The sequence below is a fragment of the Podarcis bocagei genome (genome assembly GCF_964188305.1).
Source record: "Podarcis bocagei genome assembly, chromosome: 3".
NCBI classification, from domain to species: Eukaryota; Metazoa; Chordata; class Lepidosauria; order Squamata; family Lacertidae; genus Podarcis; species Podarcis bocagei.
The window spans coordinates 105,653,555-105,790,270 of record NC_138127.1 but is presented as its reverse complement, the minus strand read 5'-3'; the positions used below and the strand labels follow the sequence as shown (position 1 = coordinate 105,790,270).

At 46.0% G+C, this 136,716-nt stretch overlaps 3 protein-coding genes, 4 long non-coding RNA genes and 1 pseudogene across 13 annotated transcripts; 4 read left to right on the top strand and 4 right to left on the bottom strand.

Moving 5' to 3' along the window:
• Window positions 1–17,637: 17,637 nt before the first annotated feature.
• LOC308584148 (beta-defensin 103A-like) lies at window positions 17,638–36,393 on the top strand. Of its 5 annotated transcripts, none has more exons than XR_014006549.1 (3): window positions 17,638–17,661; window positions 33,032–33,110; window positions 36,226–36,393. XR_014006549.1 is itself a non-coding variant. In XM_081188898.1 (3 exons), exons 1-3 carry the CDS (start codon window positions 31,718–31,720, stop codon window positions 36,357–36,359), a joined length of 270 nt encoding a protein of 89 aa, XP_081045024.1. In that variant the 5' UTR covers window positions 31,650–31,717; the 3' UTR covers window positions 36,360–36,393. The 5 variants fall into 5 exon arrangements, 1 of the variants encoding a protein (XP_081045024.1); XR_014006550.1 differs by lacking the exon at window positions 17,638–17,661 and adding an exon at window positions 27,442–27,465; XM_081188898.1 differs by lacking the exon at window positions 17,638–17,661 and adding an exon at window positions 31,650–31,774.
• Window positions 36,394–46,980: 10,587 nt separating this feature from the next.
• On the bottom strand, window positions 46,981–50,347 carry LOC308583523 (beta-defensin 1-like). 2 transcript variants are annotated; one of them, XR_014006274.1, is made up of 3 exons: window positions 50,191–50,235; window positions 48,467–48,557; window positions 46,981–47,253 (listed from the first exon to the last, which is right to left on the bottom strand). XR_014006274.1 is itself a non-coding variant. In XM_081187523.1 (3 exons), the coding sequence occupies exons 1-3, from the start codon at window positions 50,341–50,343 to the stop codon at window positions 47,108–47,110; spliced, it is 357 nt and encodes a 118-aa protein (XP_081043649.1). In that variant the 5' UTR covers window positions 50,344–50,347; the 3' UTR covers window positions 46,981–47,107. The 2 variants fall into 2 exon arrangements, 1 of the variants encoding a protein (XP_081043649.1); XM_081187523.1 differs by having other exon boundaries at window positions 50,224–50,347.
• A 12,109-nt stretch (window positions 50,348–62,456) lies between these two features.
• Window positions 62,457–68,282, bottom strand: LOC308584289. Its single transcript, XR_014006744.1, has 3 exons — window positions 67,672–68,282; window positions 66,152–66,277; window positions 62,457–63,438 (listed from the first exon to the last, which is right to left on the bottom strand). It is a non-coding gene; the product is annotated as an uncharacterized lncRNA (long non-coding RNA).
• Window positions 68,283–75,460: 7,178 nt separating this feature from the next.
• Window positions 75,461–86,674, bottom strand: LOC308583928 (uncharacterized protein). The gene is made up of 6 exons (XM_081188400.1): window positions 86,480–86,674; window positions 85,788–85,836; window positions 85,120–85,168; window positions 83,177–83,278; window positions 81,169–81,665; window positions 75,461–79,343 (listed from the first exon to the last, which is right to left on the bottom strand). Exons 1-6 carry the CDS (start codon window positions 86,564–86,566, stop codon window positions 75,613–75,615), a joined length of 4,515 nt encoding a protein of 1,504 aa, XP_081044526.1. The 5' UTR covers window positions 86,567–86,674; the 3' UTR covers window positions 75,461–75,612.
• Window positions 86,675–90,014: 3,340 nt separating this feature from the next.
• Window positions 90,015–90,548, top strand: LOC308583125 (small ribosomal subunit protein eS24 pseudogene; annotated as a pseudogene). Its single transcript has one exon. The product of its transcript is annotated as a small ribosomal subunit protein eS24 pseudogene (transcript).
• Window positions 90,549–90,710: 162 nt separating this feature from the next.
• On the bottom strand, window positions 90,711–92,704 carry LOC308582956. Its single transcript, XR_014005971.1, has 2 exons — window positions 92,584–92,704; window positions 90,711–90,977 (listed from the first exon to the last, which is right to left on the bottom strand). It is a non-coding gene; the product is annotated as an uncharacterized lncRNA (long non-coding RNA).
• Window positions 92,705–104,302: 11,598 nt separating this feature from the next.
• On the top strand, window positions 104,303–107,424 carry LOC308584197. Its single transcript, XR_014006622.1, has 2 exons — window positions 104,303–104,416; window positions 107,127–107,424. It is a non-coding gene; the product is annotated as an uncharacterized lncRNA (long non-coding RNA).
• Window positions 107,425–112,799: 5,375 nt separating this feature from the next.
• Window positions 112,800–116,918, top strand: LOC308584164. The gene is made up of 3 exons (XR_014006562.1): window positions 112,800–112,958; window positions 115,688–115,804; window positions 116,608–116,918. It is a non-coding gene; the product is annotated as an uncharacterized lncRNA (long non-coding RNA).
• Window positions 116,919–136,716: the final 19,798 nt, after the last annotated feature.

Sequence of the window (136,716 nt, the reverse complement as noted above, 5' to 3'; positions counted from 1 at the left end):
TAAAAATAATGCTATGGTATGGAGATAAGGGGACGAGGAAGATTTTTCTCTCTGTCTCGGAGCAGTCGTGGGCGACCCAATGAAGTTACATGGTGGGAGATTCGTGATAGATTAAAAGTAGGCGGGGTAGTTCAAGTTCCTAGAGCTTGAGACTCAGTCTTAAACTAAGGTTGTGGGTTCAAATGACGCACAGAGCAAAAAAAAAATCCTGCATTACAGGGAGTTGTTAAAGATAACCCTCATAGTCCCTTCCAATTCCACAGTTCTATGATTCTGTGAAAGGGCTTCTTCCCGCAGGGTGTTAGTTAACCTGTGGAACTCTCTCCCACAGGAAAAAGTGATGGCCACCAATTTGGATGGCTTTAAAAGACCATTACTGAAATGGAAAAAAAAGAATTCTAATGCTCAACTGCCCTGGGCTATGGCAATACTCTTGGGCATGCAATGGGGCAATACTTGGCTACTTATTAACTATCAATGCCAAACAGTCCTGGGGAGTTTTATTGTCAACTAGCACCAAGCATGCCAGTCCAGAGACTTTATTTTTATCCCTTTTCCAGATAAACAAGCGGGGGGGGGGGAGAGAGTATTCAGGCAGAAGCACTGAAGGTCAGTATTTTGCAAGAGAGATTCCAGGGCCCTGTGGGATATTTCTGTTTGGGGAATAAAAGTGGCAGTCCAGTGCTCTGTTACCCCAGGGCAACAAAGCTGCTAAAAGCAACCCCCAGCGGTTAGGAAATGTCCTGGGGAAATGTGCTGAGAAGTGTAAAATCAACAGGTGATTAATGACAAGATTATGAGGAAGCAAATGAAGATGAATTGCCATATAGCCTTGTGGTTCCCTCACTGCAAGAAGTGAGGTTACAGGGAACTCAGTAAAGTGGTACCTCAGGTTAAGAACTTGGTAATTCGTTCCGGAGGTCCGTTCTTAACCTGAAACAGTTCTGAACTTAACCTGAGGTACCACTTTAGCTAATAGGGCCTCCCGCTGCCGCCGCACCGCCGCCGCACGATTTCTGTTCTCATCCTGAAGCAAAGTTCTTAACCCGAGGTACTATTTCTGGGTTAGTGGAGTCTGTAACCTGAAGCATCTGTAACCCGAGGTACCACTGTAGTGGTGCCCGCCTTGCGGAACGCCCTCCCACCAGATGTCTTTTTTTAAAAAAAAAATATTTTAGTCACATAATATACATTCTTTACAACAAACAACTCCAAAATAAGCAGACAACTCCAAAATAAAATCATATGCAACAAAATCACAAGTCTCATGTTTTCATTTACACTGATCTCCTCTCCGATACTTTTACTTAATATTTCTTGTTAATAGAGGGCCTTCTTGGTGGTGGCTCCCGCCCTGTGGAACGCCCTCCCACCAGATGTCAAGGAGATAAAGAACTGTACAACTTTTAGAAGAAATCTAAAGGCAGCCCTGTATCGGAAATTTTTAATGTTTGTTGTGTTTTTATGTGTTGGAAGCCTCCCAAAGTGGAGGGTATTATTATTATTATTATTATTATTATTATTATTATTATTATTATTATTATTACTACTACTACTACTACTCAAAAAAGACTTAGGGCAGTGTTTCCCAACCTTTTTTGGGCAAAGGCACACTTGTTTGATGAAAAAAATCTCGAGGCACACCACCATTACAGCCCCGTGACGTCAGCGCGCAGCGTCACGCCGGGAGGGACGCACGAAAGTGTAAGTTTCAATTTTTTCCCCTCCCCCTTGCCGGGGAACCTCCAAGCTTTGGGGGTGGGGGGGGGGAGGAGGCAGCAAAGCGAGGCAGGAAGGAGAGCGCGGCTGGGCTGGGTGAGCTTTGGCAGGGGCAGGGAATGAGAGCCGCGAGGCGGGCGCTGCGGACGGAGGCGCTGCCCGCCGAGCTCGCAGGCAGCCAGGCAGGCAGACGGCGAGAGCCCCGCGCTGGGCAGCCTCTCCTCGCCGCCGCCGCCCCGCCTCTCGCCGCCCGACTCGCCCGCCTCCCTCCAGGCAACATCTCGCGGCACACTAGTGTGCCGCGGAACAGTGGTTGGGAAACACTGACTTAGGGACATAAGAAGATTTTGCAGGATCAGGCCCCTGGCACCTGCAACCCAGCATCCTGTTCTCACAGTGGCCAACCCGAACCCAAACCAGAAACCGGAAATCAGGATTTGAACACAGGAGCAACTCTCTCCTCCTGTGGTTTCCAGCAAAGCGTGTTCTCCCTAGCAGAGAACACGTGTTGCGGTTGGAGGAACAGGCCACCCTCCCATGAGTAGGCAAATTTGGATTACCAGCTTTTAAGAGGTTAATTGGGTTGCTGGGGAAATTTGCTTGTTGCCAATTCAGAGGAGGGGTCAGAGGCTTTAAATATAGGGGACAAACAAGGGACGGCCTCTTGGCCGTTTTGCATCGGATCACCCGCCCTCCCGCCCTTTTATTAGGGTGGTTTTTTGTTTTGCTTGCTTGACCTTGCTATTGCCTGTCATGGGGTCGCTCGCCTTGGTGCGGGGGCCTAGTAGGAATTTTGCCATTTGGCTGATTGGCTGGTGCCATTTGGTTTTTGCCTACTACGTAGCAAATCGTCACAACTTGTAAGGTTGGCGGTTAGGCATTGGTTAAAGTGGTGCTTGGAGGGGTAAGTGCCTATCCCTCCAAATGATGCGAATGGGAATTCCGTTAAAGGAATCCAGGGGCTTGCCATTCTTTCGTCCTTGTCCGTGGAGCCGGACTTGGGCCGTGCAAGCCCCACCGGAACATGAGGGTGAGAGGTGTGGGTCTGTGCCCCAGCTTCATTTCTCACCCAATACTTGTTTCCCACGCTGGCTTCCGGTGGTGTCCGGAAGGGCCAGCACTGTCCTTGGGGGGCAAGGACAGATAGTCAAACCAATGCCTAAGCAACCACTCACGTTTTTTGTATTTGAATAAAGTTGTGGCCAAAATTATGCCAAAAACCTTAAACAAAAATTGAGGTGTGAAGTGTGAATTATTTTTTTGGGGGTGGCACTGTGGGACTCAACACGCAACTGGTATTCAGAATCAAATGTCATTTTCAAGCTGATCGTCGTCATGACCGCATCCTGCACCTGTGAGCTTCCGTCTGTCTGTCCTGAATCGCTCACTGTTTAGCTTCAGTAGATGGCCCTGAGTCATGGCTAGATTGTAGCCTAACAATATTTTAGCATAAGCTAAAAAAAATAGCTCTGTGACGCTCGGTAGAATTTGCCTCCTAAGCCTTCTTTCTCTCTCCGCCCCCCCCTATTTTGCTTGCACATTCCTTAAAACTGCAAAGTCACTGTTAACAGCTAAGAATTCTTCTTCTTCTGCCACAACCATGATTAAAAGCTGCACACATGACTCCCACTTGTGACTGAGATGACGGTCAGGAAATGTCACTACAGTGTACATTTAACCAAAGGACACGCAAGCTAAGAATCAAAACTGCAAAGCAACCAGTGAAGAACATTTAAAAAACACACATCTTTATTTTTTTATTTTTATTTTTGCTTGTCCTCCTAAGATAGAAAGCAGACCCTACCAGTGTCCTTATTCTCCAGGGACAGTCTTGGATTTTCAGAAGCCAAGCTGATTTCTGATTTGATCGCAGAATGTCCAGTTTTTTCGTTAGGACGCCCCTATTTTCAGCTGAGGGTATGGAGTTATGTGACCCCCGAGCCAAGGAGATAAGTACCAGTAACTATACAACTTTTAAAAGACATCTGAAGGCAGCCCTGTTTAAAAGGTAAAGAGACCCCTGACCGTTAGGTCCAGTCACGGATGACTTTGGGGTTGCGGCACTCATCTCACTTTACTGGCCAAGGGAGCCGGCGTTTGTCCACAGACAGTTTTTCCGGGTCATGTGGCCAGCATGACTAAGCCGCTTCTGGCAAACCAGAGCAGCACACAGAAACGCTGTTTCCCTTCCTGCCAGAGCGGTACCTATTTATCTACTTGCACTTTGACGTGCTTTCGAACTGCTAGGCTGACAGGAGCAGGGAGAAAGCAACGGGAGCTCACCCCGTCGCGGGGATTCGAACTGCCGACCTTCTGATCGGCAAGCCCTAGGCTCACTGGTTTAACCCACAGCGCCACCCGCATCCTGCTTAGGGAAGGTATTTTTTTATATTCCATGTTCTGTTATGATTTTATATTTTTTTGAAGCTGCCCAGAGGCAAACCAGTCAGATGAGTGGGGTATAGATAATAAATTTATTTTATTACGGTATTATTTATTTATTTATTTAATAGGACGTCCCTATTTTCATCAGAGAAATGTTGGAGGGTATGTTAAAGGCTTTAGAAGTTGCCCAACTCCTTAGCCAAAGGCCACCACAAATCATCATACAAAGGTCACAGAAAGGGGTTGGTCTGCAACAGAAATTTGAGGATACGACTTGTCTCCTGTTTACACTCACTGATTGCCTTTTCTTGGCCGGTCTGAGCCATTCTTTTGAAATGGCGAATACCTTGACTCCAGAATCCATTGCCACAGACCTCTTTCATCCCTGCAACTATTTCTGCTCTTTTGGCGAGTCTGCTGGGATAGTTATCAATACTTGTTAAACCAGTTTCACAGAGGGGAGAATTTCCTGCTCTGTGATAGAGGCATCACCAGTTTGCTTTCTGTACTATTTCAGCTCAGGTTTTACTGATAGCAGTGATAAGTCAGCAAGAAATTGGTGAATTCATCGAGAAAACGGGGTTAAGTCAAAGCATTCCCTGAAATAGGTGCATCTGGCAAATAGAAGGGGAAGGAATGGAGGCAGTGAGAGATTTTACTTTCTTGGGTTCCATGATCACTGCAGATGGTGACAGCAGTAATGGAATTAAAAGACGCCTGCTTCTTGGGAGAAAAGCAATGACAAATCTAGACAGCATCTTAAAAAGCAGAGACATCACCTTGCCAACAAAGGTCTGTATAGTTAAAGCTCTGGTTTTCCCAGTAGTGATGTATGGAAGTGAGAGCTGGACCATAAAGAAGGCTGATCGCCGAAGAATTGATGCTTTTGAATTCTGGTGCTGGAGGAGACTCTTGAGAGTCCCATGGACTGCGAGAAGAACAAACCTCTCCATTCTGAAGGAAATCAGCCCTGAGTGCTCACTGGAAGGACACATCCTGAAGCTGAGGCTCCAATACTTTGGCCACCTCAGGAGAAGAGAAGATGCCCTGGAAAAGACCCTGATGTTGGGAAAGATGGAGGGCACAAGGAGAAGGGGATGACAGAGGACGAGATGGTTGGACAGTGTTCTTGAAGCTACTAACATGAGTTTGACCAAACTGCAGGAGGCAGTGGAAGACAGAAGTGCCTGGCGTGCTCTGGTCCATGGGGTCACAAAGAGTTGGATACAACTAAACAACTAAACAACAACAACCAAGTTGTGTTGCAAAGGCCATTTGCAGAAGGGCTCCTATAGCATTACTTGGAGTTACATGAATGTGTAAATGCATGTATTCCCTTGCATTTAATATCATTCATTTCAATAACCAAGCTTCTACTAAGGACTTATACACCCTTACCTTTTGCCCTGCTCTTTCGTCCCCACGAAAACCCGCTCTTTAAAGCTAAATTGGAGAAAATGGCAATCTGCAGAAAGCCTGTATAGACATTTGCTCCCGTTGAGTTTCACATGTACTAGCAGTACATGTGAAAAGAATCTAAGGGTCTCGGTGGACCACAAGCTTAACATGAGCCAACAGTGTGATGCAGCAGCAAAAGGAGCTAACGCTATTCTAGGCTTCATCAACAGAAGTCTAGTGTCCAGATCAAGGGAAGTAATAGGACCACTCTATTCTGCCTTGGTCAGACCACATCTGGAATACTGTGTCCAGTTCTGGGCACCACAATTTAAGAAGGATGTTGACAAGCTGGAAGGTGTGTAGAGGAGGGCAACCAAGATGATCAAGGGTCTGGAAACTAAGCCTCACGACGAGTGCTTGAAGGAGCTGGATATGTTTAGCCTGGAAAAGAGAAGACTCAGAGGAGATATGATAGCCATCTTCAAATATCTTAAGCGCTCTCACATGGAAGAGGGAGCAATCTTGTTTTCTCCTGCTCCGGACGGCAGGACTCGAACCCATAGCTTCAAGTGACAAGGAAGGAGATTCCGACTAAACATCAGGAAGAAATTTCTGAGGGTAAGAGCTGTTGAACAGTGGAATGGGTTTCCTCGGGAGGTTGTGCACTCTCCTTCCTTGGAGGTTTTTGGCAAGGATTGGATGGTCATCTGCCAGTGTCCTGCATTGCAGCGGGTTAGACTAGATGACTCTTGGGTTCCCAACTCTACGATTCTATGATGCTGTGATTCTAGAGCAGGTTTTTGAGGGGAAAGCTCCAGAGCAAAACGTTTGGACATGGAGATTAAATAATGGGTCGTGTCTAGAAAGAGCAGAGGAACGTTGAATAAACCTTAAGTTTTGTTTACTGATTCTGACTCCTAAGAAGCATTTGTAGCCTTGACATTTTAAACTCGCCTGGCTTCCAACCTTTCTGAAAAGAAGGCATTTTTTCATTCTTCCTGGGGAGGAGCTCTGTGTGCCTTCAAAGCTTGCACACACACACACATATGGAAGTGGGATTTGACGTTGAAAAATATAATCAGGCACTTTTTGGGCACTGAGGAAGTCACTGTTTTCTCTTGAATTAATTTGCAGCGCCATCTAGTGGCCAACATTGGAATTCGATAACTGTGATTCCATTTTCTCTCCATCCGACAGTTTTCTTACCATCAAAGGATGTGGTGTGTTTGATATGACAAGTAGAGTGGCATGTTCTGCCTCTCAGTTTGCCTGAAGAGATCCATGACTTGATGACGGTTCTGCAGAGAGACTTAGGCATCCCAAAGTGTGCAGAATACAACTTTCCACAGTAGGGCAATGCCTTTATTAAAAAGGTAAAGGGACCCCTGACCATTAGGTCCAGTTGTGGCCGACTCTGGGGTTGTGGCGTTCATCTCGCTTTATTGGCCGAGGGAGCCGGCGTACAGTTTCCGGGTCATGTGGCCAGCATGACTAAGCCGCTTCTGGCGAACCAGAGCAGCACACGGAAACACCGTTTACCTTCCCGCCGGAGCGGTACCTATTTATCTACTTGCACTTTGACGTGCTTTCGAACTGCTAGGTTGGCAGGAGCAGGGACCGAGCAACGGGAGCTCACCCCGTCGCGGGGATTCAAACCGCCGACCTTCTGATCGGCAAGTCCTAGGCTCTGTGGTTTAACCCACAGCGCCACCCACGTCCCTTTATTAGGCAAACCCAAATGTCCTAAAAATACCGAGCGACCTTTTAATTGTAAGGAGCACAAGGTGGCAGACACAGTTCTCCCACTGCTCATTTTATCCCTGCAACGACTCACACAATTTCATTTTATTTTACTTATTAGAGTTATATATTGCCCTTCATAATAAGATCTCAGGTCACGGAGTGAAATATAGGATAAAAACATTTAAAAAGTAAAACAAAGCAGCAGAACAGTAACCACCACCCCTCGCACAGACACTTTTAAAAGGCTGTAGTTCTCGAAGCTACCAGCATGAGTCTGACCAAACTGCGGGAGGCAGTGGAAGACAGGAGTGCCTGGCATGCTCTGGTCCATGGGGTCACGGAGAGTTGGACATGACTAAACGACTAAACAACAAAAGAGGAGTTTGGATTTGATATCCCGCTTTATCACTACCCTAGGGAGTCTCAAAGCGGCTAACATTCTCCTTTCCCTTCCTGCCCCACAACAAACACTCTGTGAGGTGAGTGGGGCTGAGAGACTTCAAAGAAGTGTGACTGGTCCAAGGTCACCCAGCAGCTGCATGTGGAGGAGCGGAGACGCGAACCCAGTTCACCAGATTACGAGACTACTGCTCTTAACCATTACACCACACTGGCTCTCAGCTATTAATCAGCCAAAGATGAATGCCATATAGATAGTTAAAAGCCAAAGGCCTGATGAAAATGAATGTTCTCGCCTGGCACCTAAATAAATGTAATGATAGTGCCCTCTAGGGGGGCACCACTGAAAAGACCCATATAACCAGCCCAATACTATCATGAGCAGAAACAATCCTGAATGCAGAACAAAAGGACATTTGGAGGGTCCCGGGGAACATCCCATAACTTCTGTTCAGTCCCCTTTTCTTGCCCCAGGTACCTGCAGACAAATACAACCAGCTCAGCATAATCTGGTCAGAAAAAATACCAGGACAAGCTGAGAAATAATTTAAAAAGGACCTCCGTGAAGCCCAGAGACGAACAAACAGACATTAACCCCCTCTAACCTCTCCCAAAGAGTATTGTTTGTCTCCTCCTGTTACTTATCACCCCGCTATATTTTTATGCGCTGTTTGCGGGGCTATTCCCAGCTTCCAAATCCTTTGACCTCATCTGTTTGGCTTTCCAGGGCTGTGTCAGTGGCCAATGGCCAACAGGATGTGGCCAAAGGAATCCCTGGAAATCTGTCCTCAGACTGCCTGTCTGTGGCTGTGTCACAAGCTCATTCAGGAAATGTGTAGAGAAAGAGGGAGCCATTGGGAGCCCCACGTGCATGAACAGAAGGGTTCCCGTTTAAGGAGGAAAACAGGAAAGTGGAAGGAGATAAGGAAACAAGGGCCCGGAAGGGAAGGTTGACAAACGAAGGGGACAACCCAAAATTGCTGCTTTTTGCAGAACACGGCGCAATGAGCCGAGATCAAGATGGATGTTTGAGCCATCTTTTCCCAAAGTAATGGGATCCCAGGCTTCTCAAACGACTAGGACAATTTCACAAGCGCTCTGCTCTGCAGGCTAATATCGTTAATTCGCATCGAAGGCGCGGGAACTGAGGCTGAGAAATCAGGAAGTCATAGAATTGTAAAGTTGGAAGGGACCGTGAAGGTCACTGGTACTTAATTTATTGCAGAACTAGACACAACAGCAGCCCCTAGGTTGTAAGCTGCATTGAGCATTTCAGAAAGAGAGAATACATATGTTTTACATCTTGTTTTTTAATTTTTAAAATAGCTACATTTGATTTTTATTCTTTTTTGCTTTTAAATCGTTTTAAACTTTATAACACTCTTATCAAACAGGCTATTTTCCCCTGTTTTTAACATTGCGAACCACTTTGATGACTTTCTTTTGTGATTGAGGGGCTAATAATAATAATAATTGTTATGTACTGAGTTGAATAGGATCCAAACTGCAGCAGTCTGATTGGTCCTAGAACAATAGGATCCAAATTGCAGCAGTCTGATTGGTCCTAGAACAATAGGATTCAGAATGCAGCAGTCTGATTGGTCCAAGAACAATGCAGCAGTATGATTGGTTGGCAGGAACCACCCAATCATGCTCCAGATATAAGTGAATCCACAACCCGATTGGCTTACAGTAGAATTCCAGAATTAACCAATCATGTGCAGCCCATTGTGTAAATAATGTATATAAAGCAGATACTTTGAGGGGACATTCATTCATTCCTCCTCACCACTATGAGCTGAATAAAGAGCATGAAATCACTTTGCGACTCTGAGTATATTTCACTGGCGACGAAGGTGGGATCCCGCTGAGCTGACTGCCACACACAGCACCGCAGCACCGCCACCTGCCGCACCGCTGCCTCGCACCGTGTATCCAGGCTTCAGCTCCGGGACACAAGGAACTCAGAATGGCAACCGACAGCAGCTTCTCGCCGTTCAACCCAGCATCTGGAGACTGGGAAGCGTACGCCTCCCGTTTCACCTTCCTTCTAGAAGCCAAAGGGGTCACCGATGAAGAAGACGCCAAGAAGAGGGCAATATTCTTCAGCATCTGCGGAGAGGAGACATTTGAAATCGCCCGGGCTCTCCTTGCACCTGAAGACGTCGCTACTGTTCCATACAAAACAATAATGGAACAGCTGAAGGGGCACTTTTCGCCGCAGCCCTCAGTGGTGGCTCGTCGAAATGCCTTCTACGCAAAGCGGCAAGCCCCTGGGGAAACCATAACTGGGTTTGTGACCTCTCTCCGCCAAGCTGCCCGGTTCTGCAACTTCTCAGAGCTGGAGAACATGCTTCGTGACCACCTCGTCGGGGGCCTAAAGGATGAGAAGCTGCAACGACGCCTCTACGCCAAGAAGGACCTAACGTTCCAGGTCGCTCTGGAGGAGGCCCTGGCAACGGAAGCTGCCAAGAGGTCGACGCAAGAGGCACGGCCAAGCCTGCCACCCCAACCGAGGGTCCACCACGAAGACCTCACCGACGACTCAGGATCTGACAGGGAGGAGGTGCACCGAGTACAGCAGCGCACTCAAGCAACCCACATACCACAGCTGCCTCGACGAGAAGGAGGGAACTGCGCAAGCTGCGGGGAAAGTCACGAGAGGAGGACCTGCCGTTTCCGCAACGCAGAGTGCAGGCAGTGCAGAAAATTGGGACACATCGCCCGGGTGTGTCGGGCTCGGCCCACCCGACACCAGGCATCAGATGACCAATCCAAGAGTCCCAGGTCCCGGGGCCCAACGCACCAAGGCAACTCGACGGAGCTCACGGACTGCCAGGTATACCAGTTGCCCCACCCCAACATAGAGAAAATTTATGTAGAGGTACAGATAGAGGGGGCCCCATGCCGCATGGAGCTTGACACGGGTTCAACTCTATCCATAATCTCGGCAAGGACCTTAAGGAAACTGTGTCCTACTGGGGGTCCCAAACTCAGGCCGGCCCCATTCACCCTCCAGGACTTCCAGAAACGTAAGGTCCCCACAATGGGGGTGGGGACCTTCAGGGTGCAATACCGAGGGCGGACGCGACAACTGGACTTGCTTGTGGTCAAGGGCCCCTACATTAGCTTACTGGGATTGGCATGGTTTGGACCACTGGGGCTAGCCATCACCGGGGTGAACCACACTACCTTACAAGTGGACGTGGACGCCATCTGCAAAGAATTTCCAGACTCTGAGTATATTTCAATAATACATTTATTATTTATTCCCCAGCCACTCTGGGTGGCTCTTAACAGAATATTAAAACAGGATAAAACATTAAACATGAAAAACTTCCCTAAACAGGGTTGCCGTCAGATGTCTACTAAAAGTCAGATACGGTGGTACCTTGGGTTACATACACTTCAATTTACATACGCTTCAGGTTACAGACTCCGCTAACCCAGAAATATTACCTTGGGTTAAGAACTTTGCTTCAGGATGAGAACAGAAATCGTGCAGTGGCGGTGCAGCGGCAGCAGGAGGCCCCATTAGCTAAAGTGGTGCTTCAGGTTAAGAACAGAACGAATTAAGTTCATAACCCAAATTAAGTTCCAGAACGAATTAATTTCTTAACCCGACGTACCACTGTAGTTGTTTATTTCCTTGACATATGGTGGGAGGGCGTTCCACAGGGTGGGTGCCACCACCGAGAAGGCTCTCTGCCTGGTTCCCTGTAACCTCGCTTCTCGCAATTAGGGAACTGCCAGAAGGCCCTCGGAGCTGGACCTCAGTTAAGCATTTAAGTCAGTAAATAAAGAGCACAATAGATTTAACTGACTCAAAGGCTGCATGTTAAATGGAAGAAAATATCTTTAAGCCACTAGCGCCCCAACTTTTCCCCATTTCCTTTTTTTGAATGAGAGGCTCTGAACGGGCTGCTGCAGTATCAGCGGTGGTCCTGATGGCTGGTCCCTGTGGCCTAGCTCTGGGGGCCTCCCCCTGCCCCCCCTGACATCCTAGCCATGCCAAAAAGAGACCGTGGGAGTTTGCTTGCCGTTTCCCCCTCCTTATCTCTGCTTAAGTGCAACTTTTCGCCAATCCTGCTCGACTCAGTGGCCGAGGTGCGACCTACGGGGTCAAACCCGTCTCCAGAGATTCGGCCCTATCTCCCTGGCCCTCCAGGATGCTGGCAGCAATCCCAGTTTTCTGACGACAGAGAGCTCTCCCCCCTCCCCTAGTCTTTCCCCACTCCCAGTCTCGTCCTCGGTGTCTGGCACAGGTTCAGGAGAAGGCTCCGCTCTTAACCGACTGAAATAGTAAACCTGATAGCTAAAGTGCCCCAAACAGAAAGTGCAGATAACTTTCCATTCAGAATCGCCTCCTCTGCCTCCGACCTTCCCATCCCCACCTTCTGGGGACCACGCAGGGCCATCCATCAAATTCACAATCCCTCGGAACCAGGAATGGTGATCATGGTGGGGCCTGAATGCACACAGGAAGGGGGGGTTGAGAAGCTCCCCTATGAGGAAAGGCTACAGCATCTGGGAGTGTCTACTTTTAGAGAGGGGTGTATAGGGTATTGCAGGAGGGGTAGTAGCTTTCGTGGGGGAGATGCCATACTCCTTATGGGGTAGTTTGTTTACAAAGCTATTGTACTACAAAGCTATTGTTTACAAAGTTATTGTACTCTTGTGAAATATGGACCACTTGTAAACGCCATCTCCAACTCCTCGAAAGATTCCATCCACAGTGTCTCTGAAATTTTTTTACACATCACTTGGGAAGATTGTCTTCCATAAACACAGTTTTAACAATGAGTCCGTAAGTAACTGTGGAGGCCAGTTCTGGATCCACACGTCCTTCCACAGTGGGGACATTGGTTTCCGTGTGGGAGCTGATCACGGTGTGGATTTGCCAAGCGTGCCTTCCTCTTAGCACGTTTCTCCCTTGCGTTCTGAGTTTGAATGTCTTCAAAGTCCATAGAGATAAGCATAGTGTCAGCTCACTAAAAAAAGGTTGACAACTTTGAGGAACCTGGGGGGAGAGGGGCGCCGGACAGATCTTTGCACCCCGGTGCCGCATATGCTTAAGACTGCCCTGGGTGGTTTGTCCGCCTTTGATCCCCATCCAGCACTCAGATCTCACCTGCGACTCCTAGAAGCTGTCAGCATGCGACAGTGACTACACCCTGGGAAACGGCTTCAGCTGACCAGCTAAACCAGGTGTGGGTAGCCAATGGGTCTCAAAGCCTCAGTGAGTTAGGGACTTCCCATGCATGTGAAGATGGGCTCTAGTGGATTGAGCAGATGAGACCAAGGGTGGGTCCAACGGTCAAGAAGACGGTTTCTGCACATGCTGCAAAGGGAAGTGAGGTCCAGATGGACTTGTCCACCTGAGAAGGTAGCCCATCTAGGAGAAGGAAAGCTCTGACCCCTAAAACTTCACTGACTTGTGGGATATCTTCAGGAGGAGAAAAGGCTCAGGAGCAAATTCTGAGTGGAGTCCCTAAGATGGTTGGATGGCGCCTTGTATGTCTCCTTGTATTGCTATTGTGTTTTATGATTTTCCTGATATTGTAAGTGGTCTGTGACCGTAATAATAAATTCATTCATTCATTCTTTTAAGAGGTAAAGGTAAAGGGACCCCTGACCATTAGGTCCAGTCGTGGCCGACTCTGGGGTTGTGGCGCTCATCTCACTTTATTGGCCGAGGGAGCCGGTGTACAGCTTCCGGGTCATGTGGCCAGCATGACTAAGCCGCTTCTGGCAAACCAGAGCAGCACACGGAAATGCTGTTTACCTTCCCACTGGAGCGGTACCTATTTATCTACTTGCACTTTGACGTGCTTTCGAACTGCTAGGTTGGCAGGAGCTGGGACCAAAAAACAGGAGCTCACCCCTTCGCAGGGATTCGAACCGCCGACCTTCTGATCCGCAAGCCCTAGGCTCTGTGGTTTAACCCCCAGCGCCGCCCGCGTCCCATAAGGGAGAACTTACCAGGAATCTAATATTGAGAAGCTTAAACAAACCTGCAACCAGATATCTGCTGTGTGTTTCAAAGGGGAATGTAAAACTCTTAAGTTATAGAGCTTGCTAGCGTGAGTTAGGAAGGATATTAATAAACAATATATCCTCTCCTGCCTCCATGAACCTTCCCACAAGAGGATGGTGCTGTTGTGCTTGCTGATTTCCCATTCATACATGTGGCTAGCCACTGTGAGAATAGGATTCTGGGCTAGATGGACCACTGACCTGATCGATCAGCTCTTCTTACTTTCCTAAACCATTCCTCACCTCTGTCCTGCTTTTCAGCTTCTGGATGGAAGCGAATGGCCATCCCTCAGCAGAGACAGAACGCCGGGTCTGATGGACAGTTTATGAGTCAAAATGGCAAGTCTAACATGCCCACGTGGACAAACTTCTTGCAAGCGGAAAGCAAAAGAGAAACAGGGTGGGTGGCTGCCTGTCTTCCTATTCTTGTTTCTAGCAATTCCGCCCAGTTTTGCAATTTCATAAAATTGCCATCATTAAAACTGTGCAGGCCTTGGGACACAATATAATGTTGGAAGATTGGGAAAGGTTGTGGAAGAAAGGCGTTAAGTTCATGGCATGTACGGTCCTAAAAGAAAACATTATGAAAATGATGGTACTTAACCCTGGTAAAATTAGCAAAGATTTACCATGATAATTCATGCTGGAAGTGTAAACAAAAGGAAGGCACCTTTTACCATATGTGGTGGACGTGTCCTAAGGTTAAGGACTTCTGGGAAAAGATTTATAATGAGTTAAAAAAAATGTTGAAATATACCGTATTTTTTGCTCTATAAGACTCACTTTTTCCCTCCTAAAAAGTAAGGGGAAACGTGTGTGCGTCTTATGGAGTGACTGCAGGCTGCACAGCTATCCCAGAAGCCAGAACAGCAAGAGGGATTGCTGCTTTCACTGCGCAGCGATCCCTCTTGCTGTTCTGGCTTCTGAGATTTAGAATATTTTTTTCTCATTTTCCTCCTCCAAAAACTAGGTGCGTCTTGTGGTCTGGTGCATCTTATAGAGCGAAAAATACGGTACATTTGTAAAGAAACCAGAAGCCTTTTTACTTGGAATAATAGGATTGGAATTGCCCAAAAAAGATGCTAGGTTATTTTTGTATGCCACTACAGCGGCAAGACTGCTATTAGCAAAAAAAAATGGAAATCTCAAGAAATACCAATGGTAGAAGAATGGCAGATGAAGATGTTGGAGTTTCTGGAATTGGCTGACCTGACTGGAAGAATCTGCGAACAGAAAGAGGAGGAATACCAAGAAGACTGGATGAAATTTAAAGACTATTTAGCTAAATATTGTAATATAAGATAATTAAGAAGGTTCTTGAAAGTACTAAATAGGCCTAGGATAACAATAAGTATGTGGTATAGTAATATGGATTTAAGACAAATAAGAAAAGAATTGAATATAGTTAATTGAAGGAACTAATTATTTAGAAAGATGTTTGGGAGAACTGTTACAAGGTGATATAACGAAATTCAGTTAGGGGGGGATTTGAGGAAGTCACTTAACAATGGAATTTAAAATGAACATAAGAAGGAATATCTGTTTCTATTTTTTATTTTTTTTAGTATTGTAATGTGTTTTGTTCTGTGTGTTTTATATGTTATATTTGTTATAAATATGGAAAACGAATATATTTTTTTTGGAAAAAAAAGACCTGTGCAGACCTCATTGAATTCTAGCAAAGCATTTTCCTTTGGCGAGCGTGAGGAATGATGTACCGTATTTTTCGCTCTATAGGACGCACTTTTCCCCCTCCAAAAATTAAGGGGAAATGTGTGTGCGTCCTATGGAGCGAATGCAGGCTCCTTGGCTTCAGCGATAGCAACACAAAGCTTCCAAAGCGCAGAGGGAGCGCTCCATCTGCGCTCCGGAGGCTACGCGTTGCTTTCGCTGAAGCCTGGAGAGCAAGAGGGGTTGGTGCGCACCAACCCCTCTCGCTCTCCAGGCTTCAGGGATAGCCGCCTGAAGCCTTTGGGGCGCAGCGGGAACTCGTGCTGCGCTCCGCAGGCTTCGGGTTCCTTTTGCTGAAGCTGGGAGAGCAAGACTCTCCTGGCTTCAGCAGAGAGGGAGAGCTACGCAGCGCCCCTTCAGCCAAGCGGGAGGAGAAATGGAAGGGGCTCCGTTTCTCCTGCCGCTTAGCTGAAGGGGTGCTGATCAGAGAGGGGGAGATTTCCCCCCCCCCTTGTTCTCCCCTCTAAAACAAGGTGTGTCCTATGGTCGGGTGCGTCCTATAGAGCGAAAAATACGGTATATCACGCATTAAACATCCTTCAGAGGGAGCCTGAACGGCTTCGCTTGGCCATGTGGGATAAATTTGCAAGGCAACGACAGCAAAATAAATAACCTCACCCTCTGGAAAGCAGGGTGATATCCGGGCTTGGGGAGGTAGGGAGAGAGCCGAGATGCTCCCGCGTGCCGGAATGTTAATAGATTTATCTCCCTGTGAGGAGGACAGTTACAAATAGGCCTCTCTCTTGAGCCAACACTTCTTGGAGGTGGCCGTAGACAGCATGAAGAAGATGCATGTACTCCTATCCTTCATTGCACAAGAAGCACTTCATTCAAATGTTACGTTGGCCGCCAAAGCAGACACAGAGATATCACTTTTTCTGTAAGAGTGTGGGAGTTTGAAACACTCCTTTGGGGTTTCCCACTCCCCTTCTCCTTTTTTGGAAGGCAAAAATGGGTTATTCTTAGCAGCTGACACGGGGTTGCCGTCCGACAGGGAAAAGATGGCAGGGTGAGGCCCTCAGCTGTGAGATTAATGGAGGGGTTGATTAATGCCTCTCTGCTAGAGTATCTCGGCCGCATCCTTACGGAGCCTGGTCAAAGACCTACGCAGCCCCTTCTCCTCTTCTAAAAAGGTCTTATCTGGCTGTGACTGAGGAGCCTCAGAAACAGTTCATTTGTATTGTGTCAGGGAGAGAGTGATTCGCCCTCCTGGGGAAGATGAGGATCTGCCTCATGGAGGCTGCGATGCTTGAAATCTCATTCTTTCTCATGTTGACATCTGCTGGGGATTTATCCTGCTCTGTGGCTGCGTGCGGCCCATACATTTAAAGAACATTCCTCCCTCCTGTGTATGGTGAGTGGAGACCCTGCTGTCACAGTTTCTTGAATAAAGATCAGGCTTACTAGCCTCTTTGCTTCTCAATATACTCTGGTTGGCCTTTGTTATTTATCCTACCAATAGGGAACCCACTTAAGGACTTTATATGGGCTCTAGAATACCCCATAATGGAAAAGGAGCAGGTTTTTCCCCTTATAACAATACCATTCACGTGGGATTACGGAAAAGTGTTGGGAAAGCAGGGCTTTCTGCCATGTTTAAAATCCTCCTGTAATAAATGAAAATCTGCCCTTATTCCCTTATGGGGGACACAAGAGCCCTTATAGAGTCCTTTGTAGGTTCTCCATCGCTCGGAGAAAATAACAGAGGCCAACCAGAGAATATTGAGAAGCAAAGCAGCTCGTAAGCCTGATATTTATTGAACTGTTGCAACAGGGAGCTCCCCTCTCACACAGGAGAGGAGGAAGACCCAGAACAAGAACAAAGGTGTGCCTATCCTTATATAGACATTTTAAACTGCCTGCCCTGGAGTCCAAGACCACCCCCAGAAACATCATACATACATCACAGAAGAGGCGGTCTACAACAGAAATCTGAGTGCGTTGTTTACCTCCTGTCTGGCAGGTTACCTGTTAATGCTTACTTGATTGGATACCCTGGGGAGTCTGGCCAGTCTTTTGTAATGATAAATACTTAGTTCCTGAGCCAGGTCACAGGCTCACCCTATTCATACACAGACATATCATTAAGACAGGATTTGTGAAGGAAAAGACAATGGGGGAGGCTTTTCCATCTTCCTCTGACTTTGCAGAGAAAATATTTGGCCAATTTGGGGGCCAAAATGGCTTCATGGCTGTTTTCCTGTGCTGCTTCAGACATGTAGTTTATATATTTATGTACGTGTTTGCTTGGTACATTTATGAACATTTATTATATATATAAGGCCTTAATTTTTTTATTTCACTCCTCTGCAGGAACAAAGCGCTCAATTCCACATGGACGTCTAAAGGTATTGGGAAGGGAATTGGCATTTCAGGGAGCGCTCCTGTTAACTTGCCATGTGCCCCTGCCATCGCCTCTTGCCATGTGCCAGGGTGCCTATGCCATACGCTCATTGAGAAAAGCACATGTCTGTGTATGACAAAGTCCAACGTGTTGTGTTGTTTAGTCGTTTAGTCGTGTCCAACTCTTCATGACCCCATGGACCAGAGCACGCCAGGCACTTCTGTCTTCCACTGCCTACCACAGTTTAGTCAAACTCATGCTGGTAGCTTCGAGAACACTATCCAACCATCTCGTCCTCTGTCGTCCCCTTCTCCTTGTGCCCTCCAGCTTTCCCAACATCAAGGTCTTTTCCAGGAAGTCTTCTCTTCTCATGAGGTGGCCAAAGTCTTGGAGCCTCAGCTTCAGGATCTGTCCTTCCAGTGAGCACTCAGGGCTGATTTCCTTCAGAATGGAGAGGTTTGATCTTCTTGCAGTCCATGGGACTCTCAAGAGTCTCCTCCAGCACCAGAATTCAAAAGCATCAATTCTTCGGCGATCAGCCTTCTTTATGGTCCAGCTCTCACTTCCATAAATCACTACTGGGAAAACCATGGCTTTAACTATACGAAATCTTCGGGGCAGGACATGGCAAAGGAGCAGGGCATACGTCCAGGCCACCAATCCCCCTTCAAATAGCCCATGGGGTGGGAAAATGTTGTCTCAAATGATCTCATTTCCCACATGCAAAGTCCCTGATAAGGACAGGCAGACAATGAGAAGGAGTCCAGACAATTTTCCTATCAGCCCCGAGAGATGGAGATCAGCAGCAAGGAAGGGGCCAGAGTGCAAAAATGAGTAAGAAAAGAGAAGGATGCTGTCTCCTCAAAGCGGGCTGTTAAAACATCTAACATCCGAGAGAGCATGTGTGTCATTGACAGCAGTTGTCTCAAGGCACAATCCGCCAGGCAATTCTCGTGTACAGGCCATCGAGACGTTTTGTCTGCAACTTGGGCAGGCATGCCTTCAAATGAGTTAAAAGGCACTTTTCCGAGCACAATTCAAAGTGTTGGTGCTGATCTTGAAAGCCCTAAACAGCCTCGGCCCAGTGTACCTGAAGGAGCAACTCCACTCCCATCGCTCAGCCCGGACCCTGAGGTTCAGGTCCGAGGGCCTTCTGGCGGTTCACTCCCTACGAGAAGCGAGGTTACAGGGAACCAGACAGAGGGCCTTCTTGGTGGTGGTGCCCGCCTTGTGGAACGCCCTCCCATCAGATGTCAAGGAAATAAACAACTATCTGACTTTTAGGAGACATCTGAAGGCAGCCCTGTTTAGGGAAGTTTTTAATGTTTGATGTTTTATTCTGTTTTAATATTCTGTTGGGAGACACCCAACAGATGGGTGGGGTATAATAATAATAATAATAATAATAATAATAATAATAATAATAATAATTTATTAACAGAGCTGAATTTCTGCCAGCCCCAGGAGGGGACTTCTCTCCAAGCCACAGTCTGATAACTTTGTGAACATAAGAGGAAGTTAATGGCCCCTCTAGCCTGACATCCTGTTCTTACTGTGGCTACCCAATTACAGTGGTACCTTGGTTTGCAACTGCTTTAGATTACAACCGTTTTGGATTACAACCACGTCAAACCTGGAAGTTTTTTTTTTATTACAGCCCTTTTTTTGGGGGGGGGATAACAACCAATTTGTAATTTTTTTTTTTTTGGAGGCCCCATTGGCAGAAGCACGCCTTGGGTTACAACCTGTTTTGGTTTACAAACCGGACCTCCGGAACGGATTATGGTTGTGTTATGTGCTAAACTTGGATCCTAGAACAATAGGCAAGTAGGATCCTAGATTGCAACTACTGATTGGCTTGCAGGAAAAGACCAATCAGGCACCAGGAGGAAGTTAATCAGCCAATCATACGGGACTCATTGTGTAAATAATGTATATAAAAGCCTGAGGCTTGGGGGGCAATTCAATCACCGTTTTACAAGCTGCAATAAAGAGCATGAAATCACTACAGGACTCCGAGTATATTTCACTGGCGACGAAGGTGGGATCCAAACCCACTCGTGCGTAGCACAATGGATTAGCAATAGGACTCCGATTATATTTCAGGTTGTAAACCAAGGTACCACTGTACAGTATCTCGGTGGGAAACCGGTAAGCAGGATTCAAACATAAGAGCCCTCTCTCCACTCCTGGCCTTTCCAGCAATTGGAATTTGGGTGCATTACTGCCTCTGTCTGTGGAGGCAGAGCATAGCAGCCGTTGATCGCCTTGCCTTCCATGAATCTGCCCAGTCCTCTTTCAAAACCGTCCAGGCTGCCTATTATGGAGGAGAGCTTATCTATGCGCTGTGTGGGCAGCAGCAGGAGTGTTATGTACTGAGTTGAATAGGATCCAAATTGCAGCAGTCTGATTGGTCCTAGAACAATAGGATCCAGAATGCAGCAGTCTGATTGGTCCTAGTACAATAGACTCCAGAATGCAGCAGTCTGATTGGTCCGCAGGAGCCACCCAATCCAACTCCAGGTGGAAGTGAATCCGCAACCTGATTGGACTATAGGAGAATCGCAGAATTAGCCAATCACGTAGGGCCCATTGTGTAAATAATGTATATAAAGCAGACATTTCGGGGGAACTTCCACCCCTCACTACTATGAACTGAATAAAGAGCATGAAATCCACTCTCGACTCCGAGTATATTTCAAGGAAGAAGCATTGGAAGGATGCAAGGAAGGATTCAAGGCAGCTTTGGGATTCATCTCCAAAAACCAAGGCCACGCTCCATGCTGCATTTCGCGGCCGAATTTCCTTGGTTTGTTTTGCAGGTGCCGCTTAATCTCCCCGGAAAATTTGCCCTGTTTCTGTTTCAGGCCAGAAACGAGCCTCAAATTTTCCTCTGTTAGCCATGCTGCACGTTCACAGATGCCTGGCTTTCTTGAACTCTCTCCCTCTCTCTCCCTCCCTCTTCTCCATTCTCTGGCTGACTTTCCACACCCCTGCTTCCATCCTCCATCGCATGGCCAATCTGAAGATGTCAGGCTGCCATGATAAGGCCTCAGAGGGTCTGCGTGAGAGTAACGCTTGCATGTGCTTCGTGGCGCCAGGCTGCGTCTCGCCCCTCCCCCCAGTCTCGCGCAGCAACTTTTCATCCGCCAAAACCACACACAACGTCATCCATCTCTCTCTCTCTCTCTCTCTCTCTCTCTCTCTCTCTCTCTCTCTCCACCTCAAAAGTCGGCACACGCTCAGAGGTGCAAACCCTGCAGGAAAATTAGAACAGCAAAGTGGGAAGAAGCAAGCCAGAGGTTTGGTTACTTTGGCAAAGACGCCCGGTCCTGCAGAACATCACCGGTCCAGACTTCACAAAGGTGGAATAGCTTCACAAACTGCTGGCTTTGCAACCCCAGCAGTTTCTACAGGTTTGAGGGAAGCTTATCTCTCTGGCTGATGGCCTTGGGGAGATGAGAGAGTGTGTCATAATGGCGGCTGGCTCCATCGCCCGGTTCTCTCGCCTTCCCTCCATTTCCCCGCTGATCTCCTGAGGGGAAACTGTTGGCCAATGCAAAGAGAAGGCCATGGCGTCATCTGTGCGAGGGAAACGCTGGGCCTCTCGGATGAGGTTTCGAGCTGAACGTTAGCCAAGACAACCATGGGGCGATTTCAAGGCCGGCTTGTCGGGAAAGCTGGCTGTGTGAGTGTATCAAACAGGCAGCTTGTCAAACCCAAAGTGGTATATGTGGTCCTTGTCACCCTCTGTAGTATATTCACAAGAACCCTGTGTGAGTGTATCAAACAGGCAGCTTGTCAAACCCAAAGTGGTATATGTGGTCCTCGCCACCCTCTGTAGTATATTCACAAGAACCCTGTGAGGTAGGTTGTCCTGAGAGTTTGTGACTTGTTCAAGGTCACCCAGTGAGCTTCATGGCGGAGAGAACATTCGAACCCGTGTCTCCCAGGTCCTAGTCTGAGACTCTAACCGCTACACCACAACCTTGGCTGGGAGATCGCCTGCCAAGTTGGTGTAGACCGTACTGAGCTAGGTGGACCTATGGTCTTATATAGCATATAATTGTTGGAAGGGACCCAGGGGTCATCTAGTCCAACCTGCTACAAAGCAGAAATCTATTATTTGCTCACACCCCCACAGGGAAGTTTTTAATGTTTGATGTTTTATTGTGTTCTTAATTCGATCGTGTTTTTAATAGTCTGTTGGGAGCCGCCCACAGTGGCTGGGAAAACCCAGCCAGATGGGCAGGGTATTAATAATAATAATAATAATAATAATAATAATAATAATAATAATAATAATGTCATGCTCACGGCCATCTGAAGGGTTGAACTCTGACCTCCTGCTCCATTCCCCATCCCAAAATATCTCCTCCCTACCAGCGCCAAGCACCAGATCTTTTATGCAAAAAAGGATAGTGGTTTGCATGAAAGGAGCACCGGCCTGTTTATATGTATAGATGCATGTTTAGGAAGGGCAGCTATAATTCAAACAGAACAATAGAATTGTAGGATTGTAGTGTTGGGCCCCAGGGTCATCTAGTCCAACCCCCTGCAATGCAGGGATCATAGCAGAGGAATCCCTGACGGGTGCCCATCCAACCTCTGTTAAAAAACCCACAATGAAGGCGAGTCCACCACCTTCTGTGGGTGCCTGTTCCACTGTTGAACAGCTCTTACCGCCAGAAAATTCTTCCTAATGTCTGGAAACCCAAGACATCTCATCAGAGGGATGGGAAGAGTGTGGCCACATCAGGCTGCTGTGTGTTTGAAATATACTCAGAGTCAAATGTTAATTTCATGCTCTTTATTCAGCTCGTAGTAGCAATGAATGAAACTTCCCCCCCAAAAGTCTAGCTATATATATGTTATTTACACAATGGGCCCCGCGTGATTGGCTAATTCCAGGCTGCTCCTGTAGGCCAATCAGGTTGCGGATTCGCCTCCTCCAGAAGCCTGATTGGCTGCTCCTGCAGGCCAATCAGTTGCTGATTCACTTCCATCTGGAGCTGGATTGGGTGGCTCCTGAGGACCAATCAGACTGCTGGATTCTGGATCCTATTGAGCTAGGATTCAACTCAGTACACAAGACCTGGTAATTTCAAGGCCGCCTACTGCTTTAAACCAGACTTGCTCTCCAAATACAGTGGTACCTCGGGTTACGAACTTAATTCATTCTGGAGGTCCGTTCTTAACCTGAAACTGTTCTTAACCTGAAGCACCACTTTAGCTAATGGGGCCTCCCACTGCTGCCACGCCACCGGAGCACAATTTCAGTTCTCATCCTGAAGCAAAGTTCTAAACCCGAGGTACTATTTCTGGGTTAGTGGAGTCTGCAACCTGAAGCATCTGTAACCTGAAGCATCTGTAACCCGAGGTACCACTGTAGAGAACTGGCCTCTGCAGAAACCTAGTCCCTTGGAATCAGCTGAGTAAAGTAAACTGGTTGCACACTGCCATCTGCTGGCACAAAACTGTATCATATTTGATGTATATCCGGGATGCAGAATCAGCTGCTCTCCAGATCTCCCACCACGCATAAGAAGAGCCTGCTGGATCAGGCCAATGACCCATCTTAGTCCAGCATCCTGTTCTCACCGTGGCCAGCCAGTTGCTTGTGGGTAGCATGCATTCAGGATTCGAACACAAGACCACTTTCCCTTCCTGTGGTTTCCAGCAACAGGTATTCAGATGCAATTAGTGACCATTGGGCCAGCTTGTTGGGGCTTCTGATAATTTGGAGTCCAACACAATTGGTAGGGCCACACGTTCACAACCCCTGATCTTTAAAGCGGGCGGGGGGGTGGGGAGAACAGTTTTGGGACAGAGATCCCCATCAGGCCCAGCCAGGTGGGAAAAGTTGGGTTCTGCTAATGCGATTGGATGGGAGCTGTAGCCCCCCCAAACCCAGAGGGCGCCAGGACCTCAAATACTGGTTTGCCAGATGCTATGGGGAGAGATGTATGGAAGATGTAGAGATGTATGGAAGTGAGAGCTGGACCATCAAGAAGGCTGATCGCCGAAGAATTGATGCTTTTGAATTCTGGTGCTGGAGGAGACTCTTGAGAGTCCCATGGACTGCAAGAAAATCAAACCTCTCTATTCTGAAGGAAATACAGCCCTGAGTGCTCACTGGAAGGACAGATCCTGAAGCTGAGGCTCCAAGACTTTGGCCACCTCATGAGAAGAGAAGACTCCCTGGAAAAGACCCTGATGCTGGGAAAGATGGAGGGCACAAAGAAGGGGAATACAGAGGACGAGATGGTTGGATAGTGTTCTTGAAGCTACCAGCATGAGTTTGACTAAACTGTGGTAGGCAGTGGAAGACAGAAGTGCCTGGCGTGCTCTGGTCCGGGGGGTCACGAAGAGTTGGACACGACTAAAGAACTAAAGAACAACATGGGGAGAGACTTCTTGTTGGCTTGTGTGTCCAGAGGCAATGAGTGTACCTCTGGAGGTGAAGCCAAACCACTGTGTTAGCAGCATCAAAGTGACCTCCCTGGGATGCAAGCCTGGGCAGTGTGTCTGGAGGCCCCTGGGCTGGCCAGACGACAAGACCGCCCCCCGTCTCACTGATGTGGTCCAAAGGAAAACAGAGCAAGACATTTGGTACCAGCTTGGTTGCAGGAGTTGCAGGAAGGAGGCATAGAAGGCGCCATCCAACTGTCTTAGGGACTCAACTCTGGATCTGTGTAGGGTTTATTCCTTAGCCTATCCTGAAGATAATCCTCAAAGCAACAGAAGTTGAGGGTCAGAGTTCTCCTTTTCCTAGAAGGGTTATGTTTCCAGGTTGACAAGTCCAAGTAGTCCCGCTTGGACTACTGCAGTGCGCTCTACGTGGGGCTACCTTTGAAGGCGACCTGGAAACTACAACTAATCCAGAATGCGGCAGCTAGACTGGTGACTGGGAGTGGCCGCCAAGACCACATAACACCGGTCTTGAAAGACCTACATTGGCTCCCAGTACGTTTCTGAGCACAATTCAAAGTGTTGGTGCTGACCTTTAAAGCCCTAAACGGCCTCGGTCCTGTATACCTGAAGGAGCGTCTCCACCCCCATTGTTCAGCCCGGACACTGAGGTCCAGATCTGAGGGCTTTCTGCGGTTCCCTCACTGCCAGAAGCAAAGCTACAGGGAACCAGGTGGAGGTCCTTCTCGGTGGTGGCGCTTGCCCTGTGGAACGCCCTTCCAGCAGACGTCGAAGAGATAAACAACTACCTGACATTTAGAAGACATCTGAAGGCAGCCCTGTTCAGGGAAGTTTTTAATGTGTGACATTTTAATGTATCTTTAATCTTTGTTGGAAGCCACCTAGAGTGGCTGGGGAAACCCAGCCAGATGAGCAGGGTACAAATAATAAATTATTATTATTGTTGTTGTTGTTGTTATCTTCTCAGTATATCCCTCATTAGAGGGATATACTAAGGACTGCTAAATCATGTTTCTTTTATTTATTATCACACTTACCTCCCACATTTCCTCCAAGGCGTTCAAGGTAACATACCTGGTTCTTCCCCTCTGCATTTTATCTTCACAACGACCCTGTGAGGTAGGTCAGGCTGAGAGAGTGTGATTGTCCCAAGGTCACCCAATGCACTTCCTGGCTGGCTGAGGATTCGAACCCTGCTCTTCCAGCTCCTAGCTTAATGCTCTAACCACTACACCACACTGGCTCTTTCTATGGTGAATATAAACAAAACTTTGCAAGGAAGCATATTTGGATTTGGGAAGAGTAAAACACATTGAAGGTCTGGTTTTCTTCCATGCACAGTTTATTTAATGACAACAAAACCACTTATTATTATTTCCAGATGAAAGTCCACTTTGTGTGCCGTTACGCAGAGTTCTCTTGCTGCTTCTCAGGTGGGCGTCCTCTAATTTCCTGCGGCTTCCGGATCCTTCTGGGCCATCATCTGCAGCAACGCTGGCGCCCATTGGTGCAGGTGCCGATGGGCCTTTCGTTGTGGAAGCAAAGTCTCCGGCAATGTCCATGGTTGTAGTGGCACTGCAGGCTGTCGTAGAGATCCCCTGGTGCTGTTCAGAGAACCACAGGTTGGAGTAAAACGGAGACCCAACAAGGCAGAAACTCTGCAAAAACCCACTTACAGCGAGACCAGCGTCACTACATAAGAGTTCAGCCTGACCGCGGTACGGGCAAGAACCAGTGATCTAAACCACTGAGCCTCTTGGGCTTGCCAATTGGAATGTTGGCGGTTCGAATCCCCGCAACGGGCTGAGCTCCTGTTGCTCTGTCCCAGCTCCTGCCAACCTAGCAGTTCGAAAGCACACCAGTGCAAATACATAAATAGGCACCACTGTGGCGGGAAGGTAAATGGTGTTTCTGTGCGCTCTGGCTTCCATCACGGTGTCCCGTTGCGCCAGAAGCGGTTTAGTCCTACTGGCCACATGACCCAGAAAGCTGTCTCTGGACAAACACCAGCTCCCTTGGCCTGAAAGCGAGGTCACCTTTGACTGGACTTAACCGTCCAGGGGTCCTTTACCTTTACTTTACCTTTACCTGGGGATGCGGGTGGCGCTGTGGTCTAAACCACAGAGCCTAGGGCTTGCCGATCAGAAGGTCAGCGGTTCGAATCCCCGCGACGGGGTGAGCTCCAATTGCTTGTTCCCTGCTCCTGCCAACCTAGCAATTTGAAAGCACGTCAAGTGCAAATAGATAAATAGGTACCGCTCTGATGGGAAGGTAAACAGCGTTTCCGTGCGCTGCTCTGGTTCGCCAGAAGTGGCTTAGTCATGCTGGCCACATGACCTGTCTGTGGACCAATGCCAGCTCCCTCGGCCTATAGAGCGAGATGAGCACTGCAACCCCAAAGTCGTCCGTGATTGGACCTAATGGTCAGGGGCACCTTTACGTACTGGCAAGAACCAGTTTAGGAGGAACCTAACTTATAAAGTGAAAAACAACTCCAGATAAGGTGCAAGGAGGGTTCTGCATGTGCAGTAAAAAAAAAAAAAAGGGGGGGGGGTTCCAAGGGCTGTATGAAAAGATGGTGAGGTGATGGGATGGCAGAAGGTGGCCTCAGCTGCACCCCTACCTAGCTCAGTCCTGTCTACACTGACGGCAGTGGCTGTCCAGGTATTCAGACAGGTGTCTCTCCTAGTCCTACCTGGAAATGCCATTGGAAATTGAACCTGGGCTTTCTCCATGCAGAGTCGATGCTCCACCCCTGATCCACAGCCCTTCCTTGTGGCTCTTTTGTCCCTGGAAGTCAAAAGCAGCTGAGCAGCGCTTCTGATCTGTTTTGCCCTGTTGCCTCCTCTGTGCCTCAGTTTCTCACCTGCAGCAGACTGGCAGAGGAAGAGGAGAAGGACACACAGCAAGTAAAGCATCCTCATGACGCCTTTGGGTCCGTGAGCGGAGGCTTCGGAGGAGAGGAGTCTCGTGCAGCGAAGCTTTCCTGGCTCAGGAAGCGAGTGAGGCGAACAATCTCTGTGTTTACAGAGGGTTAGCAGGCTTGGGAAACATTCCCAAGGGTGGGCCAGGAAGCAGGCCAATGCGGTAGCCCAACCCAACTGAGGCTGGCACAAATGTAACCTTTTGGGATTCGATATCACCATTAGATAACGGCCTACGAGGCTGGCTGGAGACCAAGGGAGCAACCTGGAGCAGGTCCATCCTTTTGATGCAAGACTTTCCTCTTCTTCTGGCCAAGTTGTTCCCTCAAGCGGAATTCTGTCGGGATTCTGCAGGTGAGCAATGATGCAACATGAACATTGGCAACGATACTTTAAAAAAAAAAAAGTGGATCAGGAAATTCCACCTTTAAGAAAAAAGAAGAGGTGAGGGGACCAGGAGTGCAGGTGAAATGATACAAACAAATTATAACCACAATATAGTGTTGTAAACAAAATCTGCCCTTTTCCCCTTATGGGGTATTCAAGAGCCCATATAGAGTCCTTACGTAGGTACCCTATTGGTAGGAGAAAATAACAGAGGCCAACTGGAGAATACTGAGAAGCAAAGCAGCTAGTAAGCCTGATCTTTATTGATCTGTTGCAACAGGGTGCTCCCCTCATATGCAGGAGGACAGAGGAGGAACCCAGAACAAAGGTGTGCCTGCCCTTATATAGACATTTTAAATTCCCTTCCCTGGAGCTCCAGAGTACCCCTCCATACATCATACATACATCACAGAAGAGGCGGTCTACAGCAGAAATCTGTGTGCGTTTTTTATCTCGTCTGGCAGGTTACCTGTTAATGCTCACTTGATTGGATACCCTGGGGAGCCTGGCCAGTCTTTTGTAATGATAAATACTTAGTTCCTGAGCCAGGTCACAGGCTCACCCTATTCAAACACAGACATACCCTTAAGACAGAATTTGTGAAGGAAAAGACAATGGGTTGGCTTTTCCATTTTCCTTTGACCTTGCAGAGAAAACATTTGGTCAGTTTGGGAATCAAAAATGGTTTCATGTCAGTCTTCCTGTGCTGATATATGTTCGTGCTTGGTTGGTACATTTATTATATATCTAAGACCTTAAAATTCTTATCACAATAGCAGAATTCTTTTTTAAAAAATAGTTTTTATTGGTTTTTCAATATATACATCCTTTATGAAATATCTCTCTAGCAACTTTCCATTTTTCCTGCTCCCCTCCCCTGGACTTCCCCCATACTCAGTGGCGTAGCGTGGGGGGTGCAGGGGGGGCCGGCCGCACCGGTCGCAACATCTGGGGGTTAGGGTTAGGGTGCGCAAATTACTTGCCTTGCCCCGGGTGCTGACAACCCACGCTACGCCACTGCCCATACTTCCACTTTGTTTTACTTTCAGTTTATTCATCCTGCGTATTATTTCCCCAATTAATCCCTAATACCTTTACAGCTATTTTTTCAGTAGTAGATAGGTAGCCGTGTTGGTCTGCCATAGTCAAAATAAAAAAATTCCTTCCAGTAGCACCTTAAAGACCAACTAAGTTAGTTCTTGGTATGAGCTTTCGTGTGCATGCACACTAATCTGAAGAAGTGTGCATGCACACGAAAGCTCATACCAAGAACTAACTTAGTTGGTCTTTAAGGTGCTACTGGAAGGAATTTTTTTATTTTAGCTATTTTTTCATTATTATATACATTTGTGAATGTTTACTCAAACCCTGCCGATGAGTCCAACTCTTCATATTGCCTCTTCATATATATTGCAAATGGTTCTCATTCTCTTTTAAAGTCCTTGCTGTCCCTTTCATGTAATTTGTCTGTTAATTTTGCTGATTCTGCATATTCTACAAGATAGCAGAATTCTGTTCAGTGGGCAGAATGGTGCTTCCAGAGAGGCTCTCTGGTTGATGCCACAAATACTGTGTGCCGTTAGTTGCACAGTGCAATGCCCTCCCTGATAACAGGCACAAGGCGTTCTTTTCTCCCCGTGTGACGTCGCTGAGAGTAGATAAGAATGCACCACAATCTCCTGCTTAACTGGACCAAAGGTCTCTCTAGGTCTCTCTACCGTCTATTTGAAACGTCAGCCAGTGAGGTCCTCGTTCACATTCTTGCAGGAATTTATGTATGGGGTTTTTTTTGGGGGGGGGGTTGCCCCTCCAGCAGATATCATGCACATGCACCCCACTAACAAAATCAGAGCAATCACTTTTGTGACTTTTGTGATTTGTACCCACAAAACACTTCATCCCATGTTCTTCCTATCTATTCAAAGGGCCTCTGCTGCACAACACCAAATGTAACAATTCACTGATAAACGTACAGTGGTGCCCCGCAAGACGAATGCCTCGCAAGACGGAAAACTCGCTAGACGAAAGAGTTTTCCGTTTTGGAGGTGCTTCGCAAAACGAATTTCCTATGGGCTTGCTTCGCAAGACGACAATGTATTGCGAGTTCCTGCTGGTTTTTTTTCCTCCCCCCCTTTTTCTAAGCCGCTAAGCCGCTTATCAGCTGATCCTATCAGCAGATAAGCCGCTAAAAGCCGCTAATAGCGCTAATCCGCTAATCCGTCAATGGGCTTGCTTCGCAAGACGAAAAAACCGCTAGACGAAGAGAATCACAGAACGGATTCTTTTCGTCTTGCGAGGCACCACTGTATCTATGTACTGGCTCACTGGGGAAACTTCAGAAATTCATATAGACATGTGAGCTCAGCTACTCAGCAGGCCCTCTGCCTGAGTGATAATTCCTGGCATCCTGATACCTGAGTGCCAGACAGGTAGCCATTCCAGAAATAACAAACCCAGATGAAGACAAAAGGGTGTGATTAATTTGGCTGGGAAACAGGGAAATGTAAATATCTCTTTTGTTACACTTGATGGGTGTTTGGTGGAGGGCAAGGGGAACCATGGGGCAGGGTCCGGGATGCTCAAATTACTGTCACCAAACCTCCCCTTTCATGATGTAACCATGACGTATTAGTGATGTAGGTTGGGGGGGGTGTAACATGGGGATTAAGGTAAAGGGACCCCGACCGTTAGGTCCAGTCATGGATCACTTTGGGGTTGCAGCACTCATCTCGCTTTATTGGCCGAGGGAGGTGGTGTACAGCTTCTGGGTCATTTGGCCAGCATGACTAAGCTGCTTCTGGCAAACCAGAGCAGCACACGGAAATGCCGTTTACCTTCCCGCCGGAGCGGTACCTATTTATCCACTTGCACTTTGACGTGCTTTCGAACTGCTAGGTTGACAGGAGCAGGGACCGAGCAACGGGAGCTCACCCCTTCACGGGGATTCGAACCGCCAACCTTCTGATCGGCAAGCCCTAGGCTCTGTGGTTTAACCCACAGCGCCACCCGCATCCCATAACATGGGGATTAGCAGCTAATAAAAATTTGGGTTCTCTTTAGTTCGGGGCTTCCATCTTGTTCCACCTTGTGGCAGCTGGGAGTCCTATCGCGACAGTCTTCAATAAAGACCAAGCCTACTGGCTGCTGTTTTGCTCTGGTATTCCTGGCTGGTGTCCTTGTTTTTTGTCCAAGGGAGTCCTCAGATTTCTCCATTAACAACATCGTACGTTTAAAGAATTACTGTAGAAGGACGTTTGCTTCCAGAATTTGCCTTCGCACTCACTTAGGAACCCACTGTTAAACCGTGTTTAGGGAAGACAATCTTACTCAGCTACGAGTGATTGCCGAAGAAGAAGACCACTTTAAAAATGCCCCCCCCTCGAATCCTGGGAGATGTAGTTTGTGAAGGGTGCTGAGTTCTTAGTAGACCCCCCTGGGCCCAGTTCCCAGAGTTCCCTGGGTAAACTTCCCTGCGTTGTTAAATCAACCTGGGAATTGTAGTACTGGGAGGGGAATCGTGGGATCTCATAAGAACAAAATTAGTCATACATATGACTAAGTATTGAAAAGCTGAATGTTTTTGGGATAGGTTTTATGGGGGGGAGCAGACCCTTCTAAGTTCCTAGGTGTTGGGAATCAAGCCTTTATCAGGAGAAACTGGCCACTCTCCAGGCACCCGGCTTGATCTCCGGTTGACCTCCCTGTCTGCATTCCCCGGCAGGATACAGGCTAGGTTGCGATAGGCGATCCTTCTCGGTGTGAGAAGAACACCCCCCCTCTTTCCTGCCCCCCCGGGCAGGGGAAAGAGATAGACAGAAACGTATTTACATGCCTTTATTTCTGTCTTTGCAGCGTTACAAAAATCATGACTGCTCTCTTCAAGCTCCAGCAGCCGAGAGACAAACTCCTCCTGTACTTCCTGTACAGCTCATATTACACTCTGAGCTAATTCCGGTGCTTCACACTGTGAATAGACTGTCCCTCTGTTTCCCACGGAACAGTCCCAACATTCCCATTATGTTTTGCTTTCAAGCTACCAGCTCGCGGCCACATTGCTTCTATATCGTAACACTAGGTCCACCAATAAGCAATGGCCCACACTGGAATTTCCCAAACCCCACATGAAAACCCCCCCCCCCATGAAAAAGCATCTCAGTTCAGCTTGCTCCGTGGAGAAACTTGGCTCCCTTGACCTCCCTATTATGACCTAATAGAACTCATGATTGCTGAGAAGCAGCCGGCCACCCAGGAAGGAGCCTTGAAACTTTTCCTACAGGCAAGGAGTTGCTTCTCTTCTTCATGCTGCCCCCTGCCCAGTACAAATGCCCCTTTGATCTGCCCCTTCTCCCTTCCTGCCCCTTCTCCCTTCCTGCCCCTTAGGCCCAGGCTTCCTGCCCCCAAACACCTTTGCGATGTCCCCTCTTTCTCTAATCGGCCCACTTCCTTCAAAATCCTCCTGGAAACCACCATGTCCAAGAATATTTCAGCCTAGGGAGCCAAAATGGAGTCCTCTATGTGTTCTTGGGCTCCAGATACCTTTTCTCCAGCGGCCGAACAGCGATGGAGTACATTACCTGGGCTGCCCCTGTTTAGACCTTGTTCCTGACAGAAATAAGGTTTGAGCTCAAGTATCGCAGCTTGGTCCAGCCCATCCATCACCACTTTCCCTCACTTCTCTCTTTTCTTCCATACCTCAGCTCCTGTTGTTGTTGACTTTGATTTATTGCCCCTGCCCTCTCTTGTAATACCAACATTAGTGGAGTGGCAGACCAAAATGGTTGAATATGTGGAATTAGCAAAACTGACCCACAGAATCCGTAACCAAGAAGAAACACAAGTTCAGAAATGAGTGGAGTAAATTTGTGGAGTATATACGCAGTAATTGCAGAAGTTTAAAGGCTGTAGAAGGATTAAAATAAATCTTATGATGTGAATAGGATGTTATTAAGAATCTGTGATAAATGAAATGTAAATATGAAAACCTGTTGAAGGGAGGGAAGTCCGTGCTCGATAGAGCGTTGAGAAAATACATTAGTGTATTTATTTCATTTTGTTTTGTTTGTGTTAAAGAAAATTCAATAAAAAGCCTTTAAAAAAAATTTATTGCCTGCCCTCGACCCCTAAGATCAGGGTGGATCACAGCAATTTAAATGCAACATTAAAAAGTATTAGTATTACTAATTCTAATTCTAATTCTAATTCTTTTATTATTTTTATGCCACTCATCTGACTGGGTTTCTCCCAGACGCTCTGGGAGGCTTCCAACATATATAAAAGCACAACAAAACATTGAACAATAAAAACTTTCCCATATGGTGGAACCTCAGTTGTCGAACGCAATCCATTCCGGAAGACCGTTTGACTTCCGAAACGTTTGACAACAGAGGCACAATTATTATTATTATTATTACTACCACTATTAATGCTGCAGAATAAGCAGCCCTGTCAAATTAGAAGCATCGTCAAATTGTGCTCTTTTTCAGCTCCAGACCTTAGTGCTCTGAATTTCTCTTTCGCTTCTTGTCTTTTTCAGATTACATCCCAGCCAACTGCCATGAAGATTTTTTGCCTTCTCTTTGCTGGACTGTTCTTGGTCTTCCTGTCCAATTCAGGTAAAAATGCCCACTGACTAATGACCAACCTGATCATTGTGTGATGAGGGAAGAAAGTCAACCCTGTTTTTGCACAGAAAGGCAAAATTATCGGCTTCGCACTTTCCCAAGCAACATGCAGCCTGAAACACAGCCATCCTTTGAAATTATCTGGATTTTGCAATGCAGTTCCCCAGCCAACAGGGTCGTGTGTGCGTATAAATGCAAACTTCAGTAAAAATAACATGGAAAAAATAATTATATTTGTGAAAATCACTTTGCAAAGCATGTGTATGTTAGAGGAAATTGCATACCAAAAAGTGTACACTGGGAGAAATTTCTACTTAGATCCTGGCAAATTTTAATGAGGACCTTAAAACCCCCCACAAATCACTCTATACAGTGGTACCTTGGGTTACGAACTTAATTCGTTTCGGAGGTCCATTCTTAACCTGAAATCATTCTTAACCTGAGGTACCACTAATGGGGCCTCCTGCTGCCGCTGCGCCGCTGGTGCGCGATTTCCATTCTCATCCTGGGGCAAAGTTCTTAACCTGAGATACTACTTCCGGGTTAACGGAGTTTGTAACCCAAAGTGTTTGTAACCGAAGGTGTTTGTAACCTGAGGTACCACTGTACTTTGTCTTTCTAACTTCCAGCAAGTTGAGGATCTAGCACAGAGCCTCTTCCTTTGTTACCTTAATGGCCCACACTTTGAGAGGGTCATTACATCACCAGGAAGCTAGCCTGGCTGTTGCAAGAATCGAAACCATGCTGGACCCAGGAATTAAAAGGGACTCAGGCATATAGCTTACCCCCCCAACTCATAACAGTATTTTATTCTTTGTGTGTGTGTGATGTCTCTGCAGAGACATCACCTTGCCAACAAAGGTCCGTATATTTAAAGCTATGGTTTTCCCAGTAGTGATGTATGGAAGTGAGAGCTGGACCATAAGGAAAGCAGATCACCGAAGAATTGATGCTTTTGAATTATGGTGCTGGAGGAGACTCTTGAGAGTCCCATGGACTGCAAGAAGATCAAACCTCTCCATTCTGAAGGAAATCAGCCCTGAGTGCTCACTGGAAGGACAGATCCTGAAGCTGAGACACCAATACTTTGGCCACCTCATGAGAAGAGAAGACTCCCTGGAAAAGACCCTGATGTTGGGAAAGATGGAGGGCACAAGGAGAAGGGGACGACAGAGGACGAGATGGTTGGACGGTGTTCTTGAAGCTACCAGTATGAGTCTGACCAAATTGTGGGAGGCAGTGGAAGACAGGAGTGCCTGGCGTGCTCTGGTCCATGGGGTCATGAAGAGTTGGACACAACTAAACGACTAAACGACTAAACGACTAAACAACAACAACAACAACAACAACATGTGTGTGCGTGTGTTTTAAATAATTGCTTCAGCTACACACACAAATAATATCTGCAAATAATATGTGTATATCTCTATTGGAACTGAACTCAGCAAAGCCGGCTGCACAACACAGTGCAGGGAAACTTGCCATGTCCCTTAAAACTCAGCTTAGTTGGGACACTCCAGCCCAGGCTCCAAGCATAGGGTAAGGAAGACAATAGGCCACTGTTCTCTTAGCTTGTGCAGTTTAACTATGGGCTCATGAGATCCACCGCTGGAATCAAGATGCAAGACGTCTAAATTATATTAAGGAGTAGTGGCGCTAAGGGACGTGGGTGGTGCTGTGGGTTAAACCACAGAGCCTAGGACTTGCCAATCAGAAGGTCAGCGGTTCAAATCCCCACGACGAGGTGAGCTCCAGTTGCTCGGTCCCTGCTCCTGCCAACCTAGCAGTACGAAAGCACGTCAAAGTGCAAGTAGATAAATAGGTACCGCTCTAGCGGGAAGGTGAATGGCGTTTCCGTGCATTGCTCTGGTTCACCAGAAGCGGCTTAGTCATGCTGGCCACATGACCTGGAAGCTGTACGCCAGCTCCCTCAGCCAATAAAGCGAGATGAGCGCCACAACCCCAGAGTCATCCGCGACTGGACCTAATGATCAGGGGTCCCTTTTTTATACTGCTCATGCCAATGACCTCCACTCTTTGGTAGCAGATTGCCAAGGTTCTGAGCGCATTCTGAGCTGAGGAATATCTGAGCTGAGCTCACAGCTCACATCGAAATCATACGTTTAAAAGACGTTTAAAGCACATGTCTTCCCCCACAGAAGGCTGCGCGCGCACACACACACACACACACACACACACACACACACTATGCACTTAAAGGACATGGCTTCCCGCAAAGACTCTGGAGAATCATGGCTGATTACAGATCCCAGAATTCTTTGGCGGAAGCTGTGTGCTTTAAATCTTTGGCGTGATCACCGTCTTTTTAATCCAGTGGTCTACTCCTCCTTAGCTTTTTTCATTTCAGCAGGTGGGAAACATCATTTTGCCATTAAACAATCTGGGAGTCAGAAGCCCCTGGCGATCTCCCATTTCCCCACTCCTGGCGTAGAAGACACACTCCTCCTCCCTCCACAAACCCCTTTTCTTGCGTGACATGTCTCAGAATGCAAACCTACAGGCAGGAACTGTTTTTTGTAAGCTAGCCTGGGAGCCTTTTTGTTATGTACTGAGTTGAATAGGGTTCAAAATGCAGCAGTTTGATTGGTCCTAGAACAATAGGATTCAGAATGCAGCAATCTGATTGGTCCTAGATCAATAGGATTCAGAATGCAGCAATCTGATTGGTCCACAGGAGCCACCCAATCCAGCTCCAGGTGGAAGTGAATCCGCAACCTGATTGGCCTACAGGAGAATCCCGGAATTAGCCAATCACGTGGGGCCCATTGTGTAAATATGGTATATATAGCAGACATTCTGGGGGAACTTCCATTCCTCCTCACCACTATGAGCTGAATAAAGAGCATGAGATCCACTCTTGACTCCACATATATTTCACTTTTTGGCTGCAGAGCAGGGTAAAAATTCTGCGAGAAAGTAAAGCAATGAAGTGAAGCAAACACAACCAACATCTTTAATAGTTGTGTGTCGATTTTGTGCAAGCCTCAGTGGCTGAAAGCCCTTCTCCTACACAGCTAAACTTAAGGGGCAGGATCCTTCCCCTCTCTTGCCTCCCTAGTGATGTTCCTCTTCCCTCCACTTGTAGGCATAGCGGACTTTGTCACCCTGGGCTGCTTCGTCCGAGGCGGGAAATGCGAAACGGACATTTGCAAAGAAAATGAAGAGCAGATCGGAAACTGCTCCAGAACTGAAAAATTGTGCTGTAAGAAACCAAAATAAACGGCGTCTCCTGGATCCCAGGGGACTTCCTTTACCTGGAGATGTGGGCATCAGATCCGCACACTGAAAGATCAATGAGGAGGAGGAGGAAGCCTTGGTTGAGCTGCCTGCTTGTGGGTGGCTGGAAAACCGACAAGGAGTCACAATGTTCTCCTGATTGCTGGAGATCTCTCTCCAGCATCTGGAATGCTACCCCCACCACAGTTCTGCTTGTGAAAATTTGTCGAACGAAAATCGGGCAGGCCTCCCTCCATTGGATTATACTTTACAGATTAATTGTGTAAATTATACCTTAGGCAAAGTGCTGGTGGAGCGGGGAGGGTGATGAGGCTAAACCCTGCTAGCCAGGGTGTTACGGAAAAATCTAGGTGCAAGGCTGCTCAGTCACCCAGCTCGTTGGGCAGAGCCTGCAGGTCCCTGCGGAATAAAGGAAGGGGTCCAGCCACCAACCGGAGCACATAGCTGTAGGCCAAAGTTTATTGCGCAACAGGTTCAAAGAGGAATTTTGAACCCCAAGGATGGGGTGACAAAGACTTTTAAAACTTTCCCACCATATCCCAGAATACAGTTCATACAGCATCATTGCTACATCACTGACATGTCACAAAAGGGGAGGGGTAGACAGGGGTTACACTTGTTTAACCTTGGCAAACATGTCCAGACCAGTCCTTGGTACAAGATTAGCATAAGCAGACATGGCAGTGCATAGGATTAGCATAGGCAAACACCTCTGAAGTCCCACCACCCAAAGTACAATAGAACTTCCTTTGCATGTCTGGACCCCTTGGTAAATTTGGTGATGGGATTAGGCTTTCCTTGGCCAACAATCAGCTCAGCAGTTGTCACCTCTGGCAACTTCCTGGAGTCCCTTTCAAGGGGAAAATAGCTTTGGTATGGAGGAAACTGGCAAAGGAGTTGATTTTATATTATTTTTAAAGCTAGGTAACTTCCCTGAGCTGTCAAGTTGAAAGGATACATTCAGGCATAATATTTGTAACACTTAACTTTAAAGATGTTCCCGGCCCCCCCCCGCCCCCCGTAATTTCCATAACACAGGGATTCCCTCTAACGAATGAATTCCCTGCTCCAGTTTTCTGGAATTTCCAGACAAGAGATCACAGCCATGTAAAACACAGGGCTTCCCCAATGAATTCTGGGAACCTTAGAACAATGCTGCAATTCCCAGCACCCTTAACAAACTACAGTTCCCAGGGAGCTGTGTGCTTTAAATGTACGGTGTAGCTGTGACTACACTTTTCTCTCAGTCTCCTGTCTGGCAGGAGATGGCAAGTGAGGACACCGATCGCATCTGACCCTAGATGTGAGTTTGTTGCATAAGCTGTTTGTTGATAGCTGTTGGTCTCCAGCTACGAAAGTCTGTATTTGCCTTACAGAGGTATGGTTCCTACCCAAACATAACCCCCACCCCACCCACTCCTGCTTCCCATATCAGCAGCCCACTGGCAGGCAAGGTGGCAACAGTTTAAAGCCACAAAACAGAGGAAGGGGAGGTGAAGGGGCAGGGAGAGAAGGCGAAACTCCAGCAAACCACAGGCTAAATCTGCAATGGGGCAGTTCTTCTTTCAAGAGCCCATTGGTCATTCTGTCCTTGATGCTTTAGTTGGAATTCCCACTCGCCCCCAGCTGAGCAATTTTGCCTGACTTGGCAAAAGGATGAGCTAAGGGCTTCAGAACACGCTTGTGTTGACATATTCCCCAAAGTGAAAATCTGGACAAAGTTGCTGAGCTTTTCGTTTTCCCTTGGGTAAATTAGCTGAGCTTTTTTAATCTTCTTCTTCTTCTTCTTCTTCTTCTTCTTCTTCTTCTTCTTCTTCTTCTTCTTCTTCTTCTTCTTCTTCTTCTTCTTCTTCTTCTTCTTCTTCTTCTTCCCCTACTTGCCATAAGTCTGGGTATTCCAATCCACCATTTTTGCAGCCCAATTCCCGGAATTGTCCGGACGTATGGCAGTCCTATGTCCACTGTGAAATTGCTTTCAATGATATCTGATTGTCACCTGCATTTCAGTTGGGGAGTGTTGGGACTAGGACCCAGGAGGCCAAGGTTCTAATTCATTCATTCATTCATTCATTCATTCATTCATTCATTCAATTTATAATATTGCCCTTCATCAAAATATCCCAGGGCGGTGTATAACAAATACTGAATGAGCCATGAAGCTTGCTGGGTTAGCTTGACCCTACCTTACAGGGTTGTCGTTCGCCACCTTGAGCTCCTTGGAAGAAAGGTGGGAGATAAACATAATAATGAATAACATTGTTTGCAGTCCACCCTCCTAAACCTTTGATCCAGAGGCCTTCTTTGAAGGGCTGTCGGCTCCTCTAGGGTGCAGCTTGTAGATTACTAATGTACCCAGTGGAAATTCTCTCTCTGATCTGACCCTTTGTGTCAAAGATAAATTCTTATCCCCAAAAAATAAGTTTTAAAGCTTTACTTGCAGAAACTTGGTTTAAGTGTTATGAAAAAAATGAGCAATATGTTGTCTCGGGTATACATTTCTATTCTTACATGTGCTGATTCTAGCATAAGGCTCAAGAACACGTATTTGCCCAAAAAGATTCTGAGTTGTGTGGGCTACTTCATTAACATAAGTAAACACTCCAAAAAACACACACACACTGTGGCTCAGTCATAAAACCTACCCCACCCCACTTTTGCAATGGAAAAATGCAAGTCTTCAGCCATTTGCTCACACATTCTTTGCAGTAACTTAAATAAAATACAATTACAGTTGCACACCATTCTACGTAACTGCTAAATAATTGCAATACAGTTCTCATCTTCAGTTCATCCCCATTATCAGCTTGTGAGATGCTGCCTGAACTCTGTCTCAACACAGTGTGTTATAGGTTTATGGTAAACCCTAGAAATTAATAATTATTTGTGATATGAAGGGAGAGAATGCAAGCTGCAAAGGGATTCCTGCGCTAGCTCATGCAAAACAACTGGGCTGGGCTCCGGCTATCAAAAGAACAATGGAAGGACATTAACAATACAAGAGAACTCCTTCCCTTTTACCCCAGGTGTGAACAGAGACCGGGAATTTGGAAGATTGCCAGGAAAACTCCTGTGGGGTGGGGGCAAGGGTTGCTGGAGGGAAGAAGGAGGAAGAAGAGCTGAGATCCATCTTGGGCAGGCAGGCAGAAGGATGTCTGTGCTGTTGCCTCTTAAACCGGCCATGCCGTAAGATCTGGACTCCTTCCATGCAGATTGAAGGTGCCAATAAGTGACTAAACCATACCGTATTTTTCGCTCTATTGGACGCACCGGACCACAGGACGCACCTAGTTTTTACAGGGGAAAATCAAGGAAAAAAATATTATCCGTCCCCCCCAGCCCCAAAGAGCAACGGACAGGCTGCGTGCAGCCTGTCTGCTTCTCCCAGAGCTTCTCGGGGCTGCGGGGGAAGCCCGGGTTCCCCCACCAGCCCCAAAGAGCAAAGAAGCCAAGACAGCGCACGGGATCCATAGCCGCGCAACCTCTCCAGCCAGGAGCTAAACCTCTCCAGCGCGGCTAAAGAAGACAAGGCAGTGAGCGCGATCCATCCCACTCACTGCCCTGGCTTCCTCTTTAGCCTTGCGCAGCATCTTTAGTCTTGCGCAGCGGGATGGATTGCGCCCGCTGTCCACCGGGGGTGGACTAGATGACTCCTGGGGTTCCCTTCCAACCCTGCAATTCTATGACCTCGGAAGGTGTTTGGGGTCTCCACCACTGGAGGCTTTTAAGCAGCGGTTGGGGGACCATCTGTCTGGCGTTCTTTAGCTGTGATTCCTACATTGTGAGGGGGCTGGGCTAGATGACCCTCGGGTGGCCCTCCCAACTCTATACAGTCCTACAGTTCTGCAGCAGGAGATCCACAGCCACTTAGAATCATAGAATCATAGAGTTGGAATAGACCACAAGGGCCATCGAGTCCAATCCCCTGCCAAGCAGGAAACACCATCAGAGCACTTCACACAATGCCCACACCATCAGAGCACTTCACACAATGCCCACCATCAGACCACTTCACACAATGCCCACTCCCAATTTTCATCTGAGAGACATGTGGCTTCAGTGTCTAGGCAGGTACCCCCCTACCTGCCACACTTACCCCACCCCACTTAAGCTAAGGGAATTCCTGCCCAGAGAAGCTCCCAGGTGAGGCAAGGGTTAAGATCTACCTCTGGTAGAGGCACGCAAGTCTAAAGAGGAAGCCAAGGCAGCGAACGGGATGGATCGCGCTCGCTGCCCTGGCTTCCTCTTTAGCCTTGCGAAGCCTCCTCCCCCCCCCCCCCGAGGCGCGCAAGTCTAAAGAGGAAGCCAAGGCAGCGAACGGGATGGATCGCGCTCGCTGCCCTGGCTTCCTCTTTAGCCTTGCGAAGCCTCCCCCCCCCCCAGAGGCACGCAAGTCTAAAGAGGAAGCCAAGGCAGCGAACGGGATGGATCGCGCTCGCTGCCCTGGCTTCCTCTTTAGCCTTGCACAGCCCCCCGCGGCCGGAGGGGTGCACAAGGCTAAAGAGGAAGCCAGGGCAGCGAACGGGATGGATCGTGCTCCCTGCCCTGGCTTCCTCTTTAGCCTTGCGAAGCCTCCCCCCGGCTGGAGAGGTTGTGCAAGGCTTTTCTAGAGGAGGGAGAAGGGACTGACTGGCGGTGTCAGTCCCTTCTCCCTCTCGGGGAAAAGCCCGCAAGAGCCGCGCGACGCTTGTGTGGGGCTCTTGAGGGCTTTTCCTGCCTGCCTCCCCCCTGCATTCGCTCCATAGGACGCACAGACTTTTCCCCTTAGTTTTTAAGACGGGAAAAGTGCGTCCTATGGTGCAAAAAATACGGTATTTCTTAAAGCATTACAGTCTCTGCCTTGTCTTCCATTCTCCAAAGGGAAACAGACCCTTTGTGGGTGCCTGGGACTCCCTGGGCTCTTGCGAGACTGTCTCGCCAGAGTGGTGCATACTCTAGTTATCTCTCGCTTGGACTGCTGCAATGCGCTCTACGTGGGGCTACCTTTGAAGGTGACCCGGAAAGTACAACTAATCCAGAATGCGGCAGCTAGGCTGGTGACTGGGAGCGGCTGCTGAGACCATATAACACTGGTCTTGAAAGACCTACACTGGCTCCCAGTACGTTTCCGAGCACAATTCAAAGTGGTGTTGCTGACCTTTAAATCCCTAAATGGCCTCGGTCCAGTATACCTGAAGGAGCGTCTCCACCTCCATCGTTCTGCCCAGACATTGAGGTCCGGCGCCAAGGGCCTTCTGGCGGTACCCTCCCTACGAGAAGCCAAGTTACAGAGAACCAGGCAGAGGGCCTTCTCAGTAGTGGCACCCACCCTGTGGAACGCCCTTCCACCAGATGTCAAAGAGAAAAATAACCAAACTTTTAGAAGACATCTGAAGGCAGCCCTGTTGAGGGAAGCTTTTAATGTTTAATAGGTTATTGTATTTTAGTGTTCTATTGGCAGCCGCCCAGAGTGGTTGGGGAAGCCCAGCCAGATGGGCGGGGTATAAATGATAAATTATTATTATTATTATTATTATTATTATTATTATTATTATTATTATTATTATTATTATTATTATTATTATTGCCACTGCTCGGCAGAGAGGGGCAGGCACCCAGCCTTTGTAACAATACTCTTTCCTGCCCACCTAATAAATCACAGTGCATCAGGTGTCCCTGCAGATGGTGAATGGATTGCCGGAGCCGGAGCCTGGAGCAGGTCAGCAATAATTCACAAGGTGTCAGGGAAGTTAACTCTTTATTCAAAGAAACCAAAACAGTGCAGGCCTAGTGGTCACAGCAACTTTTCCCAGTCATGTCTTGCTTGTGGGTTTCCCCTAGGTACCTGGTTGGCCTGACCCAGCAGGGCTAATCTTTAACTTCCGATGACTGGGCCAAAGGAACACTCGTCAAAGGAAACAATTTGTCATGCTTTCCCATCCTTAACATCTTGTGCAGTTTGGAGATATAATTTGGGAAGTGCTGCTTGCTACCAATTAGAGGAGATTGCGCAGAACATCTCCAAAAGGAGCCACTTCCTGTGTTTCCTCAGAGCTCTTGTATTTTTTGGGAAAAATTCTGCAGCATATAATTACCGGTTCGAAACAAAACCCGCCGCTTGGGATTTCGTCCTCAGAGCAGTATCCCACTCTGCAGTTATGGTGCAGAGAGTCGCAGCCTGGCTTTTCGTCTTGAATTATCCCTGCGGGGAAGAAAAAAGAGGCTCGCCAGTTTAGGAAACAACAGCCCATGCTGGTCGCTCAGAATGACTCACGAGCGAAAGGAATTCCAGAAAAGCAGTATTGGTCTGTTGCAGAAAAAGCCATGGAAATTCTTCAAGGTTTGCGTGGGGTGGGGTGGGTGGTTAATGTAGACAATAGCCTACTTTTCAAGATGCATGGAGAACTTTATCATAATCCATTCAATAAGACCGTTCGTGGAGTCCAGGCACACAACCGAAATTGCATTCTTCAACTGAGACTGTATCGCCAATCAGAGAGCCAGTCCTGGACCAATAGCCTGACAAAGAATAAGGCATATGCTAGCTCTGCAATGGGGATGTGGGTGGCGCTGTGGGTTAAACCACAGAGCCTAGGACTCGCCGATCAGAAGGTCGGCAGTTTGAATCCCCGCGACGGGGTGAGCTCCCATTGCTCAGTCCCTGCTCCTGCCAACCTAGCAGTTCGAAAGCATGTCAAAGTGCAAGTAGATAAATAGGTACCGCTCCGGCAGGATGGTAAACAGCATTTCCATGTGCTGCTCTGGTTCGCCAGAAGCGGCTTAGTCATGCAGGCCACATGACCTAGAAGCCGCACGCCGGCTCCCTCAGCCAATAAAGCGAGATGAGCGCCGCAACCCCAGAGTCGGTCACGACTGGACCTAATGGTCAGGGGTCCCTTTACCTTTACCTTTAGCTCTGCAATAGAAAAAGCAGGGCTTGATGCACTAGAGGAGAGTGCAGGGCTTCCCAAGTGACTATGTTCCTATCCAATGTCAAAGATCTCTTTATCACCTCCCGCCAACTTAAGTGTGAATGCACTCACAGAGGGATAGGGAATCTGAAGATGCACACATGCATCACGCATGTGTCAATCACCCATCCTCAGAGGATTGGTCCTAGCTGGATTTATGTCACCTCTCCAGGACATTTTGGAAGATCTCACCTGGAGCAGCCAGAGTGATGGAGATAAGGTGAGGAAGTAGCAGCAGCAGCAAGAACACGGATGTCTGCATAGCGATGGCAACCCAGCCGTCTGACATGGGAGAAATCCAAAGTAACAGGTGTCTGGGTTCACTAAGAAATGCTTACCAGAACCTGAGAGAGAGAGAGAGAGAGAGAGAGAGAGAGAGAGAGAGAGAGAGAGAAGAAGCAGTAGCAATGAAAAAGTTCTCTTGTTTCTCTGCTCCTCCCTCCTTCTGGGTCATTTTGACCCAGGGGGAATTCCTCAAACTCTGTAGAAGGGCTGGCAAAAGCTCGACTTCAAACAGCAGCCACCTGAATGATGGAAGCCCAGGTGTTTGGTGACACTTTCAATAGCCAGAGATCACTTTGTTCCTGTGGCTTGGAGCCCGGGAGAAATTCTTCTCCATTTACACCAGGTTTCGATTGTATCCAGGAAATGGGGCAAACTGCGTGCCAAAAGCAGCAGAACCAAAAACCTGGCCTAAGGTTGCCTGCCTGCTTCTGTCTTTTCTCGGGATAATCTTTATGTTGGAAAAGTGGGTCACCGCAAACTGGTGTTTTGTTGTAGGCGTATTCTGCAACATGCTCTTGGCACGATCAGTCAGGGCCGGCCCTACGATGAGGTAGAGTGAGGCGGTTTTCTCAGGCAGCCTACACTAGCCTGCTAGTGGAGTGGAAGGTCCCATCCTTTGACATGTATTGGAGTAAGATTTAACCACCAGTCCAGTTGGCTTCCATATCCGCCTTGAGGAAGGATGCCGTCTTGCCTTTGCCTCAGGCAGCAAAATGTCTTGAGCCGGCTCTGCAATCACTGCACCTTTGCTGGATCTATCCTGTTTTCATTTCTTCTCTGATGCTTCCCCAATGCTGCCTGGTTATTGATGTCCAAAGCGGCTGCAGCACGACAAAAGGGGGATGAAATTAAACCATAGCATTTGTGGTATTAAGAAGATCGGGATTTCAGCAGGAAGTTATCGGATTGTGCACTGATTAGGATTCTATGTGAAATATACTCGGAGTTGAGTGTGGATTTCATGCTCTTTATTCAGCTCAGAGTAGTGAGGAATGGAAGTTCTTCTGAAATGTCTGCTTTATATACATTATTTACACAATGGGCCCCACGTGATTGGCTAATTCCGGGATTCTCCTGTAGGCCAATCAGGTTGCGGATTCACTTCCACCTGGAGTTGGATTGGGTGGCTTCTGGGGACCAATCAGACTGCTGCATTCTGAATCCTATTGTTCTAGGACCAATCAGACTGCTGCATTTTGGATCCTATTCAACTCAGTACATAACACTCTGATTCTGCGAGCAGAGCAGCTGCTCCAAAACTTTGGCAGGCACACAGAGTATTGAAAGCGGGAATCACTTTCGACTGCCCCAATAGCACTGTGAGCACAAATCATCATGAATGTGGAATAAAAAGGATGTTTGGAGCTGTCCATAAACTCATCAGTGATTTCCCAACTGTTTGGGCAGGTCTTCGTCTTGTTTCACTCTGCCCTGAGCAGCAGCAAGCATGGGAGATGTCGAGTAATACTAATACTAATACTAATACTAATACTAATACTAATACTACTAATAATATTTTATTATTTATACCCCACCCATCTGGCTGGGCTTCCCCAGCCCCTCTGGGCGGCTTCCAACTGAATATTAAAAACAATACAGCGTCGGACATTAAAAACTTCCCTAACTTCCCTCGGAGCTGGACCTCAGTGTCCGGGCTGGACGATGGGGGTGGAGATGCTCCTTCAGGTCTACTAGGCCAAGGCCCTTTAGGGCTTTAAAGGTCAGCACCAACACTTTGAATTGTGCTCGGAAACATACTTTTGCAACAAAACTATATTTGACCACTTTTCTCCTCCTTTTCTGGTTGCTCTTAAGCCCTTTCACATCTAAGCTATTTTTTAAAAAATGTGACTATGTATTTACTCATAAGTAGAATGTAGGAACCATGTGCTCTACAGAAAGCTGTCTTGAGGCACCAGGCCCATTGGCAGACCAACTCTGTGTTACAAAGATGTCTGCAAGCATGACATGAAGGCTGACATCATTAACCCTGCCCTGTGGGAATCGCTTGCTTTAGACCACAGTGCCTGTAGACAGTCAGGTTGTGTATTCACAGCAGTGACCAGAGGAGGAAAGACTGTTGGGAGGAGCGCAGAGAGAAAAAATGCCATGGTGCATCTGCATCTACAGAACTGGACACCTTCGTCTGCCCCAGCTGCAACAAAACATGTCTCTCCCATACCTGTCTCTACGACCACAGCAGGTGCTACAACCTTCCAACAGTTTGACTTCACCCCCAAAGGAGCATTCCTCCATTGTCTCCCGAGACAGATGGATGCCAACCATTGCCAACCTTTAAAGCCCTAAACGGCCTTGGTCCAATATACCTGAAGGAGCGTCTCCATCTGCCTGGACGCTGAGATCCAGCTCCGAGGGCCTTCTGGCGGTTCCCTCATTGCGAGAAGCAACGCTACAGGGAACCAGGCAGAGGGCCTTCTCGGTGGTGGCACCCGCCCTGTGGAACACCCTCCCATCAGATGTCAAAGAGAAAAATAACTACCTGACATTTAGTAGACATCTGAAGGCAATCCTGTTCAGGGAAGTTTTTAATGTGTGACATTTTAATGTATTTTTCATCTTTGTTGGAAGCCGCCTGGAGTGGCTGGGGAGACCCAGCCAGATGGGTGGGGTACAAATAAATTATTATTATTATTATTATTATTATTATTATTATTATTATTATTATTATTGCTGCGTTGCAATGCTGAAACCTGTGTTGGAAATTTAGGGTAAGAGCAGGTGATGAATAATAGCTTGCGCTTCTTCAAAAGGTACCTCACAAACTGCAAGTATCTAAAGGGCAGAGCTCGTGACCATTTTTTGAATATATGGCATTAAAAAATATTATACAAATTTTGAGGCATGTGGTCACTTATATACAAGCACCACCAGTATATGCAAATGTCTGGCTCATTTAAGACTATATAGAAGTTTTATTCTCAATGATCCTGGGACTCACAGGTGGAGAATCGTTATATAAATCTTGATTGTTTGTAAAGGGAATCTTTGATTGAACTAATACTTTATTATCCCTTTGGAGCTGTGCTTAATTTTTCTACTTTTGTCCTCCTAGGCTGTGGCTCTTTATGGCTTCATAAATTTATTTTTTGCCTTCTTTCTTCTCGTAACATATGCAATATTGTTTGTTAAGAAACCAACAGACTAGCAGCAACAACAAACTAACCAGCCATCTCCAAAACACAAAGTTTTATGATTTTGGGGACAGGGGTGGTAGAAGGGTTTATTCCAAGGTTGTTGTTTTTTCTACTTCTCAAGCAGCCAGCTCACTGCTGGTCCCTGAACGTTTTAGAAACAAGGGGGATTGAAGTGCAAACCACTGTAGGAGAGCAGCAAACAGAAATGCAAGAGAGGAAAAAATACATTTTTATTAGGAGGGTGTGTGGGTGTAAGTTTTGGCAAGGTTAATTCATAACTGGAAAAAGGGAGCAGAGGAACACTCTCTCCTTTGGGGGGATATCTTCAGTTTGCCTCTCCTTACTAAACCACTTCATCCCGGCAACAGATCATGGTGTGGTGGTAGCAGGTCCCAATCTGCTCCTCGCCCTCACTGCAGTCATCATACCGACAGATCCCTCCTCGCCGGAGGCAGTGGCTCACATACCGGGGCTCGCGCTCCCCATTTCCTGCGTAAGAAAGAAGCAGAGGACATAATGTCTTGAAGACAGCCTTGCTGGGTCAGGCAGGCTACGCCTTACCCTGTTATTCATCCTCAACATCTGGCGTTTGGAGATAGATAGCTTCTATCAACTGACCTTCTCAACTGTTAAAATCCACGGATGGGACTTTTTTTGCTAGTTTTGCTACCCTCAGAATAGTAGCTGTCAACGTTTCCCTTTCTTTAAAGGGAAATTCCCTTATTCCAAATAGGATTCCTCGCAAGAGAAGGGAAAAGTTGACAGCTATGCTCAGAAGTGTGGGACCCTCCTCAAAGAGGTCTTCTACCATCTTCTGTGACTGGCTCAAGATTGCCTTGTGAGTTTTGGGGCCAAGTAGAGATTCGTACCCAGGTTTCCCAGGTTCCCTAGCCTTACACTCTAACTGCTAGCCCACCCTGCCTCTCTTCCGCCCTGGGATGACCATGCATTGCTTTATCCTTTGACAGTCATGGCTTCTCTTCTTGTGTGACCCACCGCTTTTGCCAAATTTGTATTGTTCTTGTTATGATGATGAAATACGCCAAACCTTATGTGTTCTTGCTACTGTATGTACTGTTGCTTTAACTCACCCTGGGACCTTAAGGCAAAGGGTAAGAAATCAAATAAGCAGATGAGTAATAAAAACTCCATATGCCATTTACCGAATCAGAAAAACAACAACACACAGTCAAATGTATCAGGTGCATTCATGACTCTACCCAAGGATGATTTGCAGAGAGATCTCCTCTCCACTTACTCTCTTGCAATACAGGTGTTGTTGCTGGGCTCAAATCCAAGAATCTGGAAGGATCAAGTGCCTCTTCCTAATTTGCTGTACCAGGATGATGAAAGGAAGGAGGTGCAGGGACTACACAGAATGGCTAGTCCTTAACCTGTTACTCTTCAGTTTGAGCAAGCAAGTGTAAAAGAGTAGCTTGATGGATTTCTCCACCCATATTTGCCAGGATCATGAACCCTGAAGTTCAGCCAATCTAAGGAAGGACTCCCTGCTGCATAGATTTATTAAGCCTCATGAACAATGCAACCCATTCTGTTTTGGAATTTGAAACCAAAGCTTAATATGTGAAAGCACATATTACCTGTAGCCTGTTGCATTAAATTGTGATGTACAAGTCCACCCTAGGAAACCTATAAACTAGAGAGGCGTTTTGCTAGTGACCTCCATTTCTGTGCACCTTACCTGGGCTCACCAGGAGCACTGCAAGGAATAGGGCAACCAGGAGGTGGAAACTCCTCATGGCTGGGTCAGGCTGGGTCACTCTCCAGGGTAACTAGGAAAGTGAAATAAAAGGAGAGGGGCAGTGGTAAACCTTTTCTGTGCCATAAAACAAACCGCTAGCAGTAGCAACGATGCAAAAGCGGAAGGGGGTCAGTAAATAAATAACTAGGTAGTGTCAAATAAATGCCAGATGAATCTTCCTCTCTCCATCGCCTGCCTTTTCCCAGTCAAAATCAAGCACCCTCTTATAAATCCAGAAATTGCAGCAGGAGAAAGTTAAGTATATATGTAGGGAAAGAAATGGAACCTTTTTTGGGGGGTGGATCGTGCTCTTTCTTCCCTCTTCCCTTCCTTTCTCCCTCTCTCCCCACATCCAGTCAACCTCTGTCTATAATGAACAATCCAAATGTTACCCATCAGTGGTGGACAGAGATATATGTTCACCATGATAGGATACGGGTTTAGCTCTGCTGAAAAGCATCTAGTGGCTTTGGTTTGGAAAGCAATGTGTAATTTTCACCAGGGTTTCAGAGCACTCCTTCAGAGGCCTTAGAGGGCAGAAGTCACCTTCAGAGGACATTTATCCATCCTCATTGTTTAAAAGCAGCTCCTTCTCCTCCCTGTCTTATACACTTCAAATTGCTGATGAAAGCAGAAGCCAAAAGGTTTCTATAAAGGGACATCTTATTTTATGACTATTTTGGCTTGCTACTCCAATATGCAAGACTAAATTGCTGCGAACTTTCTGAGAATTCAAAGCCACATCAAATGTAGCTAGATATTATTTACATCATGCTTTATACCTATAAACTGGATGCACCTTATTCCTTCGATTGTAAATTGGTTTAACTGATTTTCATGTTTTCTTTTTTTGCATTGCGGTGACCCACAATGGGACCTTATGGTAAAGGCTGGGCATAGGCAGATTTAGAGGGATGTGACCAGTTCGGTCGCACTAGGCGCAGAGCCTTGGGGGTGCCACAATTATGATGTAGAATGGAAGGTGAGAGGCGAGTGGGAGGCAAATTTTGGTGTTACACAGGGCACCACTGAAATGTGAGAACCCAAGGCCCGCCACTCAGGTGGTTAAGAAATTTTAATAACAGCAGAAGCAACCATGAAAACAACAGTATAAAAGAAGAGCAAATAAATCCAATACATTCTTCGTTCATCGAGAATTGTGCAAAAAGATTACCAAGGACCATCAGCAGTGGCAGACACTGGGGTGTCAAATTCCACCAGTGCCCTGTGTGATGTTAAAATTTTCTCCCCACCATCTCTCGCGCACCATTCTCCATTGTTGTGGCACCCCCTGTGGCCCTCAGTGCGGCTGAACTTTGTGCTACCCTAAAACCACCTCTGACCACCAGTGGTGTTGGTCTGGTTGTTATTTTGTCTGTCTCCACAGATAAAAGGGGAAAACACACACCCTGGGGTGCAGTTCTTCCAAAATCCACAAGGTAATTACTGGTTCTTGTTCAGGGATCATCATGGAAAGCCAATGAGTAGAGTAACTGTAATTTGTTACTGTCACTCAACACAACCTCAAGAACAGACAACACAACCCAAAGCTTTGGCCCTCTCTAGTATTTATGGTTGATGAATGGGCCAGTGTTGGGTGAAGACCCACACAGATAATTTCTACATTTCAACACACAGGTTCTATCGCAAATACTATTAACTACCAGACAATGAAACAGCCATCAGACAGTTCTTACCCTCGACGCCCTGTGGTGCTTTGCTCCCACTGCGGTTCTAACCATCTCATGCTTGGAACACCTAGTATGACATAAGAGAATGAAATTCTCTTTCCCCATAGGCTGGAAAGGAAAGACCATTGTTTGTCTAGCAGCCTCTTGTTTCAAGACCGCTTCATTCTAGAGTGATATTAGCCAATCAGGTTGCATATGTAGGTGACTCCTTTCCAATTGGCTGAAAAGGAGACCTGATTTTTCAACTGGTCTTTAGTTTTTAAGGTCTGGAACAAGTTTTAGGGGTGTGCACCAACCATCAATTTGGTTTGTATCTGTCACTTTGGGAAACAGACTAATTTATTCCAAGTCGCTCTGTTGTCTGTCTGATTCAACTCATGTTTTGGGTCTGTTAAAAGCAAAGCTCTGTTTCCCACCATTTACTATTATGGGGGACTTTTTGACAGAAGTGGGTAGAATTTTCAGGCATCTCTTTTTATTTTGTATTTCTATTTGGTGAGAATGGATGGAATTTGCTGCCATGGTCTGAGGACATGAATCCTGCCAAATTTCAGAAGGAAAACAGTCTTTACAGAATTGGGATGGAAAAACAGGAATCGCTTAACCTCTCTGAGTTTCTTATGGGAAATCAATCAGAAAATTGCTGGGTAAAGAAACATTCACACTGAAGACAAATAGGTTATAGCGCCAGGAATCTTATTTAAGGTTGCTCTTGGGGTAGGGGGAAAGTTAAGGATATTAAAAAACCAAGAATTAAAATGAACTTTTCACCGCCACAGACGGAAGGAATGAAGAGTGACAACACTGTGCTCTAAACATTGTAAGTTCCCTAGAACTCAAAGGCAGCACAAATACAAACTGAAAAAGAACAAGAAGCCCACCCCCAGCATAAAATTAAAACAATTAAAGTAGTTGCTCTGCTTGTTGTGACTTGAAATGTTTTTTAAAGGGTGGGAGGGACCCTGATTCTTCTGATCCACTCTTCTAAGTACCCTCATCTGGAGAGGCAGGACTTGCAAAAATAGCAGTAGGCAAGTTTGTGAAACAAATAATTTCCCTCAGTATTCTACCTTCCCCAAAGCACCGTGACTGAAGAAACTGATAAAATAATTCCTTCTGTTTAAAAGCTAAACCCGACCATTAAAATGTGTCAGCTTGGTTTCTCTTTTAACAACACAAAGGAGTCTGCAGCATTTTGTGTGCATCTGTGACTGAGTCAAGAGAGCAACACAAGGTTTTGGGAGAGAGTTGAGAGTGCTCCTCTGACGCAGGGTGCCTTGTTAACATTGCCACCCAACTCAGGCAAATATAAAAGCACTGTGAAGCATCCCAGTTTGGATTTCAAACAGAGCCAGTGCACACTTCTAACAGGTGTAAAGGTAAAGGGACCCCTGATCATTAGGTCTAGTCGTGGACGACTCTTGGGTTGCGGCACTCATCTCGCTTTATTGGCCGAGGGAGCCGGTGTACAGCTTCCGGGTCATGTGGCCAGCATGACTAAGCCGTTTCTGGCGAACCAGAGCAGCGCACAGAAAGGCCGTTTACCTTCCCGCTGTAGCGGTACCTATTTATCTACTTGCACTTTGACGAGCTTTTGAACTGCTAGGTTGGCAGGAGCAGGGACCGAGCAATGGCAGCTCACCCCATCACGGGGATTCGAACCGCTGACCTTCTGATCAGCAAGTCCTAGGCTATGTGGTTTAACCCACAGCGCCACCCACGTCCCTCTAACAGGTGTACATCTCAGTAAATTAAAATTGAGCAACATGACTCATGCCCCTGAATGTGAGGATATCAGCACATGTGCCTTATTTTTAAAGCACCTATGGCAGCTGAATTTGGTGGTCTAATATCAAAAGTACTGTATTTGCTCTAGAACGGGCATGGCCAAACTTGCCCTTCCAACTGTTTCTGGACTACAGCTCCCACCATCCCTAGCTAACAGGACCAGTGGTCAGGGATGATGGGAAGTGTAGTACCAAAACAGCTGGAGAGCCAAGTTTGGCCATGCCTGTTCAAGAAGAACGTAGGTGCCTTCACGCAATATTTACTCAGTCCACTATCAAGCATGATATCTATGGCTGGGATATCACTGCCTCCCAAACATATGAGATCATTTCACACCACGACAAGCTTCCCTATCCATGTGTCAGTGCAGTAAGACAATGTTATATGCTTTTTACGGTTTGCTTATTGTTTGGTTGGGAAATATTACCTGTTCTTTTGGTGGCATTCTCTCCCTCCCTCCCTCCCTCCCTCCCTCCCTCCCTCTCTCTCTCTCTCTCTCTCTCTCTCTCTCTCTCTCTGTGTGTGCGTGTTTGGTTTTCGTTTTTTGGAAGGGGTATAAGTATTTTGCTTGCTGGAGGCAGTTGGCATTCTGAGTGTTGCCAGTTTCCTTCTGTGAAATGGGTACTTTGTGGTACCCACGACAGTTTATGAGATTTCTAAATGTGCAAGAACATGGATAGAACCTCTCCATTCTGAATGAAATCAGCCCTGAGTGCTCACTGGAAGGACAGATCCTGAAGCTGAGGCTCCAATACTTTGGCTACCACATGAGAAGAGAAGACTCCCTGGAAAAGACCCTGATGTTGGGAAAGATGGAGGGCACAAGGAGAAGGGGACAGAGGACGAGATGGTTGGACAGTGTTCTCGAAGCTACCAGCATGCGTTTGACCAAACTGCGGGAGGCAGTGGAAGACAGGAGTGCCTGGTGTGCTCTGGTCCAGGGTGTCACGAAGAGTCGGACGCGACTAAACAACAAGAACATAAGAACGTGTTGGAACATAAGAGCCTGCTAGATCAGGCCAATGGCTCATCGAGCACAGCATCTCATTCTCAGATGTCTGTGGGAGACCAGCAATGAAATCCAAGCACAATATCATTCTTTTTCTCCTGCGGTTCCCAACAACTGGTATTCGGAAGCATTGCTTCCTCCAGATGTACACAGCACAGACATTCATAGCCCTCTCCCCCTCCATGAATCTTCTTTTTAAAGCCATCCAAGTTGGTGGCCATCACTGTCTCCTGTGGCAGGGAGTTCCATAGTTGAACTATGTGCTGTGTGGATGAAGTATTTCGTTTTGCCTGTCCTACATCTTCCAGCCTATGCACTACAGTGGCACCTTGGGTTACAAACACTTCGGGTTACAAACTCCGCTAACCCGGAAGTAGTACCTCGGGTTGAGAACTTTGCTTCAGGGTGAGGACAGAAATTGCACCGCGGAGGTGTGGTGGCAGTGGGAGGCCCCGTTAGCTAAAGTGGTGCTTCAGGTTAAGAACAGTTTCAGGTTAAGAATGGTTTTGGGTTAAGAATGGACCTCCGGGGGGGGGGGGAGTGAAGAAAAAAATGGACTGGACATTTGAACAGACTGTGGAGACAGCAATAATCTGCTTCTCTACTGTTTTGTCCATTGACTTCAACCCCTCTGAAATAGAAGTAGGAGTTGTCACACTTGATAATCCTAAATTCAGCATCCTTACAGAAGCAGAGATTGATGCACAGCTTGTCGCTTTAGCAGAGAGAGATTAGCTCTACAGTGGTACCTCTAGATACGAACGGGATCTGTTCCAGAGCCCTGTTCGCATCTAGAGGTAAACGTAAGTAGCGACGGCATGTCTGTGCACGCACACGTCACTTTTCGCTGCTTCTGCGCATGCACATGATGTCATTTTGAGTGTCTGCGCATGCGCAAGCGGTGAAACCCGGAAGTAACGCGCTCTATTACTTCCCGGTTGCTGCGGAGCGCAACTCGAATGTGCTCAACTCGAAGCGTAATCAGCCCAAGGTATGACTGTATTTAGAATTCCTAATTTTGTGACTTCGGGCCAGAATGTCTGGTGAAAACCAACTTGTTAATGGCTCTGGATTATGGGCTGAAAATGAAATGCTCACTATCTGATGTATTTTACTCTGTACAAATAAAACGGTGGATTTGGGGGGAACCCCCCCTAAAAAAAACAGACCTCCCGAATGAATTAAGTTCATAAACTGAGGTTCCACTGTATTACTAGCCCTCTCTGCTCCGGTGAGAACAATGAACTTATTTTCTAGTCTGGCCTTAGATGGAATTTCTTCATGTTCTGATGTCATATCCAACCATTCACTATGGATCTAAAATAGCAAGTTGCCACCTGACTCTTTTGTTGTGAAATGTTTTGATTACTTAACAAAGTTCAAAAAAAGGTTCAAAAATGTTGCTGTCCGGACAGTCAAAACCCCAAAACAAAAACCCCTATGCACTGCTTGAAGAAGTGCTTTCTTCAGTTGAGCTTTAGAATTCAATGCACAGAGCCTTTGAGGCATCAAAAGCTTCTTCCTACTGACTGTGAGATCTTGCATAAGCATCGCCAGCCTCCCAGAGCTGGTGAGTTGGGTGTACCTTAATGCCCAAGCAAGGCAGAGAGCTTAAAAATCTCTTTTTGCACCTCATCCACTTGAGTTACGGTATCTAGTGCCTAAAGAGGTTTTAAGATCTCCTCCTTGCTTGAAGGACAAGGTCTGCTCAGCACTCTGGCTTTAGGGATACAGTGGAACATTGGTTTTCGAACATAATCTGTTCCAGAAGACCGTTCGACTTCTAAAACATTTGGAAAACCAAGGATCAATGGTTTTTTTGGCAAAATCCACTGAAAGAAACAAAGAAATGTGCCCCGGAAGCCGTTCGACTTCTGGGGCGCATTCGAATATGGAAGCAATTACTTCTGGGTTTTTGGCATTTGGGTTCTGAATTGTTTGGATTCCAAGACGCTCAAAAACGTAGGCTCCACTGTACTAGGGACTCCCTCTCTCTCTCTCTCTCTCTCTCTCTCTCTCTCTCTCTCTCTCTCTCTCTCCCCCTCACCCATTGACCATGGGTGTGGTTCCAAGGATTTTGGTATATGTGACTTTTGTGCATATGTGGAATTCTCAGAGCTGAACCCCCCGCATAAGATGCAATCATGCTGTAAAACCCAAGACTGCAAGAAAAGCGCTCAAATTTCCTTCCAAAGCAAACCAAACTGGGCTAAGCATTGCTGACTCTGAAATGTCTTAGTCCTCAGAGAAGTGGGGAGTCCAGAACAATGTTCAGAGTCAGCCTACCCAGGTGAACACAGCAGCCTACCCAAGGGCTTGCACAGAATTCCTGGTCACCTATAACAACACAGGTCTCATTTTTTTATTATTATAAAAAAGAATCATTTGTTTATTATATAAATCTATGATTTGTTTTTGCAATGAGGGATTGGTGCTACAGTTTGACAGCAGGGGTTGGAAAGGCTGCGAGTGCTTTAGAAGGAAGAAGTGGAAAGAAAGACAATGCCAGAGGATGCGTAAATGCGCACAACGGTCCTGATTTCCTCTCCGTTTCACAGTGGAATTGTTGAGCTGGGAGAAACCGCTTTCCTAAAAAGAGCATGCAGACTCAGAGACGTCGGTTCTCTCGGGACACTCTCGCCCAGGTTCTCAGGTCATCCGCAACAGTCTCGGCGCCGGCGCCTCTCAATCCTTCTCCCGGCAACATTTTATTTTCGTGTGGTAGCACGTGCTGATCTCGATTTCATTGTAGAAGCACCGATTGCCTCGGCATTTCCCTGCTCTCCGCCGGCAGCGCCTGGCGAATAAGTTCAAACCGGCTCCTTAGCAAAGGAAAATGATGATTCGTGATCACTCGCGCTCCGTTATAGGACAAGGGGAAGGGTGGGGTGACAATGATCTGGGGGGTGGGATACATTTGCAATTAGGATGGGGGGGAGGGGAGGGTCTGTATCTTAGTGGTAGAACACCTGCTTTTCATGTCAAAGGTCCAATGTAGGGGACATCTCTGGGTTCGGAAAGACCCCCATCTGAAATGATGGTTGGCCATTGCAGACTGGGTATCTTCAACCTTTCAGACCCAGAACACACCTTTAACCAAAACCTGCATTGGGGGACCCATTTATTAAACATTCACCGGATATCTGCATGGTAGTATTTCTGTTGCCGCCCACCTTGGATCCGGCTATGGGTCCGACTAGTGAGCCTTAAATGGCTCAGGACCACAATACCTCAAGGACCGCCTCTTCCCATATGAACCTACCCAGACCCTGAGATCATCATCTGAGACCCTCCTTCGTAGGCCTTCTCCTCAAGAGGTCCGGAGGGTGGCAACACGAGAACGGGGCCTTCTCTGTAGTTGCTCCCCGTTTGTGGTATGCTCTCCCTAGGGAAGTTCGCCTGGCGCCTTCATTATATATCTTTAGGCACCAGGCAAAAATGTTCCTTTTTTATATATGGGGGAAATGAATTCCTATGCCCCCACAAATAACCCAGAGATGCATTCTAAATAAAAGCACACATTCTACTCATGTCAAAACACCAGACAGGCCACACAAATAACCCAGAGATGCATTTTAAATAAAAAAGTCCTGGTTTCAGCCTATAAATCCTTATGTTGCGCAGGACCACAATACTTCAAGAACCACCTCTTCCCATATGAATCGACCTGAACCCTGCAATCATCTAGGAGTCTTGGTTGACATGAGCCAACAGTGTGACGCGGCAGCTAAAAAAGCCAATGCAATTCTGGGCCTCATCAATAGGAGTATAGCATCTAGATCAAGGGAAGTAATAGTGCCACTGTATTCTGCTCTGGTCAGACCTCACCTGGAGTACTGTGTCCAGTTCTGGGCACCACAGTTCAAGAAGGACACTGACAAACTGGAACGTGTCCAGAGGAGGGCAACCAAAATGGTCAAAGGCCTGGAAACGATGCCTTATGAGGAACGGCTAAAGGAGCTGGGCATGTTTAGCCTGGAGAAGAGGAGGTTAAGGGGTGATATGATAGCCATGTTCAAATATATAAAAGGATGCCACATAGAGGAGGGAGAAAGGTTGTTTTCTGCTGCTCCAGAGAAGCGGACACGGAGCAATGGATCCAAACTACAAGAAAGAAGATTCCACCTAAACATTAGGAAGAACTTCCTGACAGTAAGAGCTGTTCGACAGTGGAATTTGCTGCCAAGGAGTGTGGTGGAGTCTCCTACTTTGGAGGTCTTTAAGCAGAGGCTTGACAACCATATGTCAGGAGTGCTCTGATGGTGTTTCCTGCTTGGCAGGGGGTTGGACTCGATGGCCCTTGTGGTCTCTTCCAACTCTATGATTCTATGATCATCTGAGGCCCTTCTTCTTGTGCCCCCTCCATGTGAGGTCCAGAAGTTAGCAACATGAGAACAGGCCTTTTCTTCCTTGACTCCCTGCTGGTGAAATGCTCTCCCCAGGAAGGCTCACCTGGTGCCATTGTTATATACAGTGGTACCTCCGGTTACGAATGGGATCCGTTCCAGATGCCCAGCCGCATCCCAAAAACTTGATAACTGGAGGCGCCCTTCTGTGCACACATGCAGGGCACACACACAACGCGATTGAGCGCTTCTGCGCATGCGCACATGGCGAAACCTGGAAGTATACACTTCCTGATTTGCTGCATTCGCAACCCAATGTTAACTTATCCAGAGGGATACGTAAGCAGAGGTACGACTGTATCTTCAGAACCAGGCAAAAAACTTCCTTTTTTAACCATGCCTTTGGCTTTTAACTCTCCATAGCCTTATAGAATGGGTGGGATATATTACTACTGTGCCCCTCCCCCTGGTTTTAATGCATGAATGTTTTGTTGTTCTGTAAGTCATTTTGTAAGTTGCTTTGAGCTGCCATGGCAAAAAAGCAACTAATAAATTTATTTAGTAAAAAATAATTGTACAGTGGTACCTCGGGTTACAAACGCTTCAGGTTACAGACTCCGCTAACCCGGAAGTAGTACCTCGGGTTAAGAACTTTGCTTCAGGATGAGAACAGAAATCGTGCAGTGGCAGCGGGAGGCCCCATTAGCTAAAGTGGTACCTCAGGTTAAGAACAGTTTCAGGTTAAGAACAGACCTCCGGAACGAATTAAGTTGAGTGTCCCTGGGTACTCTCACATTGTCACTATTTTGGTGTGGGCTTCAGTCACACAGCGGCAAATTCAGGTTGCGCAGTTATAGATGGCTGGGAAACCCACTCTCCTGAAAGCTCAGGCTTTTTGTGATAAGGAAAGTGAAGTGAAAATGTGCTGGGAGGTACGGTGGTACCTTGGTTCTCAAACACCTTGGAACCCAAACACTGCAAACCTGGAAGTAAGTGTTCCGGTTTGCGAACTTTTTTTGGGAGCCGAACATGCTCCATTTTGAGTGTTGCGGTGAGGTCTATCTGTTTTAGCTATTTAGTTTGCGTTTTTGTCTTTGTGGCTTTTTTTGACTGTGTGGAACCCAGTTCAGTCACCACAGCAAATTGTTTATTGCTTTCGTTTTATGGATCAATGGTCTCATTAGATAGTAAAATTCCACGTTAAATTGCTGTTTTAGGAGTTGTTTTTAAAAGTATGGAACGGATTAATTCATTTTGCATTACTTTTGGAACGGACTTCCGGAACGGGTTAAGTTTGAGAACCAAGGTACCAGTGTGGGGATAATACTGGTTTTTGATGCAGACCCTTCTAACCTCCTTGCAAGTAAATAAGGATGAATGCTCATGAAATAGCTGGTGTCGCCTGGCCTCCTCACAAGCAGGCAGGATGAATGCTCAAGAAACAGGGCACATGGAAGCATTATGTGGAGCATGAGAGTTGCACGGATGTCTCCCTTTGGGTGAGCTGCCGGGAATCCCCCTCCCCATTATTTTTTCCAGAGAGAAGGGCATGGAACCCACCAAACATGGTCTGGCCATCCAGTCTCAGAAGGGATCCCATGTGATAAGTGACCCAGCTTGTTCCTCTTACCTAAAGAGACTAGAAAGGCACCCAAAATGGCAACGATCAACAGATTACGGAACCTCATGGCTGGAGGGTCACCTGTGATCTCCGAGGAACTGGAACAAGTGTGTAAACATAGATGAGGTCAACAGCTTGGCCAACAAGACGGGAGTAGCGGTGGGTGAAATAATAATCAGCATACATAACCTACAAAGTCCATTGTTCTCCTGGTGGAAAGGAGCCAACACGCCAGCGAACCCAAGAATTAAAGTCCTGTGTCCCTATTGGCTGAATCAGGTCGTGTGAGAGATCTGGAATGTTCCATTGTTTTCTTCTCCGAGGATGGTTCACTTTGAATCGGCCGTTTGTTGACCACACAAGCCATCTCCAGGTACTCGCTGATTCGACTAAATGTAACAGATTGAGGTTGAATCCTGACAAGACAGAAGTACTGTTTTGGGGGGACAGGGGGCGGGTGGGTGTGGGGGATTCCCTGGTCCTGAATGGGGTAACTGTGCCACTGAAGGACCAGGTGCGCAGCCTGGGAGTCATTTGGGATTCACAGCTGTCCATGGAGGCGCACGTTAATTCTGTGTCCAGGGTGGCTGTCTACCAGCTCCATCTGGTACGCAGGCTGAGACCCTACCTGCCTGCGGACTGTCTTGCCAGAGTGGTGCATGCTCTAGTTATCTCCCGCTTGGACTACAGCAATGCGCTCTATGTGGGGCTACCTTTGAAGGTGACCTGGAAACTGCAATTAATCCAGAATGTGGCAGCTAGACTGGTGACTGGGAGTGGCCACCGGGACCACATAACACCTGTCCCGAGAGATCTGCATTGGCTCCCAGTACGTTTCCAAGCACAATTCAAAGTGTTGGTGCTGACCTTTAAAGCCCTAAATGGCCTCGGTCCTGTATACCTGAAGGAGCGTCTCCACCCCCATCGTTCTACCCGGACACTGAGGTCCAGCGCCAAGGGTCTTCTGGCGGTTCCCTCATTGCGAGAAGTGAGGTTACAGGGAACCAGACAGAGGGCCTTCTCGGTAGTGGCGCCCGCCCTGTGGAACGCCCTCCCTTCAAATGTGAAGGAAATAAGCAGCTATCCTATCTTTAAAAGACATCTGAAGGCAGCCCTGTTCAGGAAGGTTTTTAATATTTAATGCTGTACTGTTTTTAACACTTGATTGGAAGCCACCCAGAGTGGCTGGGGAAACTCAGCCAGATGGGTGGGGTATAAATAATAAATTATTATTATTATAATATAATGTTCATTTCATTATTTATTTATTTTTAAATCGGGACATCTTGAAAAGGTACCCCAAAAGATTTCAACCACCTCCACTGCCAGCAGCAGTGGTATTGGGGGAGGGGGTAATACAGAGCCACACAGGTGCCATGGGAGAGTGTTATTTGGGTGTTGTTGCACCCATGGGTGCCATGCCGGGGAACATTGCCTTAATTAATTAATTAATTAATTAATTATGAATAATCACACTTTCACGGATGTCAAATAACTTACAGAAAAATCATTCAGTCGGAAATCTAACAATAACATGCATCAAAAGCCTCCTCCTATTCGTTATGCGTAACAGTATATACCGTACTTTTGCCCCTACTCATTTGTCCTAATTTCCTTCTCCCTCCGTCCCTCCCCTTCAACCCCTCCCCCCAAAAAAGTGTTCTCTCTTCAAATCTTTAATAATAATAATAATAATAATAATAATAATAATAATAATAATAATAATTTATTTATACCCCGCCCATCTGGCTGGGCTTCCCCAGCCACTCTGGGCGGCTTCCAAAAGAATATTAAAATACTGTGATACGTCAAACATTAAAAGCTTCCCTAAACATGTGCACAGATTATTTATTCTAATTTGGATGCTTGGGTTGGCTTCCCCCCATGTTATCCAATTCCTATAACTTGTCTTTTGACATTTGTTTTCCCATGTATCTTCCGTCGTCACCTGTTCAAATAGATCAGATTGTATATATTCAAAAACATAGTCATTCCATTTTTCCGTTGTCAGTTTGTCCTTTTCTTTCCATCCTGATGCAATAACTAGCATACCAGCTAAAATCATAATTTTATACCAATCTTGCTCTTTTATTTCTATTTTACTATTCCCCAGTATTCTTGAGATAAGCATTTCTCTATTGACGGAATATTGCCTTAAGACATACAAACATACAGTTCCGTCTATTCCACTCCATCTATTATAATTTTATGTTATGAACTGCCCTGAAATCTACGGATGAAGAGCGGTATACAAATCTAATTGAATAATAATAATAATAATAATTTGACCTTCAGTGGTACTCACACAGAGAATATAATTCCCCAGGCCCGCGTATGCACCACTCAAAGCGCTTTGCTTCTTCATGCTGTGCATCGTTAAACCTTGGAACTCCCTGCCACAGCAGGCAGTGATGGATGGCTTTTAAAGAGGACTAGATGGCTACCAAAGGACGCGGGTGGCACTGTGGGTTAAACCGCAGAGCCTAGGACTTTCCGATCAGAAGGTCGGCAGTTCAAATCCCCGCGATGGGGTGAGCTCCTGTTGCTCAGTCCCTGCTCCTGCCAACCTAGCAATTCGAAAGCACGTCACAGTGCAAGTAGATAAATAGGTACCACTCCGGCAGGAAGGAAAATGGTGTTTCCATGCACTGCTCTGGTTCTCCAGAAGCGGCTTAGTCATGCTGGCCACATGACCCGGAAGCTGTACACTGGCTCCCTCGGCCAATGAAGCGAGATGAGCGCTGCAACCTCAGAGTTGGCCACGACTGGACCTAATGGTTAGGGGTCCCTTTATCTTTAGAGGGCTATCAGCTATTATAGTTGAGCTCTGCTTCCACGGTTGGAGGCATCAATGTTTCTGAACGCCAGTTGCTGGAGGGGAGAGGGCTTTTGCGCTTGGATGCTCCTTGTGGATTTCGCACAGCCACTGTGAGAACAGGATGCTGGACTAGACTAGCCATTGGCGCGATCCAGCCAAGTCTTATGTTTTTATGAATGTAAGTTCAGTGCCGTTTGCTAGGCAGAGGCAGTGAGGAATCCTAGAATTGGAAGGGACCCTAAGGGTCATCTAGTCCAACCCCCTGAAATGCAGGAATATGGCAGCTGTCCCAGACGGGGATCAAACTTGGAACCTTAGCATTATCAAGCTCTAACTGACTGAGCGATCCAGGGGCAGCTTTTGACTTAGCTCCCTGTTTCTGGGCTTCTCCAGAGGCATCTGGCTGTGAGGGAAAAGGATGCTAGACAATTTATTTTTAATAATAATTTTTATTAGTAATAGTAGTAACAACAGCAACAAATTTTATTTATACCCCGCCCTCCCCAGCCAGAGCCGGGCTCAGGGCGGCTAACATCAATAAAATTTCAGTAAAAACATAATAAGAAAAAAGAAAAGAAAAAACCCACACAATTTAAAATACAGATTAAAATGCAATTTAAAATGCAGCCTCATTTTAAAAGTCAAAACCACAAGGGAAGTGAAACATAAGGGTCAGACTGAGTCCAAACCAAACTTTTCAGTTACAATCCAATATTAGCCTCATCATAACAATACCAATTTATAATACAATTACTAATTCCAATCGTTCAAATACCGAATTATATAATTTAGATAAAGTGCCCCCCTCCCGGTGTGCTAGAATTGATGGCTGATGGTTTTCTTTACTTTTTCTGTTCCAAACTCTTATTAATTTCAATTACATTCCGGCCATAATAATAATAATCCCATTATACAACAACTGCTATTTTAATAACTTCTATTCCTGTTGACACATTAAATGATTTCTAAAGCTACAAGTGAGGCACTCAAACGCTAACCTTGTTCTTCCTGTGTGTGGCAATTATTCTGTCCGTGGTGTTTCTTATGTATTTCTTATGCATTTATTTATCGCATTCATATCCCACCTTTCCTCCGAAGAGCTCATTGGCCTTTTTTCTCCCCTCTTCATTTGAATCCACACAACAGCCTTGTGAGGTAGGCTAGGCTGGGAGACTGTGACTGGCCCAAGATCAAACACAGTGAGTTTCTATGCGAAATGGGGATTTGAACCCTGGTCTGTCAGATCCTTAGCCCAGCACATTAATTGCTGCGCCACACTGGCTCACGATAGCTAGTCCTTTGTTCTGATCCTGCAGGAGTCTTTATATCTTTTAAAATCGACCACACCCCACATATAAAAAAGCCTGTGGGTTTTTCTTGAAGATGCTTCTTCCTAGAGAAAACCAGTTCTCCACTGTAGGCCCAGGCCGCACCCTGGTGGTATGGCAAGACAACATTGTCTTCTACTCTTGAAGATGGGTGTTCCCTGCCCTGCAGAACTTGGCATCTTCTCCTCGCAACATTTCCAAACTTTTCCCACTTCAGAGGCTAAGGAGGAGTTTGATGGAGGCATGCAGGCCAAATCTGGGTGTAGAGAACCCCCCGTTGCCTTCATAGGAGAGGAAGTGAGAAGGACAATCTAGACAAATAGAGAGGGAGAGGATTAGAGGAGCAGAAGGCCTTGCAAGCACCTAATATCCCTTCTAGGCAGAGATGAAAATTAATGCTATGCTTTTCCAGTTTCAATAGTGTAATCCAGTGGTTCCCTAACTTTTTTGAGCCACTGTCCAGAAGCGCAACCCCAGTACTCCCTACCTTATAAAAAGCATTACTGGATTAGAAATTTAACAACAACAACAACAACAAAAACCACCACCACCACAGTGGCTTCAACGACCAACTAAGGAAGATAAATAACACTCAAAACAGTAATAACAAATTATACATTTTCCCCAAATGCAATTAAAACTAGTTAATTAATTCAACCAAACTGATGGGCTTCATCCAGTGATACCAGCTTTTTCAAAGTCTGGTAGTCATTTACATTTGCAGAACCCCCTGCCACCTCCCTTCTGACTAGCACCTGTTTTACTCTATGATTCTATGATAACTGGTATTTTTTAAGATGGGGGCTCTTTTGTTCAGGCAAGCCCCCAAATTGCTGCCTGTGTTCTGCACATAGAAGGTTCTGGGTTCAATCCACAGCATCTGCAGGGAGGGCTGAGAGAGACTCCTTCCCTACGATCTTGGAGGACTGCCAATAGTCAGTATTGACGGTACTGAACAGGCCACCTGGCTCAGGGCGGATCTACACTTGTTCTTTAGAACGTTAAAAATGCGTTATTAAATATGACACCAGAGGGCGCTGCAGAGCAGCAAGCCGCCGGCAATGGAAAACTGCTATTAAGCACTATAGAACATTATTTTTTTTAAACATTTAGCAGGTCAGTGTAGATCCAGCCTCATTATATGCCAGCTTCCTATGCTCCTTCCCAATAGATGTGTTTAGGGGAAGGCCTGTAGCTCAGTGGTAGAACACCTGCACTCCTTGCAGAATGTCCCAGGTTCAATCCCTGTGTGATGGCCTGGGATTCAGACTCGGAGGCTGAACCTGAGGAATCCCAGCCTGCACAGGAGCCCCCACCTGCAGAACCATCTGAGCCGGGGCTGGGGCATGAGCCTGAAGGGTCCTCACCTGTGCTGGATCCTCAGGTGCAGGCACCAGCTGAGTCTGCTCTGGCTCGTGAGGTGATGGAGGACCCATTGCCTGCAAGTGCCCCACTCTCAGCCCCGTCAGGGGAAGAGGAGGTTGCCTCTGGGTCCGGTAACCCTCCAGCCTCTCCTGAGCTGCAGAGGCTCAGGGCAGAGAGGCGGAGGGAACTAAGTTCCCGCAGGAGGAGTGCTCACCTCCAGGCCAGGAGAGGTGAGTCACCTGTGGACTGGGGCCGCCCTGTGCCTCGGGGCAGATAAAAGCCACCCAGTCCCAGTCCCAGGTTGCGGGAGCAACATTGTTGGTAGCCTGTTCCCTCCTGCACCCTGTCCTGCTCTTCTGCCAGAGTTCCTGACCTCACCTGACTCCCTGCGTTGGACCCTGCTTCAGCTTTGATGGACAGCCTCCATACCGCACCCTCGACCTCGGACTGAACTCGGACCTCGCTGCATGGTTAACCCTCGGGACCAGCATACCCTGATAGAGCTGGAAATGTCTCCTGCCTGAAACCTTGAAAAGATACCGCCAACCAGTTAGACAATACTGAGCTGGAAGGACCTATAGTCTGACTGCGCAGAAGATAGCTTCTCATGGTCCTGGGTTCCTAGGAATGGCCTTTGACTTTTTTTTTTTTTACAATTTCTGCCCCTAGCTTGGCAGCGGTTTCTCCATCACCACCCCACTTGTGTTCTGAATTTAGGCTGTTTTAGTTTTTCTGCTGCTTTATGTATTCCTGCTGTTTATATATATATATATATATATATATATATATATATATATATATATATAATTCAGTTTTTTATATTTTAAAAACATATATATCCAGCGGGTGCAGAATGCTGCGGCGAGACTCCTCATGGGGTCCTTGCCACAGGATCACATTCACTCGGTGCTATACCAACTGCACTGGCTCCTGGTGGAGTACAGGATCAGGTTTAAGGTGCTGGTTTTAACCTTTAAAGCTCTATACAAACTAGGACCCTCGTACCTATGGGACCGCCTCTCCTGGTATGTCCCACAGAGGACCTTACAGTCTTCAAACAAAAACATCTTGGAGGTCCAGGGCCACAGGGAGGTTAGGCTGGCCTCAACCAGAGCCAGGGCTTTTTCGGCTGTGGCCCTGATCTGGTGGAACGCTCTGTCACAAGAGACTAGGGCCCTGCGGGACTTGACATCTTTCCGCAGGGCCTGCAAGACAGAGCTATTCCACCAGGCCTTTGGCCAAGGCACAGCCTGACCCCCTCCTTCGGTAATCCTCACAGAACTCTAGCCCAATGGTTGCCATTGATTTGATTTTGAATTGATTTCAAAATGAATTGATTTTAGAATGCTGTGTTACTTTTATTGTTGTTAGCTGCTCTGAGCCCAGCTTCGGCTGGGGAGGAAGGGATATAAATAAAATTGTATTATTATTATTATTTATTATAAATTAATTAAGGAGAAAGACATGCAAGAACATAGAGGAAGCTGCAATACAAAGCAGGAGCTCAGTCGGTAAAGCATGAGACCTCTTAATCTCACGGTCATGGGTTTGAGCCCCACTTAGGCAAAAAAGATTCCTGTATTGCAGGGGGGGTTGGACTAGATGACCCTCAGGGTCCCTTCCTACTCTACAGTTCTGTGATTCTATGTACCAACTCACCAACACAACAGAGCTGAATGCCGCTGTAGCAGCTCCCCTTCTCGATCTTCTGTGCAGGGCAGAGAGTGGGGTGGCAGGTCCCTTTGTCTTCGTGGCACTTCAGAGTGTCTCTTGCATGGCTGTGCCCTAAGGCAGGGAGAGATATGCAAAAGGGGTCAGTTCACGCACTGGCATGCAGAAGGGATGGGTTGCACGAGAGGCAAAGCAGCCATTTGAAGCAGCGTGTTCATAACAAAGAGCAGAAGAAGAGCCTACTGGATCAGGTCAATGGCCCTTAAGGCACACTAGGTCAAAGGAGGGAGACCCATGGCTCTCCAGAATATGCTGGATTGCAACCCCAATAATCTCTGAACACTGGTCATGCTAGCTAGGGTTGATGGAGCCTGACAACATCTGGACCAGTGCCGGATTTACATATAAGCTAATCAAGCTATAGTTTAGGGCTCCACTCTCTTGGGCCCCCCAAAAAAGAACTGGATGTACATTTCCAAAATATAAGATAAAAACAAATAAAATAAAACCAACAGACAGCAACAGTGTTTTGTGTTGTGTAGGCTCCTATGATGTAAATAATGGGCCCCACCTGCTAGCCTGCTCCCTAAAATATCACTGGTTTGCTCATCTCTCTATATAGGGTGCCTACATTCTGCTATTTATAATTATTACTAGTTTGCATCATTATATTTACACCTATTATTGTTTCATGTTATAGCAAGTTTTCAGAGACTAGATTATGAGTCTTTGTAAACTGTGTTTGCAAAGGAACTCTTGTTATTGCCAAATGACAAGGTGCTTGCATTATTAAGTTTGTTATGAATGAAAATCATTTTAAGTTAAAGCTTGATAATTATTTCACTATTAATATACTTCTTCTTAATTGTATTTCACTATTAATATACTTCTTAATTGTATTTCAGTTCAACAATTACTTTGATAAAATGCATATTTTTTTATGTGCAAATGGCTTTAGATACCTATTAGGTCCATAAATTACCACACAGCATATATTCAACACAGAAAACAGCGACAATTTGTTGTTGGCAAAGGACAGCTGGACATATAAAGGGCCCCATTCAGTAGCTTAGGGCCTCATTAAACCTGAATCGAACCCTGATCTGGAGCCACTGTCAACTGGCAGTGCTCACTTAGAATCATAGAGTTGTGGAGTTGGAAGGGATTCCAAGATTCATCTAGTCCAGGCTTCCACAAACTTGGCCCTCTGGATGTTTTTGGCCTACAACTCCCATGATCCCTAGCTAGCAGGACCAGTGGTCAGGGATGATGGGAAGTGTAGTTTCAAAACATCTGGAGGGCCGAGTTTGAGGAAGCTTGACCTAGTCCAGCCCCCTGCAGTGAAGGAATCTCAGCTCAACCTCTGCTTAAAAACCTCCAATGCTTTCCGCATTCTCGATTCCCTGCATCGGACCTTTGATTTTAAGCCAGCATTTGAACCTCGTACGAAGGACGGCATGGCAGTTTAACAACATAAAATAATAACAATAGTAAGAACTACCACCTACCTGGGGTTAAGGTGCAGAGAAGCAAGAACGCAACCAGGAAAAGAGATGGCATGATCCTCGTGGCCAGTTGATTTAGCAGCGGAGCAAGTCCCAGATGCATTCAGAGCCAAAATGTGTCTCTGTGAAAAATAATGTATCTTGGGCCTTTTTAAAGGGATGGAAACCACTTTAGCTGTTTCCTGGTGGCTTAAGGGATTTGATTGCAGCTGGAGATTTTACCTGCCTACGGGAACAGCACTGCTGAACAGAAAAAGTCATATAAACATGACAATAGACAAAGGTCACATGTGAAGCTGGAGAAGAACTAATCTTCCTACAATGTCATCAGGACTTCAGGATGGGGTGGAGTTTCTTGGGTGACTCAGTTGATAAGGAAGCAGAGACAAGCCTCCCTGAGGACGGGAATTCTGAAAGCTCAGTAAACTTTGGCTCATTGTGGTAATGGGAAATGTGTCCTTTTAAACCTCCATGCGTCATTATGGCAAGGGGTGTTGAGAGATTTTTTGTCTGTGGTCATTCCAAATAACTGGTGCAGCTGCCCTCTGTTGCATTTTCTTGGTCTACTAGATTCATTCGTATTGTAACAGTTTAGGGTGCCCACACATAGCAAACACACAGGCCACAGAAAACCAACCCTTCACCCTTCAAATTTTAGGAAATATTCCTTTAGAAAAATCACACATTATTTTAGCACACAGAACAATCCCAAAAGCCATCTTGGCTCTCCTAATTACTCTAAATATTTCCTCTGCAGAAGGAAATATCTTGGAGAAACTTTCCCTAGTAGTTCTTTTCACTTACAAATCCTTCAGATCCTGTCTTAAAGGCATATTTTGTATGAATGGGATATGCTTGTGGACCTGGATTCAAAAGAAATAAAGTATTTACCATCTCAAAAGAACCCTGGCCAGATGATTGCACAACCCTGGCCGACCTGCCCAGAGCTTGCAACCAGTAAAACAGGGGTCCCCAAACCAGTGGCGTAGCGTGGGGGGTGCAAGGGGGGCAGGCCGCACCGGGTGCAACATCTGGGGGGGGCGCGCGCTCGTTGCCTCCGGAGTCGCCGAAGAGCCTCGGGCGCAGGCTGTAGCAGAGCCGCATGTCTCGCGGCGCCCGGCTGAAGGCGCCCGGCAGGCAGCGGCTCTCAGCGCTCGCCGCGGAGGATGCGCCAGGCAGCCCCTCCTCACAGCCCCGCCTCCGCCGCTGCTGCTGCAGCTGCTGGGCCGTTGCATTTTCATCGCCTCTCTGCCCCCTCCTCCTCCGGGCAAGCGGCGTCGTTTGGGCGGCAGCGCCAGCGGCAACTCGCAGGTTAGGGGTTAGGGGGGGCGCAAATTACGTGCCTTGCCCCGGGTTAGGGGGCGCAAATTACTTGCATTGCCCCGGGTGCTGACAACTCACGCTACGCCGCTGCCCCAAACTAAGGTCCGCGGTCCGGATAAGGCCTGCGGAACTCGTTTATCCGGCCTGCGGCAACCCCCGCTGCCCGCCTGCTCTTACCAGTGCTGCGCTGCGCGTCTGCCCACTTTCAGGTCGGAGGGGCACCAGAAATAGCTTGTGCACATGCGCAAGCGTTATTTGCTCATGCGCAAGAGTTATTTCTGGTGCACATCCGGGTAGGAAGAGTCCAGTGGACATGCACACAAGCGATTTCTGGTGCTCCTCAGACCCAGAAGTGTGCAGGAAATAGTGCGTGGGCACACGTATGGGCACACGTTTCCCCGCCCTCCGGCCCACAGTGTGATCAGCGCTGGAGACACCAGCTCAAGGCGTGGTAAGTTTGCTGACCCCTACAGTAAAACATTATCAGGTACCTTGACAGACAGGATAGAAGCCACTCTCAATTTTTTGTTGTAGACCGCCTCCTTCTGTGCATGATGCTTTTAGGGTGGAATTGCCGATCAGAAGGTTGGCGGTTTGAATCCCCGTGATGGGGTGAGCTCCCGTTGCTTGGTCCCTGCTCCTGCCAACCTAGCAGTTTGAAAGCATGTCAAAGTGCAAGTAGATAAATAGGTACGCTCCAGCAGGAAGGTAAATGGCATTTCCGTGCGCTGCTCTTGTTCGCCAGAAGCGGCTTAGTCATGCTGGCCACATGACCCGGGAGCTGTACGCCGGCTCCCTCGGCCAATAAAGCAAGATGAGGGCTGCATCCCCAGAGTTGGCCATGACCGGACCTAATGGTCAGGGGTCCCTTACCTTGTCTAAGGCAGGGTCGGCAAGGTTTACCTTGCCTGGGCCGGATCGGTCCTGCAGAGATCCCTCTGTGGGCCGTGTGCAGACACGATTTCTGGTGCTGTGGAAGCAAGTCCCCGCGCCACACTATGCTGGTTTAGCGCAGTGTGCTGGGACTTGCCGAGTGGGCGGCTCAGTCCTGCAGTGGCTCGTGGGCCAGTTAAACAGCCTCTGTGGGTCGCTTCTGGCCCATGGGCCACACGTTGCCGACCTCTGGTCTAAGGGGATTGGGCAATGTCTAGTCTTTAAAGGGGCTTGCACACCTTTGCTATGGGTCTCTCTTACATCCTTGCAAGGTAGGTACAGAAAAATAAAGATCTGGCTTGCTTTTCACTGGAACCTGCCTCCATCCATTCTTCTCTGACTAAGGGGACTCAGTGTGCCTTGGGGAGTTGGGGAGCAAAAGCCAACCCTGATTTCCTCCCCAAAACATTAGGAACATAGGTAGTTGCCTGATACAGAGTCAGACCTTTAGTCTATCTACATCAGTACTGTCCCCCACTGGCTGGCAGTAGCTCTCTGATATTTCAGACAGGGATTTTTCCCAGCCCTACCTGTAAATGTTTAGGACTGAACCTAGCATGTTCTGCCTGTAAGTCTTTGTGGTATAAGAACTTACAGACTTTAGCTACCATGGGGGGTGGACTGCAGGCAAACGGTGTGCTTCCTTAACTTACCATGATAAGATTCTTTCTTGCAGGGAGACAGGTGGTGGTTTTCATTCTTCAGCTAATCTGATTGGATTTGGACTCGGACAATGGGTGCATCTCCTGAGGGGCACCTCCTAAGGATGGCTGATAAGATTGCATTGCAAAAAGCCATGTCCTTTGCGCACGGCTTGCGATGCAACATCATTTCCATAGAGGCGACCGGTTTAACTCCTGTAGCAGCTAGGCCCATCAACCAGCTTCCTTGCTTTTATTGCAAAGCAGAAAAGACAACAACTTGGAGCCGTTAAAGAAAGACCCATATTGGAAGCTACTGAAATGGAACAGCTCTCAGCAGGGCCGTCTTACCCATAGGTGCTAGGGGTGTGGGGCACCTGGGTGCCGGGCTCTCAGGGGCGCCAGGCCGAGAGTCCGGGGCCCAAGAGTTGAGTTTGCGGAAGAGCCTGCCTGTCAGTTGGAGCGCCGCAACGGGCTCTTCTGGTGAGTTCAGGGGCGACTGAGCCAGCGAGATGCTGAGGTGGCCAGCTGGCTCCATCCTCCTGCACGCCTGGGACTGGGCAACTGGGGGTGGGCACCAGGCGAATCTTTGCACCCCAGCACCGCATATGCTTAAGACAGCCCTGGCTCTCATCTGGCACCCTGCCAATACTACAACAGGTCTGAGGGACAGTGGACCAGCCCCCTGCTGAAAAAGTTTGCTGACCCCTGGCTTAGTCCAGTACCCTGTTCTCGCAGTGGCTGAACAGTTGTTGGCATATCTCTCTCTCTCTCTCTCTCTCTAATTCATTATTACAAAACAAGTTACGTAGAACAGGGGTTGGCAAGGTTTACCTCGCCTGGGCTGGTTCACACCAGCAGAGATCCCTTCATGGGCCGGATGATATAGCGTGTTCTCCAATAAATAAGAGCACGTGTTGCAGCGTGGGCCGCCGGGCCAGGCCTCTGGTTGCCAGGCAGGTTAATAGTTGTTGCCTGGCATTGCGATTGGATAACCGGGTTGCTGGGGCAAATTGTATGTTGCAAATTGGGTGGGTGGGACCATAGTCTTTAAATATCAGTGCACTCTGGTTTCTCTTTCTCTTTGCAGAGTGCATCAGATCACCCGCCCGCCCGCCCTCTTTTCCGGTTGACCTTGCTTTGCCTGTCATGGGGTCGTCTGCTTTGGAACAGGGGCCTAGTAGGAATTTTGCCATTTGGTGATTGGCTGTGCCATTTGGTTTTTGCCTACTACTCAGCAATTCGTCACAATTTGTAAGGTTGCGGTTAGGCATTGGTTATAATATGCTGGTGGTGGAGGGGTCAGGATAGGCTGTGCTTGCCCCTCCTATTGTGCTGAAGGGAATTCCGTTAAAGGAATCCTGGGGCTTGCCATGAGTTCGTCCAATCCCTGTCATGGGACCAGGGCCGCCCAATCCCTGTCATGGGAATCCTTGTCATAGGACCGGGCCGGCAAGCTTTCGGGGAGCTGCTGGGGTGAGCGGCGTGGGTCCGACGCTTAGCTCAAATGACCCCCAAGTGAGACTTTCCATTCTACTGGCTACCAATCGGACCTCGGGATGTCAGTTCTGTCCCAGGCGGGGGGACAGATAGTCATAACCAATGTCTAAACAACCACTCACTGATTTTGTATTTTAATAAAGTTGTGGCCAAAATAGTGCCCAAAAAACCAAAACTAAATTACGTGTTATGTGTGAAGTTATTTGAGGGGTGGCCTGGGGACCTACACACGCAAATACAGAACAATAATTATACATACTTTATCAAGCTTCTGAGAAAAATACAAAACATTAAGCAAAGACTGAGTTAAGCATTTGAAAAATCTATTGAAACCAGACATTATAAGTTCATGTTAGGCTGGGTAGTTCACAAGTCTCTGTGGCTTTGTTTAATGTTTTGTATTTTTCTCAGAAGGTTGATAAAGTAGGTGAAGAGGTGTTCCTAAGAAAGGCAGCCTCTCCTCCACAAATTTACCCACTCCTCTTTTAAAGCCATCCAGGTGGGTGGCCATCCCTGTCTCCAGTGGCAGTGAGTTCCAAAGTTTGACCATGCGCCGAGGGAAGAAGTACTATCTTGTATCTGCCCTGCGTCTTCCAACGTGCAGTTTCACTGGATGTCCATGTGTTCTAGAGTTGGGGGGGGGGAGGAGATTTTCTCTATCTGTGTAGACCAACAACATCTTGAGGGCCACAGGTTCCCCATCCCTGGTCCAAGATTAAGGTCCTCCAGAACTTCTCTGCCTCAGTGAAAGTTGTTTGTGCAGGATGTTTCAGATGAGAGAGACACCTAGTGGCCACATGGAAGTGCATCACATTTGAATGCCACTCTCGGTTTGGAATGTGACCAGGGTTCATTTCATTTATTTAATCGGTATACTCTCTTTCAACTGTAGATCTCAGGGCAGTTGACAACATTAAGATGCAAGATAAAAACACAAAATACATAAATAAATAAAATTTATAAATAAATATAAATAAAATAAATATATGATATAAATATGATATAAATAAAATTTATTATTATTATTATTATTATTATTATTATTATTATTATTATTATTATTATTATTAAAACAAGAAAAAAACAAAACAAAGCCACAAACCAATACGCCCCCTCCACAAACACATTTAAAAGGATATAGGATGTTAGCCAAAAGCTAATACAGAGGAATATAGAGAATATAAAGATTTGATGGATTCTGAAAGAACTTAAGGGAAATAATAATAATAATAATAATAATAATAATAATAATAATAATTATTATTATTATTATTATTATTATTATTATTATTATTTATACCCCGCCCTCCCCAGCCAAGGCCGGGCTCAGAGCGACTTACAAGCAATAATAAAAACAAGTTGAATGATTACAACTTAAAACCAAAATTAAAATACAACATTAAAATATTGAAACATTAAAATATTAAAATGCAGCCTCATCATAGGAGGAGAAAGGAAAAAGAAAGAGGGGGAGGGAATCAAATTGGCTCCAAGCCAAAGGCCAGGTGGAACAACTCTGTCTTACAGGCCCTGCGGAAAGAAATCAGATCCCACAGGGCCCTGGTCTCATGAGGCAGAGGGTTCCACCAGGCTGGAGCCAGTGTTGAAAAGGCCCTGGCTCTGGTTGAGGCTAATCTGACTTCCTTAGGGCCCGGGACCTCTAGGGTGTTGCTATTTATGGACCTTGAGGCTCTCCATGAGGCATACCGGGAGAGGCGGTCCCGTAGGTACAAGGGTCCTAGGCCGTGAAGGGCTTTAAAGGTCAAAACCAGCACCTTAAATCTGACCCTGTACTCTACCGGGAGCCAGTGCAGCTTGAAAATGATTGAAGAACGGATGTAAAAGTGAGCAAAATAACTAAGAGACGTATGGTGAATGCGGGTGGAAGTCTTTTATAGTATTTTAACTAGGATTTATATATTGTAATGTTTGAAGCATGAATTTGGTATTATTGGTTATGAAAAGTACTCTTTTTCCTTTTCTTTTATCTTTTTTATTTTCTTAGTCTGTATTTTGGAAAATATGTATATAAATGTGTTTACAGTGTTACGTATTGTTCTTTGTTTCTCTTTCTCTTTCTTTTCTTGTAATATTCAATAAAAACTAATAATAATAATAATAATAATAATAATAATAATAATAATAATAATAATAGATGTTAGCCAAAAGCCTGGTTGAAGAGGAGCGTTTCTGCCTTGCTCCTAAGGTGTATAATGAAGGGACCAGGTGAACTTCCGTGAGGAGAGCATTCCACAGATTGGGAGCCACTGCAGAAAAGGCCCTTTCTTTTGTTGCCACCCTCCAGACCTGTCATGGAGGAGGCACAGGAAGGAGGGCTTCAGATGATGATCTCAGGGTCCAGGCAAGTTCATATGGAGTGAGGCAGTCCTTGAGGTATTGCTGTCCTGAGCCACTGAGAATAGCTGGGCGCTTCTCCCTGTGGGGCAGTGTTTCACAAACGTGGGTTTCCAGCTGCTTTTGGACTACAAGTCCCATCATCCCTAGCTAGCAGGACCAGTGGCCAGGGATGATGGGAATTGTAGCCCAAAACCAGCTGGGGATTCAAGTTTGGGAAACCCTGGCCTAGACAACTAGATTGGTGTGTGTAATCCAGAGCTGTAGAAGCGACTGTGTTTTCTTTGAAAATAGAGAGTTAACTGTCTGCTGCGTGCATTCTGGGAAGGACTCCTGACACCAGGGGAATAAATCCTTTTGCATTATAATTAGGGATGCGGGGGGGGGGGGAATCTACTTCAGTTAGCATTCAAATGCAAACTTGCCTACTTCACACTTTCTGAAACAATACAGCCAAGTGAAATGCAGAGATCCCTTGAATTTTGCATGTCAGCTGAGTTTTGCAACGCAGTTCTCCAGCCAGGTAATGTGTACAAACATGTATTTCTTATGGCAAAGTGTACATAAAAATGCATATATGACTGAAAATAACATATAAAAGTGTATTAGAAGGAAATACTAAAATAAAGCATGTACAGTGGTATCTCGGGTTAAGAACTTAATTCATTCCGGAGGTCCGTTCTTAACCTGGAACTGTTCTTAACCTGAAGCACCGCTTTAGCTAATGGGGCCTCCTGCTGCTGCTGCGCCACCGGAGCACAATTTCTGTTCTCATCCTGAATCAAAGTTCTTAACCCGAGGTACTATTTCTGGGTTCGCGGAGTCTGTAACCTGAAGTGTCTGTAACCTGAAGCGTGTGTAACCCGAGGTACCACTGTATTGGGCAAAATTGCAGAGAGAAAAACACAATTAAAATTTGATGAATTTTCACGTGCAAATGTTGAGAGCTGAACTTAAGGTAGGAGAAACAAGAAACCAAGAGAAACCAAAAACTGACAGATTCACTCATCCCTACTTGTAAGACATACCTTTCCAGAGCCTCAAATGCAACATATTTATTTTATAAATATGAACATGCTGCCCCCTTGTGATATAAGTATTCCTCAATCAGCACCAGGTAGTTTGGCCTCCACTGAGTCATTTATGGTGCTCCAGCAAAGCCTTAGCAGGTTGGGAGAAAAGGAGCAGCTGCTCATTTGCTGGCAAGGAACCACACTTTCTTAGTGGGTGCCCTTTTGGGAAGGGGACACCCTGCTTTCCTGGTGGTCCCAGGAGACTCCTTCTTGGGGCAGGCTTTTCCTGTTTCCCCGGTTCTCTTGAAGGATGCCGGAGGGACGACCTGCTTTGTCGGGGCCATCCCTGCATTCACAGAGGGTACGAAAGAGGGTTTTTGGACGACAACGAGCCCTGATTTCTGGGGGCCCCCAAAGGCTGGTGTGGTGGGATAGGCTGCGGGCTTCCTGGAGGCTGCCCCCTTCCTAGGGGCATCTCCCAACTGGGAGGAAGGTTGCCTGGAAGGTCTTGGGGGCTGCACATGAGGAGAACACTTGACGTTTCCTGAGCTGCTAGGCTTCACGCGGCAGATGGGGGAAGCCTGCCCCAGAGGGGCGGCTGCTGCGGTTGCTGCTTGGGTAGCCGGAAAACCCAACGCTTTGGGGTTTGCTGAAGTGGCCCGTGTAGAGCGCTTCCGGGAAGAATCCTTGACTGGCGGAGTCCCCAGTCTTCTATGAGCGCCAGCTGCAGCCCGATTTTCGGGGGGCTGGACCAGTTTCTCCTTGTTTCCTCGAATGCGGGTCCAGGCCTGCTTGATGACATGCAGCATCCTTTTCACAGGGTTCCTCGAGGGCTTCTCTGTCGTGGGTACTTCCTTCGGGCCCCTGCCTGGATGGTGTCCTGCTTGCGGATGCCCCTGCTGGAGTTGGCGCTCCAAGCTGGGTGGTGGGAGGCACTTGCCCTTGCCCGCCAGCTTCTTGCCAAGGCTCACCTGGACTGAGGAGGAGGTGGCCTCGATTTGGGTCCCCATTTGCAGATGCTGTACCATCACTCCAGAAGGCTTGCAAGGGGCCCTGGGGCCCGGGTTGGCTGGGATGCCCTCTTTGATGCTGCCACCGCCGCCACCACATCGCTCTGGGGGCTGCTCCTGCGACTTTCCCTCCTCTGCCGTCTCTGGCAGGCCCCACTTCCTGGCGTGGATCTTGTTGATCTTCAGGTGGAAGTCTAGGCCCATCAGCACATTCCCGTTGCGCACCGTCAGCCGCGGGAAGATGTGCAGGAGCGGGTCCTGCTGAGTGCGGGGGTGAGAGCACATGGCGCTGCAGCTCCCGCACTGCCGGCACACCGGGTACTCTGCCCGCAGCTCCCCGTGGCCCATCTCGAGGCCTTGCGCCAGGCTGAGCCGCAGGTCCTCCACTGTCTGCTCCACACTCAGGGAGGCAAGGATGGAGCGGCTCAGCTGCTGGCGGGAGGGCAGCTCACGGAGTGCCTGGGCGCTTGGGGACAGCTTGGCCACAGTCGTCCCACTGCTGTTGCCTTGAAACGGCAGCACTGCTTTCGGAGCTGCCACTTGGCTCGTGGGCAGTGGGCTGGCCGGTAACTTGGTAGCTGGTCCGAATTCCCTCCCCTCCCTAGCTTCAGGCTTCAGCATGGCTCGGGCTGTGCTTTCTCTCTCCTCAGAAATGGAGAGTGTCGCATAGGGGACCTCCGGGGCAGGTCTCTGTGAGGAGGACTTGGTTTGCTCTAATGTCCTGCTGCCCTTCTCAGACGACAAGAGTGGCTTTGCCCTTCTCAGAGGACAAGAGTGGCCTCCTTCTCCATCTTGTTGCAAAGCACCTTGGCATTCATGCCCAGGATCTGTGGCAATCAGCACCTGCCCAGGTGCGCTGGCCTTTGCTATAGCAAAAGGTTCCTTGGGGAGGTTCTCCTCCAAGCTCACTGTGTAGCCCATCAGTTGGGGTGGATCTTCACGGGACATGTCCTTTCTCCTGTGCATGTCGTCCAGGGTGTTTTCTCCTCCTGCTTGGCGGCTTCTTACTTCCCAAGGACTCTCAGCTGAGTCCATCCCATGGAAAGGTTCACCCTTGCTTTGGTTCTCCAGGATGCTGCCATGGCTGATGAGTCTGTTATCCATGGGGTTGTGAGGCTCACCCCCAGCTGCAAGGCTCTTTCTTACATGGTCCATAGGAGTGTCAGTCCTTGCAGAGCAGGGACTGTCTTCTGCCTTTTGAACAAGACTCTTTCCCTCTCTGCCTCTGCCTGCACTGCTTTCTAGTGTGTGTTGGACAGAACGGGAGAAAGGGAGGGGTGGCGGTTGGTGGCACTCCATTGAGGTGTGGGGTGTGAATTCTCGCACGGGGGCCTCCATTTGCTCTGACAGCTGGATTTCCTTCTTGGAGGAAAAGTGAGGCGCAGGATGTGGACCTTCCTCTATCAAGGGTTGGGGTTCAGATTCTTGCACGGGGGCCTTCACTTTTTCTGACAACTCGATTTCCTTCTTGGAAGAAGAATGGGGTGCCCTTGAAGCTTGAGGTGCAGATTCCTGTGCGGGGACCATCATTTTCTCTGCCCTCCTGATTTCTAACTGTTGCAAGGCATCTTGTCCTGGGTTCAAAGGGAGCGTGACTCCAAGTGCCAGCTGGGCACTGCCAGGCTTTGCTACGGGCACAGGGTCCTTGGGAGAGATTCTGTGGTCTTTTAGATGGGATGCACCTTGGTGTGAAATGGCCTTCACCTTCCTGATGCTCTTGGAGGGCTGCCTCTGATTTTCTGTCCCAGTTTGACAGCTTTGGGCTTCCTTACTTCCAAGGCTCTCAGCTTGACCCATCATGCCTGAAGCCTTCACTTTCTTCTCTGGGGCACCAAGGACCCCTGGACTGCTTTTGCTGGTGAGGTGGTTGCTCCTGGGGCGCCTCGTTCTACCTCTGCTTACAAACCTGCTCCTTAGAGAACTCTCTGAAAAGCCTGATCTTGTGGGAGGCAGGGTGACCCTTTTCGCCACCCTGAATTCATTTCCTTCCTCTGCTCTTTTCTTGGGGGCTACCTGGACAGAGCTGCCCTTTTGGGAGAATGTAAAGGGAATGGGCTGGGGGGAACACCCCCTCACAGTTTGGGATGCAAGCCCCCTTGAGGGGGCCCTGGCTGGCTCAGACAGCTCCTCCTCTTCCTCCTCCTCCTCCTCCTCAACCCTCTGTGAGGGGCTACAGGAGTGTGCAGGTGATGGGGAGCGGGTGATCTGGCAGTCCAGGGAGTGAGTCAAAGGAGTGGGCTCCCCCCAGAGATTGTGCATCTGTTTCTTCTTCATGTTGAACTCCAAGTGCTGAGCGGTGTCTGGGCTGATGGCTGTGCAGGGACCACGGGGAGCTTGGTGGGCCTTGTGGGAATGAGGTTTGGGCAAGGCAGGCCTCTCCTTCCAAGATGTTCCTCCCCTTAGCATTATTGCCTCCAGAAGCTGGGCCCTGGTTTTCACACTAGTTGGACTGATGCTCATGGGCCCAGACTGCTTGCTTCTCTCCTTCTCAGCCCTCTGTGGGGGGCTTGAGGAGCGGGCTGGGGAAGGGGAGAGGGGAGCCTGACATGTCAGTTTGGCCAGGGACTTAGTCGAGGGGGTGGGCTCCCCCCAGAGCTCTGGGATCTGCTTCTTCTTCACATTGAAGTCCAAGCACTGGGTGGCATCTGACCCAAGTGCTGTGCAGGATCTACGGTGATGAAGCTGACCCCTTTGGGAAGGGTGTTTGGGCAAGGCAGGCCTCTCCTCCCAGGAAACTGCTCCCTCCGACATCATCTCCTCCAAAAGCTGGGCCGTGGCTTTCACATGAGCTTGTTTGGTGTTCCCTGAAGGTGAGAGCCTGTCCCGGATGCTGTCGGATGTGGGCAGAGCCAAAGGTTGACCAGAAGACACTCGGGAAGTTTGGGGGTTGCAGTTTGGACCTGAGAGAGAGGAGAGAGAAAAGCGGAAGTACTCAGAAACGGACCAGTTCTTTCTCCAGAATGTCACAACATCTCAGATAGATTGTCAAGGTGAGGATTCAGGGACCAGGGTAATCCTGACCTGTTAGAGCAGCGGTTCTCAACCTGTGGGTGCCCAGATGTTGTTGGACTACAACTCCCACCATCCCTGAGCTCTGGCCTTGCTAGCTAGGGGTGATGGGAGTTGTAGTTCAACAACATCTGGGGACCCACAGGTTGAGAAAAGCTGTGCTAGAGCATTTCAGTAGCAGTTGTTGAGGAGGGGTGTAGTTGTTTACCTGACCCCCTGTCACAAGTGTCACCAGGAAGAAGAAGGGAAGGAGGGAGGCAGCAGAGAAGGCAGAGTGATGAAAGCACACCAGCAGGGGTGCTGCATTGACTCTGCTGGTGCATTCACATTGCACCAACCTCCTCATTGCGCAGACAGGGGGACACCCCCCAGCCCCAGGCAAAACCCGAGTGGACTGAAAACTCCCAGGTAAGTCCCGCCCACTATTGTGTGGGCAGGGCGATCCCTCCCCTTACCTGGCCAACTCTCTCCTGGCAACGCCTCCCCAGCTGCGATTGGGTAACTGGCAGAGGTAGGCGGCTGCCTCCAGGTGTCCAGCTGGGGGGTGTGTGAATCCAGGCTGTACTGCCGGGAGCCGCATGGGATTAGGGGGGGCTGTGTGCAACTGTACAAAAGGTGCCCCCCCATTTGATGTGGGGAGTGGTCATTGTCTCACATCTCTTTCTCCTGGTTGGTTACAGTGACACAGGTGATGGGAAGGCAGACAAACCTTGTTGCCTCTTCCCACTGACCCCTATGGAGGAGAACTATGGGGTACCAACCCAAATCTCCCTCCCCCATGCCCCAAGGTGGGTAATGATTTTGGGGGAAATTGAATTGTGGGGGCAGTGATCTGTGTTTACTGGGTAAGTTTTAATTTAGGGTAACACGTTTATTTGTGTTGGCTTGTTCATGTTTTTAATGAATGGAGACAATGGAAAGCAAATAGAACTGATTTGGAGTAGAATCTGTGGGGAAACAACATCTTTACAATCAGAATGTACCTTTTACATTGCGTTGAGTTGCTTCATGGGAAGTGATTCACAAATGGAGATGAATAAATAACTTGGCATGTGCAAATTTGTCTCTATGGTCATCACTCGCTGTGACCCAAATGAGCAGTTTCAGAAAATAACGCTGTTTGATGTTTCATTTAAACTTTCGTATTTGTATGGGTTTTGAATTGTGCAATTGCTTTGAGACATTTTATGTAGTGAGAAATGAACAAGTGCAATTGCCACCACTACCATCAACAGCAACTTGTGACTCAGGCCAGAGGGTTCTGGGTTCAAGTCTCACTCCTTTGGGAAGCAGTTTTCTCTTAGAATGACAGGGGGAGGGGGAGAGCTTACAACATGGCCAGTTCCCCTGTCCAGGAATGTTCCATGTGTGTCGAAGGCAGAGATGCTTGGAAGATCTACAACCTTCCTCAATGATGTGCAGAAGAGTACAGTGGTACCTTGGGTTACAGATGCTTCAGGTTATGTGTTTTCGGGTTGCGCACAGCGCTGAACCCGGAAGTACCGGAACGGGTTACTTCCGGGTTTTGGCGCTCTCGCATGCGCAAAAGTACTAAATTGTGCTTTGTGCATGCGCAGAAGCACCAAATTGCGATCTGTGCATGCGCAGACGCAGCACTGAGGCTTGCAAACGTGCCTCCCGCATGGATCACATTCGCAACCCAAGGTTCCACTGTATTTAGTGAAAATGGGGGTGAGAATGGGGCCTGTTACTCACAGCTTGAGGGCCTGGGCACAACAGCGAACATTTCCCATGAACTGCTGCGCTGAACTTCTTCCTGATCGCTCAGAGGCTGATGTCTCTCCCACTTGCTCAAAGCTTCCTCTCTGCTTCTTCTGCTGGAGATGCTGTCAAAGTCAGTTTCGCTGGTGACCTCAGATGCTTGCTGGAGGTTTGGTGCACCAGGGATCAGTTCGTTCAGGGACTCCCAGTTGGGCGTCGGCTCCCCCCACAACTCCTGAAGCACCTTCCGGCAGATGTTGAACTGAGCAGGCTGGTGGGACATGGGGTCTCTGTGGAGTTCCTCGAGGCCAGCTCCACAGGGTCTGTGAAGCAGTGGTGAGTACCGGCCATCTTCCTCTGGGGCGGATGGTGAGGAGGTGAGGGGCGTGTCTGGGAGGCTTATTACATCATCGCTTGATGAGGACAAAGACCAATTGCTGCTGATGGTCGTGAGGGAGCCCAAGGAGGTGCTGGAGAGACTAGACAGGACTCTAATGGGCAGAAACACACACAAACAGATATGAGAATTATGGCTCTGTGGAATACAGTAAATCAGGTCTGTGGGGAACCTTTGGTACACCAGATGTTGATGAACTACAAGTCCCATAATCATTGGCCATTCGCCATGTTTGCTGGAGCTGATGGGATGTGTAGTTCGGCAACTGGAGGGCCACACGTTCCTCACCTCTGCAGTAAATAAAAGAGAGAGGAGCAACTCCTTCTGGGTGTTGCTTTTGCAGTTCCCCAACTAAAGAATGTGTACAAAAACATATATATTAAGGAGAAAATGTGCATGAAGATGTACATAATAGTGGAAAATAACATTGCAGAAATGCATTATATCAGGGGAAATTGCTTGCAGAAATGTTTATGTTAGCCAAAAGCATGAACAACAATGTGTATTTTAGAAACGTATTTATTAGAAATATCAAGTATTCGAATGGCTGTCACATGGAAGGTGGAGCAAGATTCAAACTTCAAAGAAGGAGATTCCCACTAAACACCAGGAAGACCAATCCGGTAGCAAGAGGTGTTTGACAGTGGAAAAGACTCAGAAGGTGATGGATTTTCCTTCATTGGAGGTTTTTAAACAGAGGTTGGGTGATCATCAGCCAGGGATCCTTTAGCTATAATTTCTGCATTGCAGTGGGTTGGACTAGATGACCCTTGAAGTCTCTTCCAACTCTAGTGTAGTATGACTGGCATGCTTTGGTTTGTCTATTGGTTAGGGAGGTGCAAATTAGGCAAGGCCCTTCACGGCTTAGGACCCTCGTACCTACGGGACCGCCTCTCCCGATATGCCCCACGGAGGACCTTAAGGTCCATATATAGCAACACCCTAGAGGTCTGGGGCCCTAAGGAAGTCAGATTAGCCTCAACCAGGGCCAGGGCCTTTTCAACACTGGCTGTGGCCTGGTGGAACACTTGTTTCATGAGACCAGGGCCCTGCAGTATCTGATTTCTTTCCTCAGGGCCTGTAAGACAGAGTTGTTCCGACTAGCCTTTGGCTTGGAATCAACTTGATCCCCTCCCCCTCTTTCTTTTTTCCTTTCTCCTTTTGTGTTGGAACTCCTATTTGGGAACTTCCCTGGCATTTTTCTGGCCCAAGTAGGACTAGTCTGGATAGTTGGCTTTGGTGAAGACTTGACATTTTCATCCCCCCAAAAGTTTTTGAGTTCCTACTGAAATGAGGCTGCATTTTAATGTTGTATTTTAATCTTGTTTTTATGTTGTATTTCAATCAATTGTTTTTATACCTGGTGTCAGCTGCCCTGAGCCCAGTCTTGGCTGGGGAGGGCGGGGTATAAATAAAATTATTATTATTATTATTATTATTATTATTATTATTATTATTATTATTAAAATGCAGCAATTCCCCCTCCTTTCCCAATTCCTAGTTGGAAGTTTGAGCCATGGATCTCCCCACATCATACCTATTTTGCACCCCAGACCCTGTTGCTCTCCCTCTCTCTCCCTCCTTCTCCACTGTCCACTGACTTACGAGTCCAGATCCATCTCCAACTCCTTTGGTTGGGGTGAGTTGTTCACTTCTGTAGAGCTCAGTCTGCACTCCAAGGTCAGGATCTCAGTTGGCTCTGGAAGCCTGGGGGGAAGGAGACAGGCTGGCTAAGGATTCTTTGGTAGTCAGTTCAGCTGTCAAAACCTGATGGGAACTGAGCATGGCCAGACTGGAATGCCTGGACTGCATCATCAGAAACAGATTGGACTTCTTTTAATTTGGTGTTAATGCAAGATCATAAGAAGAGCCTTGCTGGATCAGGCCAGTAGACCATCTAGTCCAGCATCCTGTTCTCACAGCAGCCAACCAGATGTCTGTGGGAAGTCCACCAGAAGGACCTGAGTACAAGAGCTCTCTCCCCTCCTGTGGTTTCCAGCAACTGGTGTTCAGAAGCATGTTGCCTCTGGCAGTGAAGTTAGAACATGCCCATCAGGTCAGTCGCCACTGAGATGATAATGAAGCTTCCTTGCACAGCACACAAGGGCATGAAGGCTAACCGCAGGGGTGGATTGAAGGACAATGTGTTCTCCTCAGTATCCTATAGGGCAGTGGTGCTCAACCTGTGGGTCCCCAGATGTTGTTGGACTACAACTCCCATCATCCCTGACAACTTGTCATGCTGGCTAGGAATGATGGGAGTTGTAGTCCAACAACATCTGGGGACCCACAGGTTGAGAACCACTGCTATAGGGCAAGGACAGTCAGAAGAGAGCTTTCTGGGTGGTTTGCGGTAGATAAAAAAAAAAGCATATGCAGGAAATGGACTTCAAATGGAAGTCAGTGTGAAGAGAGCCAATGTGGTGTAGTGGTTAAGAGCTGTAGACTCGTAATCTGGTGAACCAGGTTCGCTTCCCTGCTCCTCCACCTGCAGCTGCTGGGTGACCTTGGGCCAGTCACACTTCTCTGAAGTCTCTCAGCCCCACTCACCTCACAGAGTGTTTGTTGTGGGGGAGGAAGGGAAAGGAGAATGTTAGCCGCTTTGAGACTCCCTAGGGTAGTGATAAAGCGGGATATCAAATCCAAGTCGGGGATGAATCTTAGAGTAAGTTGCAGGCAGCTATAGGCACTTGTGGTGGACATGTCCCAAAGTGACAACTTTTTGAGGACAAGTGTTAAATGAAATAAGTAAAATTACTCATCAGCGTGTCAGGAAGTCTCCAGAGCTTGAGCTACTAAATTTATACAGTGGTACCTCGGGTTACATATGCTTCAGGTTACATACACTTCAGGTTACAGACTCCGCTAACCCAGAAATATTACCTTGGGTTAAGAACTTTGCTTCAGGATGAGAACAGAAATCATGGCGCAGTGGCAGCAGGAGGCCCCATTAGCTAAAGTGGTGCTTCAGGTTAAGAACAGTTTCAAGTTAAGAACAGATCTCCAGAATGAATTAAGTTCTTAACCTGAGGTACCACTGTATTTAAATGAGAAGCTGAACTGGATTTCTCCTAGTGGCTGTCAGCATGGTTATAGTCACATTCTGGAAGGATTTAAATGGTGTAAATTTGAGTGCTTGGCACATCGCCTTTACAAAAAAGTTGATTCACAAAGTAAGACTGACAAGAGGAACAAAGTACAAATATATATTTGTGGAAGAACAGCGGTGGTTCATTTCATTTACAAATTCTCCAGGAAACCCAAAGACCAGTTCCAAAGATTTATACTAACTTGTGGATCGCTTAATCGGAATGTGTTTTACAGATGTATGTTATAAGTTGTGTATTTACAGAAATACTGGTTTTCATAATGTATTTTGGAGAGTCTCTGGAGAAATAAGTAAATAAAAATTAAATACACAAAGGAAAGTGTTTCACAGCTACAGGACATTCACCTCTCCTCCAAATATGGTGGGACCTAATGGTTTGGGACAGCAAGGAGGGTGCTACAGAGGGCAGTGGGAGAAAGGGAAACTGGCTACCACTTACTTCTTTGCGCTGCTCGCTTTGCTTTCTTTCTGAAAGAATCCGTGGCAGGCTGAAAGCAAGAGACAGAGAAGCTTGTGAAGGCCAACAATCCAAGTCTACCTTCCATAGCTGTCAACCATCCCTTATTTGGCGGGAAACTCCCTTATCCCAGCGCCATTTCCCGCTGCTGTCCCTTATTGATGATGTCCCTTAAATTTCCCGGGTTTCAGAGCAAGCAGCTCCTCTACCTCCCTCCCTGCCGGCCAGGGAGGAGGGAGGCTCCAACTGTGTTGCTTGGCTGCGTTGTTCACCCAATAAGGAGCCTAAGAACGACTGGGGGGTGGAGCTTGCATGCTTTGTGCCAATCAAGTCAGCTGCGTTTCCTGGGGACTCGCCTTTGCTCAGCACTTCCCAGCGGAGAAGTGACGGTGGTTTTCCTTGCTGCATCCCCTTTGCTGGCTTGCTGCGCTGTGGGAACCACCACTTGAGGCTTCGTTTGGCTGCTGGCTGGGCTTTCTGCCTTTGGCTTGGAGGGGCTTAGAAGTTGAACATACCTGTGCCTGGAAAATCTCTTATTTTGTCTGCTGATCCCTTATTTTTGAGGCTGCTGGTCCCTTATTTTCAAATCTGTAAGTTGACAGCTATGCTACCTTCCCCAAAGAGACTAAAGGAATAGACTGACTGCTCACCAATCCATGTCTCATGAAGCTTTAGCCACCTGGTCCTGGGGCTACAAGCCTGTTGCACAAGAGGTAAAAAGGAGACAGCATTGGGTAGGTGAACAACAAAGTTTAAGTAAGTTGTAGCCTTTTCTGTACATCTGAGATCTCACCCAGTGCCACCAGGCCCCGCCCCCGATATGCTAAGCCACACCCTTTATCTCCCAGACTCCACCCCTGCATGTCCCACACAAGTCCTCAGTAAACCTTGTCAATGGAGGCAGCTCAGTGACACAAAGTGTCTTCTGTCAGCTTTGGTCGTGAACCTATGTGGACGGGGATAGCATGGTTTCTGTTGTGTATGCTCTAGTAACCTACAAGTTAGATGATTGTAATGTGTTGTACGCAGGACTTCCATTGATGATGGTTCAAAAACAGCAACCAAGGATAGATTGTTTACTATGACAAGAAGTCATGGGCATGTAATCCCAGTTCTGGGCTTGCTGCACTTGCTGCCCATTCATTTCTCTACAGCAGCGGTTCTCAACCTGTGGGTCCCCAGATGTTGTTGGACTAGCTAGGGGTGTTGCTAGCTAGGAGTGATGGGAGTTGTAGTTCAAGAAAATCTGGGGACCCACAGGTTGAGAAAGGCTGCTCTACAGGGACCCTGAAGTTAGGCTGGAAGGCTCCTCTGTGATCCTCCGCTGAGGAGAGTCTCTTACCCACAAGGCTGCAGCCACCCAGAAGACCCAGAGAGTGATGAAGATCAAGAGCTGTATCAGCTCGAAGGCCCAGTGACACCAGCTCATTTCCGGCAGGAAGAAAAAACTGCCTGTTGACCTGGAGAGCAAGAGTACTTCCTGAGCCCAGCCAGGCGTCCCCTTCTTGGAGTCACGCCCACATCACAAAGGCCCACCAGCTCCTTGGACCAGAGTGGTGGTGATGACGGGGGCTCTGTGAACACTGGCCAGACATCACAATGAGCCTGGAGTAGCCTCCTGCCTGCTCTGAGCAAGTGAACTTGTCGGGCAGCCACACAGAGCTGGCCCTATCCTTGGGCAGAGGGAGGCACCTTCCTTGGGCAGCACAGAATCATAGAACTCTAGAGTCGGAAAGGACCGCTAGAGTCATCAAGTTCAACCCCCTGCAATGCAGGAATCTCAGCTAAAGCATCCCTGATAGATGGCCTTCCAACCTCTGCTTAAAAACCTCCAAGGAAGCAGAGTCTACCACCACCCAAGGGAGACTATTAAGTAGTGGGTGGACATAGCAGACGACACAGAGATTTCTCCAAGTTGTTCTTTATAAGTAAGCTGGAACTGAACTGAACTGAACAGCTCAGCCGGCCTGCTTTTATAGACAGTCGGCTGTCAACATTGTAACAACAACAACCCAGGGTTCCCCGCCTAAATTAACTGACGTGGAACTGAGTGAAAACTATACAGTGGTACCTCGGGTTAAGTACTTAATTCGTTCCGGAGGTCCGTTCTTAACCTGAAACTGTTCTTAACCTGAAGCACCACTTTAGCTAATGGGGCCTCCCGCTGCCGCTGTGCCGCCGGAGCACAATTTCTGTTCTCATCCTGAAGCAAAGTTCTTAACCCGAGGTACTATTTCTGAGTTAGAGGAGTCTGTAACCTGAAGCGTATGTAACCTGAAGCACATGTAACCCGAGGTACCACTGTATACACGATACTCCTGGTGGCCAGGGTGAGAACTTCAATACATAACAGAGACCTTTCCACTGTCGAACAGCTCTTGCTATCAGAACGTTTTTCTGTATGTTTGGTCAGAATGTTCTTTCTTCTAACTTGAAGCCATTGGTTACCCTCCAGAGCAGGAGAAAACAAGCTTGTACCCTCTTCCATGTGACTGCCCTTGAGATATTTGAAGATGGCTATCTTACCTCCCCTCAGTTTCCTCTTTTCCAGGCTAAACATACCCAGCTCCTTCAACTGTTCCTCATAAGGCTTGGTTTATCTGCTCAGATGCTGGGGGTTGCTGGGCAGCGCCTTACTTTTGTTGTTGTTAAAAATTTTCAAGATAAGAATAGGCAGTGCCAATGAGGTGTTGGCGAACAGGGCATCTTCCACCCCCCTAAGTTAGCTTGCCCCCCACCCACTACCTGCACTGAAGTAAGATGGAGCGAGCTCCCATTGCTCTGTCTCAGCTCCTGCCAACCTAGCAGTTTGAAAGCATACCAGTGCAAGTAGATAAATAGGTACCACTGTGGCAGGAAGGTGAACGACATTTCCGTGCGCTCTGGCACTCGTCACAGTCCTCCGTGCACCAGTAGCTGTTTAGTCCTGCTGGCCACATGAAAATGTGGACAAATGCTGGCTCCCTTGGTCTGAAAAGCGAGATGAGCGCCGCACCCCATAGTCGCCTTTGACTAGACTTAACCATCCAGGGGTCCTTTACTTGACTTTAACTAAAGGGAACAATGTAAGGATACGAGAAGAGCCTGGCTGCTGGAGGAATGTGGACAGTGTTCTTCCACACACACGGAAGTCCAAAATGACCCAGGATCTCCCCCAAAAACAAACAATTAGCAGCTCTACACTCCCACACTGGCAAATGCATAGGGCCACTTTTCATGGATGCTAAATGTATGGTGGCTTGTGTGAATCATGGCATGGTAGAGATGGAAGTATCCTGCATGTTAGACCCAGAGGCATCCTAAACCGTTTGAAGGTACAGCTCTCCTTCCAGGAGGAGAAAGAGGGAGTGTGTATGCCAATCTCTGCTTTGAGAGGAGGAGGGTTGCTAGGCTGAATGGGACTTCCCTCTCCTCCCAGTTCTTTCCCTTTGCCTGTCCCTTAGCCATGGTGGGCCTACAGAGGGGGAGGTCTCCCTATTGGTGAGTGGCAGAAAAGCAGAACACAGAGAGAGGGGGCACTCTTCTTCCTGTCCCTTGTCTGGAATGCACGGTGTGGTGTAGTGGTTCGAGTTGTCTTTGTCCATGGCGTTTTCTTGGCAGGGATACTGGAGTTAGAGTCAGCATCTTAAAAAGCAGAAAGCAGAGACATCACCTTGCCAACAAAGGCTCGTATAGTTAAAACTATGGTTCTCCCAGTAGTGATGTATGGAAGTGAGAGCTGGACCATAAAGAAGGCTGAGCGCCGAAGAATTTATGCTTTTGAATTATGGTGCTGGAGGAGACTCTTGAGAGTCCCATGGACTGCAAGAAGATCAAACCTATCCATTCTGAAGGAAATCAGCCCTGAGTGCTCACTGGAAGGACAGATCGTGAAGCTGAGGCTCCAATATTTTGGCCACCTCATGAGAAGAGAAGACTCCCTAGGAAAGACCCTGATGTTGGGAAAGATGGAGGGCACAAGGAGAAGGGGACGACAGAGCACGAGATGGTTGGACAGTGTTCTTGAAGCTACCAACATGAGTCTGACCAAACTGCGGGAGGCAGTGGAAGACAGGAGTGCCTGGCGTGCTCTGGTCCTTGGGGTCACAAAGAGTCAGACACGACTAAACGACTAAACAACAACAAGTGGTTAGAGTGTGGGACTCAGGACCTGGGAGATCATTGTTCAAATCCCACTCAAGCCGTGAAGCTCACTGGGGGACCTTGGGTCAGCCACTGTCATGCAGCTTAGCCTAACTCACAGGGTTGTTGTGAGGGGAGGATTGGGGAAGAAGAGGAGAAGCACACATAAATACGGATGTAATAATATAGAAATACATGGCAGTGGCCTGAGTACTCTGCCCTCCCATCAAATATCTCAGCCTTTCGCCCATGCATTGAAGGCTCTGCAGGGTTATTGAGGGGCAAATTTGCCAATTTTAGACCCTCCCAGCTTCTCATTTTACCAGGCATAAGATCAGTTCTCCACATTCCCACATCAGGTGTTTTTTTAAGTGCTCACATCGATTCGTTTCAGGGCAAATTTCTCCCATTATAGACAATTTTGCCAATATACACTTTTTGGGGTGGTTGGTTCCTCCCAGTATAATGCCACCTTCATTCATCTGTGCAGTTGCACTCACACTTTACCAAGCATGTGTGTGTTTTTTGGTACACATTATTTGGCTGGGGAAATTGCATTGCAAAATTCAGAGAAGTGCAAATTTCAAAGGACGGCTGTGTTTTCGTTCCTTTATAGTTTTAGAAAGTACGAATTGGATAAGTTTCCTTTTAAATTCTGAATTGAAATTTTCCTCCACCCCCACTGCAGGGTCACAATATACCTAAAAAACAAACAAACCATACTAGTGTATGTCCTGACAAACAAAATGGGGACTAGAGGCCTTTTGCCGGAGACGCCGCCAAGATGAACAACACTGTCACCATCCGAACAAGGAAGTTCATGACCCATAGGCTGCTTCAGCATAAGCAGATGGTGATAGATGTTCTTCATCCTGGAAAGGCCACTGTTCCCAAAACTGAAACCCACGAAAAGTTGGCCAAAATGTACAAGACAACCCCAGATGTCATTTTCATCTTTGGCTTCAGGACTCATTTTGGAGGTGGGAAGACAACAAGCTTTGCCATGATCTACGATTCCCTCGACTATGCAGGGAAAAATGAACCAAAGCACAGACTAGCCAGGCATGGTCTGTATGAAAAGAAAAAGACTTCAAGGAAACAGGGTAAAGAACGTAAGAACAGGAAGAAGAAAGTCAGAGGAACAGCTAAAGCAAATGTTGGTGCTGGCAAGAAGTGAGCCAGCAGTGGATTTTAACAGAAATTAAATTATCCTGGCAGAAAATATATGGAGATTGTACTGTTGTGTTGCATTCCGGTCAAATAAATTCTGTGAAAACTCAAAAAAAAAAGGGGGGGGGACTAGAGTGTTCAACTGGGTTCTGCAAGAGCAGGGTTCAAATTTTCACTTGGCCATGAAGCTCACTCTCAGCCTAACCTACCTCACAGGGGTGTTGTGAGGATGAAGTGGGGATGAGAACTATCTAATAGCACCAAAGAGAGAACTGGACTGCTTGCATATTGAATAACATTTATTGATTCATTGGAAGGGATTCTTCTTCTTAACAACGGAAGAAGGCCCTTGCAGCTGATCGGGGCTCCTCACACGCCTCTTCCTTCAAACGGAGTGCAGCACTTGTTTCTTGTTTTGTTCGGACAGTTGTTGTTGTGGAACACAAGGCCCGAGGGACACCGGGACTGAACATCAAGGCAGTATCCCCGGCCTTCGTTGCAGATAACGACTTGCGCCAAATTCTTCACTACTTCCCCCTGTCTGTGCGCTGCGTACAAAGAGTTGGTGATGGAGAAGCCTTTAGGATTCGGTTATCATCAGGAAAATATACAAAACAGGGCTGCTGATTTTCTCTTTTGAATGTTTTAAAGAGTTGCTTTTAACTTTTTCCGGATAATTTTATTCTTTTATTCCCCGGGTAAACCACTTGGAGGTTCTCCCCCACATCAAGTGGTGAATAAATATTATGAAATAAACAATAAACATAGAAATAACTAGTTACAGGTAGGTAGCCGTGTTGCTTTGCCGTAGTTGAAACAAAATAAAAAATTCCTTCCAGTTGCACCTTAGAGACCAACAAAGTTTGTTATTGGTATGAGCTTTCATGTGCATGCACCCTTCTTCAGATACACTTCGCATGTGCACAAAAGCTTATACCAGTAACAAACTTCGTTGGTCTCTAAGGTACTACTGGAAGGATTTTTTTAAATAGAAATAACTAAATGAAGACCCAGGACATTAAAAGTCCAGCATATTAAAAACAGCATCAATGTGCCTGGAATGTATTTATCCGCTAGTCTGATTCATAAAGCGACACATCGCTTTCCCCTTCAGCATAAACCAAGCCCTGTCTCTGCACCCCCAGATGAAGACCCATACCTGAGAGCTGGAGCTCAGGGTTTTAAATCATGAGCAAACATTCACACTTGTGCATATGGGCGACTCATTGGATATCTCTCACTCTTACAACGTATTGTGTTAACACCACAGTTGGATGGAAGAGTTCAGAAGCGACATCTGCTTGTGACTGAAATCTTCCTGTGGATTGGCAGTCATTAGCTTTCAGGGTTGCCATATGTCCTCTTTTCCCAGGACACGTCCTCTTTTTCATGGGTAGAGTCGTCATAACGATCCATAGTTAAAAGTAGAAGTCGGCAAATGTGTCCTCTTTTTTTGCTCTTCAAAATATGGCAATCCTAGCAGTACCTGACTGACTCCAGCTACAAAAGCTGAGGCTGCTGAAAAGGCCAGAGACCATATTGGCAGAGATTCCAGGAAGACCTGTCCTCTGCCTTACAGACCTTTTCCACCTGGCCTGGGAGGGCAGGACCTGGACTGAGTCCAGCTACAAAAGCTAAGGTTGCTGAGGTATTGTCTGGAGAGGGTTGTTGGGGGTGGTTGTTGCTGTTATTATTATTTTTATATCTTTATTTTAGATCAAATGATTTATGTGGAAATTGTTCAATTTGGTTCTGTACTTTTTGATGTTTTGCTTATTGTTTATGACTACATTAAAACATCAAATAGCATCAGAGACGCATAGAATTGTATAGCTGGGAGGGACCCCGAGGGTCAAATAAAGCAAGCCAGGAAAAAATCAAATATATAGTATACATTCAAAACAATATAATTAAACTAAAATATTAACTTAAAGATTTCAAAACAAAACATTGCAAAAGAGGCCCACTGTAGAATGCACATGCAATGCAGCAAAGTTAGCAAAAAAACTTAAACATTTCAAAAGTCAGCATTATTGAAGGAAGTAAAATACGAAATGCACATTTAAAGCAGCGTGATGAACTAGAGCACAAAATATTGTCATAAGCATAGGAAACGTACCTTAAGCATAAGAATAATCAGAACTGCTCTCTTACCTGCAATAGTACTGAAGACAAGAACAACCTGTACAGCTAGACTGAGGTAAGGAAACATCATGGCTGGAGTTTTCTCTGAGTTTTATCTGATGGCCAGAGGAAAGAGACTCTAAGGCACAGGGAAGGCAACTTTGCATGCAGCTAGGAGGTTCCCTCTATTTATAAAGTTGCAGTGCCCACGCAATGTTGAAAGAAAACTATATGTTTCTGCATCGGAGCAGGGAATATTGCAAGCAGGTATTCCTTGCAACTTTGCCTTTCGACATCGGAACAACGAATATCTCCCTCACATCTATTTTCTCCTAAGTATATTTAATTTCGGGTGGCGCTGTGGGTTAAACCACAGAGCCTAGGACTTGCCAATTAGAAGGTTGACAGTTCAAATCCCCACGACGGGGTGAGCTCCCGTTGCTCGGTCCCTGCTCCTGCCAATTTAGCAGTTCGAAAGCACCTCAAAGTGCAAGTAGATAAATAGGTACAGCTCTGGTGGGAAGGTAAACGGCATTTCCGTGCGCTACTCTGGTTCGCCAAAAGCAGCTTAGTCATGCTGGCCACATGACCCAGAAACTGTTCGCCGGCTCCCTCGGCCAGTAAAGCGAGATGAGCTCCGCAACCCCCAGAGTCGGTCACGACTGGACCTAATGGTCAGGGGTTCCTTTACCTTTATATTTAATTTATCTGGCCACTTTCCTAAGAATTTTCTATGGAAAAAAACTTTTCTGTGTTGTGTTCCAGGCGTTGCTGCTTATTTGCACATCGATCAACAGATTTAATAATAATAATAATAATAATAATAATAATAATAATAATAATCTGTTAATCAATTTGCAAATAAGCAGCAGCGCCTGGAACACAACACAGAAAAGTTTTCCCCACAGACAATTCTTAGGAAAGTGTTGGGAAAGATTGAGGGCACAAGGAGAAGGGGACAACAGAGGATGAGATGGTTGGACAGTGCATCATTAAGAAAATCAATTTCATTTGCTTTTCATTTCACTGCGTGATTAATCATTAAAGAGTTTATCTGGAACGAGGCTATCGAGAAAAGTTGGATTGCCAAGATCTGGCTGGATGAGACAGAGGGCCTGTTTTTATTCAGTTGCATCTCTCTGATTCATAGTAGAGCTGGACAAGATTCACGAAAGGACCAAAATGAGCAAGTGCTGCTGCAATTCCCTGTGAAGAAAGCTTGCAGCATTGGGTATTTTTTTTGGGGGGGGATCAGTGTCAAGGGGGCAGTGGTGTAGCACGGGGAGCTCAGGGACAATTGCCCTTGGTGCAAAATTGTGAGGGGTGCGAAATTTCAACACTCAGTGCTGCCTCAATGCAACTGTGCACTTCCGTCACTGGACTTGGTTGAAAATGGATTTCTCCATGTGAACCAGGAAGTGACCTCTCCAGACAACGGAACAACTCTTCTTCTCTTATGTCTATGTCCTGGGTGATGTGGACGCCATTAGGCAGTTGAATGTGCATGTGCACTCTGTCTGTTTCTCTCTGTCCCAGCCACCCAGTTTCTCTCTGTTCTCTATGGCCCCGGGCACTTGAAACCCACATTACACCACTGCAAAGGGGGAAATGATAGAGGTGTGTAAGTGTATACTTCTGGGTTTCGCCACTTGCATATGCACAGAAGTGCTCTATCACGCCGTGCATGTGCACAGAAGTAGCGCCTCTAGTTACGGATTTTTTTTGGGGTGCGCATGGCACCCCGGAACGAATTAGATCTGTAACCAGAGGTACCACTGTGCTTCTCACAACACAGAATTAAATGGTGGAATTTGCTCCTACAAGAAGTAGTAATGGCCATCAGCTTGGGCCTTGATCCAACAGCCAGCCTTTTCTTATGAGAGATCCAGTGTGCTATAAATGTCAGCTTCGTGTAAATACCAATTCGGACATTTCAAGGCCATATATCAACATATATGTTTAAATTAAGATGGATGTATCAATGGTTGATGTATGTGAGCTGATGGGGGGGAGGAAGGTAATGTTCCTCTCTTTCACTTTTTCTTTCTCTGTCTTTCTCCCTCCTCTTTTCCCCTTTCATTTGATATATGAAATAAATTATACAAAGCATCAAGTGTGAAAGGGAGTGCAGTTTCGAGGGGCACAGGCAGCAAACACAGCGCCCTCCAGATTTCGCTGGACTACAAATCCCATCATCCCCCATCATTGGCCACATTGGCAGAGGTGATGGACATTGTAGTCTAAAGATATCTGCAGGTAAGGTTGACTGATCGTGCATGAAGGATTTTGCTGCTGTAACCATCTAGCTTACTGCCTAGCACAGTTCCTGAGCTAACCTGATCTTGATGTTTGATTTGTTGCCAGGATGTTGACTTCTAGGGTCCAGAAATGGAGATGAATGAGATGAAGAAGAAAACAAGAAAAAGAGGTTAGTTTGCAACACAGAGCAAGAGGAAGAGGCTTCAGTTAAGGATGATGCCACCAAGGGACTATTATGACATGTTCTGTCATGTGCCTTGTGACACCAACTGCCCATTGCCAAGAGCTCTAAAGCAACTTCTTTTTATTAACAACAGTTAGACCACAAGGAAACTGTCAGGCACTAGATCACTCTTTCTTCAGTGCCAAAGGACCACATTTGGAATGCTGTGTACTGTTCTGGTTAGTTCACCTCAAAAAGGCACTCCTGTCTTCCACTGCCTCCCGCAGTTTGTTCAAACTCATGCTGGTAGCTTCTTACAATCCAGATTCCTATGAAACATTTTTCTTTACAGCATTGGACTTTCCTTTCGCTTCCAGGCATATCCGCAACTGAGCAACCTTTCGGCTTTGGCCCAGCCGCTTCATCAGCTCTGAATCTACTTGTACTTGTCCTCCGCTCTTCCTCAGTAGCATGTTGGACGCCTTCTGACCTGAGGGGCTCATCTTCCAGCGTCATAACTTTTATATGCCTGTTGTCTTTGGCCATGGAGTTTTCTTGGCAGGGATACTGGAGTGGCTTGCCGGTTCCTGCTCCAGGTGAATCACGTTTCGTCAAAACTCTCCACTATGACCTGTCCATCTTGGGTGCCCTGCTCGGCATAGTTCATAGCTTCTCTGAGTTATTCAAGCCCCTTTGCCACGGCAAGGCAGTGATCCATGAAGGGGATGAATGACATAGAGAAAGTATTGGGCAGGGCATATTTTATACTTTCTCGATGAATGACATAGAGAAAGTATAAAATATGCCCTGTCCCACACAATCGATCACAGGATATGATGCATTAACACCATTTGAAAGTATACCTGAAGGAGCATCTCCACCCCCATCGTTCAGCCCGGACACTGAGGTCCAGCGCTGAGGGCCTTCTGGCGGTTCCCTCATTGCGAGAAGTGAGGTTACAGGGAACCAGGCAGAGGGCCTTCTCGGTAGTGGCACCCACCCTGTGGAACGCCCACCCTTCAGATGTGAAGAAAATAAGCAGCTATCTTATTCTTTAAAAGACAGCTGAAGGCAGCCCTGTTTAGGGAAGTTTTTAATATTTAACACTATTGTTTTTAACACTCGATTGGGAGCCTCCCAGAGTCGCTGAGGAAACTCAGCCAGATGGGCGGGGTATAAATAATAAAATCATCATTATTATTAGTATTATAATGGCAATGCCTATCAACGTGAAGGAGCCCTCAAATATTTTACAGGGGTGGGCAAAGACCCCCTTGGCCCCTAGGAGTTATCTCCTTTGCTCTCTCATGATGCAAGAACTCATGGCCTACCAATGAAGCTGAATGTTGGAAGATTCAGGACAGATTAAATAAATTACTTATTTACTCAGCGCATAGTTAAACTATGGAACTCACTTCTGCAGGAGGCAGGGACGGCCATCAACTTGGATGGCTTTAAAAGAGGATTAGACCAACTCACGGAGGAGACAGCTATTGTTGTTGTTTAGTCATTTAGTCGTGTCCGTGACCCCATGGACCAGAGCTTGCCAGGCACTTCTGTCCTCCATTGTCTCCTGCAGTTTGGTCAAACTCATGCTGGTAGCTTTGAGAACACTGTCCAACCATCTCGTCCTCTGTCGTCCCCTTCTCCTTGTGCCCTCCATCTTTCCCAACATCAGGGTCTTTTCCAGGGAGTCTTCTCTTCTCCTGAGGTGGCCAAAGTCTTGGAGCCTCAGCTTCAGGATCTGTCCTTCCAGTGAACACTCAGGGCTGATTTCCTTCAGAATAGATAGGTTTGATCTTCTTGCAGTCCATGGGACTCTCAAGGGTCTCCTCCAGCACCATAATTCAAAAGCATAAATTCTTCGGCGATCAGCCTTCTTTATGGTCCAGCTCTCACTTCCATACATCACTACTGGGAAAACCATAGCTTTTACTATACGGACCTTTGTTGGCAAGGTGATTTCTCTGCTTTTTAAGATGCTGTCTAGGTTTGTCATTGCTTTTCTCCCAAGATATTGTTGGCTACAAGCTATTATGAGTATGCTCTACTGCCCCAGTTGGGAGTCAGCAAAAGAGAATCTAATGAAAATGATCTACAGGTGGTACATAACACCAGTCAAGCTTGCAAAAATCTACCATTTGCCCGATAATAAATGCCGGAAATGTAAGGAGACTGAAGGTACATTCGTTTTTTAAAAAAAATATATTTTATTAATTTTCCATACATTCATACCACATTACAATTTCTATTAAATTTTCCATTTTTGACTTCCTTCTGCTTCTCTGCCAATCATCCAAATTCTAACTTCTTTAAGTACGAATTTCCAAATTTTGCTATTGCCTTTATACCTAGCCCCCACTTCTATTTTGCCTTTTTACAATATTTCTTATGCTGTTACAGAGCTTCTCTAAATGCCACTAGCGTTATTCCATTATCACTTATACTTTCCCAATATTCAACTAATTTTCCCCAGTCCTCGATGAACTTTTGATCTCGTAGATATCTGATCTTCCCAGTCAGTTTATCAAGTTCTGCATAGTCCATCAGCTTCATACATTCTTTCACCTTTGGTGGACATGCCCAAGGATTAAGACTTTCTGGGAGATGATCTATAATGAAATGAAAAAGGTATTTAAATATACCTTCCTGAAGAAACCAGAGGCTTTTCTCCTGGGCATGGTCGGCCAATTGGTGCCAAAGAAGGATAGAATTTTCTTTATGTATGCTACAACAGCAGCAAGAATACTTATTGCAAAGTTTTGGAAGACACAAGATCTACCCACCCGGGAAGAATGGCAGATGAAGCTGATGGACTACATGGAATTGGCAGAAATGACTGGCAGAATCCGAGACCAAGGAGAAGAGCCGGTGGAAGAAGATTGGAAAAAAATTAAAGTATATTTACAGAAATATTGCAAAATTAATGAATGTTAGAAGGATGCTGAAATGAAGTTATATGGCTTTAGCAGAAATGTTATAAAGAATTAAGTAAAAATAGATTGTTAATGGGCCAAAGTGGAAAATTTAAGGTTAGATTGTGTTAAGATAAATTATAGAACAAAAATTGAGAAAGATGGAAAGGATTTGCTGAAATAGCTAATTGAACTAGAATACAAAAAAGGGAGGTGTGAGGTGTCAATGAAACAGGTAAATGAAAGATAAAGATATGGAAATATTGGATGTGTTTTTAAAATGTTTTTGTTTTTCTTGTTGTTTTGCTGTATTGTTTTTTGTTTCTCTTTTTTGATGTATTGTAAGGTATTGCTTTGCTTTGTTTAACTTTTCATTGTTTCTTTCTTCTTTTTTCTGTAATTTTTAAACCTCTAATAAATATTATTTCAAAAAATAAATAAATTGTGTGCAGTGTCTGGAGGGAGAGGGAGAGAGTTCAGCTGCTGAAAGGAATAGTTGCAAGAAATACCCGTTTGCAATGTTTCCCACTCGGGTGCAGAAACGTATAGGTTTATTTCAACATTGCATGGGCATTGCAACTCTATAAGTAGAGGGAACCTCCTAGGTTCATTCAGAGTCAACTTCCCTCTGCCTTTGAACGTCTTCCCCCAGCAGTCAGAGAGATCTCAGAGGAACCCCTAGCCATGAGGCTCCTTTATCTCAGCTTTGCTGTGGTCATTCTTGCCTTCAGTGTTGCTGCAGGTAAGTGGGCAGCTCAAGCTGGGAACTAAAAAGACAGGACCTGTGAGAACATGCATTTAAAAACTGAGTGGTTGTAATTGTGATGGATCTACAGGGGAAGGTAATCCCTGCTGGGACCAGTATCCTAAAAAAAAAAAAAAAGGAAGAATCCTACTAAGTTGCCACCACAGGCTGACCCTGACCTGAAGACTGTTGGGCAAGGGTAATTGGTCTTTTTTGAGCTGGGGACCACATTGACCCATAGTCAACCCTCCAAGATATTGAAGATTGCTTCCTAGAGCCAATTGGTAGCTGCTCGCTTTTGCTGAGCACACCCCTTTGTTGCATATTTAGCAGATTAATTGCGCTGCAGAAAGCGTGCTGGGGAAACAATGAAGGAATGCAAAAATTTATTTTGCTTGGCTTGAATTACAAAAACAGAAACTCCTCTTACATTAAATCTGTAAGTATGACCCATTCACCAGGATACTGAGAGAGGTACACGCTGCTCTTTATACACCTTACCCAATTGCTGACACAACTTAATTAACGCAACAACAGCACCTGCTATACTGCGTCACAGCGGTAAAACTAGGTCATGATATTTACTCTGGCCTTTAAAGAGATACGCATCTTGTGAAACAATAATGAACCTTAATATTTAAATAAAGCATTCAACACCCTTCACTTGCCCCCTAGTAACTACGTTCTCTTTTATCTAAACTACTCTTGCCTCACAAATATACCCATTGTTTTTCTTCCAATAACCATTCATATATATATAATAATTATATGTGCATTTGAATCTGAGGTCTGAGGTCTGGACAGTGGGAGAGAATGAGGAGAGGCCAGCTCCTTTCTAAAATTAATTTATTAATTTATTGGGGTATGTGCTGCTGTTTTGTTTGTTTGTTTGTCTTGGTAAATCTATCAAATGTAGTTTTCAAGTGCAAACCAACCTAGAAATGTTAACATTTTTATTACCATCACAGAACCCTAAAGTCTTTCTTCTCTTTCCATGTAGGTCATGCACATATGGAAGGGAGACTAAGGCCCTGCAATGGCGGTCGGGGATACTGCCTGGATATTCAGTTCCCGTGCCCCTCAGGCCTTCAATTCATTAACAACACCTGTCCTAACCCAACAATGTTTTCTTGCTGTACTCCAGTCCAATGAAGAACTGAGCGAGGAGCCAAAAACCTGTTGTCCTTTCCCACTGCCATCATTCAGAAGAAGAATCTGTCATCGCACTCTGTTCAATAAATAAACCATTGGTTCAAGGTCACTGCAACCAGGCTGGGGTTTTCTTCCTGTTTGTGGGCACATTGCATGCCTTTATCAGATTTGCTGTGACCCAGTGGGGCTGTCATAGTGGTGGCGCATAATGCTTTCTGCTGGTTAAGAGGGTGGGACCCGAAACGACGGGTTCAAATGACAAGGGAGGAGATTCCCATTAAACATGAGAAAGACCTTTCTTATGACAGGAGTTGATAGAATCATAGAATCTTAGAACTGGAAGGGACCCAAGGGCCATCTAGTCTAACCCCCTTGCAATGCAGGAATCTCAGCTAAAGCACCCATGACAGGTGGCCATCCAACCACTGCTTCAAAACCTTTAAGGGAGGAGAGTCCACAACCTTCCGAGGGAGATCATTCCACTGTCGAACAGCTCTTACTGTTATAAAGTTATTTCTGATGTTTAGCTGGGATCTCCTTTCTTGTAACTTGAAGCCATTAGTTCAAGTCCTACCCTGCAGAGCAGGAGAAAACAAGATGCTACTACCACTACTACTACTACTAATTTATTATTTATACCCCACCCATCTGGCTAGGTTTCCCCAGCCACTCTGGGCAGCTTCCAACAGAATATTAAAATACAATAGTCTATTAAACATTAAAAGCTTCCCTAAACAGGGCTGCCTTCAGATGTTTTCTAAAAGTCGGATAGTTGTTTTTCTCTTTGACATCTGGTGGGAGGGTGTTCCACAGGGCGGGCGCTACTACTGAAAAGGCCCTCTGCCTGGTCCCTGTAACTTGGCTTCTCGCAGCGAGGGAACCTCCAGAAGGCCCTCGGAGCTGAACCTCAGTGTCCGGGCAGAATTGTTCTGAGATGTACCCCAGATCACTTAGGAAGCCCATGATGGAGATGAGAACTAAACTCTCGTGAGGTAGGTAAGCTGCCACAAGACACAATTCCTTGGGAAATCCTGCAAAAACCTCATTGCAATGAATGGAAGGTCTTGGTTATTTCACTGAGATTTGCTCAGAAAATGGTCAGGACTTCCTTTCTCCTCTGCAATTGCCTGTCATGGTATCCGGTGCCTGCTGCCTAAGATGGACAACTCACTTTAGAATCATATAATTATAGAGTTGGAAGGGACCCCAATGGACATCTAGTCCAACCCCCTGCAAAGTAGGAAACACAACTAAAGAATCCCGGAAGAATAAGAAATCAAGATAACATTTTAGATGAAAGAATGGAAATGGTTTACTGAATATTTATGGATAAATTATAAACAGATAAAAGCATTGGCAGGATTACTGTAATAACCTGCAGTTTTATAAGAGTATAAGGAGTGCTTTTTTCTTTAAAAATGTCTAAGGCTACTCTCATTTTCCTACTCATATTGAAATATTGCCTCTCAATGAGGCCAAACTTAGATTCACAAAATGTTTAGGTGTATGCACATGCCTGTGTACCCCCAGAAAAAAGCACTGAGTATATATTTAAAAAGGGATGCGGGTGACGCTGTGGGTTAAACCACAGAGCCTAGGACTTGCCGATCAGAAGGTCGGCGGTTCGAATCCCTGCGACAGGGTGAGCTCCGGTTGCTCGGTCCCTGCTCCTGCCAACCTAGCAGTTCGAAAGCACGTCAAAGTGCAAGTAGATAAATAGGTACCTCTCTGGCAGGAAGGTAAATGGTGTTTCCATGTGCTGCTCTGGTTCGCCAGAAGCGGCTTAGTCATGCTGGCCACATGACCCGGAAGCTGTCTGGGGACAAACGCCGGCTCCCTCGGCCAAAAAAGCGAGATGAGCGCTGCAACCCCAGAGTCGGTCACGACTGGACCTAATGGTCAGGGGTCCCTTTACCTTTATATATTTAAAGAAGATGAAATAAATGAGCAAATTTGGTTAATTTGGGTATGCAGAAGATATTAAAAATAAATTTAAGGAACCGCAGTAAGAGGGGGAAGGAAGTCAAGTTTTGAAATGGCGAAAGGATTGTAAAATAAGTGAAATGTATAAAATTAGTGAAAAGTATAATTAAATAAATGAAAATTGAAAAAAAGAACCCAAAGAATCTCTGACTGATGGCCATCTGACCTTGCCTCACGGTAATGCAGCTATCGTTTTCACAAGTTTTTAATCACAGATCACATTGTTAGTTTAGGCACTGCCTCTGGGACCAAGGCTTCTCAAGACAAGTGAACAAGGAACATCCATTAAGATGTAGAAAAATGTGGTTTGTCTGCTTGATTGCATAATGTACAGGTGATAAGAAGCAATTTGGTCATGACACTAACCTCTTTTATGAAGAAAGGGTTAGGCTGTGCGGATGTTCTTGGCTTAGGAGGAAAGGATGACGAGAATAAGGACTTGATCAAGCAGCCTTTGACAGTTTGGTATCTCCCAGATGTTTTGTAAAGCAATGATTGTGGAGCGTTAGGGGTTTCCTTCCATTCAGAGCCTTGGAACTGAGGGTCAGATTTGGCAAGATTTCAGTGATGGTGAAATCTTCTTATGGATGATGGAATAAAACCACTATTTTGTTTTTCTTAAAAAACCGCATAATGGAGAAGGTGTACATAAAACCTTGTGCATCACCAAAACAAGCATATTAAAATGCATCTAAAAATGTGCAGATCAGGAGAAAAACACACTGAAAAGTTTCTTTCTTGGTAGGTATTGCGATTGAACTTGAACTGAACAGTCCAAGCACAAGAGTTTGCGTCAAACTGCATTACAGCAAAGCTCTTAAGTGACATTTCACTTTCCACGTAGGTGCTGTGAAGATGTAATCATGAGATTACAGGAAATCTGTTAATTGTAATGGAAATAAAACAGCATGGCCTGGAGCACAGGACAGATTGTGAACATATGAGAAAGGTGGTTCTGCAGGTAAATAAATATAAAGATAAATAAATGCTCTAGGATGAGTTAAGAGACAAGGGCCTGGAGGGTTCAGATGCTGACAGTTGCTGGAAATACCTATAAGTAAACACTATAAGTAAAGAGAACCTCCTTGTTCCATCCAAACTCGACTTCCTTCTGCCTTAGAGCATCTTCCCTTGGGCAAAGATCTGAGAGACAACTCCAGCCATGAGGTTCCTCTACCTGAGCTTTGCTCTGGTCTTCATCCCCTTCCACGTTGTTGCAGGTAAGAGGACAGCTCAAGCTCAGGGTGGAGGGTAGCATCTGCTGCAATGAAGGTCTCAGGTTCAATCACAGGCCTTTCTGCAAAGTGCTGGGTTTCCCCCCTGCCAGAGACCCTGGAGATCTGCTGCCTCTCAGTGTAGGCAATTCTGAACTAGTGTGACTGCGTATAAGAGAGCATCCTATCCTGTGTGGCTGCCGAAACAGGGGTGGTGAAGAAGGAAAGTATTTCACAATAAAACCGAATTTGAATATATGACTTTTGCGAAAGCAGCAACGTTCAGGCTACAGACTGAGGCACACTCCATGTTGCATCATGGTCATTTATATTGTTCAGGTAAGTAGCCGTGTTGGTCTGATGCTGTCAAAATAAATAAATCAAAAACTAAAAAATTGTCCAGTAGCACCTTAGAGACCCACTAAGTTTGTTCTGGGTATAAGCTTTCGTGTGCATGCACACTTCTTCAGATAACTGATATATTTTTGTGAGTTTGGAGGGGTTAGTGTGCATGATGCCCAAGTCCTTTCTGATTGCTGGATTCAGCAAGGGTAGAAATCTAATGGAGGATTTCATTGTTGAACTAGCCAGACAAGCTTCTTTGTGAGAGAATGACCACCATAGCTGCCACCTAAAGCCCCAATGAGTATAACCAAAGAAGTGGTGGTGTTCTCTGGGCAAATGGGTGGGCCTTTCCCCCTCATCACCTGGCTGGTAGCGAGAAGGGCAGTAGCCAGCACAGTTGGTTGTGCGCTGAAGAATACGCAGGCTGCAGGCAGAAGTCAGAGAGGGAGAGCTGTCTGACTTATCTCTGCCACCTGATTAACCCAGATCAACGCAGGGCATACATCCTAGCAGGACTGAATGTGCTCCCATCAGTAATACTACAGAGGAGATTCCAGAAAATATCCCTTTCAGAGAGACTATGCCCCTGTGGACAGATCATATAGAATCAGTTTTGGCATGCTGCCTTGCTCCCCCCACGTCCGGGGGAGGGGCCCCCAGGACACATGACGTCATTAAGGTGTGTGTGCATGGCCGCTGCAGAACTTATTTTGGGGGCCCAGTCCCTTCCTTGAAGAAATCCTGTGAGGTAGATCAGGCTGAGAGTGAGTGACTGGCCCAAGGCCACCCAGGGAGTGAGGATTTGAACTCAGACCTTAGTTTGACACGCTAACCACTACATTAGCCTGGGTCTCATTCTTGAAAATGCTGTTCCAATGCTCAAAACAAAATGTTGTCAGTCTAATTAATGTCCTTCCCCCCCCCCCACAAGAAGTCTTTTCAAATAATGACAATTTACGTCCCTCTCTTTTGACAGGGCAACCAAGCTGCGGAGAGCAGGGAGGATATTGCCAGGTGCCACTAACTCTGAAATGTCCCTATGGATATATTCCAGCCAACTGTGGCATTAATGGAATCTGCTGCAAGAGTAAGTGAAATACAGTGAGTTGGTCATGCTAACAAGGGGGAATGTTTGTTCATTTTTAATCCTGGTTTTTCACCCTGATTTCCCGATCTACGCTCTAGATCAGTGTTTCCCAAATGTTTTTGGGCAACGGCACACCTGCTTACCGGAAAAAAATCTCGCGGCACACCACCATTAAAGCCCCGCCCCGTGACGTCAGCGCGCAGCGTCACGCCGGGAGGGACGCACAGAAATGAAAGTTTTTTCCCTCCCCCTTGCCGGGGTGGGAGGAGGCAGCAGAGCGAGGGCAGCTGAGGCGGCGGCGGCAGCTGAGGCGGCGGCGGCTGCGATAGCGGGCGGAGGAGGAGCCGTCGCCGGGAGTTGCTGCTGCTGCTGCTGTTGCTGCTGCTGCCCGGACATGCCGGCCTCCTCCTCCTCCGCTGTCTCGCGCGCCTCCCTTTTGCGCGCGCTGCCCCGCCGCTCGGCACCACCACCGCGGAGCCGCCCCGGCTCGACGCGGATCCTCGCCGCCGCCGCCGCCTCTCGCCGCCGCCTCTCGCCCGCCTCCCTCCCACGGCACACCAGCCGGTGTCTCACGGCACAGTAGTGTGCCGCGGAACACCGGTTGGGAAACACTGCTCTAGATCTTCACTGGAGGAAACAGCAGCAGGGCTTGTGCTAAAGGAAAAAGTGGTCAATCACTTTATAAATCAGAATAGCTGATAATATTCTCAGGGCATACTAACCCTATTCATAGTACAGTGGTACCTTGGGTTAAGTACTTAATTCATTCCGGAGGTCCATTCTTAACCTGAAACTGTTCTTAACCTGAAGCACCACTTTAGCTAATGGGGCCTCCTGCTGCTGCTGCGCCGCAGGAGCACGATTTCTGTTCTCATCCTGAAGCAAAGTTCTTAACCTGAAGCACTATTTCTGGGTTAGCGGAGTCTGTAACCTGAAGCATATGTAACCTGAAGCGTATGTAACCTGAGGTACCACTGTAGTACAAAGTATGATTCAGTTCTCAAGCTGCACTTCTAGGTGACCAAACTGAGCCTTCTGATGTGTATTTTTCTCCATGAGGCTTAGTTTCATCAGAATCAAGTACAGTGGCGCCTCAGGTTACAAACGCTTTGGGTTACGTGTTTTCAGGATGAGGACCGCGGGAAACCCAGAAGTACTGGAAAGGGTTACTTCTGGGTGTCGCCACTCACGCATGTGCAGAACTGTTAAATTGTGCTTCGTGGAAATGCGCAGAAGCGCCAAATCGCATCACACGTGTGCGCAGATGCGGTGCTGCAGGTTACGAATGCTGCGGGTTGTGGACGTGTCTTTGTCACTGTTTACATCCGCAACCTGAGGTTCCACTGTACACACTTCCAGAGCTAATGCTAAATACATTAATTCTGGTAAAGGAGCCACCATAGCCACTAGAGAGCATTGAAAATTGGATCTTGGGCTTTTTAAACTGGTCTACCCATGTACTATCTGAAACCAAAAGGGCACATTGCCTGCCAGAATTCTTTTCAGCTCTGCTATCCCACTAAAGAGGGCTTCTGGGACTAGGCCTGCACGCCTTCTTCCCTGTCTGCTACAGATTCCTGCGTTTCAGGGTAGCATACCCTCCAACATTTCTCCAAAGAAAATAGGGACGTCCCATTCCATCATGATAATTTAACTATGTATACCCCACACATCTTACTGGGTTGCTTCCAATATATATATAAAAACATAATAAAACATTATGTTCAAATATATAAAAGGATGTCACATAGAGGAGGGAGAAAGGTTGTTTTCTGCTGCTCCAGAGAAGCGAACACGGAGCAATGGATCCAAACTACAAGAAAGAAGATTCCACCTAAACATTAGGAAGAACTTCCTGACAGTAAGAGCTGTTCAACAGTGGAATTTGCTGCCAAGGAGTGTGGTGGAGTCTCCTACTTTGGAGGTCTTTAAGCAGAGGCTTGACAACCATATGTCAGGAGTGCTCTGATGGTGTTTCCTGCTTGGCAGGGGGTTGGACTTGATGGCCCTTGTGGTCTCTTCCAACTCTATGATTCTATGATTAAATATTATAAAAACTTCAGATGGCTCAGGTGCTGGATAACTGCATACCCTCCAACATTTCTCTAATGAAAATAGAGATATTCTAAGGAAAAGTGGGGGATGTCGGTGGTGCTGTGGGTTAAACCACAGAGCCTACGGCTTGCTGACCGGAAGGTTGGCAGTTCAAATCCCCACGACAGGGTGAGCTCCCGTTGCTCGGTCCCTGCTCCTGCCAACCTAGCAGTTCGAAAGCATGTCAAAGTGCAAGTGGATAAATAGGTACCGCTCCAGCGGGAAGGTAAACGGCGTTTCTGTGCGCTGCTCTGGTTTGTCAGAAGCGGCTTAGTCATGCTGGCCACATGACCTGGAAGATGTACGCCGGCTCCCTCGGCCAGTAAAGCAAGATGAGCGCCACAATCCCAGAGTTGTCGGCAACTGGACCTAATGGTCAGGGGTCTCTTTACCTAAGGAAAAGTGGGATATTCCAGGATCAAATCAGAAACCAGGACGGCTTCTCTAAATCAGGGATATCCCTGGAAAATAGGGACACTTGGAGGGTCTGGGGTAGGACTAGATGTTATTTTGAGCCCTTCAAACTCTACAATTCTATGATCCTCTTGCATCATCTGAATGTGAGGAATCTGACTTTGGGGCCATCAACAATAGTTCTCTTGTTTCTTTGATGCAGATAAACCACCAACAATGCCCGAGTGCGATAGACTGGGAGGGTTCTGCCAAGAGGATCTCAGCAAACCCTGTCCGTCTGGTCGGAATCTTCCGAGTTACTGTGGCATCAATACACAATGCTGTGCCCTTGAAGGATACCCGTGAGCAGCCCACCTCCATGGTTATGAAAGTCCGATGGCTATGCCAGTTCTTCTGGATCTTTGCTTGTGGAAGTGGAGCAGATCTGCACATGTGTGAAAGCAGACAATGAAATAAATATCAGTCTGCTCAGATGAATAAACACAAAATAATTTCACAAAGTTGAAATAGAATGTGTATTTTTTGTTTTCTTTTTAAAAAGTGTCTACTGCTAAATATGACCCAACTCCAATGAAAGAACATCTTATCTGCTGAAAATCCCTCTTGACTGAAGTCCTTATCACGTAGTCCCAGGCGCAGATAATTGCAGCCAGTGCTTTTCATGCACACAGGTTATGTGAACATGGGTGGGACAGGCTGAACTCAACCCAGACTGAAAGCATGACTGAATTGAAGCTGATTTTTAAAGAGCCATTGCCTTGTGGGTGACCACAAATAATTGAGGGTGGCATTTAGTGATGTTGAGGTTAATGGACATGGCTGCATTAGGTCTATTTCTTTCCATGGGTCTACTCTGAGTAGGACTCAGAAATTGTTTTGAGGGGTGGGAATTTCTGTGAACGAGAGAAGGGACTCAGAGAGGTTCCAGTGAGGGCGGGGGGAGGAACTGAAGAATCAGGAAGGGCTATTGCTGCCTAGTGATCAAGATCCCAGGTTCAGTCATCATCTGGGTCTTTCATTCTTTTCAACTTTCATTCATACACATTGATTGTGGTGCATGCTCTAGTTATCTCCCGCTTGGACTACTGCAACGTGCTCTACGTGGGGCTACCTTTGAAGGTGACCCGGAAACTGCAATCAATCCAGAATGCGGCAGCTACACTGGTGACTGGGAGTGGCTGCCGGGACCACATAACACCGGTTCTGAGAGATCTGCATTGGCTCCCAGTACGTTTCCGAGCACAATTCAAAGTGTTGGTGCTGACCTTTAAAGCCCTAAATGGCCTCGGTCCAGTATACCTGAAGGAGCGTCTCCATCCCCATCGTTCAGCCTGGACACTGAGATCCAGCACTGAGGGCCTTCTGGCGGTTCCCTCATTGCGAGAAGTAAGGTTACAGGGAACCAGGCAGAGGGCCTTCTTGGTAGTGGCGCCTGCCCTGTGGAACGCCCTCCCAGCAGATGTCAAAGCAATAAACAATTACTTTACTTTTAAAAGTCATCTGAAGGCAGCCCTCTTTAGGGAAGTTTTTAATGTTTGAAGCTGTACTGTTTTTAATAGTCAGTTGGAAGCTGCCCAGAATGGCTGGGGAAACCCAGCCAGATGGGCGGGGTATAAATAATAAATTATTATTATTATTATTATTCATAACTGTCAGGGACTGGGCAGAGGAGGAATGGTGGAGACGGCCCTCCCCAGCTTGACCCTCCCAGGGAGGAGGAAGTGGAAGATAGTTTAGATTTACAACAGGGTCTTGAGGGAGGTAACAGCTCAGAGGCAGATGGGTGGGGGGAGAGTTGGGAAATAATGGGAGAGGAGGAGAAGGAGGAAGCAGCAGGAAGAGATCACGTTGGCAAAAGACGGAACGCTACAGTGCCACCTGGTGTCACAGTGTTACAATGCATTTAAAACGCTTAAAAAACCCCCACAAAAAAGGAATGTACCTGAGTCTACATATATTAATTTCTATCGTCTCTCATTTTGAGTTACATGTTTTTAAAGGCTTTAAATGAAGTTCAGACTGTCAGAATACATAGCCCCAGGGATGAGACAAACCTGTGGCACCCCACTAGTCACTCTTCTCCAGGATGAAGAGGAACCATACTTTTCAAATAGTCCGTAAATTTCTTCCGTGAATTTCTGGTCCCGCCGGTTTCGAATCCTTCCTGTTAGTTTATCTAGTTCTGCATAGTCCAATAACTTCATCCTTCCTGATGTTGTGCAGCCCCGGGACGTCCACAAATCATCAGTCCCGGAGCGCTCCAGGGACACATAGCAGATGCCTATGTGCACACACACTCAGCAGAGATCAGGAGAAACGAAGTGGAGATTGGTGTGCTCATTCTAAGCGTTTATTAAGCAGTATTTACAGGATAAACATTCACGGCGTCCTCTCACTCTAGCTCCGAGAGAGAACAGAACAGAAAAAGGAACACAACACAGCAATACTTTTCAAATAGTCTGTAAATTTCTTCTGTGAATTTCTGGTCCCGCCGGTTTCGAATCCTTCCTGTTAGTTTATCTAGTTCTGCATAGTCCAATAACTTCATCCTCCATTCTTCAATCGTCTGTAATTCTTCTTGCTTCCATTTTTGGGCCAATAATATTCTTGCTGCTGTTATTGCATATAAAAAAAGCTTGCATTCCTTTCTGTTTATATCACTCCCAACAATGCCCAGTAAAAATGCTTCTGGTTTCTTTATGAATGTGTATTTCAACATTTTTTCCAACACATTATATATCATCTCCCAGAAGCATTTCACCTTTTTACATTCCCACCACATGTGATAAAATGTTCCCTCGTTTTCTTTACATTTCCAACATTTATTACTGACTTTATACATTTTCGCTAACTTAACAGGTGTAATATACCATCTATACATCATTTTCACCACATTTTCTTTTAGAGCATTGCATGCAGTAAATTTTAAACCTTCCTTCCATAATTTTACCCAATCACTCAGCTGTATATTATACCCAAAATCTTTGGCCCAGTGAATCATAACCGACTTAACCTCCTCGTCCTTCAAATGCCATTCAAGCAGCAGTTTATACATTTTAGACAAAATTTTAGAATCATTACTTAATATCTCTAATTCAAACTTTGATCCACTTTCATCAAATCCTTTTTCTTTAGAGTCCTGTTTAAACATTTCATTGACCTGGCGGCAATGTAAACAATCATTAACATATTCTTTAATTTCTTCTTATGGTTTCATTTTCCATTTACTTCTTTCATGCGGGAATGGCTTTATGAAAATGTGGAACGATGGCAGGGAGATCTCACCTGGTGTCGATTTCTCTGATCTGTTTAAACCTGTCCAAGGGCGTGGCGTGGGGTGTGTGATATCAAAGCATGTGAGTGTGTCTTTGCATCCTGGGTCGTAGTTCTCTAGATGAGGGGAAGAATTGGGACGGGGCAGGACGAGCTGTGATGGGATTGCTTTGTGGGTCAACGAGGACCCTCTATCTGTGGAGAAGGTGGATAAAGGGAAGTTTGTCCATCTCGCTCATAAGGCTAGAACTTGTGGACATCCAATGAACGCTGGAAGTTTCAGGACAGAGAAATGGAAAGACTTATTCCACAGCTCATGGTTATACTGTGGAACTCCCTGCCAGTGATGGCCACCAACTGGGATGGCTTTAAAAGAGGGTGGAGGAGGAGGACTACCAAAGGCTAGCAGTCACGATGGCTTTGCTCTACCTTCACAGCTGGAGACAGCGATGCTTCTCAATCCCCATTACTGGAAGTTGCAGGAGGGGAGAGGGCTCCTGTGCATGTACTCTGCTTGTGGGTTTTCTCACAGGCACCTGGCTGGCCAAATTCACAGGATAATAATAATAATAATAATAATAATAATAATAATAATAATAATAATAATAATAATTTATTTATACCCCGCCCATCTGGATGAGTTCCCCCAGCCACTCTGGGCGGCTTCCAATCAAGTGTTAAAAACAATACAGCTGGATGCTGGATGGGGCCATGGCTTGATCCAGCAAAGCACTTCCTGTGCTCTTAAGTTCACAGAGGGAGGGGATGAAGAGCCTTTGCAGAACAAGCAAAGGAAAACCTTTGCCATTGAGCATTGCCAGCCTTGGCCAACCTTGTTGTTGTTTGTTGTTGTTTAGTCATTTAGTTGTGTCCACCTCTTCGTGACCCCATGGACCAGAGCACGCCAGGCACTCCTGTATTCCACTGCCTCCCACAGTTTGGTCAAACTCATGTTTGTAGCTTCGAGAACACTGTCCAACCATCTCATCCTCTGTCGTCCCCTTGTCCTTGTGCCCTCCATCTTTCCAAACATCAAGGTCTTTTCCAGGGAGTCTTTTCTCTTCTCATGAGGTGGCCAAAGTATTGGAGCCTCAGCTTCACGATCTGTCCTTCCAATGAGCACTCAGGGCTGATTTCCTTAACAATAGATAGGTTTGATCTTCTGGCAGTCCATGGGACTCTCAAGAGTCTCCTCCATCACCATAAGTCAAAAGCATTAATTCTTCGGTGATCAGCCTTCTTTATGGTCCAGCTCTCATTTCCATACATCACTACGGGGAAAACCATAGCTTCATGGGCCTTTGTTGGCAAGGTGATGTCTCTGCTTTTTAGGATGCTGTCTAGGTTTGTTATTGCTTTTCTCCCAAGAAGCAGGCGTCTTTTAATTTCGTGACTGCTGTCACCATCTGCAGTGTTCATGGAGCCCAAGAAAGTAAAATCTCTCACTGCCTCCATTTCTTCCCCTTCTATTTGCCAGGAGGTGATGGGTCCAGTGGCCATGATCTTAGTTTTTTGATGTTGAGATTCATACCATATTTTGCACTCTCCTCTTTCACCCTCATTAAAAGGTTCTTTAATTCCTCCTCACTTTCTGCCAGCAAGGTTGTGTCATCTGCATATCTGAGGTTGTTGATATTTCTTCCGGCCATCTTAATTCCGGCTTGGGATTCATCCAGCCCAGCGTTTTGCATGATAAATTTTGCATATAAGTGAAATAAGGAGGGAGATAATATACAGCCTTGTCATACTCCTTTCCCAATTTTGAACCAATTAGTTGTTCCATATCCAGTTCTAAGTGTAGCTTCTTGTCCCACATAGAGATTTCTCAGGAGACAGATGAGGTGATCAGGCACTCCCATTTCTTTAAGAACTTACCCTAGTTTGCTGTGGTCGTAACACCAATAGATACGAAATCAAAGAAGCAAAGACCATGTTTCTTTTTATGCAATTTTTAATTGTGTTCTATAGTGAGTACTGCATTGACCACCTTTTTCTGGGCCATACTGTGAGTTGTAAATATGTGAATAAATCATATTTCTAAAAGCCACAATGTAGCTTCAGACTGAGGGTCAGATTTGGCAATATTTCAGTGATGGTGAAATCTTCTTATGGATGATGGAATAAAATCACTATTTTGTTTTTCTTTAAAAAAAACGCATAATGGAGAAAGTGTACATAAAACCTTGTGCATCACAAAAACAAGCACAAAATGTGCAGATCAGGAGAAAAGCACACTGAAAAGTTTCTTTCTTGGTAGGTATTGCAATTGCAGTCCAACCACAAGAGGTTGCATCAAACTGCATTACAGCAAAACTATTTCACTTCCTTTCCATTTAGGTGTTGTGAAGTTGAGATTACAGGAAATCTGCTAATTGTTATGGAAATAAAACATCAGGGCCTGGAGCACAGGACAGATTGTGAACATATTGAGAAAGGCGGTTCTGCGGGTAGATCTTATGAAGAGAAATAAATAGCTTAGGATGAGTTAAGAGAAAATGGCCTTGAGGGTTCAGATGCGGAGTTACTGGAAAAACCTGTTTGCAGCTTTCCCCACCCAGATGAGCAAATGTTTGTTTCAACATCTCTTTGATGTTGCACTGCAACACTATAAATAAAGAGAACCTCCTTGTTCCATCCAAACTCGACTTCCTTCTGCCTTAGAGCATCTTCCCTTGGGCAAAGATCTGAGAGACAACTCCAGCCATGAGGTTCCTCTACCTGAGCTTTGCTCTGGTCTTCATCCTCTTCCACGTTGTTGCAGGTAAGAGGACAGCTCAAGCTCGGGGGTGGGGATGGGGGAGTATCAGGTTCAAACTGCAGGTGTTTCTGCAAAGTGCTGGGTTCCCCCCCCGCCAGAGACCCTGGAGATCTGCTGCCTCTCAGTGTACAAAATTCTGAACTAGTGTGACTGCTTATAAGAGAGCTTCCTATCCTGTGTGGCTGCCGAAATAGGGTTGGTAAAGAAGGAACACATTTCATAATAAAACTGTATTTGAATAGACGACTTTTGTGAAAGCAGCAACGTTACAGACTGAGGCACACTCCAGGTTCCTTCATGGTCATTTATATTGTTCAGGCAGGTAGCAGTGTGGTCTGACACAACTGAAATAGCACCTTAGGGACCATCTAAGTTTGTTCTGGGTATAAGCTTTCGTGTGCATGCACACTTCTTTAGATACAGATATATTGTTGCGAGTTTGGAGGGGTTAGTGTGCATGATGCCCAAGTCCCTTCTAAATCCTGGATTCAGCAAGGGTAAAAATCTAATGGAGGATTTCATTGCTGAACTAGCCAGACAAGCTTCTTTGTGAGAGAATGACCACCATAGTTGCCACCTAAAGACCCAATGAGTATAACCAAAGAAGTGATGGTGTTCCCTGGGCAAATGCATGGGCCTTTCCCCCTCCTCACCTGGCTGGTAGCGAGAAGGGCAGTAGCCAGCACAGTTGGATGTGCGCTGAAGAATACGCAGGCTGCAGGCAGAAGCCAGAGAGGGAGAGCTGTCTGACTTATCTCTGCCACCTGACTCACCCAGATCAACGCAGGGCATACATCCTAGCAGGACTGAATGTGCTCCCATCAGTAATACTACAGAGGAGATTCCATAAAATATCTCTTTTGAGAGACTATGCCCCTGTAGACCAATCTAAAAGGTTACTGTCCACACACTTTCCCTTCACAGATACTTGTGTGTAGGTTAAGGTTACCAGATTTTTTTTATTTTTTTCAAAAATATATTTTTATTGAAAAATGTTAACAACACAAATTATCAATCAACATAACCAATTACCGTATTTTTCGCTCTATAACACACACCCGACCATAACACGCACGTAGTTTTTAGAGGAGGACAATCTGTAGGCATGCCACCCGTAGGCATTCCCTCCATAACACGCACAGACATTTCCCCTTACTTTTTAGGAGGAAAAAAGTGAGTGTTATGGTGCAAAAAATACGGTACATCCCCCCTTTTTATTCCCTCCCCTCCCTCCCTCTCCCACCCCCCCAGAGACTTCCCTCAGTTCCCGTCTCTGATTTGTTTATACATATTTTTCTCTGCATATTGTAGAATTGTACATATCGTTACCTAATCCATCATATGTTCTACTAATAAATTTGTGGATGTTTATTCAAAACCTGCCAAGGAGTCCAAATCATTTTGTTGTCTTTTTAAGTAGTATGTAAAAAGTTCCCATTCGTCACTGTTGTTCTTCTCACGTAGTTTATATGTCAGCTTTGCCAATTCCACATAGCTCATCAGTTTTTCTTGCCATTGTTCTTTCATTGGCATTTCCTCATTCTTCCATCTTTGTGCTAACAAGACTCTTGCCGCTGTTGTAGCATACATAAATAAGTCCTTTGTTTTTCTTGGCTGATCTCGTCCTAAAAACCCTAACAAAATGCTTCTGGGTTGTTGTTTTTTACAAATATCATTTTAAACATCTTTTCCAACTCATTATATATCATCTCCCAGAATTTTTTAACTTCTCTACATTCCCACCACATATGATACAAAGTACCTTCTTTTTCTTTACATAAGGTTACCCAATTTCTTTCAATGAATCCAGGGACACTTTTCAACTTCAATGGATTTTGTATGGGGACTGATGTGTAAATCCGGGGACTGTCCCCGGGAAACGGGGACGTCTGGTACCCTTAGTGTAGGTAAAACCTCTTTCAAGTGTTTAGCAGAGTAATCTTCTCCCCAGAAGCTGTGGACAATAACAAAAAGTTGTTTGAATGATGACTCACTAAACTCTGTGAAGTCTAGGTAAAGAGATTGTATTCCCAGACCGGGTACAAGCATTATGATAGCAAAGAATATTTTCCAATTGTTAAAAAAACCAGCAATTAACAGCGCACTTTCAGACAAAGCCACTCTTATCTCTAGTACATTGTAAATTACAGGAACAGTCCGTCAGCAGCTTTTACAGGCAGCACTCTTTGGGCAAACGTCTGCCGTCAGGCAACTGCAAAACCGAATTTGAGTGGTCTTCTTTTTATTGGCACGTCCAGCTGATTCTAATTAAGCCCAGAGTGCCACTCCCATATATAAAGGAAAGGTCTGGAACCTTCTGGAACCTTCTACTTGTTTCTGGCAGAATGATTCCCTAACAAGATGTATAGAATCAGTTTGGCATGCTGCCTTGCCCCCATGACTGAGGTGGTCCAGGGCCACATGACATGTGTGTGCTCATGGCCGCTGCCAAACTTTTTTGGGGGGTCCAGCCCCTTCCTTGAATAAACCCTGTGAGCTAGATCAGGCTGTGAGTGACAAGGCCACCCAGTGAGCTTTATGTCTGAGTGAGGATTTAAACCCTTGTCTCCCAGGCCCTAGTCTGACACGCTAACCACCGAATCAGCTTGGGTCTCATACTTGACAGTGCTATTCCAATGCTCAAAACAAAACGTTGTCAACCAATTAATGTCCTTTTTTTGCACAAGAAGTCTTTTCAAGTAATGACAATTTACGTCCCTCTCTTTTGACAGGGCAACCTGCCAAAAGCTGCGAAGAACAGGGAGGATATTGCCAGGTGCCAGCAACTCTGAAATGTCCCTATGGTTACATTCCAGCCATGTGTGGCATTAATGGAAACTGCTGCAAGAGTAAGTGAAATACAGTGAGTTGGTCATGCTAACAAGGGGGAATGTTTGTTCATTTTTAATCCTGCTTTTTCCTGATCTACGCTCTAGATCTTCATTGGAGGAAGCAGAAGCATGGCTTTGCTTGTGCTAAAGGAAACAGTGATCAATCACTTTATAAATCAGAGCAGCTGATACTATTCTCAGGACATACTAACCCAATTCTTAGTAATACAAAGTATGATTCAGTTTTCAAGCTGCAGTTCTAGGTTCTGCATCTAGTGACCAAACTGAGCTTTCTGATGTGTATTTTTCTCCATGAGGCTTAGTTATATCAGAATTGAGTACACACTTCCAGAGTTAAAGCTAAATACATTAATTCTGGCAAATGACCCACCATAGTCACTGGAAGGCCATAAAAATTGGTGTCCTAGACTTTTTAAACTGGTCTACGCGAGCGGGTGGCACTGTGGTCTCAACCACAGAGCCTAGGGCTTGCCTAGGCTCTGTGGTTGAGACCACACACACAATAAAACATTAAATATTATAAAAACTTCAGACAACTTGGGTGCTGGATAACTCCATACCCTCCAACATTTCTCCAATGAAAATAGGGACGTCCTAAGGAAAAGTGGGATATTCCAGGATCAAATCAGAAACTAGGACGGCTTCTTTAAATCAAGGATATCCTTGGAAAATAGGGACACTGGGGTAGGACTAGATGTTATTTCGAACCCTTCAAACTCTACAATTCTACACATCTTCTGAAGGTGAGGAACCTGACTTTAGGGCCATCAATGATAGATTTCATTGTTTCTTTGTTGCAGACAAACCACTGACAACACCCCAGTGCAATAGACTGGGAGGGTTCTGCCAAGTGGGACTCAATGAACCCTGTCCGTCTGGTAAAACTCTTCCGGCTAACTGTGGCATCAATGCAAAATGCTGTGCCCCCGAGTGAAACCAGTGAGCAGCCCACATCCGTGTGTGTGAACGTCCAATGGTTACGACAATTCTTCTGGATCTTTGCTTGTGGAAGTGGGCCTGATCAGTTCATTTGTGAAAGCAGGCAATGAAATAAATATCAGTCTGCTCAGATGAATAAACACAAAATAATTTCGCAAAGTTGAAATTGAAAGTTTGTGTGTGTGTGTGTGATTTTTTTTTTTAAAAAAAGTCTACTGCTAAATATGACCCACCTCCAATGAAAGAACATCTTATCTGCTGAAAATCCCTCTTGACTGAAGTCCTCATCAAGTAGTCTCAGGAACAGATAATTGAAGCCAGTGCTTTTCATGCACACAGGTTATGGGAACATGGGTGGGACAGGCTGAACTCAACCCAGACTGAAAGCATGACTGAATTGAAGCTGATTTTTAAGGAGCCATTGCCTTGTGGGTGTCCACAAATAATTGAGGGTGGCATTTAGTGATATTGAAGTTAATGGGCATGGCTGCATTAGGTTTATTTCTTTCCATGGGTCTACTCTGAGTAGGACTCAGATTTTTTTTGAGGGGTGGGAATTTCTGTGAATGAGAGAAGGGACTCAGAGAGGTTCCAGGGAGGGGTTGGGAGGAACCGAAGAACCAGGAAGGGCTATTGCTGCCTAGTGATCAAGATCCCAGGGTCAGTCATCATCTGGATCCTTCATTCTTTTCAACTTTCTTTCACATTAATTCATAACTGTCAGGGACTGGGCAGAGGAGGAATGGTGGAGACGGCCTTCCCAGCTTGACCCTTCCAGGGAGGTGGAAGTGGAAGACAGTTTAGATTCACAACAGGGGCTTGAGGGAGGTCACAGCTCAGAGGCACATGGGGGGGGGGTGAAATTGGGAAGTAATGGGAGATGAGGCGAGGAAGCACTAGGGGGGCAACAGCTGATGGACACAATGTCTTTATAAAGCATTCCTGACCCCCTCTCTCCCAGAACCTGTTGAGCCTTGAAATTCAGAGAGCAAAGAGCTCAAAGACAGAGGGTGCGTAGCAGCACCTGTAGAAGTGATGAATGAGGACGTGGGAGAGAAGGGGGTAGAGGGTGCAGATTCACTCGGGAGAATGGCATTATCCAAGAGGCTGGGTTCTGTAGCCTCTCTCTGTAATTACTGAATTATAAAAGGATGGTACGAAACATTTCCTTGTCTTTGTGTGTTCCTGGCAACCGGCTGGGAGTTGCTAGCAGCAGCCTGACAATAACAAGACAATGTATAATCACAGATGCCAATCAACATAAAATACAAGTAGAAAAATATATCTAGCGTGATGGCCTGGGATTCGGACTCGGAAGCTGAACCTGAGGGATCCCAGCCTGCAAAGGATTCCCCGCCTCCAGAGCCAGCTGAGCCGGGGATGGGGCATGAGCCTGAAGGGTCCTCACCTGTGCTGGATCCTCAGGTGCAGGCACCAGCTGAGTCTGCTCTGGCTCCTGAGGACCCATTGCCTGCAGGTGCTCCACTCTCAGCCCCGTCAGGGGAAGCTGAGGTTGCCTCTGGGTCCGGTAACCCTCCAGCCTCTCCTGAGCTGCAGAGGCTCAGGGCAGAGAGATGGAGAGAACTAAGTTCCCACAGGAGGAGTGCTCACCTCCAGGCCAGGAGAGGTGAGTCACCAGAGGATCGGGGCCGCCCTATGCCTCGGGGCAGATAAAAGCTGGCCAGCCCCAGTCCCAAGTTGCAGGAGCAACATTGTTGGTTGCTAGTTCCTGCCTGAACCCTGTCCTGCTTTCCTGCCTGAGCTCCTGACCAGCCCTGGCTCCCTGCTTCCAACTCCCTGCCCTGCACCCAGCTTCAGCTTCTACGGACTGCCTCCACATTGCACCTCTGACCACGGACCAGACTTGGACCTCACCTCTCGGGTAACCCATTCGACCAGCACATCTAGAATTAAACACTAGGACCACATTTCCATATGAATTCCAAACAACAACAACAACAACAACAACAACAACAACAACAACAATAATAATAATAATAATAATAATAATAATAATATTGAAAGGTTCCAAGTAACAAAAATGGCTTTATACTCTCCTATGCCTTCTTACTTCAGTACCTTCTAAAAAAACTTCCTTTCTTGGCAAAGATATTTCCTTGTTGTCTGCCCTCTCTAATTCTCACCATGTACGGCCCAGATTTTATTTATTCATTCCCTCATGGTTGCTGTTCTCATTTCTTCCCTGGATTTTGGAAGAGGACTCTGGCAGCAGTTAAGAGGTGTTGATGCTTCAATATGTTTCTGTATATGCTGGAAGCCGCCCAGAGGGGCTGTGGCAACCCAGTAAGGTGAGTGGGGTCCAAATCACAAAATTATTATCATTATTATTTTTTGTTAGGATATTTCCATTCCTCCTTAAAAAGGGAACAGGCTGTTGTGTGTCACATGCCTGTTTACTTCCTGCTCACTGGGAGTTTCCGTTTTGTATATAGCTTTTGTTCTGGCTGTTTTCCTCGACATGGATGCAAGGTAGTCATGTTTTTCCTTTGTTCTGACCAACGTTGAATAAAGTTGTAAATATGCTCTCCTGGGTGAACCTTCCATTGTGGAAACTCTGCGAAAAGGGAGCGCATGAGTCTTGGAATGCGTCTGAGGTTCATGTCGCTAATTTACTGATGCTGTTTCCACGAGAGACCGGTAGATCGTCCGGAGACGAAGGGGAGGCTTGATGCCTCTGTCTCCCTGGCAGTATCCCAACATTTTAATCATTATGACGTAATGGAACAATAAAGCAAAACAGGTTTGTCTGTGTCCCAACTTCACCGAAATTCCTGCTATTGTGCTCAGGTCCTTCTTGCAGGCAGAGGCTGGATCAAAGCACATCGAAAAAGGTTTCAGGAAAGTGTGTTGTAAGCCGCATAATGGGAAATCAAGTTGGTGAAAGACGGAACTCTACAGCACCATCTGGTGTCTCGGTGTTATATTGCATTTAAAACTAATGTAGCTGAGTCCAGAGGAAGATTTAGAGCAGTGTGACCCGTTCCCACACACAGGTCGCCAAGCCAAGGGACATCTTCCCACCTCCCACCCAAAGCCTTTCAGGGGGTTGGAGTAGATGACCAACTCTACAATGCTATGATTCAAAGTGCTCGCTTTGGGTAAGCAGGACACCAGGCATTGGGAAGGAAGTGTGAGGGCTCTGGCAGGGTCCTATGGCTCTCCCATCTTCTTCCTACATCTGGGAAAGTGCTAACTAGGCTTTGGGAAGGAGGTGGGAAGACTCTAGGACAGGCTCAGGTTGTAAATGTGTGAATAAATCCTATTTCTAAAAGTCACCAACAGTCTCCGCCGGATTGTCTACACTGAAAGGCAGCAGTTCTTCAGGGTTTCCATCCAGGGAAATAGCTGGGATTGAATCTGAGACCTTCTGCATTTGTAGCAGATGCTCCCCCACTGAGCTTGAACTGCTCTCTTACTTGCAACAACGGGGAAGAGGATGAAGACCAGAGCAAAGCTCAGGTAGAGGAATTTCAGGGTTGGAGTTTCCTCTGAGATCTCTACCAAAGGGAAGGTGCAGAAGGAAGTGGAGTTTGGATGGGGAAGGGAGGTTCTCTTTACTTATAGTGTTGTTGTGCCAAAATAAATTGCCTATGCAACCTATTTATCTTGGAGAGCTTCCTAAGTTTTACCTGAAGAACAACCTTTCTCATGCTGTTTTCTTTCCATATCAATTAATAGATTTCCTGTCAACTCACAAAAGCTGCTGCCAAATTGACAGCACCTGGATAAAACGGAAGTGGAATTTTGGGTAAGAGCTTGACTGTAATGCAGTTTGATGCAACCTCTTTTGGTTGGACTGTTCAGTTCAACTGCAATTGCAAAGACCAGAACAAAGTTCAGGTAAGGGAACCTCATGCCTAAAATTTTCCCGGAGATCTCTGCTGAAGGGAAAGTGCTCTAAGGCAGAAGTCTTCTTTGGATGAAACAATAAGGTTCTCTTTACTTACAGTGCTGCAGAGCCAAAGAGATGTTGAAACATACATTTGACATCCTATCAGAAGGTGGGATAACTTCTGTAATTCTGGGATGTCCAGGTCAAATCACAACTGCTGATAGATATGCAGTCTCCCTGTGACCCTCTGATCATTGTTGGACTATAATTCCCATCATACATGAATTGCAATTCCTACAATCCCTGATTTATTCTGTGTGGGTTGATCCCAAAAGAAGATGGTGATTAAATTATAAGCAGCATTGGGATGAGGTGAGCCCATTCATGGGAGCCACTGACACTATCTCGCTATCACACCCACACCCTTTCCTCAGTTCATTTCACTGTCCCCAAAATGGTTTCCTACCATAGTTTCTCTTTCCCACTGCTAATATCTTTCTCAATGACCTATGGGCCCCCACAAGGCAGTGGCTTCTGAATAATCAGCTCCATTTAGGTCATGGCTTCAGTCTGGGTTCAGTTCAGCCTATCCCACCCGTGTTCACATAAACAACTTGGCAACAAAACCCAAGCTCTGCCTGGGTGCATGAAAAGCAATGGCTGCAGTTATCTGCTCCTGGGACTTGGGGTGAGGTCTTCTGTCAAGAGGGATATTGGGCAGATATGATGCACTTCCACTGGAGGTGGGTCATATTAAGCCGTAGATGCTTTCTTTAAAAAATGAAAAAAAAAAAATTCTCAATTGCAGTTTAATATGCGTTTAATTAGATGATCATCTCAGTAGACTGATCTTTATTTCATTGCCTGCTTTCACAAATCGATTGATCAGGCCCACTTCCACAACTAAGATCCAGAAGAATCAGCGTAGCAATCAGGCGTTCGCACCTATGGATGTGGGCTGCTCACTGACGCCACTCATCTGGAACTACTTTCAAATTAAAATTGGAAAAGATTGGGAAGAAAGGGGAGAAAAGGTGAAAATCGGTGTGCAAAGACCAAAGCCTTTAAGGAACGGAAAAGTTTTTAAATCCGGCAAGCAATTCTGCCTCCCCCCCACCTCCTGGTAGAAAAGGGGGTATTTGTTTATTTGTTATCACTTTGGGAAGCTAGGAAATACAATTGGGACCTCCCCATTTGGCAACGGACCACCAGGGAGGGAAGACTAGTCTCCATTAGGACGTCACAATGGAAGAGGAAACATTCAATCTCCCTTTCCACTGACTTGGCTACAAACTTTCCTGTGCTGCCTGTCTACATTCTAAATTGGCTAAAACGTGTCCCCCTTCCTCAGAATAAGGGGAGAATTGGAAAATTTTCTCTTTGCCATTTTTGTCTTTGGCATTCAGCGAGTTTGGAAGATGAAGGAAGCTGCCTCTGTGCTGGCTGTCGTGGGATTGGTGGAGGGAACTTGTTTTTCTCCTTTATTGTGCCAGACTGTGAGACTGACCTTGACATTCTTAAGCTATTATGAGTTCAGAAAGGGTGAGATGTGGCTCCAAAGCTCCACAATTTGAGGAGTCGGTGATGTCAATGTTAACTGACATTAAAGAAGGTTTGGATTGTAATACAGCAAGCATAGATAATTTGGGGAGACAGATTGAACATTCAAGTACCGACTTGAAAGACGTGAAAAAGGAAATAACCACACATGACACAAGGTTGGCATAGCTGGAGACTGTTAGAGTGCCAGACTTGGAACGGTTGCAGTATGAAAATGCTAATTCAATCACCTTCCTTCAGTTGAAAGAAAAAGAATCGTATTTGAGATTGAGGGGAGTCCCCTTTCTGGAAGATGAAAAACTCAGAGAATCTCTGATAGGATTTTTTGTGGAATGTTGGGACTTGAAAAAATAGGAAGTGGAAGCTTGGGTAGAGAAAGCGTACAGATTTGGGCCTAAAAAGGAGACTAAAATAACTTATGATTGCATAGTGGTCTTTAAGACTAAGGAGCAAGGAGACATTATCTTGGGACATCACTATAAAAAAGGCCTCAAAATCCAGGATAGAGCGGTGGTGCTCTTTAAAGAGATCACACGTCAATTTTTGAACCTGAGATCCCAATACAATGACTTGGCAGACATTCTGAGACAAAAGAATATCTTTTTTAGGTGGGAATTTCCAGAGGGCCTATCCTTCAAATTTGAAGGAAGAAAGCAAAAAAATAAAGACTGTTGGAGAGAAGGATAGATTTCTGCAAAAGCATTCGGAAGAACTTGGACTACAAAGCTCACAGTTGCTGGGGGCGGAGGCAGCTTCCCCCTAATTAGACAGCATGGCATTGGGAATTTATTCATGGAATGTAAATGGTTTGAATTCACCCCCAAAAAGGAGACCAATTTATCATATTTTGGAAAAAGAGAATTTGGATATAATTTGTTTACAGGAAACTCACAATACAAGACTACATAGAAAAATACTGATAAATAAAAGATTGGGTCAAGAATTTATTTCTTCAGATAAAGTCAAAAAAAGAGGAGTGATTTCTATATTAAAGAAAAATGGAATCCATAACTGGCATTTAAAGATGAGGAAGGAAGACACATAGTAGTTGAAATTACAGCACAAGGTGAAAAATATTTGTTATTAGGAATCTATGCACCTAATGATGGCAAAGTGGAATTCTTTAAGAACTTGGAAACAAGTCTTTTGGAATATATGGATTACAAATTAATACTGTTGGGGGACTTGAATAGAGTTGCATCTACTTTGATGGACAGGACTCAGAGATCAAAGGTATCGAACTCTGGCAGACCACCTAAGGCTTTCTTTGACCTAACTGACAAATTTGATTTGTCAGACATATGGAGAACCAGAAATCCAATGGATAAAGTTTTCACTTTTTCCCCCAGATACAAACCAAGTATTTTCAATAATAGACTACATATGGATATCCAGAGACTTGGTTCCTAAAGTAACAAAAATGGAAATTTGCCCTAAAACTTGCTTGGATCATAATGCAGTTTTTATGGACTTAAAAATGTTTGTACAGGGTTCCTTCAGATGGAGAATGAACGACGACTTGTTGAGAAGTATGTCAATTGTTAATAAGGCCCAAAAAAACCCTAAAGGACTATTTTGAACTTAATATGACCCAAGGAACGGAAACAAGGGTTATTTGGGAGGCCAGCAAAGCAGTAATTAGAGGGTTTCTGATACAACAAAATTCAACTAGGAGAAAGTCACAGAATGAGAGAAAAGATAAAATTATGGAACAACTAAAAGACAAAGAGAAGAAACTCAGACGAATCCTAAAGAATTTGCAGATTCAAAAAGAAATTATGGTCTTACAGGTTCAATATTCACAGTTAGTAAATCAAGAAATAGAATGGAAGTTGAGAAGGATGAAACAAAGAAATTTTGAATCTCCAAATAAATGTGGGAAATTATTAGCCTGGCAATTAAATAAGAGACAAAAGCAAAGTACTATCACAAATATTGTAACAGAAGAAAAATCTATAGAGAACCCTGCAGACATAATGAAGCACGTGAAATAGTGGTGTAACAAGGATCAGACAGACACAGCAATTGGAGAAAAGAAGGTGAGGTTTTATTGCTGAGCAATAAGGGACCCAGATGGAATCCTTTCCAAAAGTCTGGGACCCTGAGAGATACAAGTCCTGAGGTTATATACCTGAGCAAATCACATATCATGAGACAGTCCCGAACGCCAGCAAAAAATAGCCAATTAGCGTGCTTCTTGCCATGCTCCTGATCTTATGCAGAGTTTTACTCCTAACTTCTGCTTTCCATTGTCTGCACAATGATGCACAATGATGTACAGTCTGACCTTTTCCCTACTTCTGACAGAACAGGGAAATAAGGCTTAGGGAGGGAATCTCCTGGTGCTACCTCCCCCTTACGCATCTGCTCTGTAGGGATTTTTGTGGTTAGGCCCTTCCTGTTTTGTGGACCATTTTAGCCTGTAGTTGAGGGGGATATTTGTACCAGCGGCTTGTGATTCATTGCTTCCCCTTTCCTATAGGGTACAGGATGTTACTAGGTGAAAGGTCGGTTCTGGACTTGCGGTTCCAAGCAGTTTGCAGTTAGCTAAGGCAAAAGCTTTTCTTGATTCAAATGGATTATAAATTACTGTAAACCCTGATTATATGTGAGCATATGTGAATATATTGATTACTGATAACTGATTATATGAATAGCATAAAGGTAGCCCCCTTTCCTTGCTTCAATAAGAAAATGTTTTTACAAATATTATAAACAACTGTATAAAAAGGACAAAGAGGATTTGGTAAAAATTGAGCAATTTATAAAGACTAATGGTTTGCTGCAGATACTGGAAGATAAAAAGATCCTACTAACAGGTTCAGTTATAAGACAGGAAGTGGAACACGCAATAAACTCAATGCAACTTGGCAAGACCTGATGGTCTATCAGTGAAATATTACAAGACACTGAAAGATTGGCTTATTCAACCCCTGGTAGAAGTATCTAATTTGATTTTACGAGAGGGCAAAGCACCTGAAACCTGGAAGGAAGCTTATATCACTCTGATTCCTAAACAGGGTCAAGATAGATCCAATGTTAAAACGTATAGACCAATCTCCCTACTCAATGTGGATTATGAAATTTTGGCAAATATAATGTCTAACAGGCTAAAGAAGGTTTTATCTAAGTATATCCACAAGGACCAGGCAGGATTTCTGCCTGGAAGACATATGAAAGACAATATTAGAAATGTGGTGGATATCCTGGAAAAGCTGGAAGCAAGAAAGAGTTGTAAAGCAATGTTAATGGTTATTGATGCAGAGAAGGCCTTTGACAATGTATCTTGGAGTTTTATGCTATATAATTTTGAGAGTAATGGGGGTGGGCCAAGATTTTTTAAATGGTATTAAAGCGATCTATCAGGAACAAAAGCTAAAATTATTGTAAATAATGTGGTTTCAGAGGAAATTAGAATTGAGAAGGGAACCAGGCAAGGGTGCCCACTTTCCCCTCTGCTGTTTATTTCAGTTCTAGAGGTCTTGCTAAGTATGATTAGAAAGGATGAACAAATTAAAGGTATTACAGTAGGATCCAACCAATAGAAATTAAAAGCCTTTGTGGATGATCTAGTATTGACATTACAAGCCCCAGACTGCAGTGCAGTGAAAGCACTGGAGCTGATACAAGAGTTGGGGGTAAATCTGTCTGGGAAAAATCTGAATAAAGACAACTACGAGAAATTATGGAATGAAATTAAGAGAGATTTGGAAATAAGGTCAAATTTAAAATTGTCACTAATGGGCCGGATTTCAGTGATTAAGATGAATGTGCTGCCAAAGATGCTTTTTTTGTTCCAAGCCCTCCCAGTTATAGACAATGTAAAATGTTTTACAGAATGGCAGAAAGCTTTATCTAGATTTATCTGGCAGGGGGAAAACCTAGAATTAAATATAAATTCCTTACGGACTCTAAAGAAAGAGGGGGATTTCCCCTGCCAGATTTAAAAATTTATTTTGAAGCAGCAGCATTCTGCTGGATTAAAGAGTGGATGCAACTAGAAGATACAGATCTATTAGATTTGGAGGGTTTGGACAATGTGTTTGGTTGGCATGCATATCTATGGTATGATAAGGTAAAGGCCCATAATGCCTTCAAAAATTAGGTAATTAGGAAATCGTTGTATAATGTTTGGATAAACTATAAAGATCTTTTAGAAAGAAAGACACCCAGATGGCTTTCACCAATGGAGGCAAAGGCCCAGAAAAAGTTAAATATGGACACCAAATGGTTGAGATATTCTGATTTATTGTTAGAAGATGAAGAAGGATATAAATTAAAACCATTTGATCAAATTAAAGATAAGTTAAATTGGTTACATTATCACCAAATTAATGAATTGTATAAAATGGATAAGAAAAATGGTTTTGCTTCCTAAAAATCCAAGTTGGAGATGGAGTTGTTGGATAATAAAGGTAAACATTTATCGAAAATGTATAAGTTATTGTTGGAGTGGCATACAAAAGATAAACAAGTTAAATCTGTGATGATAGATTGGGCAAGAGACGTGGGACATAATATAATGTTTGAGGATTGGGAAAGACTTTGGAAGAAAGGGGTAAAGTTCACTGCAGGTACAGTATTAAAGGAAAATATAATGAAAATGATGGTATTTGATTCCTGTTAAATTAGCAAAGATTTATCATAACTGTGATAATCTATGTTGGAAATGCAAAGAAAAGGAAGGAACTTTTTATCACCTGCCCTAAGGTGAAAGACTTCTGGGAAAAGATTTATAATGAATTGAAAAAAAATGTTGAAATATACATTTATAAAGAAGCCAGAGGCCTTTCTTCTTGGAATAACAGGTTTGGAATTGCCCAAGAAAGATGTTAAATTGCTTTTGTATGCCACAACTGCTGCTCAAATTTTACTAGCTAAAAAGTGGAAAACCCAAGAATTACCAACGGCGGAAAATTGGCAGATGAAGATGATGAATTTTTCGGAGGTAGCCGACCTAACCGGAAGACTCTGTGACCAGAAGGAGGAGGAGTATCGGGAAGAATGGACAAAATTTTGTGATTATTTAAGTAAATTTGTTAAGTTAAATTAACTGGAAATAGCTTGCAGGTAACAGATTGTCTTAGGAATCAATATACCGTAGTTTTCGCTCTATAAGACGCACCGGACCATAAGACGCACCTAGTGTTTGGAGGAGGAAAACAAGAAAAAAAAATATTCTGAATCTCAGAAGCCAGAACAGCAAGAGAGATTGCTGCACAGCGAAAGCAGCGATCTCTCTTCCTGTTCTGGCTTCTGGGATAGCTGTGCAGCCTTCATTCGCTCCATAAGACGCACACACATTTCCCCTTACTTTTTAGGAGGGAAAAAGGGAGTCTTATTGAGCAAAAAATATGGTAAGTTAAGTGATGTTGAATATGTTTATTTTCGAATTGAAAAGATATAAGGATGTTAACAGACTAAGTCAAGTTTATAAGAATTATGATTTGGAAAGCCGTTAAAAGGATAGGCATGGAAATTCAACCAAGGGGAAGTGAGGAAGTCACTTAACAATGTTATTAAGTGTAATTTCAATAGGGTTATGATTTATGTTTGTATGTTTGTTTGTTTATAATTTTGTGAAAATTAATTTTAAAAAATTGAATAAAATTCACCTGTCTTGGGAGACACTCAAGCCAGTCGTTTGCCTTCTAAAAACCTGGGTTCAGAATTGGCCACAGATAAGAATGGATCTATTAAATTATTTCTCATCTGCAGCCTAGGATTGCAGTTGCTTTTTAAATAGCCATTCATTTCCCAAATATTTCTAAAATGCAGCAATAACTTTCACCATGTTTGGCTTTCTAGTATTCTCCATGATGATGGCACCCCTGGTTCAAGTCCTTATGGACCATGCGGTTTCTAGCTCTGGTTTTACTGGTTATTATGATGTATTTTTGTACTTCAGCGGAGGTCTGGAAAGTGCAGAATGAAATGGGGCTCTTTGTTGCCAAATGACTCTTTGTTGCCAAATGACTCTTTGTTGCCAAATGACAGCTGCCTAATCTTCACTGAGGGTAGTCCTAAAATTTTGTACAGCTAGATCAGAGCTGCCAGTTTTTACTGCCCATGGGACATGCAGCCTGCACAGTTTGCACCCATATGAACATCCGCGGTATCAAAATTCCCTGTGGACAGATGAAAACCTTGAGGCTCTAATGCTTAAAAGAAGATGCAGAACCTAGAAGTGCTGCATCAAAACTGAATCCAACCTTTTACTTAAAGAAACAGAGTTAATATTATATGAGTATATTATCAGCTACTCTGATCCATAAACTCATTGGTGACTATTTTTTTTAGCACATGCAAAGCCCTGCTTCTGCTTCCTCCAGTGAAGATGTAGAGTGTAGATCAGGAAATCAGGATTAAAAATGAGCAAGCATTCACAAGTAAGTGGGAACACCAACTCAATGGATATGACTTACTTCCCCAGAGTATTCCCAAGGATCCATACTCCGGAAGTTGGTCTGTGCAAAAGATAGAGAAGTAAATTGTCATTCTTTGAGAGGACTTCCTGTGCAAAAAAAAATGATATTAATTTGATGTCCGTTTTGTTTTGATCATTGGAATGGCACTTTCAAGTATGAGAGCCTGAGGTCCTGGACTAGGAAATGGGAGACCAGCCTTCAAATCATCATGAAGCTCCTTTGGTGGCCTTGGGTCAGTCACTCGCTCTCAGCCAGGTCTACCTTGCAGGGTTGATGTGAGGATTAAATTAGAAGCCATCTTGTGCTCCATGGAGAAAAAGGTGGGATATATATGCCATTCATAAATAAATTTCCAAAGCCTTCTGTAACAGCCAGTCAGTATTATTATGTCCCATGAATACCGATGGGGAGATCGAGGCTGAAAGTGAAAGTGTGGTTTACCCGAGGCCAGCTGGTGAGCTCATGGTGGAGTTTTACATATTTGGATTGTCAGGCATGGGAAGTCCTGATTTGCCTGATCAACATAATCAGTTTTTCATAGAACGGTTGATTTGAGAGGCATCTTGTTATATATATATATATATATATATATATATATATATATATATATATATATATATGCTTTCGTAGATTTTCACGGGTACAGGAATGTAGGTTTTGGTGTCTTCGGGTGTCTTCCCGTGTAAGAGTTGGGGTGTCTAGGCGACGTTTCGACGAGGTCTCACTCGTCATCTTCAGGCTGGTGCTTTCGGCTTCTTGTTACTAGAACAGAACAGAGTTCTAGTAACAAGAAGCCGAAAGCACCAGCCTGAAGATGACGAGTGAGACCTCGTCGAAACGTCGCCTAGACACCCCAACTCTTACACGGGAAGACACCCGAAGACACCAAAACCTACATATATATATATATATATATGTAGGTTTTGGTGTCTTCGGGTGTCTTCCCGTGTAAGAGTTGGGGTGTCTAGGCGACGTTTCGACGAGGTCTCACTCGTCATCTTCAGGCTGGTGCTTTCGGCTTCTTGTTACTGGAACAGAGCAGGATCTCAGTGTTTGAGTTCCTATAAATACTGTTGAGGGGGTGTGGTGCAGAGAAGAAGTTCCCAGGTTATTGTGCCTTTTCTTCTTTTGTTCCTTAATTACTTGGGGGATATCTTGAGTGATATCTTGAGTGATATTCTGAGTACCACTTAGGTGGGTCATTAAGTGTGGATTAGTTGCTATAGCTTTCGTGTCTTGACCTTTTGAGCTTGTGAAGAGATTTTTCTGAGAAGATGGCTGTACTGCACTGAGTTGTGCTCTGGCTTGGCTTCGTGTATAGGGGCGAGCTGTGGTTTTGTGCCCTGTGCCAGCCAGATCTGTGTAGGGATTGCAGGGGGGTGCAGCATCCGGAGGTGCCACTATGGTTTGGCTACCGGATGGAGTCTGTAATTTATCTGTGGAGAGGGTCTGGGTTTGGGTCTGGTGTGGTTGATAGGTGATGGCGTTCTGTGTGCCTCTGGTCCTGGTGTCGGTTTTTGTGGGGAGGGCTAATTTCCAGATGTCTGGCAGGCGGGACGTGTCGTCACGCTTGTTCATGTTGTGAGGGTGTTTCTCTATCTCGATGGCTTCCATGATTATTCTCTTGTGGTGATGTTCCATGTTAAAGAGCAATTTGGAATCTGCAAAATTAATTTCGTGTCCTGTTTCTTTCATGTGTTGGAAAAGAGAGGAGGTTTTTTCTTCTTTTTTGACGGCATTCTTGTGTTCTGCGATACGTGCATTTATTCGTCTGTTTGTTTGTCCAATGTACGTGGCTGGGCAGACTTTGCAGGGTATTTCATAGACCCCTTGGTTTTCCAACTGGATTTTATCTTTGGGGTTTCTGAGGATATTGGCTATTTTTTGGTTGGTGCAAAAGGCTGTTTTGATATTTGATAGAGAAACACCCTCACAACATGAACAAGCGTGACGACACGTCCCGCCTGCCAGACATCTGGAAATTAGCCCTCCCCACAAAAACCGACACCAGGACCAGAGGCACACAGAACGCCATCACCTATCAACCACACCAGACCCAAACCCAGACCCTCTCCACAGATAAATTACAGACTCCATCCGGTAGCCAAACCATAGTGGCACCTCCGGATGCTGCACCCCCCTGCAATCCCTACACAGATCTGGCTGGCACAGGGCACAAAACCACAGCTCGCCCCTATACACGAAGCCAAGCCAGAGCACAACTCAGTGCAGTACAGCCATCTTCTCAGAAAAATCTCTTCACAAGCTCAAAAGGTCAAGACACGAAAGCTATAGCAACTAATCCACACTTAATGACCCACCTAAGTGGTACTCAGAATATCACTCAAGATATCACTCAAGATATCCCCCAAGTAATTAAGGAACAAAAGAAGAAAAGGCACAATAACCTGGGAACTTCTTCTCTGCACCACACCCCCTCAACAGTATTTATAGGAACTCAAACACTGAGATCCTGCTCTGTTCCAGTAACAAGAAGCCGAAAGCACCAGCCTGAAGATGACGAGTGAGACCTCGTCGAAACGTCGCCTAGACACCCCAACTCTTACACGGGAAGACACCCGAAGACACCAAAACCTACATTCCTGTACCCGTGAAAATCTACGAAAGCATATATATATATATATATATATATATATATATATATATATATATACCGCATTTTTATCTCTTTTGCAAAACAAAAGAACTCAATGGATATCACTTACTACTACTGCAGCAGATTCCATTGGTGCCACAGGAGACTGGTATTTCTCCATAGGTACAGTTTGCAGTTGCTGGGAATTGACAAGATCCTCCCAATATTTCACATAAACGTTGCCCTGTGTAAAAGAGAAGGGAAATAAATTCGTTTAAAGGGGGCAAAAGGGTTGCCAACTACTTTTTTCCCATACTAGAACCCTGCGTATTTAATGGGATCACCAACTTTTACAGGCTTCTGCTGCCTTTCAACCTGCTATTTCATTGGGCAACATTAGCAAGGGTCAGATCGGTCCTCCTTCTCTGCAAACACTCCAGCTGATTTCTGAACCTTGTAAGGGGGCTGACACTCAGCTGCACCCAGCCACTTGGGTGGCGTATAAATCATAACATTATGGTGATGATTATTAGAAGAAGAAGAAGAAGAGTTTGGATTTGATATCCCGCCTTTCACTCCCCTTCAGGAGTCTCAAAGCGGCTAACATTCTCCTTTCCCTTCCTCCCCCACAACAAACACTCTGTGGGGTGAGTGGGGCTGAGAGACTTCACAGAAGTGTGACTGGCCCAAGGTCACCCAGCAGCTGCATGTGGAGGAGCAGAGACGCGAACCCGGTTTCCCAGATTACGTGACTACCGCTCTTAACCACTACACCACTACACCACACTATTACTGCTCCTGGGATCTTTTCTGCACAGCTGAAAAGCCTATATCTTGCAGGTTGTTAATGCAAGGAGAGAAAAATTAGCAGATAATGCACCCACAGACCCACATAACTGGCAACTATGTCAGCCTTCATTTCATTCTACTGAAGGTTCCCCTTTGCTTTCAACATCTGCTAATCAGAATTACAGCTGTTCTGAGCTTCAGAAACAGATTGCCATTTGTGCCTTCTCTGAGAATGGTATTTTCTGGAATCTCCCCAGTAGTGTTGCCAATGTGTCTAGCTCAGCTCACACCCAACGGTGCTGGCTATAGTCTTTCTCAGCTACCAGCCAGGTGAGGAGGGGGTAAGGCCCACCCATTTGGCCAAGGGAAGCAATCTCTTCATTGGCTGTGAAACTTGCTGGGTTAGGTCCATAATGGAATCCTTCATCAGATTTTTACTCTTCCTAGATCCAGGACCTCTGGAATTAGAAAGGACTTGGGGATCATGCACACTAACTCTTCTAAACTCCCAGCAATATAAATGACCACCATGGAACCTGCCTTGTGGCTCAGTCTGTATCCTGAACATTTCTGCTTTTGCAAAAGCCATGTATTCAATTTCAATATTAAATATATTGTTAAGTACTTTCCTCCTCCACCACCCCTTTTTAAGCAGCCAGATAGAATAGGGAGCAGCCAATTCATACTGCTGTTCCACCTACAGCAGTTTCTCAGGGTCTCCGGCAAGGGAAATACCTGGGATTGAAGCTGAGACCTTCTGCATTTCCAGCAGCTACTCCTTCCCTGTGCCCTCTTACCTGCAACAACATGGAAGAGGATGAAGACCAGAGTAAAGCTCAGGTAGAGGAACCTCATGGCAGCAGTTTCCTCTGAGATCTCTGCCAAAGGGAAGGCACTCTAAGGCAGAAGGAAGTGAAGTTTGGATGGAACAAGGAGGTTCTCTCTACTTATAGTGTTGCGGTGCCAAATCCGGTAACTGTCAGCATAGCATCTGAACCCTCAAGGCTCCTTTCTCTTAAATCATCCTAAGCTATTTATTTATCTTGCACATTATCCTAAGATTTACCCACACAATCACTTTTCTCATATATTGACAATCTGTCCTGTGCTCCAGGCTACAAACAGGTATTTCGTGCAACTCTCAGCATCCAAACTCTTCTCTGTTAACTCATCCTATGCGATTGATTCATCTTGCAGACCATCCCAAGATTTATCTGCAGAACAATCTTTCTCATCCTCTTCTCTTTCCGTATCAATTAACAGATTTCCTGTCATCTCACAAAAAGCTGCTCCCAACTTCACGGAGCCTGGATAGAAAGGAAGTGGAATTTCAGGAAAAGCTCGGCTATAAAGCCATTTCCGAGCTTGGGAGGAGAGGGGGTTGCGGGTTATCCCCTCCTACACACGCGGGGGCTGGCTTTTTGCCCCCGCGAGATCCAGGGAATCCCCGGGCGTGCCTGCTACCTGGCCCGCCAATCGGCGGGCTGGGGAGGTGTCACTACTGGGAAATTAGTTTAATTTAATTAATTAGTTTAATGCTTATCAAATGCCCAGTGCGCTTCCGATGCGACAACGTTCCATTACAGCAGAGCTTTCGCACAGCGGCTCAAGAAGGGCTGGAGAGTCAGCATCTTTTCAATAAAGGAATCTTGGAGCAAGCGGTTTGGAACTCAAATAAAAGGTTTATTTACACAAAAACAAAAACTGGTGAAGAATCACACATTTCAGCAAACACGCCCCAAAAGAAAGGAAGGGGGAAAGGAGGGGCAAACACACGAGTGAGTTGACTATTTATACAAACTCACATTCCTGAAAGCCTAACTACCTCCAGCTGCTCAGTGATTAGAGCGTCTTGATTAGAGCTTCTTAACCCTTTAATACCAACACCCCCTCTCGCTCGTAACACTGAGCTGTACCAACCTCAATTCAAATTTAAACCTGAACAGAATCATTTATGAGATTGCGGACTCAAAGCTTTTGTAAAACCGTCTGCGAGATTTTCTTGGCTTGGACAATACTTTAGTTCAATTAAACCTTGTTTTACACTTTGGCATACATTTTGATAACGGATATCCAAATGTTTTGTGTGTGCCTTGAATTGACCTGATTTAGCTAGTTTAATACAAGGTTGATTGTCTTCCCACACTCTGATAGGTAGGGAACATTCTCCAAACTATTCTTGTACCAGTTGCTTATAAAATTCCAGTTCTCTACATACATCTGATAATGCATTGAACTCAGATTCAGTTGAACTTAAAGCTATAAGTGATTGTTTTCTTGATCTCCAACCAATTAGTGCATTTCCAACTTTTATCGCCATTCCTGACACTGATTTTCTATCTGGTCCAGCATCAGCCCAACTGCTGTCAGCCCAACATTCAAATTGTGTGCTGCCCTCTGCTGACAGTTTTAAGCAAAACCTTTTGGTAGTTTGGAGATACCTTAAAACTCTTTTTACTCCTTGCCAAGCATTCATTGATGGTTTTTCAGCTTGTCTACACAGCATGTTGACAGCATATGCTATATCGGGCCGAGTCCACTGTGCAATGTGGAGTAGACTGCCTATCGCTGACTGATAAACCCCGGGATTACAGAACTCTGCCTGTTGCTCAGCTTGAGCATCCTTTGTGTAACTTAACTCCATTGGGGTTTTAACACAAGCACAGTTGTCCATTTTAAACCTTTCCAGCAACTGCTGGATCTTAGCTTCTTGGCTGAGCCAATAGTTCCCATCTTCATCTTGCTGAATTTTAACTCCTAGATAAACAGATACATTGCCTAGTGATTTTATCTGAAACCTTTCTCCAAGCTTTGTGGCAAATTGTTGTGCAAGTTTATCGTCCTTTCCACTGTATAATAAATCGTCAACAAATATCAAGACTGCTTCTTGTTCACATCCCGAGCCTTTTAGATAAAGACACGCATCTGCTGCGCTCTTTCTGAACCCCATGCTCTCTAGAGCATCGTTTAAGCAGGAATTCCAATTACGGGTGGACTGTTTCAACCCATAAATGGATTTGTGTAAGCGCCAGACCTGGTTTGGCTTGTCTCCTTCAAAACCTGGTGGTGGCGTCATATAGACTTCCTCCTGTAAGTCTGCATTTAAGTAAGCCACATTGACATCAAAATGAAACAGCTTATTTCCCTTCTTAGCTGAAGAGGCTAAAAGCATTCTTAATGACTCCGATCTTGAAGTAGGGGCATAAATTTGAGAATAGTGAACTCCTTTGCGCTGTGAAAACCCTTTTGCAACTAGTCGGGCTTTATATTGCAACTCCTCAGTAGTTGTGGGCTTTAAACGATATACCCATCGACAACCTACAGCTTGTTGGCCTTTTGGAAGCTCTGTACTTGTAAACACACCAAGAGACTTCATTGAAGCCATCTCTTTTTCCATTGCTTCCTGCCACTTTGCGGCTTCTGAGCTTGGAAGCTGTTGTACCTCTACATAGCTATCTGGCTCACACTGTGCCATATTTACGTATACACTTGTCACCTTAAACCGCTCTGGCGGCTTGCCCTTTGTGGCACGTTTTGACCTGCGCAATTGCTCCTCTTGTGCCCCCTCTGACCGTTGGCTGTCAGAATCTGTCTCAGACTTTATGTCTGGATGTGCCTCTAGGGATAAAGACCTCCGTTTAGATACCTCCCTTGGGCTTGGTGTTGCAGGCGACCTGCTTCGCTTTTGCTGTCTGCTAGGCCTAATGACTGGCGATGTTGGAACACTTTTAGATTCTGGCTTTTCTACCTTAGGAGAAGAACCTTGTGCCTGGTCAGAATCTGCATCTGAACCATGTGCACCATCCCCTTCTGGCTCATCACCCTCTGGGCTTTCTTTCTCAGCATAAATGCCTAAATCATCTCTCAAAATGTCAGGGTTAGCATGTAAGTGAGTCCATCCGGATTGCTCACAAAATTCAGCGCTCCTACTGAGGACCACTCTTGTAGTATCCCCATCAGGGTTCACGAACCTCCAAGATTTGGCATGTGGTTCGTACCCACAAAAGATGAGTTTCCTAGCCCTTGGACTTCCCTTTTTCCTTAACGCTTTTGGGATAAGTACATAGGCTTGAGATCCAAACACCCGAAAGTAATTAACTTTGGGCTTCTTCCCATATAAAGCAAAATATGGCGTAGTATCAATTACCGAATTATATACTCGGTTCAGAACATGAGTAGCCGTCTGCCAGGCTTCCGTCCAGTAACTTTGAGGAAGTTTAGCATCAAACAACATAGAGTTTGCCAACTCTTGCAGAACCCTCTTGGGGGGAATAAGGTGTAGACAGACAATGCTTAATTCCCTTTTTTAAAAAGAAATTCTGCAACACAGACCCGGTAAATTCTGACCCTCTGTCTGTCTGAAAAGCAAGAACTCTAGTACCGAATTCAAGTTCTACTGCATGAACCCAATTTTTAACTGTTTCTGCAGTATCTGCTTTTGTTTTGAGAGGAAAAAACCATGTAACTTTTGTTTTGTCATCTGAGAGACACAGTGCATACCTCGAACCTCCCATGCTAGCAACAGGCATTGGGCCACATAGGTCCATATGCACAAGTTGGAATACTTTGTCAGATTTCCTATTTGAACTGGGATAGCTGCATCTATGAACCTTCGCCCTTTTGCATGCAGTACAATCCAAATACTTAGTACATTTGTTCAATTTGCACCCTTCTGATAATTCAGGTTGTCTTTTAACATACTGAAAATTAATATGTCCCAAACGGCGATGCCATAAATGAACAC

Bases quoted from the DNA above. Each gene is read 5' to 3' on its own strand.
- LOC308584148 (XM_081188898.1), top strand. From the start codon at position 31,718: ATGATTGCTGAGAAGCAGCCGGCCACCCAGGAAGGAGCCTTGAAACTT. The intron at 31,775-33,031 runs GCAAGGAGTTGC...TGTCTTTTTCAG, and splicing joins CCTTGAAACTTTTCCTACAG to ATTACATCCCAGCCAACTGC. The intron at 33,111-36,225 runs GTAAAAATGCCC...CTCCACTTGTAG, and splicing joins GGTCTTCCTGTCCAATTCAG to GCATAGCGGACTTTGTCACC.
- LOC308583928 (XM_081188400.1), bottom strand. From the start codon at position 86,566: ATGAGCTGGTGTCACTGGGCCTTCGAGCTGATACAGCTCTTGATCTTC. The intron at 85,169-85,787 runs GTGAGCAGTCAG...TCTTGCTTTCAG, and splicing joins GCTTCATGAGACATGGATTG to CCTGCCACGGATTCTTTCAG. The intron at 83,279-85,119 runs GTAAGTGGTAGC...CCTTCCCCCCAG, and splicing joins AAAGCGAGCAGCGCAAAGAA to GCTTCCAGAGCCAACTGAGA.
- LOC308583523 (XM_081187523.1), bottom strand. From the start codon at position 50,343: ATGGTCTTTCCTTTCCAGCCTATGGGGAAAGAGAATTTCATTCTCTTA. The intron at 48,558-50,223 runs GTAAGAACTGTC...TCACTTTCCTAG, and splicing joins AGCACCACAGGGCGTCGAGG to TTACCCTGGAGAGTGACCCA. The intron at 47,254-48,466 runs GTAAGGTGCACA...TTTCTTACGCAG, and splicing joins AGTGCTCCTGGTGAGCCCAG to GAAATGGGGAGCGCGAGCCC.